A 138286-nucleotide genomic window follows, 5' to 3' on the forward strand; every position below is an offset into this window, starting at 1 on the left:
CCGACCACCATGGTTTTCTTCTCTGTTAAGCTTGCTTATTCCTTCACTTTATGCTAATCTGGGGGCGCACTGCCTGTTCTCGGCTTCCTTTCTTAGGACAGCAATTCCCGGCATGCGTTGCAATTTTTTATGCTGGCGGAATCATGCAATTCCTATTCTGCAGCACGAGAGAAAGGACTTCAAATGGTGAAATGGAGCCAGCCCTTCCTGTTATGGCCTTCCTGTTATGGTAAATAATTTTTTTAGGCGTGGCCTCGGGGGCCGACGCGGTTTGGTTCGGGTCCGAATGCGCGGGGATTCGGCGCAGCGTTCCTCGGGGCCGTCGGGGTGACCGGTTGCGGTGATCTGGATGTCCCGTCAGGGGAAGAGCTCCGCTGCAACGTCGGGGAAGAGGCAACCTCGCCTTCGTTCCTGCACACAAGTCGGGTCGAAGGCTCGGCCCGACCCCTCCGACGATCAAGTCAGATCATGTGGAAGGGAGCTTTTCTCGTGAAGAAGTCTCTCTGTTCGTTTAGAACTCCGGGGTATTTATAGATTAGTTTGATGTTACCTGATGTGCCCGCTTGCAGGGGCAGGACAATACCTCGCGTGGCGTCTGACATTGCCACTGGGGTTGCGTGGAGAATCGGGCTGCCGCAAGGTATGGGCGAGCCTCGGTCGACGTGCTCCCGTGCCTCGGCCAAGCACACGGGATCAAATGCTGAGGTTGTTGGCTGAGAGCTTGTGATGTTGGTGCACATCAAGTCGGCATTAATGCTTGCTTCCTCGGGCAGTGCGTCCACCTGGCGTGGCTGACGTCGTGGCGCATCACGTCGCCATTTTTGCCCTTATCATATTCCCCGCCCCGAAAGGAGCTATGCGTCGGTTGTCACGCAAGGGGAGTCTGATGCATGGCTTCTGTCTCCAGGTAGGCTGGCTGTGCGGACGCAGTTTCGGGGAGAACGGAGCCGAGGGGCCGAGGAGCACGACGCAGGCGGGCTAGCCGCGCAGGTGTGTCCTGGGTGGCATAAAGCCGAAGAGCCGAGGAGCACGACGCAGGCGGGCTGGCCGCGCAGGTGTGGTCTCGGGTGGCGTAAAGCCAGAGAGCCGAGGAGCACGACGCAGGCGGGCTGGCCACGTAGGTGTGCCTCGGGTGGCGTAAAGCCGAAGAGCCGAGGAGTCGGACGCTGGCGGGCTGGCCGCGCAGGTGTGTCTCGGATGGCGTAAAGCCGAAGAGCCGAGGAGCACGACGTAGGCGAGCCGGCCGCGCAGGTGTGGTCTCGAGTGGCGTAAAGCCGGAGAGCCGAGGAGCATGACGCAGGTGGGCTTGCCGCGCAGGTGTGTCTCGGGTGGCGTAAAGCCGAAGAGCCGAGGAGCACAACGCAGGCGGGCTGGCCGCGCAGGTGTGGTCTCGGGTGGCGTAGAGCCGAAGAGCCGAGGAGCACGACGCAGGCGGGCTGGCCACTCAGGTGTGTCTCAGGTGGCGTAAAGCCGAAGAGCCGAGGAGCACGACGCAGGCGGGCTGGCCGCGCAGGTGTGGTCTCAGGTGGCGTAAAGCCGAAGAGCCGAGGAGCGCAACGCAGGCGGGCAGACCGTGCAGGCGTGTTTGCGAGGGCCATGCGGCCGAGTAGCACGACGCAGGTGGCCTGACCGTGCAGGCGTGGTCGCGAGGGCCATACGGCCGAGTAGCACGACGCAGGCGGACAGGCTGCGCTGAGGTGAACTCGACAGTGTATGGCCGAGAAGCTCGACGCAGGCAGGCTGCGGCCGAGTGACACCGCTCAGGCGAGCAGGACGCTCTAAGGGGAGCTCGACAGCGTGTGGCCGAGGGGCTCGGCGTAGAAGGGCCGACCGTGCCGGTGTGTCTCGGGAACATGGGGCCAAGGAGCACGACGCAGGCGGGCAGGCCGCGCAGGTCAGTCTCGAGAACATGGGGCCAAGGAACACGGCGCAGGCGGGCTGGGGCCGCGCAGATGTGGTCTCGGGTGGCGTAAAGCCGAAGAGCCGAGGAGCGTGACGCAGGCGAGCAGACCGCGTAGGCATGTTCGCGAGGGCCATGCGGCCGAGTAGCACGACGCAGGCGTGCTAACCGCGCAGGCATGGTCGCGAGGGCCATGCGACCGAGTAGCACGACGCAGGCGGACAGGATGCGCTGAGGTGAACTCGACAGTGAATGACCAAGAAGCTCGGCGTAGGTAGGCTGCGGCCGAGTGACACCGCTTAGGCGAGCAGGACGCTCTGAGGGGAGCTCGGCAGCATGTGACCGAGGGGCTCGGCGCAGAAGGGTCGACCGCGCCGGTGTGTCTCGGGAACATGGGGCTAAGGAGCACGACGCAGGCAGGCAGGCCGCACAGGTCTGTCTCGGGAACATGGGGCCAAGGAACACGGCGCAGGCGGGCTGGGGCCACGCAGGTGTGGTCTCGGGTGGCGTAAAGCTGAAGAGTCGAGGAGCGCGACGCAGGCGGGCAGACCGCGCAGGCGTGTTCGCGAGGGCCATGCTACCGAGTAGCACGACGCAGGCGGGGTGACCGCGCAGGCGTGGTCGCGAGGGCCATGCGGCCGAGTAGCACGACGCAAGCGGACAGGCTGCGCTGAGGTGAACTCGATAGTGTATGACCGAGAAGCTCGGCGCAGGCAGGCTGCGGCTGAGTGACACCGCTCAGGCGAGCAGGATGCTTTGAGGGGAGCTCGGCAGCGTATGGCCGAGGGGCTCGGCGCAGAAGGGCCGACCGTGCCGGTGTGTCTCGGGAACATGGGGCCAAGGAGCACGACGCAGGCGGGTAGGCCGCGCAGGTCTGTCTCGGGAACATGGGGCCAAGGAACACGGCGCAGGCGGGCTGGGGCCGCGCAGGTGTGGTCTCGGGTGGCGTAAAGCCGAAGAGCCGAGGAGCACGACGCAGGCGGGCAGACCGTGCAAGCGTGTTCACGAGGGCCATGCAGCTGAGTAGCACGACGCAGGCGGGCTGACCGCGCAGGCGTGGTCGCGAGGGCCATGCAGCTGAGTAGCACGACGCAGGCGGACAGACCGCGCAAGTGAGCCTCGGGCATTATGCGGCCGAGGAGGTAGGCTCGGGCCGAGAGACAACTCAGGCGGGCAAGCCGCGCTGAGGTGAACTCGATAGTGAATGACCGAGAAGCTCGGCGCAGGCAGGCTGCGGCCGAGTGACACCGCTTAGGCGGGCAGGCCGTTCTGAGGGGAGCTCGGTAGCGTGTGGCCGAGCAGAGCAAATGCAAAAAGGAGTGGGGTTAGACCGAAGATAACCGTGAGCCGAGAGGCGACCAGGCAAGCATGGAGCCTTCGCTTGGAAGAGACTGAGGAAGGGGCTAGATTCCTGACACGAGGATTGCACCATAGCAAACGCGGGTGCTTGACCGCTGCTACGGGGTCCGTCGCCCAGAGTCACTCCTCTTCCTTGCGGTTGTTGGGTTGATAGCCCATATTCAGCCCATGTGGGCTAGGGCAGCCCACACCCTCTCTTAACCTAACCCTAATTAAGATTAGGGGGGTGTGGTGGCTGCGTTTTAGAAGCACAAAAAGGCTATAAAAAGGCAGCAACGAGGTAGATCTTGAGGGCCACGAGTTTCCAAAGAGAAGAAGGAGAACAAGGCAGAAAAGGAAGAGAAAGAAAGGGAAGAAGACAAGGACAACGCAGAGAGACTGTTCTCAATCATCTAGCAGTGTTCTCATCTAAGGTTAGATCAAATCTACAGTAGACTCTTGCTGTGATTACTTGGGGGAGGTTTTAGATATTGTGGGCAGTGACGTGATCCTTGTATCCCAGTTATTCTCTTATGGTTGTTGCTAGGGTTTTGGGCAAGAGATTGAGATTTGTATATTCATTATTCTCATAGTGGATTATATCTAGTTTGCCCCGTGGTTTTTACCCTTCACATTGAAGGGGTTTTCCACGTATATCTTGGTGTTTTGTTTGATTGTGTTTCCATTTTATTCTGCTGCGTATTATGGTCTTCTAGTATTTGTTCATATACAAAAGTTATTCCTCTTTATATTCTCATCAACTGGTATCAGAGCGGGATTTTGGTGATTTAATTTTTGTATTTGAACATGGAGGCCAGTAATGTTTCTTGCATGATTAGTTTGAATGGAAACAATTGGATGATATGGAAACCAAGAATGAAAGATCTCTTGTATTGCAAAGATTTGTATTAACCTTTGTAGGGGGATAGTGCAAAACCTACAACTATGACAGATGATGAGTGGAAGAGGTTAGATCGAAAAACAATTGGGTTTATTAGACAGTGGCTTGATGATAGTGTCTTTCACCATGTTTCTACTGAAATTTCTGCATATTCTCTTTGGAAAAAATTGGAAAGTCTCTATGAAAGAAAAACAGCTGGCAACAAAGCTTTTTTGATCAGAAAACTTGTGAATCTAAAATATAGAGAGGGTGTTTCTATTGCTGAGCATTTGAATGAAATGCAGAGTATTACTAACCAGTTATCCTCTATGAAAATGTCACTTGATGATGAGTTGCAGGCATTGTTACTTCTCAGTTCATTACCAGAAAGTTGGGAGACATTGGTGGTTTCCCTTAGTAATTCTGCGCCATATAGTATTGTCACTATGAGTCAAGTAACAAGCAGTTTGTTGAATGAGGAGTTGAGAAGAAAGAGTTCGGCAACATCTCAGAATGATTCACAGGCACTTATCTCAGAGAACAGAGGAAGGTCAAAGTCTAGAAGTAGTTCACGTATGAGTAGGAGCAAGTCAAGATCAAGAAAAGATATTGTTTGCTATAACTGTGGTGAGAAATGACATTACAAGAACCAATGTAAGCAACCTAAGAAGAACAAGAAAAAGGGAAAAGAAGTGGAGTCTACAGAGTCAAAGGATAATACTACAACTACAGTGCAGGGTGGTGATTATTTGATTTTGTCTCCTTCTGATGATATTTTTTCTTGTGTGTGTCAGGATCTTGAGTGGGTGATTGACACAGGTGCTTCTTATCATGCTACACCACGGAGGGAGTTTTTTGCTACATACAGGTCTGGAAACTTTGGTGTTGTCAAGATGGGCAACTATGGCACAGCAGACAACGTTGGCATAGGTGATATCCATTTAAAGACCAACCTTGGCTACAAGTTGGTACTTAAGGATGTCAGGCATGTAGTTGACTTGAGGCTGAATTTAATTTCAGTTGGAAGACTAGATGATGTAGAGTATGAAAGCAGATTTCACAAAGGGCAATGGAAGCTCAGTAAGGGTTCTCTTGTTATAGCTAGTGGAAAGAAATGTCATACTTTGTACAGGTTGCAGGCTAAAGCTTATGGTGAGCAGTTAAATGCTACAGAGAAAGACTTCAGTATGGAGTTGTGGCATAGGCGATTGGGACACATGAGCGAGAAGGGGCTGCAAGCTCTTTCCAAGTGAGAGGTATTGCCAGATCTCAGAGGTATACATCTGAACCCTTGTATTGATTGTTTGGCTGGTAAACAACATAGAGTTTCATTTGCTAGTGCTGCTTTGTCTAGAAAAATGCATGTCTTAGACCTTGTTTATACAGATGTATGTGGTCCTTTGAGGACAAAAACTCATGATGGATCTGTTGATGTTCTTGGTATAAGTGGTGCACTTTATTTTGTCACTTTTATAGATGATTTTTCCAGAAAAGTTTGGGCTTATGCTTTGAAGACCAAAGATCAGGTTATTAATATCTTCAAAGAGTTTCATGCCAGGGTTGAAAGGGAGACAGAAAGGAAATTGAAATGCATAAGATCAGATAATGGTGGTGAGTATACGGGATTGTTTAATGACTATTGCAGGTCACATGGGATCCAACATGAGATGACAGTTCCTGGTACACCTCAGCATAATGCAATTGCAGAGAGGATGAACCACACCATCATGGAAAAGATCAGATGTATGCTTTCACAGGCCAAGCTACCCAAAAGGTTTTGGGATGAGGCTTTGAGGATTGCAGTTGATGTGATCAACTTATCACCATGTACAGCTCTAGATGGTGCTGTTGCAGAGCATGTATGGTCAGGGAAAGATGTTTCCTACAGGCATTTGAGAGTGTTTGGTTGTCGTGCATTTGCACATGTTCCAGATAATGAGAGGTCCAAGCTGGATGGTAAGTCTAAAGAATGTATTTTTCTTGGTTACTCACATGATCAGTTTGGTTACAGGTTTTGGGATCCAGAAAAGCAAAAGGTGTTCAGGAGCAGAGATGTGGTCTTCTTTGAGGATCAAACATTTGAGGATTTAAAGAAGAAGGCACCAGCCAAGACTTCTGCAGAAGGATTAGCAGATTGTGACCCAGTTATTCCTCCAGTATATCAGGGTGATAGGGAGATGTGCAGGAAAATAGTGTAGAGCCTGATGTTGATTTACCTGCAGACATGTTGACGAAGACCTTACCAAAAGAAAGACAGGAGATATGCTGACAATTGGTCGGCATGGCTTCACATTGAGGAGTCATGGGACAGCCTCCCTTATGGGCTGAAGGGGGAGGTTGTTGGGCTGATAGCCCATATTCAGCCCATGTGGGCTAGGGCAGCCCACATCCCCTCTTAACCTAACCCTAATTAAGATTAGGGGGGTGTGGTGGCTGCGTTTTAGAAGCAGAAAAAGGCTATAAAAAGGCAGCAACGAGGCAGATCTTGAGGGCCACGAGTTTCCAAAGAGAAGAAGGAGAACAAGGCAGAAAATGAAGAAAAAGAAAGGGAAGAAGACAAGGACAACGCAGAGAGACTGTTCTCAATCATCTAGTAGTGTTCTCATCTTAGGTTAGATCAAATCTACAGTAGACTCTTGCTGTGATTACTTGGGGGAGGTTTTAGATATTGTGGGCAGTGACGTGATCCTTGTATCCCAATTATTCTCTTGTGGTTGTTGCTAGGGTTTTGGGCAAGAGATTGAGATTTGTATATTCATTATTCTTAGAGTAGATTATATTTAGTTTGCCCCGTGGTTTTTACCCGTCATATTAAAGGGGTTTTCCACGTATATCTTGGTGTTTTGTTTGATTGTGTTTCCATTTTATTCTGCTGCGTATTATGGTCTTCTAGTATTTGTTCATATACAAAGGTTATTCCTTTTTATATCCCCATCAACCACCCAAGCTTCCGCCGCGATGTACCGGTTGGCTCGCTGGAGCATATTTGGTACTGTGGTGGGGGGTCGCTCTACGAGGGACTAGTAGAATCTGGAAGGTCGCAAGCCTACTATGAACGCCTGCACCAACAAAGAGGGGTGAGTGTCCGGTAAGCTTCGGATTTGCGTGGTAAAGCGATCCACGAAACGTGAGAGAGGCTCGTCCTCTCTTTGTTTGAGTCCGAGTAGTGCCGCGGAGGGCCTCGGCCGGGCATGGGCTGCGAAGTAGAGCTCGAAGTCCTTGGCGAGTTGGTCGAAGGAACCGATCGTTCCGGTCTTCAGGCCGTCGTACCATGTGCGAGCTAGACCCCTCAGGGTCGTGGGAAACGCCCTGCACATTAAAGCGTCAGACGTTCCATGCAGCGCTAGTTGGGCACGGAAAGCGGCGACATGGTCCGCTGGTTCAGTGGCGCCGTCGTATGCATCCAGAGAAGGGAGCTGGAAGTTCGGGGGAACGGCGTGATCTCGTATCTCTAGTGCGAACAGAGATCCTCGGTGTGTGTCCACCCCGAGCTCTCCCTCTGAGTTGCGAAAACTCCTTCTCTAGATCGTCGAGCCGCTGACTAAGAAGGCATAGCTGGGCTCGCAGGGAGTTCGTTGATTCCGGAGATAATACCTCGGGCTCCGGGCGACCGCTCGGGTTTGTCCTTACTAGATCCCCGAGTGGGGTCGGTCTGACCCGAGGAGAAGTGGATGGCTCCAGAAGCGTCATGTGGGCTCGAGCGGGCGGCTCTTGTTGCTGTAGCGGTTGAGTCATAAGTGGGGGTGTCGGTTGGGAGACGAACGGGATGATGGTTTGCACCATATCCGTCAGAGCTCGGACTTGACGAGCGAGGTCGTGAAAGGCCTCGGATGACACCGGCGAGGGGACGCTCGGAGCGCCCTCGGGCGGAAACAGATCCGGATTGTCGAATGAACGCCAGGCGCGTTCAGAGGTCGCGGGGAGGTCGTCAGCCCACGGCCCGTCACGCAAGGGACGCACGGACTGCGCCCTTGCTAAGAACGATCCCTCGGCAGGGAGTTCGCCGGGATCAGCCTGAGGATCTCTCGACATTCGGCCCTCCTTCTAGCGCCAAAATGATGCGGGGGGCATTTGTTCAAGCCGTGGCCTCGGGGCCGATGCGGCTCAGTTCGGGGGTCCGGATGTCGGGGATCTCGGGAGACGTCCCTCGGGGTCTCCTGGCGGCCGAGCACTGTGGTTCGGGATCGGTCGTTCGGGTCGGCAGGTCGACGGTTCGGGTCGGGAGGAAGCTCCGTCGCAGCGCCGGGAAGAGGTGACACCGTCTTCGTTCCGTCATTCCGGGCCCTCCTTCTAGCGCCAATCTGTTATGGTAAATAACTTTTTTAGCCATGGCCTCGGGGGCCGACGCGACTTGGTTCGGGTCCGAATGCGCGGGGATCCGGCGCAGCGTTCCTCGGGGCCGCCGGGGTGGCCGATTGCGGTGATCTGGATGTCCCGTCAGGGGGAGAGCTCCGCTGCAACGTCGGGGAAGAGGCAACCTCGCCTTCGTTCCTGCACACAGGTCGGGTCGGAGGCTCGGCCCGACCCCTCCGACGATCAAGTCAAATCATGTGGAAGGGAGCTTTTCTCGTAAAGAAGTCTCTCTGTTCGTTTAGAACTCCGGGGTATTTATAGATGAGTTTGATGTTACCTGATGTGCCCGCTTGCAGGGGCAGGACAATACCTCGCGTGGCGTCTGACATTGCCATTGGGGTTACGTGGAGAACCGGGTTGCCGCAAGGTATGGGCGAGCCTCGGTCAACGTGCTCCCGTGCCTCGACCGAGCGCACGGGGTCAAATGCTGAGGTTATTGACTGAGAGCTGGTGATGTTAGCGCACATCAAGTCGACATTAATGCTTGCTTTCTTGGACAGTACATCCACCTTACGTGGCTGACATCGTGGTACGTCACACCGTCATTTTTGCCCTTATCACTTCCTATGAATAATGAATGCCTTGATGATCATTCACATGGACAAACCCTCTCTTGTAGTAGCGAAGGGAGGGTCGAAGGTGATGCAACTAGTATTTAATGACACAGCCTTCCATCAGCTTGCCTTTTTCTATTGCAACATTCAGCGAAGTAGGTGGCGACCGACCCCTGCCCGGATACTGATCCATCTCGAGGACCACAGCTAGCTAGCCGTGCAAGTGGAATTAATGAGCCACGACGACTGGCAGTCGTAAAAGATAGAGATCCAGGGATTCTGAGGCGGTCAACTCGTTCTCTCCCACATCCACCCCGTACGAGTTGAGTAAATAGAACAACCCCTCACCAGGAGATCCGTAGGGAAAACTTGTTGGATACAGCAAAGTGCACGTACGGCACTGCCTTTTGTCTCTACTTCCCACGTCACTATTATATTCTGCCATATCTTGTGTCTGATCTCCCGGGAGTTGATAAATGCCAAGTTGCCGAGAAAGAGATCTGCATGCCCCCATCGAGATGAGATGGGGTTGTAGATCAACATTCCCGTGAGTCAACAAAGTGCTGTTGGCTCGTGATAGAATATTAGGGCGTGACGATGGACGCGCTAATCCTTGCGGCCACTTGTGTTGTTCCCTCCTCCCTTGACATCTTCTCGCCGAGGCATTGGCCGATGACACTCGTTGATAGCTCCCGGTGGATGTCCTCCTATTCATCTTCTTTAATCTCTCTGGTTAATTAGGTAGAGACAAAGCCCAGAGATTTATTGGATCAGAAAGAAAGATTGGAGATGATTCTTTGTCGTGGGATCTGAAAATTCCAGTGCTGTAGCTCAGATAAGCACACTTCCTACTGGTTCTTAGTTTACGTGAGAACAGCAGATCACAAGGCTATTATAAACTCAAAAAATAATATGTAAGAGAGAGAAGAGGATGTTAATGACGACAAAAAAATGTCATAGAATCAATCCATTGGTGAACTTTTTGTGCTTTTTAGTTGGGACCTCTCCTCAAGGAAAGAAGAGTTTAGCGTACAGGAGCTCATTCCATGTATCTTGCAGGCCGGGCAAGCACCAATGGATGCAGTCTGCGTAGCTTCTGGGGTTAGCCAGCTGCTCCGGCGTCAACGGGCTCCACTGCTTCTTGTATATCTGGGTGTGTGCATCTTTCCGGTACTCCGACAGTTGGGTAATGTTGAGCAGAGTTATTGGCACTTTGGTAGCGTCGAACACCTCTCCGATCACCTGCATCATGCTCTTGCTCGTGCTCGTTCCCCAGTACGTAGCGTCCTCGATGGGAGTCGTCTCGTTGTAGCAGTTCCCTTGGGGTTCACCTCCCCACTCTTCGCTACTGCAAACCATCCATCCCATCTCAGTTGTTGTGCATCCAAATGGCAGAGCATATATATATATATATATATATATATATATATATGAAGCATTTTTTGTCATTGTACGACCTGTGGTGAGAAGGCGACATGCTTGTGAAGAACACTCTGGTGCTGCGAGGATCCATGTTCTTCTCCACCCATTTCAGCATCCTCCTCAATGCCAGCCTATAAGCATCCTCCGTCACCATATCGGTGATGTTCTTCGTGTCACCTCCAAAGGGCCCTCGCCTGCAAGCGGATCAAAGTCAGTCGAGACGCCAACAACAACAGATAGGATCAAGGAAACAGAGTCGAGGCTCCTCGGTTACAGAATCTTCATTTTGCGGCCAGCCATCCACCAAAGGTATGTGTTGAAGACGACGATGTCGGCTCCCTTCCAATGGCGAGCGTGCTTCATGATGGAACCCGGTCGGACGATCCGCTCTTTGATCCTGTGGACGAGGGCGTTGTCGGAGTTGGATTCCACCAGAAACGGCGCCCAGTAGAACTCGATCGTCGCATTGTAGTCCTATCATAAGAACGATGGTCGATTTCAGCGGCAGTGCAGATGGGGAGGGAGGTGGGAAGAGACGATGGAAGACGACCTGCGGAGATGCTAACCTTGGCCGTGAAGACCATGAACGAGTCAAAGGATTCCATGGATTTGGCGTGCTCTGGAATGACCCGATGCAGGAGGCACACCATGGATACGAATTGCCCCCGGTTCAAGGAATCACCCACGAACATCATCCGCTTGCCTCGAAGCATTTCCAGCATTAAGGTGGCGTCGAAGCTGCCAACCATGACGAAATGGACTCAAATCGCTGAAATTGATCTTTCGAAGAACAATCAACCATTGACGAGGTTAACCTGCAAACTCTTATGACACCTTCCCATGTCTCACGTCCTAATCCCCGAGTAGTACATTCCCATGTGCCCAAGCGTGGGCCAAAATCCTTACATTACTATCAACAATGGCACAGAATCTTTTGTCGTCATAAAGGACGGCGTTCGGCCCAAGCCCAACTTATGGTCCATACGACACCTTTGTCACCAAGCTTACAAGGACACCAAGGAAGAGGGGTTGATTACATCCCTCACACCATTCCGACGCATATGCGTTCGAGAATTCTTAAGCATCTCACGGGCAAATATATCTTCGTGTGACGACGGAACCATTTGTCTTTCACTACCGATCAACCAAACAAAACCAGAGAAAGAAAGATGGAATCGAGTCGCCGTCGGCGGAAAAGAAGCTAAGCAGTTTGTATCGGCAGATGCAGAAAGATAGACAGATACCTGGGTAAAGAGCAGCGATGCGGCTGCCATCTCCAGTGCTGGTAGCCGTCGTCGGGCCTGCCGTGCGTCTGGCATGTCAGCTGGGGCTGGATGTAGGGGCAGTCCTCCTCGCCGTAGTGCGGCCTCGATAACTCGTCGTACACCCATTCCCCCGCGAAGACATCGCATCCCTCCTCCGTCTTCCCCACCGCGAACGGCACCACCGCCTCGTCCTTCTCTGTTCCGAATCAACATCGACTCGGTCAGCCAGGTTATTCATCCATACGCAGTAATTCACAACGAAGTCTCGTTTCCTTTCTCTCTTTCGAACCTCTCGGGACTCTTCCTTGCTGCTGCTGCTGCGGCGGTGGATCATCTGGTCGCCGGAATGGAGTGCCGAGGATGCACGTGAAGTCCTCGCCGTAGAGGACGATCACGAAGGCGACGAACGAGAAGACGAAAAGACGGGTGCGGAGGTTGCGCCTTCTATGGGGGAACGGCGACTTCATCGACGCACACCCAGCGACGCAGCTTTTGGTCGGCCTCTCCAGATTGCGAAGGCATTCATTGAAGGCTTCCGGTGGCCTCTTAATTAAATGGTCACAAGGCTATACATGATTTGACATATTTATCCTTGTGAATATATATATATATATATATATATATTCGAACTTGACATATATCATTGCACGACAATAAAAATTATTCTTTAATACAATTTTTATTTTTCATGAGATTAAAAGGGATTCAGAGTTGAGATTCCTTATCTGGGAATATATTATTATTAGTTGACAAGGAAACAACCAAAGAGTGCAGGGGGAGTGTAGGGGGACAGGTCACGCATGGATCCCTCGCTGTGGTGACAACCGTCATCTAATAAGATAATAAGAAGGAAAATTCAATGAAGTTTACGACTTCACAATGCTCTCTCTCTCTCTCTCTCTCTCTCTCTCATGTAAGTAAACTTCTCCATGACGAAAACATAGGATATTGGGCATGAATCGGTCCATGTGAAGGCCATATTTTTTGGCAGTAGCATCGTTGGTAGGCAGAGTCATTTGCCATCGCACCGCATGATTCTAATGTTTTGATCCAAGTCTGACCCAAAGAAACAAGACCAAAAAAAATGGATCATTTTGGCGGAATAAATGAGAAATATGTGCGCCGAACGAATGAGAAATATGGGCTCGTTCATTTTTGTTCTCTCATGTCCGGAGAAAGTGGGCCCGCGTGTTCCGTCGATTTCAGCGAGGCATTATGAAGCTATATAGGTTGGTGAATCAGCGTATGTACGGGACGAGAACACGTTGAAGGTGGTGGGGTGGGGTGGTTGGCTTTTTGGTGGGGAAAAGTAATATTGAATTTGATGCACACATCAACGTTTTAGTCCAATTAGTTGGGTGACATGCATGTTAGGACGGTCGCAATTGATTTAAACTCGTGACGTCTATGCAATGGGCTTTCCTTCTAATATGAAATTTTGATTACCTTAAAGACTTGTATTCCATGCTTCTCGAGGGTTTAAATGAGCTAATTTTACATCCATATGATGAAACTTTTTGAACTCCTTATAAAATTAGCTACGAAACACATGAAACTATTTATATTCAACAAATCATTTTGCTAGATTGAGTATTTTAAAATAATTAATAAAAATCAAGGGAGAGATTGTTGCTTGTTCAAAATCTTGATGAGGAGCTTGCTATTTTTTTCACTTCTAATATTGATGTTTTAATTGAATAGCATGTTTTATTTTAATCTTAATTATCATCGATTTTAATATATTTTTTAATGATGTATATTTAGCCAATAAGATGCTCAAATTAGCTACAAATGGAAGGTGAGAGTTTTGAGTAAATATTAATTATCCTCGATTATAATGGCAAGACTTTATGGCATATTAAATTCAGAAGAATATTCTATAGTATTATTAAAATATATTAAAAATATATATATATGTTAAATTAATATCCACGTGGTTTGATTGTTGGCTAGGGCTTGTTCCTACTAGCTAATTGTTGTTACCATATGTTCAAGACGAATTCATTTTCTTTTATCATTTATCCTCTCGAAAGGTGGAAGTACAACCAAGTGTGGCTCGGCACACTATTGATCAATGCATTAGACACCATCCAAGCCTATCTCGAGATAGATGACTTGAGCATTTTCTAATGCTTAATCCAAAAGGGTGTATCTGAAATATTTTTTATGCTTAACTCGAGAAGGATCCATTAGACATATTGTTTTTCCTTAGCTTGATAAGGATGCATTGGGCATGTTTTTATGTTTAGTCCGAGAAAAACATATTAGATATATATTTTATGCTTAGTTCGAAAAAGACACATCGAGTATATTCTTGATGCGTAACAAAGAAGAGCATTTCGAACATATATTTGATGCTTAGTTCGAAAAAGACACATCGAGTGTATTTTCAATGCTTGGCCCGAGGATAACCTATTGAAAATATTTTCAATGTTTAGATCAAGAAAAATACATCGAATGTATTATGAAAATTATATCGAGTGTATTTACGATATTTGATGCTTAGACCAAGAATGACACATCGGATGCATTCTCAATGCTTAGCTCAAAAAGAACATATCAAACATATTTTCAATATTTAGCCTAAGAAAATCATATCAGATATGTTTATGATGCTCGGTCCCAAGAAAAAAATGTCAAGCATATTTTTTATACTTAATCCGAGGAAGACACATCATATATATTTTTTATGCTTCGATCCTTGACCTAAGATAGTACAATATAGTATAATATATATATATATTATATATATATAATATATATAAGCTGAACTATCATTGTCATTGTCAGTGCAATTGATGACACTTGCCAACAAGTCAAATCATAAGGTTTGGTACACCCAATTCCAACCTTGGCGACACTCGAAACATTAATTCAAAACCACACCGTGTACAAAGAAGATGTGAAACACAACTGAATAGTACGATCGGCATAGATAGATGATGAGTTAATTTGTGATCCATGAAATATATTCTTAAAATTGTTGGAGTGATCGAGTCCGAACGATAAGAATCTTTGGTGAACGAAATGTAAGGGTGGGTGGGTAGTGAGCTTTCTATTCGTTTCTCTCGTTATAATTACGTCCTTTTCTAAAAGAAACAAACAGTAATTGGAATCACTTAGATTTAGGTGAGGAGAGGAAGCAATTTCCATTAGGTAAGAGGACCGTAGCATTAACTTGCATTAGTGCAACTTCGAGTTAGCATAGCTTGAACGTGTAAGAACAGCACGTCTGCGACAGTCCTTTAATTAAAAGTATAGTGCGAGGACTGTCCTCACATCATTTATCGTAACGGTTGGGTTCATGTGCCGCACGTAATAAAGACGCCGACCGGCGAGGCACGCAGAACAGGGAGTGGTTGGAGGCATTCATGCCATCAGAGCTGGTGGGGGAAAGACGCGAAAAGAGGTCGTGCAGGCGTTAATTACTCCTCCACGATCCACAGTATATATATATATATATATATGGGATTAAATATTAATTTAATTTAACAACTAAAGCTTTTAGGTTATGGATTAAACGTAGTGGTATGGAACTTTCTTCTGATAACGAACGATTGCAACATTATTTCCAACAACTGTGAGAACGTTGCCTATTTATTTATTAACTTTGTAATGTATCGGACGGATCAAGATTAATGGACATTTCGGATTGGTTGCTATGGACATGATCGATAGAAGGATATGATGGTCTTCAACTCATTGACCAGATCTAGATATGTTTGCTTTCTTTCAGTCGCTTGTGTTTGAGTTCAATTTAATTAAATTTATTTATTAGTGTTGATAAATAATGTTGATATCAATTTGGATGTGTTATTTGTTTACGTAAAATTTTAATTTTTTTATAAATCATAAGAGTTTAAATATTTTCACTCGTAAGGATTTGAGTATGAGACAGAAAAGATAATCAACTTTGTAAAAGATTGTGATTTTAATATCAGCTATTATTCTAAAAATATTAAAGTCTTATAGTTTATATAAATATTCAAAGAAATTTTGATGATGATAAATTTGATAAATATAAAGCTTGAATTTTTAACTAAGATAAATAAATATTTCTTTTGATATTCTTGATGGCATAATTATTTTTGGTAGAAGATATTAAAGAAAGTCATTCATTAAAAATATAAATATCAAAAGAAACCCAAATATCAAAATTTAATATCTATTCTATATCTACCAAGATGTTTGCATCAAAACTATCGATGATGTAGGATAAAGAGATATAACAGAGTTTATATCTAAACATGTGATTTCCCAATAATGAAGATAGAATATCTAATACCTAATAGAAGATCGTAAAAGATTCTAGTTCTGGAGTGAAATAGATATATGTTACTATAGATTTTTTAAAAGAACTATCATGGACTACGAAATAATACAATAAAATTTAAGTATGGATAGACTCAATAAATTTATTTATTTTTTGCCTGTTAATAAGAAATATCCCTTTGATAAGCTAGCAAGTTTATATATTAATGAGATCATTTGATATTAGCGCTATCTCTAATAGATATCAAAGAGTTTTGAAAAAGTTTATAGAAATTCTTGGGCACTTTATACCTAATTGAGTTTAGTTATCACTCTAGTAAACAAATAGCTCCATTTGAAATTTTTTATAAAAAAAATATATATATCACTTGTGTACTAGGATGAAGTGGGATAATAAAAGCTTTTCAAATCTTAATTGATTTAAAGAGATGTTAATAATATTTGAATTATAGTGAAGAGATTTGGAATTCAAAGTTAGTGATCAAAATTTTTTAAAGGTATCACCAACCATATCTAAGCATATATTTATTAGAGTTATGAGATTTAACTAAAGAGAGAAGCTGACCTATATTTATTAGCTCATTTGAAATCTCATATCTAAGCATATAGATTGACATTATCTTGAATTTAGCTCGTATGTATGATGTATTCCTCGTCTCTATATTTTAGAGGTATATTAAAGATTCATCTTATATTATATCCTACCAACTTTATGACTAATAAATAATGTCACCTTCGAAGAGTAATCAATCTAGATCTTGAAATATATATATATATATATATATATATAGAGAGAGAGAGAGAGAGAGAGAAATAAAATTATATCCTAGGCAAAGATCTATTTGCAAAACCATTCAAATGAAGAGGTAACTTAGACCAAATTTCTTTTAACATGAGAGAAATGATCAAGTCTTCAATTTATATTTTTTTTTTAAAAAATATACTAATAAAATTTTAAAAAGTAATTATTCAACATTTTAAGTAGATTGATATTATTTTTTATAAATAAATTAAATAAAAATAAAAAGGTTAAATAAATATAAAAATAAAAAACCTTACCTTATGTGGAGAGCTCACCTACTCTTATTTAAAGAGAGAGATTGATCTTTTTTTCTTTCTTACTGAACCATGCCTAATAGTACAAAGAACTAGGAGTTGCATCTTTTTAAGAAAAGGTAGGTTCTTATGTCAAAAAAATAATTTTTGACTGTTTAAATGTTTAAAGATTTATTTTTAGATTAAATATATTATAATTATTCATGTTATATGTAATTTCTAATTTTTTTTCTATTCCTTTAATTGTTTGAAATTTTATTATTAGATTAAAATATTTTATAATTATTCATGTTAAATGAAATTTTAAAATTTTTATACCTTTAAAGGTTTAAAATTTTATTTTAGTATTAAAACTTATTAGAATTATTCATATTATATGATGTTTCTAAAATTTTATCTTAAATGCATGATATTTGATTTTTATTAGATTTATATAGTACTTGATTAAAAATATTATTTTCTTTTTTATGTAATTTTTTTAAAATATACTATTTTTTTTTTATATTTTAATGACTCGATGCTAATGAATAATTTTTTATTATAATTCTATGATGTCATAATTTAGAATAAGGAGAGTTTGTTATAATTTGAATTCAAATCAATTAGCGGATGAAGCGGTAACAATAGAAATAATATAACACTAATTTCCATAACAAACATATGGATAACAATAGTTGGGACGGAGAAGTCAATTAAGGGTCCATGTTCTAACCCATTAAGATAGTGAACCTTTAGAATCTATAAAATGTTCACTATAATTACACTCTATAAAATGTTTGCTATTATACTTATGGATTCCGGTTTTATATATTCTTTTAGATCATCTCATTTTGCTATAAGATTGTATAAAAATTCTACAATAATGAGTAATACACTAATGGTAGGATGAAAATTCTATAATAACTAACTATATATTTAAAAACTATATTATTACTATTAAAAGTCATGATTTGGTTGTGAACTTTATTCTACCAGAGTTTTAGGACTTCGTTGTTATTTTTGATATGAACGGGCTTTCAGCATACTATTCAAGTGATTATTTTTTAAATATTATTACTTTCTCATACCTAGATTAATCATCCTTTAAGTTCATTGGGAATAAAAAATTCTCCTCTTATTATTTAAGCATGGAGTGATATCCAACTATTATTAAAATGATGTTAATAGTACTTACTTGTAGTTTCTCAAGAAGAATTGAAGTTGTAAGTATCAAAGGACATCCATATTATATAAGATTTATAAAAGACTTTTTAAAAATAACTATGCCTTTGTCACATAGAACAACGTGAAGTTTTTTTTAATGTAGAATGATAAGTGTCAACAACATTGATGGACTACTTAGACTATCAAACTTGAGTCATGACATTTTGTATCAGAATTAATCTATATTTATTTATATTTGACCATAGTGAGAGAGCTCAAGTAGAAAAAGACTATCTGTCAATGAAGTCAGATAACTCATCACGATGTAAGTTATCATTATATTATACCTAATATGTATCATGTTAGGATTTGAACTAGGTTATGATGGGCCTCGATAAGGATATCAAGTGCCAGAGGGAGAAAAATCGTAATATTAAAATTAATTTATAAGAATATGATGGATATATTATTATCAACTATAATTTAATTATTTTAATTAGTAATTTAAATCAAATAAAATTATGATATAGTTAGCATCGGAAAAGATTTGTTACTAAATCAATTACATTCATAATGAAATCTTTAATAGAATTTGATTATATGTCAAATTTACTCTTTCTTTTCCATTTTATTGCTCGAGTACTATTTGTGAGAAATGGGGGGTCTCGTGAAATCCAAACGGAGGACGAATGGGGCCACAACGCTCGACTACTCTTTGGCATAAATGGGGAGTCTCACGTAATCCGAATGGAGGACCAATGGGGCCACTAATGGACCTGCAACAATGTCTCGAGTTTACTTACACACATCAACTGCGGTCCTCAAGTGGAGATTGAATCGGTCACGTGAATTAATGAACCGGACATTGTTGCAGATGGACACTTGTGATTTAAATCCTAGCAGCTGTCCCGATCCAATCTTGCCATTGATGTCATCGTGGCCCTCATCACTTTCTCCAATTTGTTCTCGGTAGCACTCCTAAAAGTAATTTCTACTAGCATCACAAATTTCACAGACAACTATAATAATAACGATGCAAAAATTATCTATCGTACAGAGTACCAATGGTTCTAAGACCACTTGGCAAGAATAGACATGAGTGCTGCTCCCAGAAGGAGAGAGATGTTCATGGCAAGTTGTAATTTGGGTTTGCTCTGCACCCTCGGATTCGTAAAATCTTGGGCAAGCAGATCAACGAGGGCCATATAAATCAAGATTCCGGCAGAGGCAGAATCCAGAAGACCTTCGACGACGAGAGCTGTGGGACTGTTTTCGTCGTACACCGATGATGTTCCCATACCTACAGCAATCCCAACCGGTGTCGTGAGGGAGAAGAAGAGCCCCATCGTTACCATCGACTTCATTTGGTAGTTCGCCTGCGACACAAAACCACAATGCTTTCGCTAGCAAAAATCAATCGAATAGTAAATCGAATTTTGATGTGGCATTTTTATGTAAATCGATCATGGCTAGTCTAACCCAACACTCCTCATTTGGGTTACCTGCACGATGCATCCTCCGAGCCCTATACCCTCAAAGAACTGATGAAAGCTGAGAGCAGCCAGCAGAGACCTTATCGTAGATGGAGTCTCCGATGCGCCCAAGGAAATCCCAATTATTACGGAATGAACCACGATGCCGAGCTCCAAAACCTGTGTTGTGCACCCATCGAAATCAAAATCTCTCTGACAGCTTCACGAACAAAGCACCGAAGAAATTATCAACTTGTTCCTCGTTAGAGCAAGCAGTTCAGTGATTTTACCTGAGAGATAACGCGATGGCGGATCAGCTGCTGAGCCGAAGGATCCTCCTGAATGTGACCGTGATTTGCATGGCTATGTACGTGAACGTCGTTGTGCCCGTGCATGCCGTGGGGAGCCTCCATGTCAGCCATGGTCTCATCGGTCACGGCCGCCGTCCGAGCCCTAGCGCTGTGCGAGCGGCTAAAGTATCCGGTGGCCACAGTGTCCAGCATCAGCGTCGCGATCGCAGCGACCATCGCGCCGAACCCAGCAAACGGAAACTTCTGCCAAGGACTCGGATCGAGACACGAGGAGGTGAGGCCGACGAAAGCGTCGGGGAGGATGTGGACGAAGCCGGTGGCGAGAATGACACCGGCAGCGAACGACTTGATGACGAAGAAGACATCCTTTTCGGGGTGAAGAGCGGGCCACCATTTGCCTAAGATGGGGATGCAGACGCCGATACTGCCGCACACAAGGATGGAAAATATCGCTGCAATCTTCAGCGGGAGGGCCTTCTTCTTGTCACGGCCCGCCTCATCGGTGGAGCACTCGCAGTCGCCGTGAACAAGCAGAGGAAGAAGAACCACCGCGAGGAAGAAGAGCGAGGCACCTCTCATCATCATCTTCCCGGCGCTTGGTGAGAGTCTTGCAATGGATTACCCGGAGGCTGGAGCCGCGTTTGTGTAGATGGTGGGGTGGGAAGGAAGGGGTTTCGAGGGAAAGATGCAGCAATCGATGAGCACATGATTGTCTCCAAACGTTGACACCGATTAGGATAGGATTTGTGGGCTCGTCTTGTTAACGAGAGAATGAGGCTCTTCTTTTGTGCATCATTCTTTTTCTTCTTCTTCTTCTTTCCGTCGTCCAACATATAATAATACCTTCATCTCTGCTTCTGCGATTGATGTATTGAATTCAAGGCATCAACATGTTTGTAAAGTGGAGATCGTCGTGGGTGCTTCCGTCGGTGGATAAATTACTTGTGTGGGTGTCGACACTGTGTTGTCATTCGGACAGCAGTTTGTTTATAGTAACGCTCGGCGCCATGTACGGTGATATTATATTTATATATATAAATAAAAGAGCAAATAAATAACCAACAAGCTAATTTGTTGACGAGAACAGTGGAAATGATGCAGCACACGAATCTTGAAGTCGGAGGAGACAGGTTTTGTCTCTAGTTGCGGGCTTGAAGGTTGTGGAGCACGTGAACATGTACCTAAAATGCATTGCACTGTAGGCTCAGCAGTGCCTCTCTCTATGTTGGGCCATGAATGAATACCCACTGGTCTCGATGACCTTTTTGACCAAGATTAAGCACACGCCGTGCTCAGGCCGATCAGACGCCCATGGCCGTGTAAGTTAGTGTTCCCAAATAGTCATTAGCAACCATCGACGGTCAAATAAATTGCTTCGCAAGTATCATCAGCATTCTAGAAGCGGCCTACAGGCTTTCGTTTCCGTGTCTCTCTTGTCTCGTCTCCTTCAACCTCCGCACATGGATTCTTCAAACCTTTGAATGCGACAGGGCTGGGAGATGGAGGAATCGCGGAGCAGGCGAATGGGAAGAGACGTGCCGTGGCGGCTCACGAAGCTCATCCACAAGGCGCGCGAGGTCACCACACGCCTTCTCCACTGATGATTACGATCGCCGTGACAGTCAAGTTTGGCCGCCATCGATTCCTCAAACTACTATTCAGCGTAGGAATCCAACTGTTTTATTCTTTTACGACATCGACTTTCTTTCCAATTGAATTCATATATTATATTCTTTGTTAAATCTATTATAAATCGAAGATGCTCATATAAAATAGGACAAGTGCAATCCACGAATGTGATTGTCTTCTTGTTCTTGGATTTGATTTGTGAATATATATATATATATATATATATATATATATATATATATACACACACACACCAAAAGATATATGAAAATATAGGCCAGTGAAAGGTAAAAAGATATTTTCCCAAGATTCTCCCCCTTCACACCACACGACGAACTCAGAGGCGGACACAGTCGTGGGGAGGCCACGAGCCCTCCACACGCGCCTCTGCTTCCCCATCGATCTGCACCGTCCACGCGTCCTGGATTCGCTTCGCCTTCTATATGTTCCCTTCGCCCCCTCATCCTTGCTCCGCCATCTTCCTCTGTTCTTCCAAATCCTTTGCTGTTCACACCATGGCGATGCTTCTCAAGGCCTCCGCCGCTCTCGCTCTTTTTTCCGCCTCCTCCGAGGCCTCGCAGCCGCCTTCTCCCGCCGTACGCCCTTCCTTGTCTTCTTCTTTCGCTCCTTTTAGATCTCCGACGCGAATGAACCGGCGCGTCTCAACGGCTGTCGCCGCCGGTTCTAACCATGTCATCACGGGAGTCGTGTTCCAGCCTTTCGAGGAGATCAAGAGCGATGTCTCTCTCGTGCCGGTGGCCCCCGACTTGTCCATCGCTCGTCAGAAGTACGCCGATGAGTGCGAGGCTGCCATTAATGTACAGATCAAGTCGGTTTTCCTTCCTTACTCGAACAGATCAAATTCGAATTACAGGGGATTTAATCCCTTTCTCTTACCCTCTGTCTGTGTTTTCTCCTCCAGTGTCGAATACACTAATTCGTACATTTATCATGCCCTCTTCGCTTACTTCGATCGCGACAATGTGGCGCTGAAGGGCTTCGCCAAGTATGTCATCGCAAAAAATCCAGAACATGCCCTTGTCTTCCTTCCTGCACAGACACATATATGTCTTAGATCTGCGCTGCTCTTGCTTGTTTCAGGTTCTTTAAGGAGTCGAGCCAAGAGGAACGGGACCATGCAGAGAAATTGATGGAGTACCAAGTGAGTGGTTACTTTCTTCCCTCTTTTGTTCGATGTTTAGGGGTTCCGTTCTTCCTTTTCGGATCTGTGATGACTAAACCAAACCAAATTTGATGCGGTCAGAACAAGCGCGGAGGAAGAGTGAATCTTCAATCCATTGCTACGCCATTGTCCGAGTTTAATCACGCCGAGAAGGGTGATGCACTGTACGGTAAGTTGTGGTTTCTGCACAGAGCGCGGGTCTACTTATAATTATTGACCAAGAAACATGAATTGCCGATTTATGCATGCTTATCGATGTCATCATGAAGCTTTTGTCCCTACTTCTTCCTGGGTTGTATTATCTTATTGAGGTGCCATGAAAAAGGGAGTTCTTTTGACAGAAGTTTGCTAGAAAGAATTGAAGTCTCGAGCCTTCATGGACGAGATGAATCCAACTCTGACACCTTATGGACGAGGGCTATTATTTTATAGATCTATATGGTCGTATAATCTACATGCTCCTGATTGAAAATTATCTTTGTTTATGTGGGTATGCCTACTCCATCTCTTGTTCTGTAGGTGAACCTTCTTATCCAGATCTAAATTGTCTATGTTGACCTAGATGAGGGTCCTGACTTCATGCATGTTTCTTTGAGATAAGATTACTCGGAAGCCTGCAATTTCTGCTTATTCATGCTTCTGTTCCTTTTGTTTTGTTTCATGGTTTCATCAAACTTTAAATTATGGTGACATAGTTTTAGCAAGTTGTTTATGTTGTTGCAGCAATGGAATTAGCCTTGTGTCTTGAGAAGCTGACAAACGAGAAATTACTTGGATTACATGATGTAAGTAATCCTGACCTATGAAATTAATGTGTTGTTTTTGGCTGGTTAGTGCCAGCTTATGTTATCGGACTCTTCACTGTGTTCAAATTTCATGAAAAAGGTGGCCGAAAAATGCAATGATGCTCAGATGGCAGATTTTATCGAGAGTGAATTCCTTGAAGAACAGGTGAAAGACTCCCTTATTGTCCACAATTAATGAGTTGTTTTTTACATATTTTCCTTTACTTTTGGAACTATAATGTAAAAAAGCTGCAATTTTCTTTCTAATCGATACTTTCTAGTTGCTGTCGTGGCCATTAGAGGATAGTCGTTAAGATGTTCATCATTCGGCTATTTCGTGATCCTAACCGAAAAGAAAAAAAAAAAGAATAGAATATTGCCATTTGTTTGGTAATTTTTCATCATCTTCAAGTGGTAGAATTAGATGCATCATGACCTAATCGATTAATCTAATCTAAGTACTTTTATTATGTTGAGAGTCTCTCTTAATTAGTTCTTCTCTTCTTTTATCCAGGTGGAAGCCATCAAAAAGATATCTGAATATGTTGCTCAACTGAGAAGAGTGGGGAAGGGACATGGTGAGGTTTTATACACACACACACTCTCTTTAAAATTTAGTCAGCATTCGAAGTTGTTGAGTTGGTCTTACAATCATATAACTTTACTCATCGTAGGGGTTTGGCACTTTGATCGGATGCTGCTCGATGAAGGAAAGTTGCATCAGGCATAGGAATCATGTGGCTTTGTTTTGGTGTGCAGGAGGATGTCTTAGATGAGGTCTCTTTACATGAAGCTTTGGTTTGGCATTTCTATTGGTGTTTCTTCAGTAATAGACTTTTGAGAATTAGAGACGTGTGTGACATGGTCCCCTGCTAAATTTGTTTTATGTAAGTCTAGACCGTATAATAAAATAAATGTTGTGAGCTTAAGACGAATGGGATGCTGGATGATTGATGACGATGATATCGGAGAGATAAGAGATCATAATAATGAAGTAAATTCTGTGTTACGATTGCTCCAGTCGCAGGGAAATGGGCCAATTTGGGCCTTCGAGTACCGACAATCATGAGGACCTCCTGTTTCGCTTTGTCATTGTCGATTGGCCTCCTAATGAATGGTCCTTCAAGATGTATCCGAGGGTCGAGCACAGCCCACGCTGTCAGCACTCGGAGTGCTTCCTTCCGTCCTATCGGCCCGTGCTTCAAGGTGAAGGGCTTCAGAGACATGGCTACACCCCGTCCTAATTACAGCATTACACATCCCTATGGTGGCCAATGACCTGTTCCTGTACGATCAAATGATCAGCAGGCAGCAACAGGAGATTCACATGCATCATCGACTCGGCCTTGGATGCCTCGACCTTTCTTCTTCTGCATCGCAGTATGATCATACGCTGCCGTAAGCTTTTTATTATCACCACCCGGTCGACATCGCTCCCAGTGGTGTGCCTGCCATTTCAGCAGCTCCCTTTTGTGAGAATCCATAACTCGAGTTAGCAGGTAAGGCTTCAGCTTTTGTGGCCATTGGTCTCGAGAGAGAAGAAACATCCTATCATTCCGTACGTGTGTTCCAGACAGACATCCTTTGTAATATGACTCCAGGAAATTAATTTAGATATATGCAACTCATTTATCAAACAAGATTTAGTTGGAGAGAGAAAAAAAAAAGAGGATGAGTCAATCTCGCATTCTGCCCAATTATTCCTTGTCATCATGGCCTTCTTACGTCACAGCAAACTTCGACATATTATTTATCATATAACTTTGTGTGCACACACATACATACGTATATAATACTTTTGATTCTTTAGATCTTGTTCCTTGTGGTCTCAGAACCGTCGGATTTGCAGGCTTCTCTCTCAGCCATCATTAAATAAGCACAATAATTTTAAAATAATAAAAAAAGAAGAATGGCTAATATATATATATATATATATATATATATATATATATATATATATATAATGGAAATTTGACTTTTTAATGCATAACCGATAAGGTTATGCATACTTTTTAATGCATAATGGAAATTTGACTTTAAAAAGGGACTTATTTAAACTGCGTGGCATCTGAATTAAGCATAACCGAGAAGCTGAGAGACGCATCTAACGTAGCATAATTAATTGCAGTCGTATTGGAAGTGGCTTTCCCACTATACATTCCTTCTCATTTCTTAATCTAACGTCTCTTTCACAATATATATTCATAGTACGAGCCATATCTATTGATGAACAATTTTAATGATTAATTATTTTGAAACACTATAATAAGAAAATTGTTGTCCTTCATGTTATGCAATTAATTAGTAAGAGGTTGAAACCGTTGGCGCGCCATTCCCTCTGAATGGTCTCCTAGTTTTAGAGCTTATAACACATACGAGAATCCATCATGCTAACCAAAGAAATCACTCGTGGTCAAATTTCCATGTTAATTTTTATTTTTCTAATTTCATTATTTATCTTCATCAGAATATATATATATATATATATATATTTTCTTGAACATATTAGCCTGTTGGAACTGTTACTATCCAACCCCGTTTGGGTGGAGCCACATTATTTGAATGCGAACGCCGTACAATAATTGGCGAGGAGGATCCTAACTTAGTAACAAACCAGCCGAGTTGATTCTTAATTAACAAGTAATTCCCATGGTGATGGGAGTAGCGTTATGTACGTGGAAGCTAATCCCTCACCGCCACGTGTTCCTTTCATTAGGATGGGTCTACATACATACATGCATGTTGATGCCGGCCGGGTGAAGCGTAGACAAGACCGGTATTCCCGTCGTTGGACTGTGCTACATGCAAGAGAATTAAGGAGCTCGTCAGTATCTTACCTGATAGTGTGAAGTACTCGCTGTGGTTGAGACATTGTTGATTCTCTTCTTTCGACTACATAATTGAAGAACGACTTGAGATAGGTGACGTATGTGCTGACAGACTTAATTTATGAGGCATATTTACGGTTCCAATACTTGTTCGACAATAAAAATCTCCACTGCCAATGTCTTACTACACCTGCAGCTTATGGGAGGGGAAGAAACTTGCCGATAACAACAATTAATTCGTATTCCAAGTTGCAGCAAGCCGCTAAAAGATATCAGTGGTTGCAGGAAACGATTCATCTCAGCTTCGAATTGTGCATCAAGAGTTTGGTCCATCCAAAGGGAGAATAAATAATATACTCCTTTATTTTGCTGTTGTTCTTGTGATGACATCTGCCCATGAGAACCATAAAATGGTTCTGTGTTGGCAGCAACGCATACGGCGTTGAGTATAGATCACTAGGACTGCTAAGCTTAGAGTGGTTGTTTGTCAAAGAGGTTGTAGTTTCTCGTAGATGTCACTAGGAAAAGGATGTAAGTAACAAGAAACAAAACCGGTGCTTAGAGAGAGAGAGAGAGATGGCAGATGGAACTGATGGTGGCTAGAAGAAGGGGAGATTTGGTGTTACTGCAAATCACAGTTGGAGATGAAGACTTGTTGTGGAAGAGAGGAAGCACGTAAGTGTGGGGGCTCCTGATCGAACAATTCTCACGTCGGTCGCTACCGCATATGAGAGAAAAAGACGGAAGGGAAGCTTTTCCTAGGATCAAAGATACAACTAGATTGAGGAATGTAGAGGAGCTTGTAATGGATTGAGGAATGACTTACTTTGGAGTTCTATTCCTGCAGGTGGAATTAAGTCTCGCTCAGCTGAAATATTAATGGAGGGCCTGCATCAGTGCTTCCGAACTAAGGGTTACAAGGAAAAAAAGAAGAGAGAAGATGAGATCAAACCCTACAGTGCAGTGCAGAAAGCAAAAACAATCGAAAGAGCAAAATTACAGAAAGTACAACAACGTAGAGCGAGAAGAAATAACGAGATGGGATAGCAACCCAATTATCACAAAGGAATCGAGATCGATCTCGACATCATTATATCTTAAGGTTTTTGAAGCTTCCTGAAGATGGCATAGCAATGATGAAAGCAACCTCAAGGCAGCATAGCATAGCAAAGCAAAGACGAAGTGCTCAGAGTTCAGTTCAAAGTATATACTACAGAATTATAATCAGCCCACTAAAGCATCCAAACGAAATGAGCGCAGAAGAAACATCCAATCATAACACCATTTAAAAGAGAGAATTAATTCAAACAAGTACTGCATCAGGAAAAATAAAAAAGTGCATTCTGTCTTGTGTTCATGAAAAACAGGTTGAATCAAAGAAGATCGCCAAATCTAACGCACACTAACAACAGTAACTCTTGTGATCCATCCCAACTCCCTCACCGTCATCATCGGCAACACCGACAGAAGCGAGATTATATCTCGATCAAGGGATAGATGAGCCACCCGGCGGAGCAGTAGTAGATCCCTCCGGGAGGCTCGAACCTGAACCACCACCACCACCCAGGACGGCGGCGGTCGAAGAATGCTCACCTGCATCCCCACCGGTAGAAGGCGGAGTTCGCTTCCGCTTCTTCTTCTCGTAGCGGATCCCCCGGGCCTTGGCCTGGCTGTCCCGGACCTCGCGGAGATAGAAGCGGACGGCGCGGGCGGCGAACGGGTTGGTCTCAGGCTTCCCCCCGCTCTCCTCGTACGCCGCTCGGAGGCGCCCGATGAGGGCGTCCAGGGAGCCCCAGGCCTGCCTGAGCGGGCACGGGCACGGCGCCGGCGGGTTAGGGCAACCGAAGAAAGCGCACCCTGGCGCGTGCACCTTCGTCTTCCCGAACTGGTCGAGGTACCGCAGGAACTCGATCACGTGGGCGCCGCCGCACCCCGCCAGCGCCAGCGGCGGCCTCTGGTTCCGGATGTACTGCAGGAAAGTGTTCCAGTCCCGGCGCTTCTGCGACTCGTACCGGCTGAGCGGCGCCACCGACGCCCGGGGCTGCTTGTCTGCGGTTCCCCCGGGCGCCGCCCCGGCGGTGGAAGCTGCAGAGGAGGAGGAGGACGGGCCTTCCCCCCCCGGCGGGCAGTGGTCGTTGTCCGATGTAGTCGAGTCCATGCACCGACGTCAGAAGAGGAAAGCGAGATGTAGATGTATCTTGATGGGACCGAGAAAGACAATAGAGAGAGAAGGAGAGAGAGAGAGAGAGAGAGAGAGGGAGCGGGTGAGTAAAACTAACAAGTATGAAGGGATTCACATGGTGTCCCGTCGGTCAGCACCACCGAACAGGGCTTCTCCTAATAGCAATAGTGATGAAGAGCGTTGGGCATCGGTTTGAGCACAGAAAGCAGTGCATGTTACTCCTCCCACCAACAAAAGAAGAATGACGTTTCAAGGCTTCTTGTGTTGGGAGATGATGAGTGGCTGCTCCTTTACTTTCCTATTTTTCGCTATTTTTGTCACTTTGCTGTACGAGTACTTCGATTCCATTGTTAGTGATTTCAATATCTTGTGATAGGGCACGTTAGGAAGATGATACATAGGATGAGCTTAAGCTGACGCTTAAGAATTTGGACAACTCGTTAGATTCTATACTTTCCAGATGTCAAATCAACATATATAAATTCTGAAAACTGCAATTCGATATATATTATGCTCAGCTCATGATCGAGAGTAAGCCATCTAAAATCGATACGTTTATTCGATTAAAATCCTAGAAAAAAAAAGGTAATTCTGAAACATTGATTGGTTTGATTAGAATGCTCCAAAGCCTCAAACAGTCGATGCTATGCTTCTTATATTTACGAAAAATGAAAAAGGAATCTTTTACGCAATACATTCATCATCATGTCATCACTAAATTAGGCGGCTCGAAATTGACCGTATGTGCGTATGAGTTGACGTCTGGAAATTAATTCTTCCTCCCTCTTGTCTTGTGTTTTTCTCGATAGGATATAGCCACTCCAATCATTCTTCGAAAAATTCAAACAGAATGATGTGTTCTTGGACTATCGGTCACAACTATTACAGTAACGCCTAATGTTAGGTACAATTAGTCCATTTATACAAGGCTCAAAACTCTGGTTAAGGCGTTTCTAGATGTACCTCTTGTAACAGGGTTTTCCGACGAGAAACATCATCCATGGATAACATATATTTAACGTGAAGATTAAGGTTGTACATGCTAAACAAACATCATCCATGGATTACTCTCAGCCTGCTGATCTAATTAAATCCAGCGGAAAGTTAACCCTTGTGATCGAAAATGGAGAGGATCGACATGTGCGTCCTCCCCCCCCTTCTTTGAGCTTAACAAGGGGAGGAGCAGCCAGCAGCAGGCGAGGGACATTCCTGCTTCCCTGCGCGTCGGTAAACGAGACCGGTAACAGTGAGACACAAAACGATAGGAAAGGAAACCCTATACCTTTCATTGAATAACTACAAGATAAAAACATTTTCGTATGATTTCTTCCTCCGGTCAACAACATGGGACCCCCTTGTTAGCATAAGCCGAGCAGGTAAACCAGCATACCAGCGGAACCGGACGACCGATGTGGCCGACCTTTTTCTGCAATCCAACCACGGCAACTCACAGCTCGGTCCTTTCTCCCAGGAGCATTTCTCTCGCTCGACCACGGCGTGCCGCTGCAACACCGACTGCTACTGCTTCCATCGCCCACACCAAGCTGAGCCAAAGTTGATCTCTGTACTCGGGATGCTACGAGATTGGATCTTTGACCCTTCGTTTGTTGGGCTCGCGCTTCACCATCAAGCATTGGACAAAGCCGTGCCCATCGATCTTGTCAGCGTCGCATCAACCCTCGTCTTTTATTTTCATGTCATATTCCCGTCCCCGCCTTTCTTCCCAGCACTTGGTTCCACCCACACCGTCGTGTCGGAGTCTCACGTTTTACGGACTCCGGTAAAGTAGTCCATGTCCCAAAAACAACAGCAAGGCACGCATGCATTGCACCAGATGCGATGATGGTCTTAATCCTATGATTAGACCACCTCTTCTCTCACGACACGGTCCTCGTCTTCTTTACTTTTACCGAACCAAATAGGATACAAGTCAAGAATTGGCAAGTCATGTCATCCGTTGCTTCTGGATTCCTGTGTTCATCTGAACGGTCGCGATCTCGACATCACCGTAACCAACCTGGCAAAAGCGTTGTTACCTGCGACCGGGACACCTGTGTTTCTAATCTTCGCAACATGCATGCTTTAAGTCTCGTAGTTATCCACCATGCCCTTCTCGAACAACATATTTGATGGCCGTCGTCATACTGGGAGGAAGAACATAATAATACATTAGAAGGTTGAGTTGGGTTTCAAGATTGTTTTTGTCAGTAAATTAATTATTTAATGAAGTATTTTTTTATTTTCTAACGATTCGAAAATGCAACATACTACTTTGTCGAATTCTTTTTTGTTTGGAAAAACAGAAACATTATATCTATAAATGTGTGTGCAGAGCGACAGCGCTCGTCGTAACCGCCTCACCATAACAGCATATAAATAAGCCTGGAGGTTGAGAGTGGTGTGATGCCGTTGTTCGTCTCTCCACCGCCTCATCCTTTTCGCCTTGAAACCCTCTGGATGAATCAAGGAGAAGAAGGGATCACGATCAAGAAGCGGCGATTCCGCTTGATCTCTGCATCCCGCCCCGACTCCGGTGTTCGGGTACGTTTTCTGTGTCTTTTGTCCTATCTGTCGTTAGGGTTAGGGGATCGTTGCGGTGGCTCTTGCGGCCATTCGCCATGTTGTTGTTGTGTTCTTGTCTCGATTTTTCTCGTTTCTGATTGTTCTTGGGCTGGTGGGGGGTTTTGAGCAATGTGCTGCTTTATCGTCGTAGAAAGAACTCTGCGGGAGTTGAGGTTGAAGACGACCACGAACAGATGGCAGAAGAGCCGGTGTCGAAGAAAGCGAAAAGGAACTGATCGAATTTCTTGGAGGCGGCGGTGTCATCGGCGGATGAAATAGGTAACCGACCGGGCCAATGGCTTGAAAGCCGACGAAAATGGGAACACCAGGCAGTCGGAGATCGACGAGAACTTGCATGGCCCAGATCCAGCAGTATATGGTAGGGAGAGGAACCATCGCCCCCTTGCATCCAACGATTTCATCTCTTGGGCTTCAGGGTCCAGGCGCGAATATAGGTAAACATTTCTTTCTCTCGACATGTTCTCTGTTCTCTTGAAATGGTGGATGGCTATCTTTCTTTGAATTGCTTATTATATTTGAATAGAACGTAATTTTGAAACCACACAAATTTGCCTGTTCATTATTTGGATTGTAAAATTGTTACCGCTGTTTCATTCCTGGAGATTATATTGTTAGATGGAGTCTTTACTCAAGAAAGAGAAAAAATAAAAGAGTTGATCGAGTAGGTGACAATTTCTTGCTATAAACTCTGTTTCACTTTTATGTCACTTGTTGATTGATGATATACGTGATATACAGGTTCTTTGACGAGTTTTACATGAGTTCTTGATGTTTTCTTTATCTTGTGATGAATGTGCTTTATTGTTCATGATTATTTTAATGAGTTTCGCTTGAACTTTTTGTCTTGTTTATACTCTTACGTAGGTAATATATGCAAACCAACAACAACAACAAAAACAAATATCTTCTGATCATAACTTGTGCTTTTCGAGTTACCATGTTTCAACCACATTTCGTGAATTCCAGAGTACCATATTTGACTTGAATCATAACTGATCTTATAATTGTTCTATTAAACAAAATAATTTAATCTGTATTCCCTCAGTGGTCACAAGGTACTTGAGGTGCCTATCTATATTTTCACTACAATTCTTTGAATAATTTGTTTTCTATAATTCTTCTCTTGAAAGTTACATAGCTCAGGCAATATCAAGGTAAAAGAAACTTTTAACATATTTTTTAAAACTCATCTAAATTATTTCCTTGGATGATTCCAGTCCCACAGATTAGATCCAGTCCATTCTGTCGAGTTCATATAGTCACTGGTCAATCCAATCCTAGGAGTCTTGGTTTCTCTCACACAATACTGTATGTTTATTTATGTTTATTTACTTGCAGAAAGGAAAGATGTTGTGTTTCCTATGGGCACCATTTCGATGCCGTTCCACTCGTATCAATTTGGCAGGCTTGAGACCATGAGAACAAAATGTTTAGTGCAGCTTAACTGCAAAAAACAAAAAAAGAAGATATTCCTTAGTTTTCAAGTTTACTGGAAATAAATCATGAGGACTCGGTAATGTCTTCTCCTTTCTGCCATCCTTAGAACTGGTGAGGCCTGTAGGTGAAGTTCGCTGTCTGTTCTTTAGCAACTACATTATAGAGTGGATTCATATTTCATGCTGCATACTTAATGCGTTGAATAAAAGATATTCATCAAACACGTCTTTCCGTTCACATGATCTTCGTTTACATAAGCTGTATTGTATGTTTGATGTATATGTTGAATCAATCTGTCAAGAAGACGTTTTCAAGATTTGTAGTAGTTGATTTTGGGACCGGTTTTACCAATCATATCATTGAGATAGATATTATGATTTAGGAGTTGCCATTCTTGATCGGGCAAATAAATTGAACAAGTTAGTTGATGGTGTTGATTTGACAGTGGCACCTGATTTAAACATGAGTAAAATTATAACAGATGGGTAAGCGACATGATTCTCTGCTGCCATTGTCGGTGATGCTGGTGTTGCTCTTCATCGTGCCACAATGCTGCAACTGTGTGCCTAGAAGCTGCCTCCAGGATCTTATTTGAATCCAGTTCAGTTGGAAAAGGTTAGTTTCTATTTCCTTCTGTAAATGCTCAAATATTAGCATCCTGTTTGTTGCATTTCATTTGACTACTATTGTATGGGAAGTAAGGATATTTTCTATGGAGTGTATAATTGTCCTTTGGGTCTTTTTGATGCTATGGTCATTGTTTTTTTTGGCTTGGTCAACTAAACCCAATTTGTATTTCCCAAAGCCAAACTGTAACAGACCAAGTTTCTTGGCCGTGGGTTAATTTTGCCCATGATCTCCGTTGTGAGTTTGCCAAATTTGCTAAAGTCACTCGATGTCTATTGATTTTATGCTGTATTTGTTAGTTCAGAACTATTTTGATTGATCTTGATCTATTTATTTCTCTATTGGAAGCTTTGTCGGCTGAAGTAGTTAGTAGATGTGGGCTAATTTTTGTTTCAGATCATTGGATCAGACCAGAATCGTGCCTTCTTGAACCATTCGGTCTTTCATAGAATCGTGCAACGATCATTGTCTTTCTTCAATAACAAGTCAAGGTTGAGATTCCGTGAGTGTTCGTTCTCATTTATAATCAGCTAGCTTTTGAAGGCCTTTAGCCTCGGTGTTCTTGTGCATCTGAATTTTCCGGTTTCTACATTATTTTGCTAAATCAAAATTGCCGGTTATTTTCCCAGCTGGAAATTAATTATGAGATTTTAAATTGAAGATCAGTTCTTTTGCTCATGATGTTAAGTGTTCTTTTGCTCTAGAAATCCAACTTGTCATGCTTTTGGTTGTCGATTAACTTAATCTGCATTTACTTAATCCAACTTGCAAGCATAATGTTCTGATTTTATAGATTTCGTTACCATGTTTTTACAGGTGAGTGCTGTACGCAATTTTCATACGGATTTAATTTGGCCAAGTCAAACCACGGCCATAGGTCGCCCAGAACTTTGATGAAGTTCTTGCTGGTGATTGCTTTTCTTTACTTCACACCACATTGTGACGACGTTGTTTAGGTTTTAATAAGGAACGATCCGTCTCCGTCGGGTGGGCAAGAGGAGGGCGACCAATGCGCGCGAAACTAAGAGACACCCGAAAGATTTTAAAATTTCAAATACACCCGATTAAAGTAAATATTTTTCTTTAAATAGTATTTTCTCACTCTTCTTAATAGCTACTTAATATATTTTCTATTGCTGACTCCAGTTAACAAAAAAAAATTAGCGAAAATTTAAGCTTCCAATTTTCTTTATTTTTTTTCTTCTTGTTAGTCTTTTATATTTTCCGTACAATCAAAACTTCACTTAAAACTTGCTTCGTCGACCGAAAATGACACTTCAAAATGAGCACGACAAGGGAAAAAAAAAAAAAAGGAGCATGATAAGTAAACAACATATACACAAAAGGTAAAATAACAAATTCAAAAATTGGAGCATCAGCAAGTGGATGCTGCTCCTTCGAGGATAAGTCAATGGGGTAAAATATTAAATTAAAAAAATTGGAGAAATATACATGAGCTCCTCGAACTTTTCGAATCTGCCATACATGAGCTCTATGCGTTTAGAGAAATATACAAGAAAATCGATCAGTTGAAGGCGTCAGTTCTCTCTCTCTCTCTCTCTCGACCTTATGTGGTCGCCGTGGATGAAGATTAGTCGATACCCCGCCACCGCTGGCTCCACCTCCCACCTCGGGGACCTCCAAGCCATCGTCCATGACAACGCCGACGAACACCCCTCCTACGTCTTCCGGCGCGTCATCCACCGAGCCCGCCCTCCACGTCGTCCGCCGCACCTTCGAGGATTGCCGCGCCGTCCGCTCCATCCTTCGCGGCCTCCGCGTCGTCATCGACGAACGCGACCTCTCCGTGGATTCGCGCTCCCTCGCCGAGCTCCAGGCCGCCCTTGGCCGCCACCGGCCCACCCTCCCGCAGGTCTTCCTCGCTGCGTTGGCGGCGCCGACGAGATCTGCCGCCTCCACGAGTCCGCCGCATGCCCCTGCGGTGTCTTTATGATGATTGACGCAATTGAGGAGAAAATATGACATCATGACTTGTAGCCCTGCCCCGTGGTATCTTTCTTTCTTCTACATCTTACATGAAACCATTGTTTCTTGTATGCGTCTGTCATATATATTTTTTAAAGTCATTTTACAAGTGCGATGTGCCATCGTCAACAAACAGTCCCAGCGTCATTCTGCCAGCTACTTTATGTATTTAATTGTGCTGCAAACGTTGTGGGGTTCTTGTCGAAGACAGTTGTGCTGCAAACTTTGGCAATGCGTATTTAATTGGAAATATAGTTGCCGGAGAAGCCACAAATTTGGTGCCTTTGACTTCTAGGTCATCTTCATTGACTACTTCTACTATTTTCGATGCATAGACGCCACTTTCCAACTACTAGTGTATATTTGGGGCGCTAATTGAATGCTTGGCGATTAGGCCTCTGAGAAAATTTCATCCATCTCTCTCTCTCTCTCACACACACACACACACACACACACACAAACACAATGTGCAGAGACTGTGTGTCCGTTGTTGATAGTAACACCTAAGACATTTGCCTCTAGCGCCGGCCACAGGGCTTTGGTGACAGTGGCACATCTTATACGAACCTGTTTCTTTCTTTCCCCTGTTTTCACTTTAATTTCTTTGGTGATGATGGCGGATGCCACAATACATCTCCAAGTCCACTGCCTTGTCCCAGAAGAGAGGACACCGGCATTCTGTGTTGGCCGATACACCATCATCACATTATGCTGCGTTTTACTTAGTCCCCTGTGTTTAGAGGCGAGATCTGTTTGGTGCTATACACTAATTGTTTCCTAAGTTAATCCCTGATGAACTATGTTAGAGCGCTGCTTATCTATATGGGTGACCCTCTCTAAACTTTTACCATATTAATGTTAGGGCAACAGCCTATAGATTCATCTATCGAACAAATGATCAAACAATTCTTGGACTTCAAAAAAAAAAAAAAAATCAAACTAATGATAGATAGATTATTTGGCCAAATTTATCTTAATTTTGTAAACCAAATTGGTAATAAAATGATGACAAATCATCAGTGTGTTTCTTTTTAATTCATCTCGTTGCATCTTTAAAAGGTTCAGAACAAGTTTATTCTTCTTTCTAGTCGGAACATCTTGTGAAGACTGACTATAAATTGATTTGCAATAATCCACAGTACCATAACTAATAAAGAATAATGAGGTTTATTACTTCTAAGCCCTTACCACTAGATCATGTCTATGAAGCACAATTCCCTCGTATCCTCTCGCCCACTTCTGCCCTGACTCCAAATTGATCCATGCCTTTCTCATGATGCGGACTTACCCTCCTCTCCTAATACTCGACCCAACACAAATATCACACACTACACATTGTATGATCATGTGGACAATATATGAAAATAAGGGAATTGCAAAAGTAGCTACTATGTCGGCTACATTCATGAATTTTGTGGCTCTATATTATGTAGCAAGAATTCAAGAATTGCAGATATAATGAGAGAAGCTAAAATTTGACTATTATCTTGAAAGGGCAAAAGGAAGAAAGCATCGGAGATAGATGGTGCAGACGGATCAAGGAAAAGGCACGACGAGATGCATAAAATTGAATTCCTAACTATGGCAAAACACCGATCAGCATCAGGCAGAAGAAAAACTACGTTATAGAAGAGAATAGACTTACCTGAAATCCCCATCAAGCTTCAGCTGCTGAAATAGAATACGCCAAATGAGACATCGCTCGCCTCAACCCGATCCCGTTCTTCTCCAACTTCCTTGAGATAATCACGGAACTGATTACGCCATAAATCTGAATTCGACCTCAGATTTCATCAGCAATAACTAACCATACGAAGCAACAAGTATAAAGGAAAAGAGAAAGATGGGCACAGAAACCCTAAACAGATAACATCAAAGCTTGGAACTCGCTCGTTTGTCCAAGGATTAACCGGACACGGATGCATCGTGAGACGCTGCAGGGCGCGGAAGCATTACTGAGTAGGGATCATGGGTGCTTCTCTTCCAAGATTCGAGGGGGGAGCCGATTCCCTCATCGGCTGAATGCCACTGCAGCAGCGATCGGACGGGATCAATCAGGAGCAAGGCAGATGGAGCGTAAGATATTGTTTAGGATCTCATCTTTCTTTTCCGTCGGGAAGAGGGGATTTCTTACCGAATCAAATGGCGGAGAGGATTGCCGCCATGGCGGTTCTTGACCGCCTCCTTTTCTTTTAGAGAGAGAGAGCGCGCGCGCGGATCAAATAGCGGAGAGGATCCCCGCCATGGCGCTTCTGGATCGCCTCTTTTCCCGGCAGGAGAGAGAGAGCGAGCGCGCGCGCAGATCAAATAGCGGAGAGGATCCCCGCCATGGCGCTTCTGGATCGCCTCTTTTTCCAGCAGGAGAGAGAGAGAGAGAGAGAGAGAGAGAGATACCGAATCAAATGGCGGAGAGGATCGCCACCATGACGCTTCTTGATCGCATCTTTTCCGGGCAGGAGAGAGAGAGCGAATAAAATGGCGGAGAGGATCGCCGCCATGGCGCTTCTTGATCGCCTCTTTTTCCAGCAGCAGAGAGAGAGAGAGAGAGAGAGAGAGAGAGAGAGAGAGATACCGAACCAAATGGCGGAGAGGATCGCCACCATGACGCTTCTTGATCGCATCTTTTCGGGGCAGGAGGGAGAGAGAGAGAGAGAGCGAATCAAATGGCGGAGAGGATCGCCGCCATGGCGCTTCTTGATCGCCTCTTTTTCTTGCAGTAGAGGGTGAGAGGCCTCACATGTTGAGAGGTCTTTCAGTGTGAGTGTGTGTATATATATATATATGCTTTAGTTTGGGTTTGATGTTGGGCTTAGCGTTTTAAAGGGGTAGACCCAATCGCACCACTACGCTGGCAAATTGAGGCATACTACCCATACACATTGAGTTGGACGTATAAGGCCCATTGATATTGATCTAAGCTCATCATAGAAGGGCAACCTTTCACACGATTCGCTTATCTTGCCCGCCAAGTGTTAAAGGCTCCTGTGCCCTGCACCGGTGTCCTACAGGAAATAAGATGTACGGAGTCGAATTGGCGAGTCGACACGTGCCACCCACACAGTCACCGTACATAGCCCCCGAACTATTTATCTTGGCAATAAATTGTCAAACAAAAGCGAAACATAATCAGGAAAGGACCCCTTCTTTTCCAAATTTCCCAAGCACATGTATTAAAACTTGCTGTGCTTCTTCTTGCGAACCCTTTACACCAGCAAATGCTTAAATCTCCCACACCTACACCCACCATCATTGCAATTGGGCTTGTGGCCCACTGGGCTTCAACTATACAATCACCTGTAGAATACTAAATTTATATGCCATTTCCAAGACATTCATAACTTTACTATGGTCATTCATGTACCATGTAATTTCGCTTTCTATGTGTGTATATTTCAAGAATTTATTTATGCGCGTGATCATCACGTCGCGCAACCCAACACCATTAGCGACATCTTGTCTACTTCTCATTGTGCTGGCAAACAGAGGGGTTAAAGCAAGATAGCGTGCGTGAAGCAAATCGATACACAACAAGCAAGCTTCCAAATCCCTCCTGTCGCACCCTCAGCAATTAGCTGGAAGGACCGAGAAGTATCCTGACTTCTTACCTCTCAATTAATTGCTGACCGCCACAGCCCTTTAATTGGAAGTTTTATTTCGTATCAGCCTATACCAAAACTGGGGATTAGAAACCTTCATGCAGAACGGCTCTGCCATCCCTGGCCAGCTCTTCGTTCTTTGCGTAGAAACACCGCCATCTCCACCAACAACAGTGAATGAGATGAGCCAAAACTACCCTTTTCTTTAATGTGAGACGAAGGGCAAGCTGGAAAGCGAGGTGAATGGGATGGCATGGCATGGGCCGAAACCCTCTTGCACCACTCGACGCTTTCATCCTTTGGAAGCCACTCGCCGAGCCATCCCCACCCTCATAAAAGCCCAAACTCGAATCCATATCCACCACCACCACCAACACCGGTGAGGATGGCAGCACAGGACGCTCAGCCCTTCCGTTGGCACTACGACGCGCTCGACGACAAGAACATCCACGTCCGTGGCCGGGGTCTCCTCTTCCTCCTCATCTCCTTTACCATTCTCCTCTTCTTCACCCTCATCTGCCTCTACGTGAGGTGGGCGTGCCGCCACCATCCGCAATGGGGGGCCGAAACCGCCCCGGTGAGCATGTCGTCGGCCGCGACATCGCATCGCACGGCAGGCCTCGATCCGCGGATCATCGACAGCTTCCCGGTGCACCTGCACCGAGACTTGGAGGCTGGCGAGGAGGCGCAGTGCTCGATATGCCTGAGTAGCCTGACGGAGGGGGATAAGGTCAAAGTGCTGCCCAGCTGCGGCCACACGTTCCATGTGGAGTGCGTGGACGAGTGGTTAAAGGCTCACACGAGCTGCCCGCTGTGCCGGGCTTCGCTCGCCGACTCGTCCGTGGCCGCGGAGCCGGCGGGGGCTGCGGTTTGAGGGTGAGAGAAGATGGAGCAGGATGCATGAAGGACAGAAGCTGCAGAGATGTGGCGAAGTGAAGAGACATGGCCTTGTTCTGGAACGCGGAAGATGGTGGGCATGCAAGAGAGAGCCGTGGGGGAGGGTGGGGAGGGGGAAGCTTGCTGTTCGCTAGCTGCCGTCGAGAGTAGCTCTTTCTGTGGGTCCAGAACACTCTGGTGTTGTACGCATTCACATGAGATGGATACTTTTTATCTTTTCATGTCTCCTCACGTAAATAGAACTGAAATGATATGGGTTTTGTTGTCAGTGTGGGTTGTATCCGAAAGGAATTTATGAGTTGCGTGCGGTGAGACCGATGCAACGCACAGATATTTGGGACGAATATTCTTCACTGGATGCCTGATGCGCGGCCATGCTTTGGTTCATAGATATGGTTGTGTGACAGCCTTTATTCCTACGATTCACAGGTTTATGCTGTATCAGCATATCTGACAGTGAGAAGGTTGAGGTGACAACAACGTCAAAACTTAAGTCATTCCTATAGTTCACCCCTGTAAGCTATAAAGCAGATCAAAACGCTAATTGAAGCAAAAAAAATTCACGAATTAAGTTAGAAATCGTATCAAAGGGCATAATTGAAAGAAAACGACAAGCAAATGTGGCTGCTGGGATGCTAATTGAAGCAAAACAAGTTGACGATTTAAGCTATAAAGCATATCAAAAATCATAATTAAAAGATAACGATAAATATCTGTGGCTGCTGGGATTCGAGCCCAGGTCTCCACGGCCACAACGTGGAATTCTAACCACTAAACTACAGCCACTTGTGATTACTAATTTGCGCATAAGATTTCAATTATATTATAAATGTAGGTTACTCCCAGAGAAGAACAATAGTTATCCACAGCAATAGTGCTACGATAGACAAGTATTTTACCTTACTTGGCAACCTTCATCATATGCTATTCCCTCAGGAATTGCATGGGAAATTTTACATTAAAAAATATTGTTATTTAGGGTAATAGTTTTCCAAACAGAAGTAAGCAAGAACCAAAGAGAAGGCTTCTCCTTGTTCAAAATGTTGATCAATAGTTAAGAATCAGATTTCACTTCCAGCCTTGATGGCTCAAAGTGCTAACTTTCAATTCATTTTTAACCATATAAATTATGTTTATTTTTTCTAGCTAACCAACATGTGACTTATCCCCTACCAGCCTTCAGTCCTATTAAACACTTCATAGCAAGAGACAATAGGCAATTGCTCTATATATGATGGAGGAAGAAGAGACCTTCACCCCCCTTGAAAACTGTCTCGTTCAGGCCCTTCCAGACCAACTACATGCAGTAGACAGTAAGGACTTTTTAAGGATCAAGGAACAACTCTTAGATAAATCCTCCACTTGCCTAATCGAAGCTCCAATTTTCCAATCATGAAAAAAATATAATTTGAGATACAACTTGGAAAGCTTTCCCTAAAAGTTCACATGAACTCTGCAAACACGATTGAGGTTCAGTTTATATGACTGCTTACATATTTTATGGTAGTAGTATTTTCACAATTATGATCTGCAACAGCAACGAAGTTGGTAGAAGATTTTGGTAGTTTGAACACCAAGTTAGGGATTTTCCTACGGCTGAAGAACTTCGGCAACCACACATATAAGCAAGAAAAGAAAATTTCCCAATGAAAACCAAAATCATAAACCAAATATTAACCTACGGCCAATAGATGAAAATTCGTAGCGAAATGCTTACTTTCCACACGGCCGAAGCGGATGCAGATCATCTCCTACTTCGCGATCGGCAAAATGCAACAGGCATGACTTATCGTCTCCCAAATCCTCCTGGATCAAAATCGTCGGTACAACTGCACGCGGAACGAAGAAAAATTAGAAGCGGGAAGAACAACCAATTTCGTCCTGGAAAGAACGTAGCCTGAATCAAGAAAGGAAAAAGGACCAACCAAGATGGTTAGCGCCGATCTTGAGGGTCTTGGATTGCCGCATCACGAACCCGACTTTGCCACAAATCGTGATCGATCGGGGTTTGAGAGGGGCACGTCCTCATCCTCGTCGCCGGCGGTGACTGCGACTTCCAAAAGGGGGTGACGATGGGGGCGATCTGAGTTCGACCAGACGGACGGTGGGCAACTGGGGTGGAGTGAGAAGTCGTTGGGGTCGGAAGAAGAACGCCACCTTCTCTATACGTACGAATGGAATTCTGTAACCACCGGATTGTATCGTCCCGAGGTCCGGTCTGTCAACCCAATCCTCGATCGCATCAATATATATATACATACATATATATATACATATATACATATGTATATATGTACATATATATATATATATATAGAGAGAGAGAGAGAGAGATGTATGTATATATATATATATATATATATAGAGAGAGAGAGAGAGAGAGAGAGAGAGAGAGAGAGAGAGAGAGATGTGAGGAAAATATACGTACCCTTTTACTCAAACATGACGTAATAATATTCTTAATAATTGAAATAGCTTCTTATCTTGAGAAGCCCCGCTGAAGCAACTGCAACAGAGCCCCAGCAACATATACAACTCGTCTTCACAAGGTAATATGCTTGTGCATAAATGAGTCCACGACCGAAGCAACACAATTTATTTGTTTTGACATCCTCCTCACCGAAGCTTTGCGAAATTTTAGTACAAAAATCCTTTAACTCTCCTCGAATTAGAATAATGTGGATTTCCATTTCCCAAACACACAATTCATTCAAAGGTTGGAAGGCTTGGGGAAGTACTAACAAATTCAATAGGAGTACACCATAACTCAAGACACTGGTCAGACTAAGCAACTGCAGTATTCGATGTGGTGTCCATTGGTTCGGCGTCTGCGGAGTCATCACGGCCATCTCCTTTCTTGCCTACAAGCAGCAAAAAAATGGCATAGATATAAGACTATCAAAGTAAATAGTAAATTTGCTGGCATAAAAAATCATCAGCGAAGGAATTAAAACCACAAATGCCTATGTTCTGTAAATAAGCACGAGACACTTGACAACTAATACACTTTCAAACTAACACCTAGCAGGGTGAACTAGGACAACGGATGCTCACCCTTTTTCTTCTTTCCTCCACCTTTCTTCTTTGTCTTTGTTCCCAACGCCAACCATGCCTTTATTTCAGGATTGTCATCGATAGTCTTGGTAGGCTGCAACTGTTGAAGTGGGTGAGAAGTAACCCTGTCTGACCCATTGGGCATCAACAGTAACGTAAACTTAATGTGCGCAACAAGATCTCCTGTAAACATAAGCCAATAGGTTAACTCACTAGTGAACAATCTACATACCCGATGACATGTATTTGAAGACCGTTAACATTCGGCCATTCTAAACGACTTCAATGTTTAGTTTCACAGCAGAATTCAACCAAAAATAAATAAATTGAAAGAAGTTAGCCAGCGATTTGACATACAACTGCCAGAGCTAATAAATCATACCAGGCTTCTCATGCAACACAGGGTATGGCTGTAAAAGATCATGGTTCACACATTCAACAAGTCCAAGTCGAGCTCGCTTCTCTTCTAAAGCCCTGTGAAAAATAATAAAAGGCACATGGTTCCAAAATAAAAAGCCCAAAAAGAAAAATAGAACTTGAGTTCTAGAAAAGAACACATGAAGGCAAACCTTGCAGAAAATGGCATAATTGGGAATTTTTGGCTTATTTCACTGAAAATAAACCTCGATGACTTCATTTTTAAGTGATAGCTTTTATCGACAGCTCTTTTGTATATGGTAGTTTGCTTCTCATCCAACAGTTTCGGCTGCAAGTTAATTTGTCATGAATCAGTAGAGAAGAGTGAGGATGGATTACAAGAGAAAATGAAGTAAAAACATATCAAGAGGCATGAATTTCAGTGATGATAATCACATGATAAGTCTTAAGAATACCATTCTCACCTTTCCTTCACCTGTACTAGTCACGATATCAATTGCGTACACTTCATTTTCTTCGAATTCCACTTCATCAACACGAGTTTCAGGGTTCGTTACACTTATTATGACTTTGTTCCCATCAATTACAAACTGTTTTAACTGATGACTAAGCACTCCCTCAACAATTTTGCAATCATAGGCAGCAGCTACCTTCTGAATAGCTTCTGTGACGTCCTTATTCTGCCAAAACAAAGCATGGTACAAGATCTAAAACTCACAAGGAATTCACAACTAGACACATAAGAACACCTGATTGTACTGCTTGTGCTACATTAACATAAAATATAACTGACAATTAGATATCTAGAACCCATTCCTCAACTAGCTGATAGACATACGAGGTTAAGAAGCTAAGCAGTCCAAAGGAGCGAGTGAATGAGAAACTGCATAATTACAAAATCCAAATGAAAATATGAGTCGACGAATTCTGGAAAGCATTATTGACTATATGACTAAGAACAAACCACTGAAGCTCCTATAAGTACTTCACAACTAAGAAAGACACCAAAAAAAAAGCTTGTGTGGTGAAACTCATAAACCTACTTATGAAGATCAACAAAGAATGATATTTAATAAACTGGAAATAACTTGCTCAATTGTAAGCAAGTTCTTAAGATCCATCATGTTGATTTGAACATTAATTAAAAATTTTCCAAGCATCTCAACGCTAACTGCACAATACCAGCATAATATTCATCTCAAACTCACACCAACTAACTCGGGTTAATAGGTGCAGACCCATAGCATAACTTACTGTTGGTAGGCAGATTTCTAATCAATATAAGAGACTGCAAATTAATTGTGAAGGCATCACAATCATGATTTTTTTTAAAAAAAAATAATCTTTCTATTAATCTGCACCTATCTGAAGTATTGTAGTGGAACCTTATTCCCAGAAACAAATAAGGGCTTCCACAATTGGGCAACCGGCTTTCTAAACAGCCTTTGCAGTTGTAGGTCTTCTAATTTGTCAGAATCTTCCACAGTGATCCAGATTAGGACAATAGAATAATTAAACAGTTGATTAAAATGTCAGCAAACATCCAACACCATCAAAAATCAGACTGACCAACAGTTAATTTATCGTAGTGGAAAACATTTGCACAATTTATTTATAAAAGTGAACTGAAAGTAGATCCTTTTTCAAACACAAAGGTAGAAAATGACAATCTTGTTAACCATGTAAGAAAAAACCAGTCAAAGAACCGTCCACCTCATCATATTAAGTTTGGTGAAGACAATGACAAAGTAGATTCTTCTTGGTGAAGCAGTTGGTTTAACAGAACAAGCATCAATATCCAGTATGTTCACAGCATACTAAAATTCAAACATGATGGCCCCACATAGTGAATTCACACAACCATTTAAGAAAGGACCTAAATGGAAAATGAAGAACAGTATACTGAGTTCAGTAAGATAGGAATTTTATTGAAAATATTCCAAATAGGGAAAACTTGAATCGCCATTTACACAGCAAAAAGAATCTGGGAGAACAACTAGTCACAATCTAAAAATCACATGCGCAAAACACCAAATCCTCATAAACTTAAGAAACCAATATATAAGTTTGTTTGTTAGAATTAGTTCCCTTTGAAGATAAATGATGCTGAGGCTCAAAAAGTTATTATTTTGATGACAAAAGTTGCGTTGACAACGAAAAAGACAAATAATTGCATGCACAAAAGTATCTTTGAGTAGAAACCATGAAAGAGAAGGTAAAAGGGAAAATATGCTGAAAAACTTAGCTGTGTAACTATCTGGATAATGATACACGCATGAGAACGACATAGGATTAGTTGGTTTGCCTTTTTTGGGTTAAGCACAAATAGAAATACTGGTCATTTACAACATCATATATGGTATTACAATCTTGCTAGTCGCCAGTCTCATGATCGATTTGGTCAAAAAAACAATTACACCTGAAAGCTTAAAACTCAATGAAGCATAAAATTCTGAACATCCCACAGAAGCAACCTGCATCCAAACACCAACTCAATTTCCAAAACAACCATATTAACAGATATAAATTGTACATCTAATTATTAATTAGACAGTCCACACAACTGACGATAAATGATCTTTTGGGAATTTATTGTTCATGCATCTGACAGATCTGAGCACTTCAAAGCATTCAAATAAATCTAAAACAAAAATATTGGTCCAATGCCTCTCGAACTCATGACTTGCATTTGTTCTTGATATGCCCATATGATGCTCTTTGCTCTATTGCTATCGGTGAATCGAATGATATGTTAAATATGACCTTATTCTTGAGCTCATGTCTTACATTATGATCATGATTTGCTCCTATGTTCTCATATATTCCTTTGATAACAATGAATCGAATGACAAGCCAAATATGACTCCATTATTGAACTCATGCCTTACATTATGATCTTGATTCACTCTTATGTTGTTATATGTTCATTTGATATCAATGAATCAAATGAAATGACATATATGCCTCTTGAGCTCTACCTTTTGATCATGATTTGCTTATACATTGCTCTTTGGTCCCGGTTAAGTATGAATCATATTAAATGCTAAGTATGACTCTTGAATCCATGTTTTGCACCTTGATGCTTATGCCACATGATTAACTTCCTCTATGTCATGGATATGATAGTCACTTGCTGAACTTTGTAACTCACATTGTTGTTATATAAATTTTTCAAGCTAGCTTGTCACTCACACATGTTAGTTTTAGACTGGGCAGTGGAATGCTAGAATATTGTGACATTTTTGGTGGTCTAACAAGATGTTATCGTAAAGAACATTTTGCTTGTAATGTAATCTAAAACTATAAGTTGGTGTGTGTTGTTGTAAAGGTTAAAAGATCTCCCATGTTTTGAAAGTTTAGAATGTTAAATGTGAAGGCTTCATATTGGTCTGAACTTGTGGTAAATGATTGATTTTTATGATTACGGTGTTTGCATTGGATCTTGTGAGTCTATAAGTGGTTATTAATGATTTTGATTTGACATTGGGTTTTATAGAGTCATCAAGTGATGTGTTATATGTTTATAGACCGCATAGGTTTTATAGTATGTGTGTGAATGAGAATTGAATGCATCCGATGTCCTCAAATTCCATGTTATGGATTTGGGTTTGGATACGCGGGCAATTGAAAAATATTCTTGATTTAAGATAGGTTCACGCCTCTAGGATGTCATCTTAGGGGTGTGACAGGGGTGGTATCAACATTTAACCATTTTATTATTATCCACTAAACACCAAAAAGAAAGCACCAATCCATTGGCACATGTGGGCACAAAATTAAAATTAACATAACTATGATACAACCGAGTGATAAGATGAACATTTCAGAAGCAAGTAATCAGGAAAAACATTTTTGGTTTTATTATGCTTATAGAATAATACAAATTCCATATACAAAAAAAGGTTAACTTAATACTAATCTCATGCTTAAAAATAGTTACCTTCTTTCCAGGCCTCACGAGCCGCAAGGCAACTTCTGCTGCGGTATTGGCAGCAGCGATCACATCTGCAGCCCTGCCGGTCACAGGTCCTTCCTGGATAACATGAGTGTGTGCGACCACCGCAATAAACCCATCGATATGGCATCCCATGTCACTGCAAACCAGAGAACCATCGGAAGAGACATTACACATCACCGGTCCCTCAGAACGGATATCACCTAACAATTGATATTCGTCAATACGTACATTTTCACAATGTCATTCGCTTCCAGAACTGCCTCGTCGCTCCCTAGCGGTGAGAAATGGCACACTGTATTATTGACAGAAACGCATGTTGGGAAGCCTACACCCCTTTCAATCTTTCTCTTTACATTTTTGTACATGTTCCCCGTTTGCCTAATTGCACCCATGACAAGCTTCCACTTCCTCAATATTCAATATACCGAAGTAGAAAAGACGATCAGTAACAAGAAATACATACTCTCTGATAAAAGCGTCGCCTTTCTCGCAGAGATCAACGATCTTGGCTTTGGGTTTGCACTCCGATACCACCAGCTGAAGGGCCTCTGCACGGGGCAAACAATTAGCTCTTAGAAGCAACATTTCCCAGAATCATACACACCGAAAGAAAGAATCTAAAGAACGGGTCGGGAACACTACTATTGACGATCTCAGCGGCGCTCTTGTACTTGGTGACGACATCGGGGGAGGTGAGATCCAACTCCTTCTCCTCCCTTGCTTCGTCGTCCGACATCTCTCGAAACCCTAGACCTTATACTCCAAAGAAGAAGATAAATAAATTATAGAAACAGACGATCGCTATAAAACAGAAGAACCATTTGAGCGCTCGAAATATATGTCTACCTTTGGAAAACAGATGGAAAGCACAACGATGCGTGCGCGGGTACAGGGGCTCTTCGATATCAGGGAGAGAAAACGCTACCGTCGGTGCGACGGTCACATCAAATCAACGAGAAGAAGAAAAGATTTAGGGTTTCGGGCGGCCGGCACACACAGTCGGTGGCGGCTTAGGGCATTAGTTGTAGTCGATCACGAGAATAGCACGTGCTGAGGTGATTCCGTCCGATGATATTGCCATATTGGTCCTTTTGCATGCAAGTCCTCTTCCAATTTAAATTTTCACATGGGGGTTCCTATAATAATTAAATATGGATAACAAAACAATAAATTGACTTAAATTGGTTTTTTTTGTTGTGATTTATCTTTTTTTATTTCATGGAGAACAATATGTGATTTATCTATAAGAGAATTTTTTTTGGCTAGAAAATATCCATGTTTTATGTATTTTCTAAAGGGTATCCCTCTTTTGATTTTTAAAATAATATATCTAATTTAAAACTATCTTTTTGTCAAAATTTTCACTGATTTTTATTAATTTTTAACTGTTATGATATTTTTATATAACTCATTTATAGTGTTTTATTGACCCATAAATAACACTATAAATGTTATTAAAAAATATTACTCTGGTTATTATAATATTATATTTTTTAAAAATTTACAGTATTTTATTTAAAATAAAAATCATCGCGTTAAATGGCATCAATTTAAACAACAGTGATGAGTATTTAGTATCAACATTAATTGGCCATTCATACTCTTGTCGACGTGGCCAAGAGTACGATCACACTGTTATGGTTTCTATTTATTGGGACCCAACAACTTATGAAAGGTTATGTTTGTAAATCCAAATGCAATGCTGAGTAATCCCATCACAACTTCTATTGTCAAGTTTAAGGGAATTCTTCTTTTCGCGATTCGGATGATTAAGACTAAATAATAATTTATTTGATGATTATAAAGTATAATAATAATAATAATAATAATAATAATAATTTTATTGGAGTTCTGTTTTAGATTTGGGAAGACAAAATGGTTTTATGGCTAAGGCATTAAACCGGTCGAAAAAAATTAAGAACAGCTTAGAACCACATTAAACCTGATCGATTGATTAACAGTTACGATTTAAATTTGAATGGAAACCGAATTGGGAAACGATGGAAAGAGTGAAAGTAATTTTTTTAACTCTTAAATTCTTACTGTCATATATGACTTACACAAAAGGAGATTAAATAATATAACATTATCGTTAATAAAAATAATTAAGATCACAAGTAATAAAAAGCAACTAATTTTTACTAGATAAAAAAAAATCTCTCAAGAATGAGTTGAATTAACGCACACAATATATATATACTAAAGGTATTGTATTACCCCTCAAACCTCGTAATGCATTCGACAGGTGTACTGCCCCAACGCAACATCGTCATGGTAATCCTTGGTCGTAGTTTGACTTTAAGAGACTCGAGTTTAACTTCGGTAACCTAATCCGCAGGTGTCTCCTGAAGAGACGATGCGGTGATCTCAGCGGTGGTCCGTGGGTTTCGCCCGAGAGAGAAATCACCTGGAAATAGAGGGCTGGCAGAGAGCACAGGCCGAGGATACGGCTCCGGCGATCACTTCGCCGCAAATGAGCAACGTGGAAAGCATGCTGATGCTGATACGCTCGAGAATCGAAGTGGCTCTCGCCGTATCAGTCAAACAGCGGAAAAAAACTGGTCTTCGCTGTTGAATGATCCGCTGGAGGATGTCATCTACCATATGTGACAACATGACGCACGTCCACCAGCTGCTGATGTCATATTTGCGCCGCAGCTGTTTGAGGAAACGACCGAAAGAGCTCTCGCGCCAAAAGCTTTTGCGGTGCACGTCTGTCGGCCACCGCTGCCGGTGTCGCTGCATGCGGCCGCAATGTCACGCATCAAGAACACGTTGCGGTGCAGAAAGATGCAACCATGGAACGGCAAGTCGATGCTTGCCGCAGATTAAAATGAATATAAAGGAGCGAAGCTTTGACCGTACTCTCTTCGGGTGTTCCAAATGCAGTGAATCTGCCATGGAAGAGCCAATCCCATCCATAAGGTTGGTCTTTCAACGTCACTACCATGGAGCGGCGGTGCTCGTGGCCCGTACTCCACGTAGAGAAGCAGAAGTAGAGGCTAAGAAAATGGCAAATTGCCATCGAATGATGTTACTTTTCGATAAAGAACAATAATTTTTGTTGATCCGTCTTCAACCTCTGCCTCTTCGACGGTGAGAAATGCATCGTATGGACGACCGTATCTAAATGAAACACTATAATTCGACCAAGTAGGAAAATAAGAGACATGAGCAATGGAATCGGACCTATGAATGTTATATGAGTAGTGGAAATGCTGCACACGTCCAAATGAACTCCTGATAAATATGACGAGCCATCGTCGTCTACCTGAAAAATGGATTTAAAGTCAAAGCAAAGATGTACTGACCATAATTGATTTGACATGGAGAAGATAACTAGAACGTGCAAATGCTTTCATTCAACTTTAGAGGCTACGAGATAACTGTTCTTTGTTTTGTGCTGATGCGTGTGTGAAAACTTGAACGAGAAATAAAGGAATAATCTCACATAGCGATCCGATGATTGATTAAGTTTGATCAATAATTTAACAAGATTAAATTTCTGTGTCGAATTGATAACTAATCTCATAGTTGATTGATTTCGGCTCAAAACTTATCATAGGATTGAAAATAACTCAAATTATGTTAACCCAAGTAAATAAAAAAATATTTTATAAAAAAATCAAACGATAAGTAAAATTCAAGTTTGGATCCTTCAAAATAAAAATATATTAAATGTGATTTTATGAAAAATTACTACGTTTTCAAACCCTTGATCGAGACTAATGTTATTATTCTAACTTTTATAATATCGACTCCGTATGTATGTATATATTAACTTCGACTATTTTTTTCTCAAACTCATTTTATGGTTTATAAAAATCTCATAAGCTGATTTATGATGGGAAGATCGTCATTGATGTCTCTATCAACCTGCAGAAATTCAAAGATAACTAAGAAGATGACTCGAATGCTCCCTTACCTACCTACCTTGTGATCGACATGTAAAAAGATTAGAATAAAATGGAATACTTGACTTAATATCTTTGATATTTAAGTGTTAGGATTGAAATGAAAAGTGAAGTTATGGGTGAACAATAACTATCTCGATAACATTAAGTTGATGGGACCTTTATAATAGGCTGAGCCTTAGGAAAATATTTGCGGCAAAGCCGCATATTGCATTGATGTTTTTCTTTTATTAAAACTAAAAAATAATTATTGTTTGAGAAATGAAACCTTATAGAGTATAATTAATCAATTTAATATCTCATTACAAATCCTCGACGAAAAATTAGTCTAAAGGGCTTTGCGGCGACACTGTCATCGTCGATGGCTTCGTTGTGGGCTCATATAAAGACCAAATTAAAATAAGAAGCAACAAAATTGACCAAATCCCATTTCTTTAATGTTCGACAGATACAGACCCGCTCAGCGGTTCACATTCTTTCTTCCCATCTGAAACACATGCTATTTTAATCCTCTCGAGCTAACTTGACACCTTTTGATTGCTTCGATCCGATAAACTATACGGTGGACTGCGCTCACCGTAGAATTTGGCATATAAATACGTATGTCACAAGTCAACCAATCAGAGGACGGCAGAAGACGACTTTTTTTTTTTTATGCTTTTAGATCATCAACCGTTGTAGTCTGCATCGTGATTTGCGAATTTGTTGATCTCGAATCACAATGACGGTATGTCTGTGCGTATTATTTTCTCGTTCATCCTTTCATGGAGGGGAATCGTTCCTCCTTTGCATTCAAGTCGGCCAAACACGACTTGCATCATTTTTCTTCTTTAATTTATCCAATCAAAAAAGTCCACTCGCCACCATTTTTATCACGTTAGCATCACAATCCAAACCCCACCACCACCACCATCACCTCCCCCCCCCCCCATCCACCACACCTCTCTTTCTTTTTCTCACTTGTCCATCTTGCTCTATAAATACGCTCGTCCTATGGACGCTTACAGCCGTAGCTCAACAAACGAGCCTTGTTGCTGCGGTTGTCGTCCCCTAGATTGCTTCGACGCCTTGGAGTTGTAGTCTCATGGATTGCCCGCAAGGATGGCCCGAACAGGTAGTTCGCGTCCAGGCCTTGTCCGACAGCGGTCTGATGACGATTCCAGACCTGTACGTCAAGCCGCCGGCCGAGCGCCCGTCGGTTGGTAACGGTGGTGACGTTACGTCCGACATCCCGGTCATCGAACTGGGGAGGCTGGCGGAGGGAGCGGCGGAGTGCCGCGCCACCATCCGCGCCGTGGGGGACGCGTGCAGCGACTGGGGATTCTTCCAGGTGGTGAACCATGGGGTAAACCCGGACCTCGTCGCCAGGGTCCGGGAGGTGTGGCGGGCCTTCTTCCATCTCCCTATGGAGGAGAAGCAAGCTTACGCTAATGACCCCAAGACTTACGAGGGCTACGGCAGCCGTGTCGGCGTCGAAAAGGGTGCCATATTGGACTGGGGTGACTACTTCTTCCTCCACCTCCTCCCCGAATCCATCAAGAACCAGAACAAGTGGCCTGCCCTGCCATCGTCTTGCAGGTACAGAACACTCCATTGTCATATAACAGTACTAGTAACGATGGAAAACCATAGTATTCATGGACATGCATGCGCGTGATCGAGCAGGGAGACGGTGCAAGAGTATGCAGATGAGTTAGCGAAGCTGTGTGGGACGCTGATGAAGGCGCTGTCCATAAGCTTAGGCCTGGACGTGGAGCAGCTGCAGACCGCCTTCGGAGGGGACGCCGTCGGCGCGTGCCTCCGCGTGAACTACTACCCAAGGTGCCCGCAGCCGGAGCTCACCCTCGGCCTCTCCGCCCACTCCGATCCCGGTGGCCTCACCATCCTCCTCGCCGACGACTGCGTCAACGGTCTCCAAGTCCGCAGAGGCGACGACTGGGTCACCGTCCAACCCATCCCCGGCGCTTTCATCGTAAACGTCGGCGACCAGATTCAGGTATAGCCCCGATCCACCTGGTGGCGGTACGTGTGTCGTGCATCTCTTAGCGACTACTTTGTTCGTTGATGGTTATGTTGGTTTCTTAACCATCTGTCAGTATCTTATTTACGTATGGCCATTCGGATGCACGAGTCCGACATCCCCCATCCCTCTGTGGATGACGCGAGGTTTTGTCTTCATATACCGTGTGCGTCGTCCTACCTAGTTTTGGACGCTTGCCGCCATCGCTGTTCGCCCTCTGGCGGTGGTGATCGATAGCTATCTTAATCTTTGGTCAACGTCCGAAACACATGGGCCGGGTTGACCGCAGCACAGTGACTTACAAAACAAGTCTACCTAAGCCGCTCACGTCGGATGCGATGCACGCGATGGATGTGGAAACGGCAGCAGCAAGTTTAACCTGCGTTTCATTTGGTTGCAGGTTCTGAGTAACGCAGTGTACAGGAGCGTGGAACACCGAGTGGTGGTGAACGCAGCACAGGAGCGGCTCTCGCTGGCCTTCTTCTACAATCCGAGGAGCGACGTAGCGATCGCGCCGGTGAGCAAGCTGGTGACGCCGGAGCGGCCGCAGCTGTACCAGCCGATGACCTTCGACGAGTATCGTCTGTACATCAGGAAGAAGGGGCCGAAGGGGAAGTCGCAGGTGGAGTCATTGAAGGCTCAGAGTGTTAATTGATCAGGTGTACGTCATCTGCTTGCTGTGATATGTCCACATGTAGCGAGCCATGATTGCAGATCTTGCTTGGGTTATACTATATATACGTACATGTCGAAGTTGTTGGGAGGTAAAGAAATAATTCAGAAATTAATAAATAATATGTCAGAAAAATCCATATAAGAGTTAAATATCATTTCACAAATCTCACGTACCGTTGAAAAGAATAAAAGATAAATAAAATTATTAAAGAAACTTAAATACATTAACATGTAACTCTCCAAAATAGGATATCCCTTAACAGAATAGATGATTTTCTTCGACAGAATAGAAAGATTTTCTCATATAATTGGAGAAATCTTATCTGTTATCACATACAACCATAGAGAATATTGTATGTCATGAGATATTGCTCTTCTTGAATTTTTGTTTTTTTTATCAGTAAATATGTGATATCTTATAAAGAAAAATCCAAAAATTTATTAGGTTCCAACAGATTAAATCGACACATAATTGTGACCAAGAAAAGATGCATGCCGAATACTCCTAATGACATGTAGCATGAGAAACCAATCGCTCAAGAACAAGATGTCGATCAAATCAGTGTTCTTTCTTTTCTGTAACACTTTGACAAGCGATGAACTCTTTGCTAACATCTTCAAGACAAGTGGGCCGAGTTAATTACCACGTCACATTCTCTTTGATCATTCACTGAGTTTTACAATGCCGAACTCTAATCCATCCAACAAATGGAAATGCTCTTTTGTTTGTTCTTGTGATAACCACGGTTTAAGGACAGAGCAAAGAAGAGCTCAGCCATAAAGGAGGGGAAGAACTAAAGAATGATTAAGCAGTACGACTTTTAACTCGTAGCGAATCAATCTCTGTTCGAGCATTAATGCATGCCGACATCTTCTTCTTTGAACCCACGAATAATCTTCTATGTTCAATCATGCCAGTACGAAGTGTATGTGAATCTTTAATGGTTCATCATGGTCGGCATGATGAAGCATATTAACAAGTCTTTTGATGAGGTCAACGACCCTTCGAGCAATCTCCATACGACTCGAGCAGTAAACAACGGGTGGAGCCAACATTCTTATAACTCCATCCACTGAATCGAGACGTCACTCACAAGCTTCAACAACGCTGCTTTGATTATTCCTGAGAGAGAGAGAGAGAGAGAGAGAGAGAGATTCCAGGATCTGCTGACACAGTTAATGAAGAGGTTTCTGTGGACTCCAATGGATTTCGCCACTGGCCATGTGGAGGGAACCCCTCATCGTTTGCAAGCTGATCATGAGGCCCAACTTCTCTCCGCATGCAATGAATCAGAGTTCTATAAGCTTCACCGGTCCTTTCTACAAATAAAATAGGAAGGTCATGAGTTGCCGACCTCCGATTGCTTTCAGTAAAGCATGGAGTGCTCCTCCTCCGTCGCAATAGATGCCGCCGACATGTCAACCTAAGATTCTACTCAAAGCTGGCAGTTGTCGACACACTTCCGGCTTCTTTGTCAAGGCTTCCCGCGTTGTGTGGTGTTCAATGGTATATGTGCAGGTTTACAAGTCTTCCCAATATTTTCACATTGCACTTTCTAGTCTATGAGCCTCAAGTCTTCGTGTAGCATGTGAAGTCCGAGGTGTGGGGGATGAAATGTCGTTCTGTGCTCGTTGCTCAGTTGATGGCTTTGGCTTTTCTTATCAGGATGGCTTTGACCGGTTACCGAAGAGACTTGTTTGTTTGGTTCTGTACTTTTAATGATGAGCGAACCATAATGCAATCAGATCAAGGGTCGGTCGGTTGGGGGGGAGAAAGGACAACAATAGCAGCGGAAGCGAAGAGAGAGAGAGAGAGAGAGAGAGAGAGAGAGAGAGAGAGAGAGAAAGAGGGGGAAAGGGAATTAGCGGAAAAGTCTATAGTATTAGGTTTTTATTAGCTGGTATCTGCATAGTTAAGTTTTACTCACGGACGTCCCTTTGATAATATTTTTGAATCGATCTGTTTTACACCCATAGATACATGGGCCGATTTGATCCAATCTAACCATTTGGATCGAATTGAATTGAATTGAATTTTGTTGAATATATGAAACATATGAGTATAATCAAGATATCCTCATCAAATCAATCTAATTTTTTTTTTCTAAAATAATAGACATGATTTTAAGGCATTTAACATTATTTTTGTTTATTTATTTTTTTAATATAATTTTAGGGTTAATAAATTTTTGATTGAATTGATGATAAACTATAATTAGTTAAATTTTCACTAAATCTTTCTAAACTTCTTTAGTATTACTAAGTTGAGATATAATATATTTAGTATTATTTTTCTATTTTTATATAAATTTAGAGTGTTATTTTTGAAATAAGATAGTTTTAAGTTAAATTTTTGATTGATTGTAACTCAAGTATAACTCCTTATATTTTTTTGTTAAATCTATCTAAACATCTCTAGAATTACAATGACGAGATATAATATATCTAGTATAATTTTTTTTCATATGAATTAATAATAATTAATTTTTAAAAATAATATTATTTTTGTGTTGAATGATCAACTTGAGTGTAACTTCTTTTTAAAATAAACCGTTAGAACGAAGAGCAGGTAACATTCAAGTTGAAGTGGGATAACAAGGAGGAAAAATGTGAAGAGGAGAATGAGAAAGAGGAGAGAGGAGGCAATGATGGCGTTGGGAGTGGATTATGAGGAGGAGAAAGTCTAAGGGGTCGGGAAGGAGAAGGTCATAATAGAGGATAAGGAGGAGGAGACGAAGATGATGGAGTAGAAGAAGGAGGAAGACGCTAATAAGAAGGGTGCGGAGGGGAAAGTCAATGAGGATGAGAAGGATAAGGAGGAGGAGACAAAGATGATGGAGTGGAAGGAAGAAGAAGCTAATAAATAGGAAGGAAGTGGAGGAGAAAGTCAATGAGAAGATAGGTAAAGTAAGGAGAGAAGGTGGCAAAGGAGACAATCGGAGTGAAAGTGGAGATGATAATAGTTTGAAAAAAAACAAGAAACAGTCTAGTTAAAATTTAGTTGAATTAATAATCTAGTCGGATTTAACTAAAAAAATCGATTCAATCTTAAAAATTCTAAGCCAACCATAGTTGAGTTGAGGATAGTCACAGTCTTTTTATCAACGAAGATATTTTTAATAAAAAAAACCCTTTGATAAAAATCAAAATATGATAACAGCATCTTATAAAAATCTCTCAGTAAAAGACTGTTTTTCGGTAAATTATCCCCCCAAAGGAAAATTCTTTTTATCGAGAGGAGTCAACACTGCCCGATTACTCATTTCTGATGTCTAAGTTGACTTTCTTTTATGAGTGCTCTCAACACTAATTTAAAGAACGAGTCAACTCTTCAATGGCATAGAAAGAACACGCTTGTATTCCACAAAAGAAAAGCTTGCATCAAAGGGCATATACTACAAGTGCAAGTCATGCCCCCTGGGGCTGGCAGTGCCTGACGTCCCGTTCCCATGAGACTCTTTAAACTTCCGGTACCTATGTATGCCCCTCTGAAGCTAAAGGGGCTGTGTCATATGCCACACTAGTAGTAGTAACAAGAGCCGAGACATTTTACATGTACAAATAAAAAAACAAAAAACAAAAAACCCCTCATTTCATGGAGAACTTCTGAAAGCATATTAACACTTCATTTTGGGAAAAAGAAAGTTTGGAAAAAAAAATAGTTTTATACAAAGCTGTATGAAGTATGTCGTCCCACAAATAAAGTCTATTTACAAATTAACAGGATAACCGAGTGACCTAATAATCATCCAAGACAGACTTATTGCTCCAGCAAACAACCGTTCTGAGCGGAGGCCTTGCAGATTGGGCACGCATTCTTGATCAGTAACCATTTCTTAATACAACAAGCATGGAAATCATGTCCACAACTCAATCTTCCAAGACAATCTTTTCCCTTGTATGTTTCCTGTTCATGATATAGAATAGAATATAACAATCAGGTTAAGTAGCAAAAGACAGGTTCCGTGGTCAACGTAGAAATATGTTTTCTACTTGTGCTTGCACAAGATGGAAAATGTCTGATGAAATGATTTATTAAACCTCACCAGGCATATCGTGCAGCGTCCTTTCTCATGGTCACCCAGCGTTTGATCTGAACAGTAAATTGCCTCCATCAAGCATCTGGAGATGGCAACTTCTGATAGACCCGTGTTCACGTTACCAATCCGTTCTTCCAAAGCAAGAAGATCCTACAAAATAAAAGAGTAGATATTGGATCGATTTAGGCAAAAATCACTACATCAAGTACTGGATTATGCAAAACTCTCTTTACCTCATAGCTCATGTTATCTATGTCTAGTCTCATGTCATGATGCTCATCAAACAAATTTCTGGAATCATACAAGGTTGACCGATCCATCACAGCTAGAGTCTGCAATGTCAATGCATGACGAATTATTCTCCTCAGATACGAGGGAGTAAAGAGGAAGAAATTATTTCTGCAATAATAGCATCATAGTTTATTCTCTGGTAATCAGAACTTCACCTCTGATGCCCATCTACTGTGGCCGATGCCCTCATCCCCATCATCACGGATCCTTATGCTCCCATTCCTCTCATTCATATGCCCTTGCAAAGAGGGATGCCCCGGATACCGTGGAGGGACAACTCTTCCCACTGCTGGTAGCCTAAAATCCACCAAATTGGCTTCCGAACCCACAGATCGGTAGCTTGAGTTGGCCCTATATGATGTTCTTTGGCTATAGGAACTGCGATCCACCATTAAGTCAGGCGAAGGCCAACCTGGAATGAGAAAGAAGTTGCGACGACCATCTATATCCACAGCAATGTTGGTGGCATGGCGTCCAGGCAACTGGTTCATCTCATGATTGAAGGAGCCAATCCCTGCAATATGTAGGTCACATTAGAAAACAATTTATTATCACCATATACTACAAAGTGACAAAAGTGTATATACAAAGTACAAAGGTGGTAATTGGACAAACCTGAAGACATAAGCCTTATATGGGGATCCAGAGGCACAGGAGCAAGGTTCCGATGCCCAGGCAAATTCACACCAGAAGTATTTGCTAGTGGATGAAAATGGTCAGAGAAGTTGCTGGATGAATGGTTTGTCAACGAGATGTTACCAGGATGAAGCACACTGGCAGGTCTACTTCTAACATTCCAGTGATCTTCCTCAGAAGATAGCAGATTGTTGCTTCTGTAACTAGAGGCCATGTTGACAGGATCCCGTAGGAAACAATGAGGACCTAATGTATGTGTTGATTCTAAAAGCCCAGTCGAAACAGGACAATTGGAAGAACTTGCATCACTACGATGTCCATTTGTGCTTCCACTGTCAGGAAAAGTTTGGATTGTTGGCATTTTCCTTTTATATGTTGCTCCATCATAGTCTGTGGGAGGGTTAATCGTGCCATTAATATCCCCAACAGTGACTTGGTTGAAGCAAGGTTCATGCAGGACATAATATGGTGGAAATTGACTAGAGCTGCGAACAGATGGATAAGGCGTGTAAGATTCCTGAGCCATTCGTGAATTAGCTCTTACATAGCAGGGAGCCTCTATGTTAAAATTTGGCATGACAGGATAATTTGCTGCAGACGCAGGATTAGCAAATGCCACAGAATTTGGGCCACAAACTGCAATATTTTCAGGAGATATGAAAGTACCAGGTCCTGCAAACAGATTTAAAGGAATAAACTGAATTACTTGTTAAAAATTGACTATCATGATGAAATATTGATTCATAAAACTGATCAATCACCCAAGTTTGACCGAGGATCAGGGTGTGGATGATTCCATATTTGCTCTTGATCCCTCACAGACATCTGAGGTTGACCAACCAAGTGTCTATGTTCCATAGCCTCTTTGTCAAACTAAAATCAGCATCAACTCTGTAAAAATTAAAAGAAATTAGTCTAATAATTTGATTTTACATGTAAAAGGAAATTTTGATAACAGGCCTTTTGCTTGACTAGTTTGTAATCAAAATTCGAAATCCCTGTTGAACCAAGATTTTATTCCCACTCCTTAAGTTTTGGGTTCATTGATTTTCGCCCCTTTGTTTTGGTGGCCATCCTAAGTGGGTATATGTAAAGTTTATTCACCCATAATATATCATATACACATATGTGTATGTATCTGTCTGTGTACACCATATTTATATATTGATCTTTTGGTTTAAAAAACACAGTCTACTCAGGGGCAAAAATCAAAGTCAAATAGAGAGCAGAAGTTCTCCAATAGAACATTAATCTTGGGTATTCAACTAGCACCATACTTTAAGACTGTTGCCAATCCGTAGAACTATAAAGCATGAATGTATACATCCAGAATTGCTTGAATACCCTGGGAATCACCACAGCCAGCATCAGTTCCCATATTCCTGGTCCTTGAACCGGCCAAGGGTAGATTTGTGACTGTGAACTCTAAAGGCATAGAAAATACAAAAGATATTCGACTAGAAATTTTCACTATGATAACAAGTAATACAATTCACAAATAAATAAAAAAAACTAAAATTCCATATTGCATCTCAAATCAAACTTAGCTTGCATGCTGTTATTAAAGCAAAAGAACACTGTTATCAACAATCATAACCAAGGGATTATGTTGCATATCCTCCAAAATATACAGGTATAACAATAGATTACCAGTCAATCTCATCTCATGACACCCATACCAAAGGGTTGGTAGACAGAAATCCAATCTTAATAAAAGCTGCATCATAGTCACTGGTTGTCCCAGTCTCACTTTGAGGAGCTAACAAAGACCATAAATGTGCTACTTTGCTACTTCCCAATATCAAATGCTATCTGCAGTCTGGAATAATCCTTCTAGTCATTCACTAAATACCAATAAGAGATCCATATCGTCAGACAATGTCTGACTGCAACTCGAACACCCCAAGTAATTGCTGCTATCATCAATCAACAAAGCAATTCAAATAATGTTTACTTCTAGAGGGGCATTCTGGCTCAACCTTATAACCACCAGCAACCAAGAACCTCTAAGTTTTAGACCTAGTACAATGCAAAAGAATCTGGCTGCTCAGACCTTACTTAGCCAACAGTTGCACTGCTACTCTTCAGTCTAGGCACTCAAAGATCATATTTCTCTACTTACAGACTGGGACTTTAAAAATTCCAGTTGCACAAAGTCCACCAGACATGAAACGGCACCAAACACTTTTCTAGTTGTGCTTCTTCAATTTTCTTTTTAACGACATTTTGTATTTCGGGTCTGTGCTGTATAAGATAGATAACCAGATCATGAACTTTTTAACTTCAGGAAGCTAAAGTGGAGACCCAACAAGAAAAATGGATAGATAATCACCATAAAATGTTATGGACTTCCAAATAGACCATGGTACACTGAAGAGATCAAAATGGTAGAGCTACACAGGCTTCCAATAATAAAAATGACAACATCTCGACTCTAAACAGTATCCACAGAAGTTTGAGAGGAGCATTTTGCATGAAAGATACTTCCAGCATCCATAACCAAAGAAGCTGACACGTGTTTAAGCAATATTATCAGATGAACAATAACTTTGTTCTGTACAATTGATCACACTACTCCAAAATCCAATGAGTGTAAATTCTAAATCTATCTCTAAAATTAGTAGCAAATTATTACATGGTCCAGAACCTCGTGAACATTGAATAATGCCTTATCTGAAGTGATGATAAAAACATGGGTTCAGAGGAGACATGACCATAGTAAAAAGTAAAAAAAAAATGGAGATTGCAAATCAATAGGTATCATTAAAATGCTGAAAGATAACATACAAATTCTGGCAAGTTAAATGGAGCTCTGACCAATGTCATCACAGCATATGCAATGAAGCGATGTCACCCAAAATTAACTTTCACTGCCATCATCAGTTCTTTTAGTGATACACAGGCACCAATAGGGATGGTTGCATGCACACGTTTTATTTCCACATTTCCGATCATCACACCATCCAGAGGGTAATCATTGAGGGAAAAAAAAATCAAAAGTGATTGATGGCCTATTCCATTTGCAGGATGTATGTAAACTGACTAAAACTCAAATACAGATCCCCAAAGATTGCGACCAGTTCATACACCATAACAACCAAAGCCTGTTAGGTGTGGGCGCTACCACCAACCAAAAATATTTCTTTTGTTAAATATAATGTATCATCACTGATCTTAAATACTATGCTACTCAGAGACGAATAAATGTGCAAAGGCATTGATCATCCAACCATCATGGGAAAAATCTTTAAGGTTGAAAAAGTAACTGTCATCCTATCTTCAGATTTATCAGCAGGCGCTACAACAGTAATTATAGCGTATGGTTGTACCAACATCATCTTCATTAAGGGCATCACAAGATTACCAACGTATCATGGGGCCATCACATCATTGATGCTCCTTTGCATATTTTGCATAACCACTTCAATTTTCCAACTCAGAGAAGCTAATCGACAAATATTATCATCCCAGAATGATGTTGAATTGAACCTTGCTTCTGACATAATAATTGAAGAACCCAAGGAGACAAAAAAATTCAAGGAGCCTCATGCTGCTGTTGATGTATTAAAACTCCAGATAGGCAACATTGGTATGTCATCAAGATATGAGGCCAGCATTAAAGGGCCTCAAAGCTGAAGGTGTTAACACTTGATAGTTTGTTTAAAAACTAAAAACTCAAGATTCCAAACTCTTTTCTTCATGGGCCAAATGGTAAAAAATGTTCCTGCAACACCAGTTATGATTCAGTTGAAAACTGACAAAAAATGCTGTCAACGTAACCTACCTTATAAAAAGCCACCTATGAATGACTGTCAAATTTGTGACCCTCGTGAAACTAATTGCCTGAACAAAGACTGGAAATAGTTCAGAGATCGAAGAAAGAAAAAAAGATACAAAAATGATTTCCCCCCCTTTTTTACCCTTTCCCCAGGGAAACCCAACCTCAACATGCTAAGAACAGTCAGTCCACGACATAATAAATATTAAGTGACTTTATGGTGATGCTCTAACTGCTGAATAGAAGGATCAACTTAACCTGCAACTCACCTGTGCAGAATTGAGTTCCAAGACAAATGACAAAATTAATGGTCCCTGGTATTCCAAATTATGGTTACCGGACAACTTCTACCGTGGCAGTTTCCAAGAAAAGTTATTAGCACTGAAGCAACATACATTTACAACTATGGAACTGTGAATTAGACAAGACCAGCTAATCTTCAGAGGTGGCATATAAAAATCTACAAGAATAAGAGCACCTGAGGTAAGCACTATGATTCGCCATTGATATCTAAAATAATCTGGAATGTAAGGATGTGGCTAATATTAGGATTCTTGTCCATTCCCAACCCAAGTAAATTTTTATACCACTAATAAGCTTTGAAACCAATGACAGAGAATAATATTAGTGTGATAACAACAATGTGGGTCCATCCATCCATCTTCAGTTATATTTCACTCAAATTATTATGCAAACTTGCTTATTGTCTAGATCTGTTAATCACAACATGGAGCAACAGCATAAAGAGAAATTAAGAAGACTTAAAATCATAAAAATCTGAATGTGATGATAGTTTTCTATACTCACCCAATCATCATATGTTTATGCTTTGTGTGTAATGAAAAGCTCAATGTCTAAATTGGAAAGTCTTTGTCATAACAGCTGATCAGAAGAATAATCCAAACAAATTTCACTTACTAAACTGCTTCCTTAAAAGTAATATCAATGCCTTCGCTTCTCTGATCTTTCTGTACAATTTAGCCTAAGGTTGATGGCTGACCCAGAATTGCGCAAATTTGATATATGAGTTTGCTTAGTTACTTGACTATGCAGAAAAAGGAAGTGAGTTACCATTGGCAATATAGTAATGAAGTCAAGATTTTTCCAAATGATTGTGGAATAATTCAAATTGGGAATTGAGAGAATTTCATGATTATGAATTTTGTAAACTTAAGTTGCAGAAAACAAAATAATATATTGCAAGGTGATGATGGTGATTTTTGTAGATGTCACTAAAGGTTTTCTAACCATGGATTCCTAAAGCAAGAATACGCCGATCAGGGAAAACAACTGATAACAAAATTTATATCATAAAATATTGTACAGTACTTATTTGCGACCTTAGAAGAAAAACAAGGCTTCCCATGTGACAGATACCATGGCTTTCTTGATAAAACATACCAAAAGATCTAACAAAAAAGAAGAATAAGAAGTGTTGAATTCGACATACGACAATCTAAACTGCAGAAAATTGTAGCATGCCCATGAAACAGATGGGAAGCTTTAGAGAAACATTAGTATATCAAATAGCTCACTAAAAGTAATCTAAAGGTATAAAAAACAATGCTCAAGAAAAAGAGTCAGAACATTTGCATGGAGAGGAAGATGAATTAAATCAATAATCTAAGAGAATAATCTTCACAGGCTTTGATTGTATTCTATGTCATAATCAAGCCAAAATTCAGTTCATGGCATTACCTTCAGAAATGCCAAAGTCAGTTTTATATCATTCCTGGGAAGAAAATCAAGTTTTAAATAAGGCTAATTAGATATGTAGATGAGCATAGCGACAGAGATATATCTATTACATAAAAGGTCGAATACCCCCAAAAGATAGATGATGGATCTTTATCAAGCTCTCAAGAAGAAGATCGTTCTTAGTTTTTCGCCCTTGCCACGATTAAATTGAAACAAACGCTGTACTAAAAAACAGATGGAAAATTAACCTATTACTGCAGGAGAAAACAGAATCTCAGGTACACTAAATGGGACGAATGAACTGTTCTCCTACACTTATCTGAAGGACAAATGGCTAGAACTGCCATCACGGTCATTACCTTGACTCACAAAGTCAAATGTAAAACTCCTCCTCCCTGAAGAAGGAAGAGTCATGATTGGCTCAGGCACCAAAAGAGGGTTGTCAAAGATTACATGATAAGCTTTGATCAGCAGAAAAGACACCTGCAAATGCCAAAAAAGTTGAGCTCCACCAAACATCAAAAGATGGCCACAAAATGTCTTGACGCTTCAGTGATCCCTTAAGAGCAACTAATAAGGAAAGTGACTCAGGATAACTTCCATCATCAAAACTCAACCTTTTGTCTTTGTTGAGACATTCTGGTTGGTTAGGAAATTGTTGCACAAGAAATAGGTCTGAATCTCGAGTGTATTTGATGTGATGAAAATTCCTTCCATTTTTTTTAAACTCAACTTTAAATTCAACTAGGAACTATATCTTCTTATAAAATTAATGAGAGAAACCTTATCCACGTAGCTTGACGCGCACCAGAGAGCATAAGACTTAATTGTGAGGAAAACTGCCCAATCCAGAAGGCTTCATGAAACCAAGCTCAAAACTCAACAATAGAAGACTGAATCAAGGGGGGGAAATCTTAAAGATCCGAAACTTCATCCTTGTATATGCAACCCAAATTGTATAAAGTAAAAGACTGACAAAATGATCGGTGTGATTACAAAGGTTTCCTGCAAGAACTGTGAGGTATTAAATCAATATCAAGATCTTCCTCTTTCCACGTCCAGAGAGACAGGACATCGTCACAGAAGGCAAATTCCCTTCTGGCAATTTCGGATATATCAATTCCAAAATACTCGTCAGTCAAATTTTCCAGCGAAAAGCGCGCCCGAGCCGATGGATTTACCATAGACAAGTGCAACTCCCAACGCATATACCAAATTTAAACCAAGACAAACATGAACCACACATGAGAAAATTTTTTGGCAGGTAAAATAAACGTCGATCGGACGCCATGTCGGCAATCGAGAGGCAACAACGGGGTCGATCTACAAGATAACGGCATACCTTCCAGTCCGTAGAAGATTTCTTGTATCGCGCCTCGATCTCGATAGATTAGCGCCGAGATCTAAAGATCTGCCTTCGATCGGAAATTTAGGTTAGGGTTCGAAAGGGCACAAAAGGGGAGAAATCAACTCGACGACACGACGACATGAGCCCATCGTCGTCGTCGAGGAAGAAAGAATCAACGACGACCACCAAACGAAGAGGGGAGGATTACTCACCGACGGAAGCAACCACCGCTTCCCTCCGGCTTCCAATCTGTGTCTCAATTCAACCCCGTGCGCTGTCTTTTGGGGCATATATATAACGCACTGTCAGTTCTTATCATTTAATAAACAATAATAAAAAAATAGTTTTCTGTTAGTGTCTATCGCAAGCGTGGTGGATGTTTGATTCGGCTGATCCGACTCAATTGGCTCGCATCAAATGGGCCGATTGGGCCGAGTCTAGCCTTTCAATTAAGTAGCCGAACGGGTTGCTCGTGTTCGGATTTGAACCGTTCGATTCAGATATTACTGTTCGAGTTCGTCTGATCTTTTCTTGATTTGATTCACCCTTTCGATTTCTCGTTCGATGCACGATGAAATGATTCGATCGCTGCTTTTGTTTGATGGGCCCAGAGGCAGCCACGGCCCCACCTAAAGGTGCACGAGGACTACTGACACGTCCTACGATTTAGCCTGACCAATGGCACCGACGAAGTCTCATCTGCCGTGACCACCCATGTGGGCCACCACCGCCTGATCATTCACCACCATTGGATTACAATTCTAGTCGATAGAGCTCGGCAATTAGTCACTTCGATCCCAACTCACGCTCGTCTTTGGTCGCCAAAATAATAATAACAATAAATATATATATAAAGGTCAATAACTTTTATTTATATTCATAAAAAGTTATTTTTTATATATTTTTTTTTCAAAATATGAAGATATATAAATATTGTGGAGTTGGAGGAAAAATGAGAATGTGTGGCTGGTGAGGAAGATAAAACGATGAAGACCTTTTTCTTTGGGATGAGCATATAGTGGCTGATAAGGGGGACATGTAGGATGAGAGCAGAACAGTAGTAGATAAGGAGTAGGACCGATAGGAAGACATGGTCGACGATGGTGATGCATGCAATGAACAGCGAGGCCAGTTGTTGTGCTTCTCTGTGCTGATACAAGTGACGGTGACGTGAAGTCGCAATGCAAACCGTACGAGAGCGTCGTTGACATGCAAAGCTCGAGAACACACTGATCAGATTCTGCTGATCAAGAGAGAGATGAAATTTCCATGGAGTCGAGAAGAAGCACAATCAAAGGGAATGAGAAGTTATAGAAAACAACATCTGATGCATGAAAGATATGAGGAATGACATGCCACAGATGGTCTACTTCTCAAGAGCCCATTGTAAAAAGCCTTCGATCGCCATCCAATAAGCTCGACTGGATTTTATGACGAAGGAGATCGAGCATCGTCACTTCGCTGTTTAACAGCCTGCAATCTAATCTCCAGGAGAATTAGAAGGGTAATGAATGGTAATCAGATAGCACGATAAGGTGTGTCGTATAAATGTAGAAGAAAAAGGAATATGAATAGGAGAAGATATTTCCTTACGTTACTAAGCAAAGAATCGAATTACATAGTAAAATTTGATCCACAATTTTCTATCATCTTAAATATTTCTTGAATAGAAAGAAAAAAAAGAGAGATGAACTAAAGTCAAAGAAAAAACTAATAGATTAGTATTTCAAAGATTGTAGGTTATGACATTCCAGTGAGCAAGAAAACGGTATCTCAGATTGCACTACTGCTAACATCGATCTCATGTTCCACTAGATTTCTATGCTTGTCCACGAAGCCACCTCCAGGATTCCAGAGTCCCAGACTTAGATGAGGTGTGTTCTTATGTTTCTTTGTGCAGATTTGCCACCTTTCTTCTCCGTAGGCAAACCAAAGACGATTTCGATGAGTAGCAATCATGAAGAGAATTTTTCGGGAACACCACCACCCACTCCTTTCCAGAATCGTTCATGATGTATCCACGACCATTTCCTTGCCCTGGAAAGAACCACTGCTCCTTTTGCATACAAAAGATGATGCTCCTGCGGCCAACGATGCAATGCAAAGAGAGTGACTGCATACCGATCTCCATATAATTTTGAGGTCACCACTCCCATAAAATAATATCAAGGGAAACGAGAGAGGAGATGGGAAGATACATGAGAGAGTCGAACAGCTTGCAGAACAAAAATACAACAGCTATCCATAAATATTGCACCTTACAGCAAGGAGCTATTGATTAGTCCCTGCCAAGAAGGACCGACGCCGTTCCAGCAGTAATCTCTTTCTGAATCCATGGATCCATCCTGCCATAGAAGACTCATCTCTACGTGGCCATCCCCTCCGTCCATAGGTTTGCATGACCCTTGGCAAGTCGTCGTGCCTGCCGTTGCACCACTCAGCCCTGCACCGGTTGGCATCCCCCAGCTGCCACTGGTTCCAAGGCCGTAGTCATAGTCGATGTTGCTAAAGCTGCTCGGGCTTGAGATGTCGACCAAGCCATTTCTTAGGTAGTCGAGGAAGCCTTTCGTTGGGGTTGGAGCAGATGCCATTGGGTCAGAATCGTTTACGAGGAAAGAAAACGGGTCGGTGTTTGTGTTCCCTACGAGAAAGTTATGGCCATTCTCATGATCCGAACCAAACTGCTTCATCGGCAGTGGCTTTTGAAGACTCGTGAGGTCGTCACTCGGATCATGTGAAAGGGGTGGAGGGACGAGGAATGGGGCTGCCTTCTTGGATGAAGAGGAGGAGGATCTCTTGGTCTTCCTGCATCCACCTCCCACTGGAACATTCCTGAGGGAGCCTCCCTGAGTCCAATACCTCCTGCATCCCTTGCAGAAGTATCTGGGCTGGGAGAGGCTGTAGTTGTTGTAGTAGCAGAACTTGGTGTTGGTGGAGGCGCACCTGGGGCACTGCAGGGCGTGCTCCGGATGAGGCCTTGCCTTCCTATCCTGCTGCTGCTGCTGGGTCTTGGGACATGCCACGACTACTTCCTCCAGCCCACGGCTGCCCATTGCCTGTGGGTACACCGAAAAAGACATTACCAAACTCCAATCACCTACAAAATCTAAGAGATGCTTTGACGCTACGTTCAGAAAGCGGAAATCTCTCAACTACTGCTCTTAGAGGGCACACACACTTCGCTACCAAGTTGTAATACCATGTGAATATATTATTTCCTTTATTCCCTTCTCTGTACTTGTAGTTTTCTGCATCATGCGTTTAGAAAACCGAGTCATGAATGATTCTGTCCTTGGAAACAAGCCCACATGCTGCGCTGCAACTTTATCTACAAGAGCTATAGTGGGATGTCAGAAATCAAAGATGCAAGTCTGAAACGCCTTCAAGTAGATGAATACAAGAAGGAAGAACACTTATTGGTCAGACCAAAGGACTTGGGAAGGATAATGGAAGAAGAAGAAGAAGAAGAAGAACATGGATCTCCCTGGTTGTATCTGTTCTCGCAAAAGAGAAGGAACAGCGCGTAGTCGCTTCCAGAAAAGAAAAAGAAATCCTCTTAAAATCTCTAGTTCATGTTGGAAGTATATGGAGGATGCATGAGCAAACCCTAGGAAACAGACAAAAGTGCTTTCTCACGCAAACAGTCATCCGAATGGAAGAAGAGGGAAACACCAAGAATAGGTTTCTTTGGTATCTCGGCCTTCACACAGTGCAGAAACACAAGGAGCATAAAAATGAGAAATGGAGAATCTTTTTTCTTCAGGTGTCGGAATCTCCACCGGAATGTGTTCGCTTTGAAACATGCCAAGGCCGCAGCCCTATCAGGAAACTACATAGCCGAATGAATTTACGATACACAAAAGAACCCAATCAAACAATCAAAGTCCTTGATCTCTTTCTTAATACGTTAGAGAAGGGAGCACGACGCGATGAGCAACACCGACTTTAGATTTAAGCCGAGAAAGATGAGAAGAATGGCTCATCATGGATCAACCGGAAATGAAAGAGGCTATATGATGAAGAGGACAAGATGAGGAAAGAAGCAAGAGAAACTAGTTCTTGGCTAGTGAATTCCCACTGTCGATCATACCTGATGGCGAGCATTAGAGATCTCCATGCACGCCGAAGGAAGAGAGAAGTCTCTCTCCAGGGGAAGCCAAGGTGACAGAGAGGAAAGCAGAATTGAGTTCTCCCCTCAGCCCATAAAAAATAAGGTAGAGAGAGAGAGAGAGGAGAGGGAGGAATGATTAGACTATGTACGAAAGAAATGCGTTCGTCTTTGATCCCGGAAAAATACTACTACTACTACTACTATGATTATTATTATTAAAGGAGGAAGGAAAAGAATGGTGGAGTCGCGTCTTCAACCACAAACTCCTCGAGAGAAGGGTCCCACCCACCCTTGGCGTGAAGCACAAAACATCACTCCTCGGTGGACCGAGCCCCACCGCCCTTCCCAAGCTTTCATGGCGTGCGAATGTGATGTATGTATGAATTGCTTCACGCGCTTCCCATTGAGATTCCAAGTGAGGCTCGGTTTCATGCCTTGGCTGTCTTTAGTCTAAAACTAGCGGACGTCACGCGATCGGCCAAATGGCGACTGGCCAACGTGGAGCTCACGGCGATGAGCCACATCAGCCGGCCGCCGGGTATTGTTTCAGGTCGGACTGAGGACGAGACGGATTGATGCAGACGTTGATCGTTGAACGGTTGACCAAATCAATCAGTCTTCGATCGGACTGAGGACGACGCAATATGGAACGAATCGAACCGTTGGATTGGAAGACGCGCATCGTATGGGTGCGGGCAAGCTTGGTGGACTCCTTCACTGAGACGAACGTGATGCTGCCGAACCATTTTATGTCCCCCCTCGCCCCCCCCTCTCTCTCTCTCTCTCTCTACCTTAGCTACGGAGGAGGACGGACGGACGGAAGGAACGGAGGAATAAGGCGGACGGAGGGGAAGGTGGGTGGGACCCACGTTGTGACAGCCACACGTTATGGTCGGTGGAGCGGGACCCAACGGCAGGGAGAACCGATGCCCGACAGAAGGCCGGGATGCATGACAGCCGTCAAAAGTTGGTTCCGAGTCACGGCCAAAAAAAGACGGGAGCGACGGTCGACATGACCCCTTATATTTCTTTATTTATGTCAACCATCATCTGATTTGATTTGATCAAATCAATTCTTAAAATTAAAAAGGACATCAGCAATTGACATTAAAAAAAGAAAACTGGATGATCCATCCGCTTCCGATCGTGGAATTGATTGAAGGAATATAAGCATCTGATTTGTCAAATATTTGAAATGAACTATAAAAATACTAATATATAATTAATATATCAAACCCGTTATATTTTTACCTCAAGTGATTTTACTAGACTCATTTAAGATTTAGGACTTAAATAAATCATACTCACATGATTTTTATGTTTTTTTCTTTCCCTTTTTAGGTAAAGCATGAGAAAATTCATTCCTTTCACATGATAAATTAATTTCTCTTTAAACATAAGAAAACCATAAAATTAAAGATAAAACTTTCCTAACCCGCATGCAAATAGAGATATAACGTTGGCAAGTTATATCGCCACCCGTTTCACTTATCAATGTGAGAATTTGAAACCAACTTCTACAAGTGTAAAGTATGCTTCATTACTTACCCTTTAAACAAATCTACATAAGTTCATAAACCTTTGAATCGATCAAACTTGGAGCTTTTTGCACCTTCGCCGATATCCACGTTATAGCATAGCATTTAAAGGTGGTCGAGCAATGTAGTCACGTACTGATGTGTTTCAATTAGATCACCTCATATAACACAAGCTGGACGGTGCTGCAGCTTATTGATTCGAAGCGTTGGCCCTAATCAGGAGAAACATACGATAGCTTTTCATCACATCAGTTCGGCATGGAGCAAATAGTAATGTAGAATGAGGTCTAATGCTGGTAAGATTGTAATCACGTTTTGTAAAAATTATCAATAAAAATCTATGCTGAAATTAAGATTTAAGTTTTGGCATGATGTTGCATACCTGGTTCTGCAGCTAGAGTAAAATGAGATAAATTACGCCTTATTGTAATGATCAATCCATTAGGTTAGATGTAGCTGACCAAAACAGCAATGTCTCTTGATGTGTCCATGACAACTCCGTTTGTAAGAATTTTGCAATCTTCTTAGTGATGCCACCGTCTTACGTATATTATCCTCGTACCACTGATACTAATTGGACTAAGCAGTGTGCTTATCGGTCTTAGGAATGTTGACCTATCTTGTATCCATCTGCTCCCATCCTTTTGCTTAATTCACTCTGTGAGCCAGCAGCTTAATGAAAGGTCATACTATTTTTGGTAAGAACATGAAAGACACAGCAACATAAAGCGGAGGCACATAATATGCTTTATTTAGAGTCAGAAATCTCAGGAAAGAACACAAGGATAAAGACAACCAATCAATCACTAATGGGTTTTTGAGCCTAAGTTTGGCATGTCAATAGCCAAGGGCAAATTGTAAGTCACTTGCAATATTCTTACCATTATATCATACCAGCAGAACAATGGCAATGACGACAAGGTATAATTCCCAACGAGTAAGGTCAACGACATGAACACTTCTCCATCATTGAGCTCCATAAGAAACTATTGTTCGTTAACTAATTAATTAAAAGATTAACAAGTCCTTTTTTATTGTTTCCAACAAAATCTTCTTTGCTTTTCCTTTCTTTTCAGACAAATGTCGATCAACTGGCCCAATCTTTTTGGTGCATTTGGCAATTTGAGGAGTCAACCTTGAACAGCTATCATTCAATTTATTTTCATTCAATACATCCCCTAATTATTCATGACAACTAACATTTCTTGTTCTACCTTCTATGGCTGTATCGTTCATCTATCTCAAAATCAATTTAATAGTACAAATTTTATAAGTTATTATGCTTTTTAATAACCCAGCCCACAAAGCAAAGAAATTCTTACAACTATTTAATGGTGTTTTTAACCTAAGAGGCAGTCAGTGGTCGCACAATAGTTTCAAAATCTTTCTCCATTATAATTATCCTGTTTCAATTTCTTGTCATGTAGTTTGCTAGGGTAGAATATGATTTTGAATAAAATAAGTTCTAAAAAATGATATTGGAATTAGAAAAGCTTAATATAACCATCAAGCATCTAACAAATGCCAACTCAAATTCTCTAAAGATTCTTATATATACAAGTAGAAAATACACTTGCTGCTCAAACCAATGCACAAGTAGCATCAGCAAGGACATGAAAGGTAAACATTTTGTTCATATGATGCAAATCAAGAGACTAAGTATACACAAAACAAGATAAGTGATTATCAGGAAAAGGTGCATACCTGAATTTGTCTAGTGATATGCCCTATACCCTGTTTTCCATTGAACAATAGCAGTCAGAAGAAGAATAATCATAATTGCTTCTCAAAATTCTGAAAATAGAAAGTACACACACCTGAAACCGCTTCACTACCCATGACAACTCCTTCCAAGTTTTCAGGTGAAACTCTTTAAATGAAGTTGGAGCTTGAATTGTCTCAACATGCTGCACAAGCCTCAGGCTACCTTTAAACGATATCAGACCAAGCCAGGAAGCAAACATATATGTTTTGCTCAACAAACATATGAACAACATCTCAACAAATGTATGGCCGGCTACATGGATACTCTCCCACTATTAGGGGTGTGCTTACCATCATTCATACATTTGTAATTTTAGATAGATAAAAAACATAAACATTCATGCTATTTCATTTTCGGGAAGTCTGTTTATTGTCACCATATTATAATTGTTCTTAGGATATAGAAGAGATGTTTGGTAAACAGAAAATAAGAAAAGGAAGCTGATGGAGAAGAAGAAGGTGAAGTGGAGGAGAGTGAAGGAAGAGCAGAGACATGAGAAGGGGAGGCAGAGACAAAGAAGAAGAGAGGAGGAGGAGGTGGAGAAGCAGCAGCAGATTAACACGAGGAGGGAATTAAAGGAAAAAAAATCAAATAAAAATGAGGAGCCAAGTGAAAGAAGAGAAAAGAAGAGGGAAAAAAGAAGGGAAAAAAAAAGGTCAGGTAGCAGAAAAGGGAAAGATAACAAGAAAAGAAAAACACAAAATTGAAGACAATTTTATTTATATACACGATCATATTTTTATATATTTCTAATTGAACCAACCGCTGCAACTGATTGATCCACCAGCCAACCAATCACCCATTTACCGAGGGTTGGCTGGGTCGCTGACCAGTTGAGTCCTGATAACTATGACTAAAGTGACTCAAATCCTTAAGTGAATTTGCAGAACAAGAAACTATCTTCTGAAGAAAATAACAACATAAAGCACCACTTAAAGATGGAATTAGGAGATGACAAAATATTCTATAGATTCAATCCCAATTAGGTAGAAATGTGCTTCTAACCAATGTTGTCATTTTGCAATTTTTTGGACCTAACATCAATGTGAAGAACACCAAGAAGAACAAGATCATTAAAAACATAGATTAAAGAAACTACAGAATGGGGAAAAAAGTCCTAGTGCCGAGATATGTTGCTGCACAGGATCAACTTAAAAGATGCAAATAAAGTTCTTCTAGTGCCTAGATTCTCGCCTTCTCAAAATGATATGTTCTGTATAACTCTTAACAATAAACTACCTAGATACTCATTCGAAATTCAATAACAATGATAATCAAAGCTACACAATTACTAATGAAGAAAGAGGTGGTACAGAAATTAAACTGCTGAAAATATTGAAAACTGTCTTAACCTGTAATGAAGGCCTCCTGCCAAAGCTCATGGTTGGACCATGATGGTGCAGATTCCTCCACGAGGATGCCCAGACTAGAGCAAATCCTGCATATAAACACACACACACACACACACACACACGCGCGTGCACATAAATCATCAGAAAATAGCATTACAGTAAACTTAATTAGTTTATCATCTTGATAGCCATTGTAAGGTTCAAATGTCTAAGGGAACTCAGTAAACCAATAGATCATGGTGTAATGAAACAGCTTCCAATTTCTGAAAAGGAAAAATATCAGGATGCACCCGAATACAACTTCAATAAAGTAGGAATAAACCAACACTTTCTTCATAATTCAAGGTAAAATCATGAGAAAAAATTACAGAAAAGACCAAAAAGTACAAATCAGTTTAAATTCACGTTCTAGGACTGATGACAGACAACTGTTCATAATATATGCTACTTAAAATTCCAATGTTAGATAATTTTTTAAGTAGCCTGATTAATTATTCTAATAATCATCATGCTCCTCAGAACATAAAATCAGATTTATATACTTAAATACTAAAACTAATATGAGAGTATATGTTACCACTTAAAATGTCTGAGACACTTCCATGTAAAAGTAATTATTACTCATAACCAGTTCACAGACTGAAGTGCATCAGTAACATAAGGTGCCAAATATAGCAGGCATATAAATGAGCTACTTGATGCAAGAGTGAGAGAACCATGCATATTGCATCAAGAGCACCATGCCACAATATCCTTTATGAGAGAACCACGAGTGATAGAAATTCTAGCTCCAGCTCAGATATTTGTGGATGTTAAAGCATGCCTTTTCATGCAAGCCATGGGTTCAACTACCCAACATTTCCTTGAATTAAAGTACACAACATGGTGAGAAGACGCACATAAGTAGGATAAGAGTAATAGCTATCAGGTGAGAAATCTGCAATTGTGATTGACAGCAATGTCGAATAACACAGACTGATGGTTTTCAATGTTCATCTTGATACACCACGAGTGCAAAGTATCAATCAGCTAACTTCCAAGACCACACTGCCTTTTCACATCCTAGCTGCCGAATAGCTACTAACCTCATTAGATATAACGACGACCATTAAACTCCTCTGAAATCAACTAGATTTCATGATGGTGTATCTGACCTTTTTGTTTTGACATCTCTTACTTCAGAAAATCATTTGTTCCATCGGTTACCTTTCTGGGTTTTTGATGTAATGACAATCATTGTTTCAAAGCATTAAAGATTGTCTCTTAATTTTCAAATTTATAATTATAGATCCAGAAACCATAAATATATCTGTCGTATTTGTGTATTTTCACTATACAAATATAACGATTATATGACAAAATAGCTGTTCAAGGGACTAGAATTTACTCGATCACTAGTTGGCGTATAACTCCTGGAAGAACGCCATCGCTTATAGGTGCTGTTTGCACTACGAATGTACACGATGATTCTGAATCTGACGGAGGCAGATCGGTGAGACCATTTACCACCTGGCAAGGAGGCAAAATGCTCTCAGAAAGCTAAAGAGCCTTGCAAGTCACCAGAAAAGTTCTCACGATCAATAGAACAATTCCAATCGAAGTGATCAAGCATGACCAGCAGATAAGCAGTTAAGAGCAAGAGAGCTCAGCAGCATTCACCTTTCTACAGACAACAAAAAAGTTGGTCACGCTGCCTTCCAGAATCCTATCACCGTCGTTCGTCAATAACAGCTCCGTGGCCGAAGGAGGCCTCACCTTCTCCATACCCTGCCTAACCCTAGCATCGAAGAGAATAACAAACCACTATTAATAAAGGGAGGTAAGTAAAGGGAAATCTTAAACCCTAGTGGATGGATAGCACATGAACGGATGGAGAAAACATCCACGGGCTCACCGCACCCAATCGGAGTACTTGGCCTCCGCCGGCTCCCTCCCGCGGCCAGCGACCGCTAAATGGGCTCCGACGGCGCCGAACGGCGGCGGAACGAAAAACCCAAGATGGAGGAGCACATCGAGGCAGTCAGTCTCGCGGCGGCCGCGGACCAAGGCCGTGATGGCCAGCTCGTCATCGGACCCGGCGCGGTCGCGCTCCCGAAGAGCTAAGCGGAGCCCGACCAGGAGCGATTCGTGGACCAGATTCTCGATAGAGTCGATGAGCGCGGTAGAGTCGCCGGCGGCGGCTGCGGCCGATCCGAGGGGGAGGAGGAAGAGACTTGGGTGGGACCGGGCAAGGATGCGGGTCGAGTGGGCGAGGCGGTGGAGGTGACGATCCCAGAAGAGGACGAGCGAGGCGCCGCCGTGGGTGCGCGTCGTGGTGTAAGCGCCTGAGAGAGGGCGAGCGTAAGGGAAAACGTCGGCGTCAGCTGTTATCATAGGGAATAAAGGGAAGCAACGGGTGAGGGTACCGGGGCTGGACTGGAGGAACGTCGCGACAGGGGGAACGTCGCCGGTGAAGAGGACGCCGTTCACCACCAAGAAGGTGGTACCGCCACCACTCGACGCCATTTCTCTATTTTGTGAAGCGACAAATAGAATTAAAAGAAAAGCAAAAGTGAGAGTCTTATAGAATTCGGGAAAAAAAAATCAGATTACTATTTATAATCTTATTTTTATTTTATTTTTTTAATATTTTTAAAATATTATCCATAAATAAATATAAATATCATCTATTTCACCTTTTTTTTTTCTTTTATTCCTCGTCATCACTATCATTATAAGAGGAGAACAATATCAATGATATAATGAGTGATATAAAATAATATTGAATAGCATCAAAGTATCGACTAATAACAAAAAATTTAGATTAAAAGAGCTTGGGTGACAACGATCGATAATTGAAAGCATAGGTTGAGAGAGTATCGACGATGACGATAAAATGCACGACGATCACATGAGTTATTGATAAAGAAAAAAAAGATAAAATAAACAATAATAGGACTATAAATAGTAAGATATTTTTATTAAACTTTTTAAAAAAATTGAAATAATAATAAATTATCAATAGTAAAAAGAGACTCTAAATATTAAGCTTAAAAAAATCTCATATTTTTTTATTTTTATTTTTTAGATTAAACCTTCCTATCCCAATCTTTACCCTCATCAATAATTGACCAAAATCCATTTTTCAACCAAACTAGTTGTATCAAACTGATTATAATTTTTTTGATCAAATTATTATCATTCTATCCATAACTAATGTAGCTGAACTTTAATTAGTTCAAGTCTTCACCAACCTTAATTATCAAGTTTTGAAATTTGATAAATGATTTGTAGAAAAAGTCTAATTGGTATTGGATGGAAAATTTCAAAATAAATATGATAAATATTTTTTCATTTACTTTTAAGTTTTATAATTGATCAAAAATTAAACTGAATTGATTTGATTGGAAAAGCATGCAATTCGATCGGGTTCTTAATGTCATTTTGAGAAGTAGGAGTTCTAACATTAAAAAAAAATAGGACTTGGTTTGAACAAAATAAAAATTAATTTTTTTCCTGAAAATTCACCCAAATAAGGAAGCACAAACATATATGTTGGATTAATGAAAGTAATAATAAATATGTTAGTTTCTAAGATTTATCGATTTTATGTAATGTCTTTCGCTTTCACATAAAAAGCATTTCATCTCATACTCCGATATCATATATTTTTGTTGGATATACAAGTATGCTATATACTATACGATACAAGAAACGTAGTGATAATGATATTATCCAATACGATTATTGGCATGTCAATTTGGTTGAATCTAAATCATCGATCAAAATATTTAAATTAAAAATTTTAATAATATATTTATTATATTTTTATAAGTTATTTTTTTATTTTCGATATGAGATTAACCAAAATGTTACTCGAAGGACAATGGCCATAAAAAATAGGTAGGTGATGGTGTCGGTGAGGAAGACAAGACTATGATCATATATAGAGAGAGAGAGAGAGGAAAAGATGAGAAGGTAGGATGATTACTTGGTGGTTGGCTACACCTTTCATCATAACTCATTTCTGCGCTGTCGAGGGGTATACATGAATATAAAATATTATCTGATAGAATAAAAGAAGCTTATAAAAACTGTGCATAGTACAATTATCGACCTAATAAATGATGTTTGAAGATTAAAAAGTGCAGTGTGATGTGCTCACTGCACTTTTTTCTGAGGCTTTGCACGATCTGTTGCCAAGCAGCTTTTGGGCTCTATCTATCTTCCATTGGTTAGTCACTGTATCCGATGTGACTCACTTGGATAAATCTTTCTTATACATCTGAGTATTACCTCTAAAATTACTACGATAATGTAATCATTCTCAGGATAGTAAATATTAGTTATATACTCTTTAAAATTATGAAATTAGATCGGAGGATGAATAATCGATGTTTTGAGCCGACTCATTTTTCAAATGTTATTATATTTAAAAACTAAAATTTTGAGTTTTCGACGATGAATAAATACTCGTAAGAATTAACATAAATGATGTGTTTGAGTGAGTGAGTTAAGATATAAAATAAAAGAGATTTTGGATCTCACTTTATGCATATACTTGAACAATAATGGAGAAGGAAGAAATTATAGTGGTCCTCTTTGGGTGAATAAACAAAGGTAGCAAATTACCACCAAGGTGGTGACATTTGATGCTCACTTGCAAGATCTAAACATATTTAATGTGATCGACAAGGACTTTAACCAGCAGCAATCGATTCAGATTCTTCTAATCAATGCTTATAAACTCCTGTTCACTGGAAAGCCTCTCATAACCTACTGAATAGTAGGCTTCTCTGGATTTAGAAGTTCACTATTGTTTAGTGAGTTTAGAATGGATACAAATTTTTTTTAGATATTTAATTTATATAGAAGCTGACATGATATGTGAAAATATTAGACCAGTTGACAAAAAATAATAATATCAATTATTGAAATCAACTGTATAAGGCAACTGCTGATAGTGAAGCAAGTCAACTACCAGTGTCTAAGAAAGAATAGGATACTGTATATGATTAAATTGTTGGAGGTTGACATCTGGTGGTTGTCCAATGACTGTGTTCTTGGAGGATATACTAGTATTTGTTGTGGACTGAAAGAAAAATACACTTCTACATACTGCCATTCCATCATTCTGATTGATTGATTTGATTATGTGTATGCATATGGGCATGTCTTGTCTCATCCCCCAAACTCCACAATCTGCTCAGAAGGGACCCCTCTGAGCTTTCACTGTTGCAACCTTTCAGCTCAGATACATCTCTTGAACATGGAATTGTATTCTTGGAGGATATACTAGTATTTGTTGTGGACTGAAAGAAAAATACATTTCTACATACTGCCACTCCATCATTCTGATTGATTGATTGATTGATTGATTATGTGTATGCATATGGGCATGTCTTGTCTCATCCCAAACTCCACAATCTGCTTCAGAAGGGACCCCTCTGAGCTTTCACTTTTGCAACATTTCAGCTCAGATACATCTCTTGAACAAGGAATGGTGTACATACTAAAGCTTTTATTCTTTTTATTTCTTTCTCTCCTCTTAACTTTCATTCCATCACAAATATTTCATAAAATTTGAAGATAGCTTTTTGTTCTGTATACAAATTTATTTATATTTTAGATTTAGGCTAATGGTCATAATTATGTTGCTTATCTTTATTTAAAATTTTAAATAACTAAAAATACAAGGGAATTTTTTTCTAAAAATCTCATCTCTTTAGATTTTTTTTTTTCTGAAAACATCTCACATTTTCAAAAATTCTCATTATAGCACCTTTTTTTTCCCTAATATCTATAATATCTTTTTTTCCTTCTTTTTCTTATGAATCGGTAACACCATGTCATAGTTTTTTTAGTAATACTAGAAAAAAAAATACTATAATTCAGTTTCAAAATATTATAACATAATATTTTTTATATAAATTTTATAAAAAATATTTTGTTTAAAATATTTTTAAATTATATTGTGGTATGATAAAGTTGATTTTGGGCTGTTGAGGTAAAGGTTATCGGGATTTAATTTGGATTTATCAAGTTGGACATCTGATCCCTGTAAAACTAAGTCGAGGGCAATCCCGATAATGTCGTATCGATATTCAAATCAGTACTTAAGTTAAGTCTAACTTTATTTGTTAGTTTTTTATATTGGATATAACTATGTGGTTCTTTTTATAGTGGATGTCTAAGAAAAGACATTACATAGTTAATTTACGTTATAATAGTTCGATTGAAATTACTATAATCGCTTATTAGATCGATTGGAATTACCATTAATTGAAGCTACCACCGATAAACTTGAACATATAACGACGAAATCTTTGTTAGGCTGATAGTAGGAACTATATTGAGTATCGATGCGCTTGTCACATAAGGTGCGACAATCATATTATTATTGTTTCGACATAATATTTTCAATAATAATAGAAAAATTCCCTAACATAATAAAAGAACACTATAACATAATATTTTTATTTTGAATAATATAAAAAGCTAAAATATAATAAAAATATTTTTTAAAATATTATAACTAAGTGTAAAAATATTATAAATTGGTTCATTCTACGGACCCATCGATAGAAAAAAAAAAGAGTGAAAGAAAGGGAAAAAGAATAATTGACTGAGGATCTTTTAAGTATTGAATAAAAAAATATTAATTAAAATTTTTGAAGAAGAAGAAGAACATTTTTCGAAAAAATATAAAGAGAAATATTTTTTTCGAAAATTCGCTCCAAAAGACGGTCGCTCGCAGCTCGCCGTCGGCACGTGACTCGGGGCGGACAAAAGGGAAAAAGGACGAACGGAGAAACCGGGAGACCGGCCGTCACCCGTCGGCCGTACGTTCGACGCAACCTCCCACCTCCCTAATAATACTATTTTTGAGCACTCCTCCCCTCAGTGTGATAATTGTTTATATAGGAATCATAAAGACACTGAGAATGGTAATAACATATGTGCCACTTTGGTTATATCTAACGGCCTCGTCCACTTTCTCCCTCTTCCTCTTCCGTTGTCTTCTCCCGAATGGATCGGATCGCCTCCGTCGGCGATCTCTTCCGCCTTCCCGCCGCCTTCTGATTTTGCTTGATTTTCTGCACTTTGTCGGCGAGAGTCGGGTTCCGTGGACTACTCGATCGATCGCGCAGAAAGAGATCATGGAGTTTGATCTCAATGCGGTCTCTCCCGGCGAGTCCTCTGCCGAGGCGTCGAACTCCTCTGAAGCATCGCGCGACGCTGCTGCCGCCGCCTTCCGGTTCAACATCGTCCGGCGCCGCCCCGCTGATGACGATGAGGAAGACGTGAAGGAGGGTAGTGTCTCGCCGCAGCCGGGCATCTCCACACTGCAGCTGTTCCCTCGGCCCGCGGATGCAACGGCGGTGCAGCATCGTGTAGCCACTGCCTCTTCCTCCTCCTTGCGCTGGACCAATATCGGCTTCGGGAAGGGGACGGTGGACGGCGCGGCTGAGGCTGAGGCGGAGGCCAAGTTGTTGTTGCATCGGCAGCAGCAGCAGCCGGTGAGGAAGAGCAGGAGAGGACCGAGGTCTCGGAGTTCACAGTATCGCGGAGTCACTTTCTACAGGAGAACCGGGAGATGGGAGTCCCACATTTGGTTAGCAGATTCTTCTCCTCCTCGTTCTTTTTAATGTGTTCCGTTTTGAGAGGATGAGCTTTTTCTCCCTCTAATTTTGAGCAGGGATTGCGGAAAGCAAATCTACTTGGGTAAGATCTCTACTTCATTTGCTTACTATGACCTAAGATCACTAATTATATTTGTTTTGGGGTTTAACTGTTGTGTTTCTGTTTGGCTGGAATCTTTAGGAGGCTTTGATACTGCTCATACTGCTGCAAGGTTTTATTCCTTTTCCCCTCCTCTTAATCTGATTGGATGGTCAAGTATAATGTTACAGTTGTTCATTGCTTGGGAAAAATAAAGTTGTATCTGATAGATAAATTGCATTCCAGAGCATATGATCGTGCTGCAATCAAGTTCAGGGGACTTGATGCCGACATCAATTTCAATCTTAGTGATTATGAGGAGGATTTAAAACAGGTAATCATGGAAATAGATATATGTAGGTGCTGAAGCTATGTGATTGATATGCAGGACTAAAGGTATGTATGGTTATGTGATTGAATCACAGATGAAGAATCTAACCAAGGAAGAGTTTGTGCATATACTTCGTCGACATAGCACCGGATTTGCAAGGGGAAGCTCCAAGTTCAGAGGGGTGACCCTGCACAAGTGTGGTCGTTGGGAGGCTCGCATGGGGCAGTTCCTTGGCAAAAAGTATGATGTATAATATTTCCTCATGTTTTTAATCATTCTTGAGTTAGTGTGATGTTTCTTATTAATTAGTACCACCGAGGTGCCTCAGCAAATCCTTAAATTTAACATCATTGTTTCCTCTGGTTTGATGAATGTCCCGAGTTATATGGCCGTGCAATTACAATTAAAATTCACATGGATGGTTCTTAGTGTGGAAAAGTAATGAGAAAATGTGAGACATACTAGATTTTTTCCAAAGGAAATTCTTTGAGATGATTAAAATATTTGAATAAAAGACCAAGGTTAGCAGTTGCAAAAAGACAAACCAGACCTTCATGTTTCTTGAAGAACTCCATATTTTTATTTTTAACTTAATTTTCCGTGCAGGTACATATATCTTGGTTTATTTGATAGCGAAGTAGAGGCTGCAAGGTCTGATTTTATTCAGTTCACATAATGGGTGTTTGATATGAATCTTTAACATAAAAATTTATAAACTAAAGTAATGTTCTTTATTCTTCTTCCCCCTTTGCTTTTGGACTTCAGGGCATATGACAAGGCTGCTATCAAGTGTAATGGAAGGGAAGCTGTAACCAATTTTGAGCCAAGCCTTTATGAAGGCGAGACACTTACTGAGCCTGAAGGTATCATTAGGAAATGTTCATTGTGCATGCTGGTCTACCTTAAATAATGTTCTCCCCAGATTGTGTTGTTTCTTGGTAAACTTTACTTGGAAACTAATCTTCCGTCTGTGATAGTTGCCTCTGAGGATGTTGATTTAAACTTGAGGATTTCTCAACCTGACCTCCATAATCTAAAGAGGGACGGTAATTCAAGTGGTACCAATTTCTGTCGTGGCTCGTTTGAGGCCATGCAAATGGGAAACACTCAGGTAGATGATGATCCTCTGTCTATGTTTCTTTATAATGTTTGGTTTTGTTGGAATATTTAAGCATATGGAGCTGTTCTTTGTGGAGCCAATTCCTAAAATATTTTCTCCCAATTCCAATCCTCTTCTAACTGATTTTAATTCCTCTTCACTTCTATTGAACTACCAATGTAGCTGCTGTAATTATTTCATTATGATCATGCCTTTAAGAAGTCACACCTTAAATAAAAAATCATAATGTAAACTGTTAAATCAAAGTATTCATGACCACTGACAAATGAATAATATGTTAGAAGATAATTGTGATGGAGATAAATGGTGAAGTACTTATTCGTGAAAGCCTTTTAAGATTGCCAACCACATGTTTTTTTGGGAAATTTCCAAGTGCATTACCAAGAAAGCAATATTACATTTACATAAACCCTTCTTTTGTATAACATATGCTAAGTAATGAAGTTACTGTTTTGCATTTCATTTTATGTTTTCAGGAATCACATTATGATGTACTAGATATATTATTGTCCATTTTTTATTTTGTGCTTGGGTTTGGTGACAATGGTAGGCCCAATGTAAGATGCTCCTGCCAATGCAGTATACGTACTAAATAATTTTTCGTGCTGGAATGATGATATGATGGATCCCGCAATGCATAATTCTTTATATGTTTAAATGTATACAAACCATTATTAATTGGCTTTCTCTTTCGGTTGTTGTTACAGGCTGACAGCCATTATCATCTGGGCTATGATACTCACTTGGCGACGACACCTTGCCATCCTCATTGGTGGGCTTCTTCCTATCCAGGCTTCTTTCTCAGCATTGCGGTAAAATCCTACTATTTATTATACTTTTAATTTTTGAAATTCTTCCTAGTAGCAACTGGTGTCCATATGGTTACTGTTTGTTTCTTTTTTCCTTGTGATAATTTAGTTTTAGTATACAATCTATCATCTTCCTGTCCAACAGTGATTCTGTTCCATAATTGGTGCACAACACTATCATTGATCCTTGATGCTAAACAACTTTTTATAGTTCAGTCTTTTGGTCAGCTGCTTCTCTTTGTATAATGGCAGTCTTGATGATCATTGCTTAAACAATAAAAATAATGAGAACAAATAGGGCCTTGACATTTAAGGTACATATTATTTTTGCATGAGAGACCTACCTGTTGTTAAGGTGTCTGGCTTTATGGTATGATTTAGCATTGTAGAGTCTTTGTGTTATTAGTTTGTTGGTGTCTGTCCTACTGTCAAGGCACACCATGCAGTCTTTGTAGTATTAGTTGGTCGGTCTATCTAACCGTCATCTTTTCTATATAAACCCTTCACACAATTAAACTCTTTGCGGTAGAGGAATTGTAGTTGATTATTCTAATTGGTACTTTCTGATAGTCGGCGTGTTGAGGTTAACAAACACAGGTGGAAGTGCTAATCCTCTGCTTTTTGCTCACTCATCAAATTATTTACAGAATTCCTTTTTACCTGTTTCCTGATTACTTAACCATGGGTTAATAAGGTGATTGGAGTGTTTAGGCAGCTGGGACCCGACAGATGGTCCGCAGCCACCTATCCAATCATCGGTCTCTACCCATGGGTAATTGAGGTCAGCACTAGGTGAAGTAACAAGTAGGATTCTATATCTTTACTGAATCTTCTATGTCGACATTCGCTAAATGGATGTCATCAAATTAATGTAGGAGAAAGGGAACCAGCAGAGGCCTGAGATGGGTTCCCAAGTCCTCCCCAACTGGGCATGGCAAATGCATGATCCTACACCACTGCCATCAGCCTCTTCTGCAGCATCATCAGGATTCTCTACTGCGACCATGATGGCCACAGTTCCACCACCACGGGCAGCTCCGCCGCCTTCAAACACCCATCACTACCATTTCCCTCCATCAGCAAGCACTAACTATGACTTTGCAAATTGATTATACGTTCGTCTCCAGCGATTGCTGCTGCTGCATATTGTTCTAAAAGATTGCCGATACTCAAATTGGTGCAAGCCAGCACCAACCAAATGCATGGCACTTGCGTTTTTGGTATTGTAATGTTAAGAAGCGAACAATCTTTGCCGTAGTTCCGGACTATGGCTTTTGTGAGAACTTTTGCCGTGAAAAGCTTCCATGTTAAATGTTGAGCAGGCCGAAGGCGCAGGCTCTCCTTTCGTCTTCTGATGGCAGTAGTATCTACGAGGAAAGCCTATTCCCTCCATCAACTGTACCAGCTCTTGCTGTGGCTTCTAAAAAGTTGTACTCTCTGTTGGGTCCGCTTCTTTTGGTGTAATAGGCTGATCTCCTGCCCACTGTCAAACCTACTTTTCCTTGCTTTGGGTAAATGTGGTGGATTCCTTTACCTACCTAACATAGCAGATTGGATTAGCATTTGTACTCGCTTTTGGGGGTTAATTACATATTACCACCCCTCACCTGTTAAGCGTCTCAGTTTATAAAATTTTAAAAAATATATTAATATTTTAATAATTATAAAAGTAAAATATTTAATTTTATTTATCTTAAATTATCAGTTTTTCTAATGTTAAAATAATTATTTCAGATATTAATTAAAATGTAAAAGAAATGGATCATTCGTTTAGGTAGAGATCAAGATGTTAAAAGAGATCTATCTATCTAGAAAGTAAGTGTAATATGTAATTAACTTTGTAACAAAGGAAACAGGACAATGCAACATACTAGAGAAGATAGAGTGTGTTCAACTAAATCTTCGAATGTGAACAGAATTAAATTTAGTAGAGAAAAGATGGAGTTCTAAAGGTAAATTGAAAAGTCGAAGATAGGCTTTAGGCAAGAAAGCCGAGTGTTCCATTAAACAACTTCAATTTCAACCTCAGTGTTTCATCCTACCAGTGAGTATCATGACACAATAATTGAATCCTTTTTCTGCCTTTACTATCATTGTATACAATACACTATAAAAGAATCGATCAGACAATTTTCTTACATCCTAAGAAGCCAGCCCTTACTCTTGGTAACTAAGTTCAATTTAATACCTTCGAAAAATGGAAACCGAACCTTGCAGATTGGAAGCGCAAAATAACTGTCTAGAAAAGCAGCCCACTGAGCTCCTCCTATTCTGGAATCAAACATATAAAACTCCTTTTAAGTTGAGTCAAATATAGCAAATCAGAAAGTAAAATTAAACAGAGCGGCTTACTTATTTGACCTGATCTAATTAACACAACCACAGCCCAAATATAATTTGAATGAAATGAACTCAAATTGTCTAACTGGGTACTCTTCTGTAGCGGTCAAAGATGAAACTTGATCCCATCATGGATTGTGTCACTATGAGAAAACAAGTGTTAGAACTTCTACGAAGAACCCTATAAGCAGAAAAGCAGTTGATGCTGTAATCATTGGAGATAATACAAGGTGCAGATCGTATGCGCTTGGCAACCAAATAAATGGAAATTCCCAGCTCATATCGTTCTAGTCATAGTATATTGTAAGCTTACCCGTACAGGATAAGGGAAGCACATTATGCTGGATGTCAAATGGCAGAAAGTCCCCACCCCATGTAGTGCAAGTCATAATTTTAGGTCCGCTTGATCTGAACACAATGAAGGGTGCTCATCATGCTGGGATGTCAATTGACCGACTCCCCAGCTCATATTTCAGTCATAATTTAAGATCAGCTGTGCTCACACAGCATGAAGGAAGCACATTATGCTGTATGTCAATTGCCAAAAGTCACCAACTGCATATCAATCATAATTTAATGTCAGCTGTACCTACACAGGATGAGAAGAGCACATTAGAGGGATCTCAAATGTCAGAATCTTGCTAAACCAGAATCAACTGTTTTTTGGCATTTAAAAAGTTGGATTTAAAAGATAAAACAAATTTTTTTATATTCAACAAGCTTGAAAAATAAATAAATAAATAAACTTTTTTCAATCCCACGAGCAAAATTCTTATAATATCCAATTTCTGAACAATTAACTTATTTAATGTAACTCTATTACTAGTAAGCAAATCAAAAGATCTAGTAGATTCTTATCAGTTAATCATCTTTAGGCCAATTATATAAACACTGAGAAATTACTCAAAGGCCTGATATTAGCATCACTGAGAGTTAACAAATTGATGGGTAATCTACATAAAACTTGTGACTGTTACTGTATCATGCCCACATAAAAGCATTGCCATGCAAAATTATAACCAAATTCATATCTTCAATCAAATAAATAGTAGCTACATCCAGACCTGCAGTTTTCCATAAAGTAAAGTTGTCCGTTATACAGTGTTTTGAATACACAAGGCTGCAAATAAGGTGTTGGGAGGTTGGATCACTGGATCACCCTAAGATTGTCAATTGGATGCACACAAGCATACATACAGTATACACACATATATGTCAAGAAAAAGAAAGAGAGAGCAGCAGCTATTCCAATATTATCATGTACACCATTCATCATTCAGGTTCTCTCTTGTATCACACTCTTAAATACCATTGCTTCGGGAACAACCAAAGTTATACTGGAAATTAGTATTATAAGGAAAACCAAACAGTACTTTACTAGAAAATGAAATCACATAACGCTCGCTCAGCTTTTTCCTCGGACAACATGTTAGTAAATTTTCTTACATATTTTCCGTCAGAACTTTTGCCACAAATCTAGCAGTGAAGTAAAAAACATAGGAATTGAGACAGTATATTTTCTCACATGTTCACTGTCAGATGAAACTTTTACTAGAAATCCAATAGTGCAGAAGTAAAAACCTAGAAATTGAGACAGATCATCTTTTGAATGAAGACAAAAAAAAGCATTAAATTTCTGCAAAGAATTTTGAAGAAAATTTATGTTCCATATATGGGTTGAATCCTCAAAGTGATGGAAAACCATAACATAAGTTTGAAAATACCAGTACACATACTCATACTGGAATCTCATTTGATTGGTATGTATCAACTGGTATGATATGGAACACCTTGGTAAACTAATTAGAAGCATACTGAAAATTGTTTGACATGTTAATACAACTAGTTCGATGCACTAGTACAGTAGAATCAGTATAAAATGGTACTTGAAAGTTGAAACCATGTTGTAACAGTCAAAGGCACCCAAGTCCTGATACACATGGCTGCCAGTAGTACTTGTAATTTGTTCGCCAGAGCATCTCCAAGTTCATGCCGGCTACAGCCCCTTCCATAATTAAAATTCCAGGATTGACAGCACAAGAAGTTGGCAAACATCACAGTATAAAAACCACTAATATAATCAAAAGATTACTTATAGAACCCTAGCCTGCTAGAAAAATTACAGCTAAAGGGGCAAATTAATCCAGCAATTCTTGATCTTTTTTATGTCCGCAACTTAACCAACAGTGCTCAATCTTAACTGCCTGTTGACTTGGTGACAACCATATATGTAAATTGGTATTAAGTTCTAAACCTGGAACTTTTCCTGACAAAAGGGACATGGAAGCCCAGAGCATAGATAACATGTAGGTGGTGAACCATATGGTCTCCTATCAAATCCTATCTATGCAGTGCATTAGTTAAATCATCAAGTTCATTGGTAGTATTTGACTCGTTTAAGTGCTACTACCTGCAGAATATGACCATTTTATCTATCTGCGATGCATCACCCTCTAACCCACAAACAAATACTTTTAATCTTAATACAATCAGAGGAAACAAAAAGATGATTCATATCTCATGAAACATACCTTTGAAAATTACTACAATAATAAGCACCTTTTTCCAAGCACATGAATGAAGAAAATATTGTTCTGGATGTTGCCAATATGGTTCTTATTATATCACACAGCTGGGAACATCAAACATGCCTCCTACATCAAACTTGTAGTGAAGCCTAAAGGAAGTTCTGTTGGTCTGAAAACAAGAGCCTTAAACAACACATACGTTGTAAGAGCCATAAATGTCCTATCCACAGAAATAGTGCAGCCAAGGATACCATTTTGGCAACACAAGCTTGCAAATTGTATTCCGCTTAAGTGCTGTCATGGAGGGATCTCTTCGTATTGAAGATCAATGTTTGCAGCAGCTGTATACTTGGAGAGTTCCATATGACATGCTAAAGAATCCAAAATTGTGAGTATCTCATTCATTTTATCATTTGATCTATCTTCTGCTTTAAAATTATACACCTTGTTACCAATTTCAATCCAGCTGTACCCAGGACTTGTGCGCAGCCCTCTCTCCTTCATCAGCTTCCGAACTTTTGCTACATGATTCCAGTAACCTACACTTGCATAAAGATTTGCTAACTGAACATAAGTTGCAGCACAGCCTGGCTCTAACAACAACCTGTTCTCAGCAGCGTGAATGCCTATCCATACATTTCCATGAACCCTGCATGACGAAAGTAATGAGCCCCATATAACAGCATTTGGGTGGATTGGCATTTTCTTAATGACATCTAATGCCTCTTCCAACAACCCTGCACGGCCAAGAAGATCAATGATGCATGAGTAATGATCTAATTCTGGGTTTAGCCCACGTTTAAGCATTGAATCAAAACAACGCTGGCCTTGCTCCACAAGTCCCACATGCCGGCACGAGGAGAGAACACAAAGGTAAGATATAGCATCAGGTGTTACATTCTGAGTATCCATTTGATTCAGCAAGTTCATGGCATTCTTAGCAAGTCCATGTTGGGAGAACCCAGAAATCATCGAATTCCATGAGATTAGATCCCTACATGGTATGTTCTTGAAGACACAATGGGCTTCCTCGATGCTTCCAGATTTAGCGTACATCGAGATCAATGCATTAGAAACATGTGTATACAGATCAAAACCCATTTTAAATTCTAAAGAGTGGATGCTCCTACCAAACCCAAGATAAGCACTGCTGGTGCAAGCACTCAAAACACTTGCAAATGTGATGTCATTCGGTTCTATCAGAGCCTGTCTCATCAAATAGAACAGTCGTGAACATGTGTCGACCTCCCAGGACTGTGCAAAACCTGCAATTATAGCAGTCCATGCTACAACATTCCTTGTGGGCATCATATCAAAAACATGATAAGCATTCCCCAACTGCCCAAGTTTGGAGTACAAGCTGATCAATGAGCTTCCACCAGGAATAGATACATCACAACCATTTTTAACCGAGAGAGCATGAAGCTGCAGCCCTGTTCCAAAAGTGCCTGTGGACACACAAGAACTAATTACAACAGAAAAAGTAGATGCATCCAAGCTGATCCCTCTCTTATGCAATTCAAGAAATAACAAAGGAGCATCTTCCTTCACTGATTTACTGATTTGAGAGCATAAAAGAGATTTACAGTGATGACTCTTTTCAGACATAACCTTAGCATGATTACACAATTTACTACTTGTACTCTTCTTAACGAACTTTAAGCAATTCCGTTGATCAACTTCAAGAAGATCATGCTTGCACCCCTGTATTAGGTGATAATGGCATGACTTGCTTTCAACCTTACTGGTCCTAGGGGTGACCAAGTCCAAAACTTTCAATGCCTTGTCAATCCCCTTACCATGTAACTTGCTATATCTACTAGAAGCTGTAAATGTGCTGAACTGCGATCGAACATGATGTGCTATGGAAAAGGGTCTGAAGATAGCAAAAGAATGCTCGAAAGAACCATGAAGAAAGTGATTGCACATCACAGTACTTATCCATGTGTAAGTTCCATTTTCCAAAAATTACCATTTTGTAACTGTAAACATGAAGCAAATCTACTAGCTGTAGCTTTCCAATTAATTTGCGTAAACATAAGGACGTACTTTAGCTTGCAAGATAGTGCACAACTAGTGTAAATGCACCTGCAAGACAAAAAGATTAGTTACCCTAACCAAAAAAGGATAATTCCATTCCTGCTAAGAAGTTATTTAAAGAAAATCCTCTTTAAATTTATGCAAAAGATTCTAAAAAACACTTGGTAGTGGCTTAAGCAGTTAAAACAGTGTTCATACCGAATACTGAATTTGGACATAAACAAAACAAGATAATTGATATCAGCTGATGGAGCAGATACATTCTTAAGATATTTGTAAATCAAATGTGGTATTTCTCCATCATTTTCTATGATATTTTTACTCTCTTGTACAATGTTGTTCAAGGTTATACATGATTATGACGATTACTATAGTTGACACTTGACAATAGTACAGAGACACGACGGGCATCCAGATGAAACAAAAAAAATTGAAACTTCACTCTGAAAATTTTGCAAAATCTAATTTTTAACTAAAAGAGTCGCTTACAAAGGCGCAGAGAGAATAGATTTAACTTTATTTTTCCTTTGCAAATCCCAAAACCAAGAAGTTGACAATTTTTGTGGAATCCTCATCCACTACTTGAGAAAGAGCCGGTTGATAATTACACGGCTTATCAAAGAATTGCCTACGACGAAGTGACGGCCAATTCCAAAGCCTGACATGAACAACCAAACCGGAAATGAACAAAGCCATTGCACATAGCTTTTCCCATCTTCCCTTTTCTCACGAATCAAATTATAGACCAAATACAAAAATAAAATAACAAAAAAATAAACTAAAGGTGCATAGAAACGAGGTGGAGCGAGGCGGGGAATCATCGAAACTTAAAACTAGAGCTCGGATGGCACATTCTTATCGAAGAACGAAAGGAAGAGTCGAGACGATGTCGCGCACCATTACGAGTGGCCACAATTCTGCTTCTGTTGCTGCTGCTGCGATGAGGAGGCGCGACAGGGGTGACGATTGCTTGCCGACAGTGCATAGTCGGCGATCGACGGACTTGCGCTGGCGGCGACCGACATGGGATGGGATTCGTTCTCGTCTCGGCGTCAGTAAAGGGTTTGGGGACTCACTTGATGCCCAAACCCAAAACCTAGGGATGGGTAATCCGGTAATATCCGATCCGTTTACATCGGGTTCGGTTATCTTCTTTCGTTGGATTTAAAATGGATTCGGGTTTCAGTGCGAACAGCACGCTTAACCGACGGCCACACCGCGCGGATGCTGTTCCTCCTCCGCCCTCCTCCTTCCCTCCCTCCTCTCCTCCATGATTCGCCTCGTCTCGATTCACATGAGATAGCTAAGATTTCACCGTCAAATCGATCCAAAGTAATGGGATAAGGGAAGCATCGTTGCGAATCCGAGCTCGCCTTCTGGATTTCTTCCTCGACCGCGAACCCTTCTTGTAGGGTTCGTGGTCTCATGGGGTCTACTTGCGTACGTTTCCCCTTTTCCCTCTTCTCTTTCTCTTTAATCCTGTTTGGTCATGCTAAATATCTTCAATCTTAGACAGTGAATGCAGCAGATGATGTGTCCGGCTTGTTATGAAAATTGGTCAGTTTCTTTCACTGATCAGTTATATTCTGTGCATTGAGCACAATTTAATGGCTAAAACATCAATACTGTTGTTGATTACATTAGAAGTTATGCAACTTTACATGACTCTTTCATTTTAGTATATGATTTCATTAATGTGATTTCACTACTTATAACACATTATTTGCAGTAACACACAATTTTGTATGCTTCAATGGAACTTCATATATGAAACTGTCAAGGTTCAAGCTGCAGTCAGAATCATCCTTGGGTGTGCCATTGATGGTGTCTCACTTATATTGCCAAACATAAATGGATGTCTTGTATGGAACAAATAAACCATTAAGAATGAGGATGATGATGCCAATGGGAGCGGAAAATCTAGCATGGTAGAAGAAGGTTTTCAAGAAAGGTAGAAAGGGATCACAAATTCGTGTCTCAGATTTCAGCATTAATTTTATGTTGTCTATTATTAAATCCTAGTCATAACTAAGATGTCATTATGAAAATGAAACATTGGCGCGATCAATTTTGGCCATCAACTCGAAATGGTGAGATTGACTTGACTTGACCCATTTTTCAAATGCTATTGCACTTGGAAGAGGACAAGAAGATCTTCTTGAGAGAATGTGATATGGGAGTCATGACTAGTCAGAGAGAAATTCCCCTAGGGACAGAAAATTTGTGTCTCTCATATCTCATTTTGGTTTGTTCTCATAAAATATTATGTCGAGGTGTGTCTGGTAAGAACACTCAGTCGAGTCAGTTTTGTTCGTTATGGGTAAAAGAAGATCCATAAGAAATATGAGTGTTCAGATTTATTTGAGTGAGTTTAGAAACTAAAACGTCTCATAAGAAATACGAGTTTATATAGAGTTGGTTTTGTTATCACCATCAATTATGAAATATTTAGTTGTTTAATGAGAAAATATTTCTTTTAGGTATCATTGCTGATATAGGTAATGGTGTTTTATCAAATGTTGTTGATTCAAAAAAAAGTAAGAGTACAACAAAAATAACAAAGTTTTAAAGTCATAACTATTTAATGTCAGTTATATGGATCTCTTACCAGATGGCTACAACCAAGTGAAAGAGAACAATAAATCGAAACACACTTTGGCCTACCCTACAAATAAGGGAAGAGACGATTGGGACACAGTTAAATAGGGGATGTTTGGTAGAATATTCATGTGTGTGAAAGAACTAAGAGAGGACCAAGGAATACTCCTAAATTGCTAACTCTTAAAAAGAGTGGGGTGACATATATTGAGTTCGGCCACATCATTAGATTGAATTGGTGTCCCGTCTTGTATATGTCAACCTTGACTAGTTTGACTTAAACTTGTCATCAATTTTAAGTGTCTATAAAATCATGAATTTTGAAACCCAAGAGGAAGATAATGAGTATTAAGCACACTATGGAGCTGACAACTCCAGATTAGTGTATATGAAAGCCACTCTGGGAAAAGAATTACCTCGTATGTTGGAATAAATAATTGGTGACACAAAGCACCTTTCTTGGTCACATAAAGCTCAATCACAGGCCCCAAGGCCCTTGTGCTGCAAGAAATTAAGGAATTCATACTGTGGAACCAGATCTGGGAACATAATCGTGTTCCTAATTATTCACTGTCCAAATCTGTTCTTTCTCCACAAGGGAAAAAAGACACAATCTATGACATACTGGTAGAAATATAGACTTTTTTTTTACTCTGGAACTTCATATTGTTTTTCTATAATTGAAAACCTAATATCATAATCATTTTGGAGAGAAGCAAACACTGTCTTTGCAAATGAGATATTACTTAATAATATCACCTCGTTTTGTCTGAGAGCAGTTTGGTAGCATGAGAAGGATATTCTGGTCCTGCTCTGGTAATGCTGCTTTCTGGACTAAATAGTATTCATCAAGGCAATTCTTTCTTGAATATTTTAACCCATAACGTAAGAAAAGTTGGTGGTGCATAAATATTTCATTTGTTTCAACACACATTCTTCAGTTTTGAGCTTATCATCCAAGATAGTGAAATTGAACATATTCTATTATTGAGATATAATAATCCAGTTATTTTAGAAGTTTATGGCATATCGACCATATTTCTCTGCGTATTGAGCCATTATTGATGCTCAGACTTGAGTAAATTATACTAAAAACATGGATCCTTGATGCATACAAATCAAGCACACAAAAAGGGTGCCAAACAATTAAGCCTAAGATGAATACTAGACTTGGTTTACACTGAAACGTTACACAAGGCATTTCGTACAGAAACTCTCACCTTTTAGGCCTTGATTTTACAGGTAAGAGATGAACCAAACGTGTCAGAATCCTTCATGTTTATTTTTTCTTTCAAATCTGTATGCTGTATAGTATGGGCGTTTGTATAACATTTGAGAAATGGGCATAAATTTAGGAGTCATTGAAGGGAAGGTTTGGCCATTTCTGACATTTGAGAAATGAATAACCCAACATAAGCTATCAGGCCTTGTTTGTTGATATAATATCTGGAAATTGGCCTGGCTATTTATACATGGTTACTCTGTATATAGTTAAAATTTGATTACAATGCCTGTTGGTCTATTTAGAATACTTCCACTCTACTGCAATTACTGGATAATAATGCATATCAGCGAGATTAAATTTTTTCAAAACACTACCTGCCAAAGGTGGTCATGATTTTTAAAAGTATGTTGTTGGTGCAAGAGTAATCCCATGGTCTCATGTATTAGGTGTAATTGGTCGGATTACAGCTAATTTAACAAGTTTATAAATCTAAGTAAGCATAATCAATTGGAGCATCTCACTGATGTAGAGCCTATCCTTGGTGTCCAATCTATACAAAAGTATGATCTTGCTATTGCCAAGTTTTAACAACAGCAATACTGCCTATGATATTCCGCACAATCTAATGCTGGATGTCCTACATTTATGAAGCCCTTAAATAAATGGATTGACTTTGAGAGAGATCACAGGGGATTTTGTATATATACAGGATACATGACCTAGAAGGGCAGTGCAGAATTGGTCCTTTGAGGGCAAAATTAAAAGGACAAGAAACCAAATAAAAAATGATTTGTTTCTACTTAGGCATGGCTATTTAAACAAATATCATTCACATTTTTCTATTCATCTTGTCTCTCAGGAAATGATGGCATGCTTGTGCATGTCTCTCAGAATTCTATTTCCAGTGATCATGGTATTCGTTATTGCTTTCTCTTTTTATCTTTGTTAGAATCTAACTGATTTTTGTATATTATTACTGTTAGGTGGCAGACAATATCCTATGGGACTGAATCATGTACAGTAAGGTGCAGTTTGGCAAGGTTTGGTCTTTGTCCACTTGCTCTTAGCTGCTACTCCCAACCTCTAATAGAATATGTTGGAGGAGAGCATTTCTTAATCCTCAAAGTCTTCCTACTTCATTAAAGAAGAGAAAGAGGACATTAACGAATCATGACATGCTTCACGAGGAATGTTATGCTGGTGCAGACCATGTGCTACGAGAAAAGGATTCCATACGTTTGGTGATGATGCAGTCTGCTCCAGGATTGGCTTTAATTCCAGAACAAATAAGAGGAGTTGAAGTAGGCGTTGATGCTGGACCAGCAACGTGCTTCCCAACACTAAATCTTATGCCCGGAAGACCTGCTTGCATATCTGCTGCATCGAGTAAAGACTCTCTCTTTCTTTCCTTTTTTCTTTTCTTTTGTCTTGTCTCAGCTGAGCTGTTGGTGATGAGCAGCAGCGCATGTTCTGTTTCCTTTCTGTATTGCTGGAAGCTAAATCTTGTTGCTGAAGCAATAGTTTTTACTCGCCTTGGCGTCTGACCTCTGATATGCTTTCCCTGCAGCAACAACCGTGTTCAATAAAGCACTGGCATGTGGACCAGAAAGAGTAGCACGCATGTTGCCATCTTACGCTATAATGTAATTGTGTCATTCATTGATTGAACATTTCCTCACACTTGTTAGCTAATTTTCTCCATTTTTTGTTAGATTTGGAGTGCCATATCAATCATCTCAAGACAGCTGAAGTGGTTCGCAGAAGGATCCTCCATTAACCTTCTAAGAATCGCCATGTTCCGGATATCATATCATAGCATCGAGGTGGGTGAAGTGTCTTGACATCAATTTTTATATATTAAAGAATAATTATAATGCATGTACTCTCTACAGTTGAAATATCGATGTCAAGCAGCCCTACATAATTCTTTTTCTTTGTTTTCTCTTCACAAAAAAAAAAAAGAAACACTGCATTCATTAATTAGATCGTTTCAACCTACTGAAATACCATAAAATTTTAATCTATTATTAAATATATTTTAATATTTTCTAAACACATCTAAGTTTTGCGTTTTCATTATTTGAATGAAAAGGAAAAAATAAATAAAATACTTTACCATTTTTATAATATTTTTAATTATATAATTTATAACCATGCTTATTTTATTAAAAATTTAAATTTAGACAATCGATCCATCGATATGTAAGACTTGACCGAATCGATATACCGTGCGATTCGAACTGATCGCGTCCAGCGGCGGCGATTGGGACACGCCGGCTTGCAATTACTTCTTAGCCCGAGGAAAGTACGACTACATCATGGACCGTCCTGGCTGGACCCAATCTACTCGACGCAAGGCCATGTGAGAATGGGTGGGCCGTCGCCCTCGCGGGGTCCACCTCCAAATTTGGTAAGTGTCAAACCGCGTGCACTGTTTGGGTGTCCGACAGCCAACCATGACGTTGACTCCATGGACGATCACCACAAGCACAACTGGTTTCCAAGCGCTTGGTAATGCTCACCCACGCCTTGGCCGTACGCCGGGAAGTCCACCCTTGGACGATACGGTATCAACCCATCCGGTCAACTCTAAACATTCACCAACTCATGGCTACGGTAGTAAGTAAGTACGAACACAAATACCACTCAGACTACTGTTTGTGATGCGGACTTAACTGATTTACCTAATTAATGTAATATCCCCTTATTTTCTTGTAATCTGATGAGATTAAGAAAACAAATTGAACTATTTTTCAATTCTTACATATTATTTCTTTGAAAGATAAAAAAATTAAAATTAGTTAAAAACATAAATGAATTCCATAATGGAGTGGTTAGCACTTCATATTTGAAGTATAATGACTTGGATTTAAATATTAATAAAAATATTTTTATTTTTTTTATGAATCAGAATTGACAATATGAACTTGAACCTAAATCGCTTGAAATCGATTTTATTCTAATTCTAATTTTCATGGAACTAGATTCATCAGTACGAGAAAACACATGAATGGTCATAGAATTTACCTCTACTAAATCTAAAAATTTATATAATAGTTTGCGACAATATAAAGAGATTTATGTCTCAATTTATATATTCATATAAAAATTTGATTTACTTCGTAAATATATAACCGAATATCGTCTATTATTATTATATTATTATTATTATTATTATTATATTATTATTATTAATCTTTTGATCTTATTACTATATATATATCCAAATATAAATTTGAAATACCATAAATATAACAATAAGAACAATAATTTACTTGTGAGGGGAGGAATGGAATGGACCGCAACATCGCCGATGTCGGTGGACCGACCTCAAATTTCCCATATTCGATGTTACGTGGCCGATAAGCCGGTCACAGTTGTTGTGTCATTTCAAATTTCGACTGGTAGAATTCTCCTCCTCCCTATTAATTTCCCAAACACCCCCTCACCCTCTCCCCCCACTCCTCTCTCTCTCTCGACCGCCATGGAACCTGCAACTCCGCCGTAGAGGGAGATAGACACAGGAAGCGGGTGACGGGAGGAGATATACCGCCAGTTACCAGACACCAAAGAGAGAATGGGACCAGCGCGCGGCTGCATGGATGTCCCCCTCGGTGACCACACGGCGCATGAGCTGGAGAGCATCGTGGTTCATGGCGACCAAATCCAGCCGGCTGCGGACCCGCCGCCGCCGACCAATGCGACGCCGAGGAGCTCCGCCCGGAGCCTCCTGCCCCAGCCGTCCAAGATCAAGTTGGGATTCCGGGATTCGACCAGGAGCACCGGCGGTGGGGAGAGGAAGAACCCCGGGAAGATGACCCGGATGGTGTCCAGCGCGCAGATGGGGATCAAGGGCCTCCGCTTCCTCGACAAGACGTCCGGTGGCAAGGAGGGGTGGAACGCCGTCGAGAAGCGGTTCGGCCAATTCGCCGTCGGTGGACGGCTTCCCAAGGAGCACTTCGGCCGTTGCATTGGTGAGTGCCTCCATCTTTTGCTTTGAGGATGTAGAATAACCCAGAGCTTAGTCTTGTAAGTGAAGTCTCCATTCAATCTAGCACTCCTGAGGCGGCAAATTAGGGAAGAATCGAGTTCTGATGCAAGCAGTTCGTAGTGAAGTTACAGAATAGGTTGTGCACATGGTGAAGAGCATCACTGAATGGTCTTATTTCCTAATTGGTTTGATATCGATCTGCCGTGGCCATCAGACATTGTTATCACATCAATAGAGCGATTTAACCCACAAAAAGCATATATCAGAATCTACAGGATCACACTGACGATTTGGAAGTGCTGATGAGGAAAAAAACACTTCAAACAAAAGAAATGAAAAAGACAGGATGTGATATTTCGTAGTAAAAGACAGATCTTTGTTCCTTTCTTTTCCTGAGAAATTGATTATATCTAGGAATGAATTTGTTGGTTCTTATATATAATTTTGTTCTGGGTTCCCATTTGTAAGGCATGGCTGAGTCGGAGTTTGCTGGGGAGCTATTTGTTGCTTTAGCAAGGAGGAGAAACTTGGAGCCAGAAAACGGTGTGACCAAAGCCGAACTGAAGGAGTTTTGGGAGGAAATGACAGACCGAAACTTTGATTCTCGGCTACAGATATTCTTCGACATGTAACCATTTTTTCTCAACTTTATCTGCTTTCTGCGCTGAGACCCACTAATTTTTACATGACATGATCTGCTATGTTGCCGAAATAGGTGTGACAAGAACGGTGATGGAAAGCTCTCAGAAGAGGAGGTGAAAGAGGTAGACAATCTTGATATCTCTATTAAATCTCACTTCCCATTGGTTGGAAATGCTCTATTCCTTTACGGCGTGGACAAATTAATGACACACAGATTGTCTTCCTCACAGATTATCATACTCAGTGCCTCGGCAAACAAGCTTGCCAAGCTGAAAGCAAATGCAGCCACCTATGCTGCTCTCATAATGGAGGAGCTTGACCCAGATGGTCTAGGCTATATTGAGGTACCGAGGCATCTGTTGAATTTTCAAAGAAATATCAGAATTTGGACAAATATCTTGTATCAGGAAGATCTAGTAGACTAATCGCACTAACACTTTTGTGTCTTATGATATCTATTCCAGCTTTGGCAGCTTGAGACATTACTTCGAGGGATGGTTAGCTCACAAGGATCTGAGAAAACACTCAAGCGTTCACACAGCCTTGCAAGGACAATGATACCGATGAGATACAGAAACCCAGTTAACAAGTTTGTCAGCAAGACTGCAGATTCTGTTCATGAGAACTGGAAGAGGATATGGGTTATTTCCTTTTGGTTGACACTCAATATAGTCCTAGCAGCATGGAAATTTGCCCAGTACAAAAGGAAGGCAGCATTTGAGGTGATGGGTTACTGTGTCTGCATAGCCAAGGCTGCAGCTGAGACCCTGAAATTCAACATGGCTCTAATTCTCATCCCTGTTTGTCGGAACACCCTCACGAGGCTCAGATCAACCCGTCTTAGTTCAGTATTCCCATTTGATGACAACATCAACTTCCACAAGGTAAGCAAGCCTTTCGAACATTAAGCTTACTGAAAAAGAAATACTTTGTGAATGTCCATATGCGTTCCTCTTACATACAAATATTTGCAGGTCATTGCACTGGGAATAACAATCGGAACTTTAGTGCATACCCTCGCTCATGTAACCTGTGATTTTCCAAGGCTAATAAGATGCCCAAAGTCAAAGTTCATGAGAACACTTGGGCCCAATTTCCACTACAAGCAACCAACTTATCCATCTCTGTTAGCAAGTGCTCCTGGGGTCACTGGTATCCTCATGATCATCATCATGGCATTTTCTTTCACACTGGCAACACATTCTTTTAGGAGGAGTGTCGTGAAGTTGCCATCACCCCTTCACCATTTAGCTGGTTTCAATGCATTTTGGTATGCACACCATCTTCTGGCTGTCGTATATGCCCTTCTGATAGTGCATTCATACTTCATTTTTCTCACCAAGGAATGGTACAAGAAGACAGTAAGTCATGCTTTATATTCATCATATAGCAATATTAAAGTAGTTATTGTTATTCTGGCAGATAATAACTTATCTTTCTTTGGACAGACATGGATGTATCTAATGATTCCAGTCCTATTTTATGTCTGTGAGAGATCAATTCGGAAAGTTCGTGAGAAAAGCTTTCGTGTCAGCATTGTTAAGGTAAGCTACTCATATCTATATGTATATATGTATATGTATATGTATATGTATGTGCATGTATATATATATATATATATATATATATGTATATATATATGTGTATATATATGTATGTGTATATATATCCATGAACTGGCCAATCAACAAAAGAAGTGCAAAAATGAAATGCATCACCTTTTGTATATGTCATACAGGCAGCAATATATCCGGGTAATGTCCTTTCAATACATATGAAAAAGCCACCAGGTTTCAAATACAAAAGCGGAATGTACCTATTCGTCAAATGTCCAGATGTCTCACCTTATGAATGGTATGTGCTTAGCTTCACATCACATTTGACTTAGTGACAATTCCTGTATTCACCTTTGTATTTATCTCCACAGGCATCCATTCTCAATCACTTCGGCACCAGGAGATGAGCACCTGAGTGTTCATATCCGTACCCTGGGGGACTGGACATCTGAGCTAAGGAATCTATTTGGAAAGGTTAGTTCAAGCAGAAAGTTATTGCCAAAGAGGACTATCTAAAATTTTTTCAGAATTTTCTAACAGAAGTCTCTTCATACAGGTTTGCCAGGCTCAGGTGACTTCAAAGAAGGCTAACCTAGTTAGACTTGAAACCACAGTTTTTGCAGATGTTCAATTTGACGATACAAGGTGATCGGAACTCTGTAGAAGCAAGTAATATTAACCTATAAACACTATGCAAATTGTAAACGCATTAATTGCTTTTCAGATTTCCTAAGCTCTACATTGATGGGCCATATGGTGCACCAGCTCAAAATTACAAGAAATATGACATTCTTTTGCTCGTTGGACTAGGAATTGGTGCAACTCCATTTATAAGTATACTGAAGGATCTCCTGAACAATATAAAGACCAACGAAGTATTCTATACTCTCATTTATTTTCACTAGTAGCAAGGTAGTATTTTAAAGGCATCATTTACAGGCTCAAAACTCATGCAGGAAATGCAAAGAATACATAATGCAGATGCAACTGCCATCAAAGAAAATGGTCCAGGAAGGGCTTACTTCTATTGGGTGACAAGGGAACAAGGATCATTTGAATGGTTCAAAGGTGTCATGAATGATGTTGCCGAAAGTGACTATAATGTACTTCCCTAAAGTTGTTTCCTGGTAACTGACTGGTAATTTCCATTTTTCATAGAACCATAACTGACAAAGAGCGAATGTATATGCAGAATGTCATAGAGATGCATAACTACTTGACAAGTGTGTATGAAGAAGGTGATGCAAGGTCAGCGCTTATTGCAATGGTTCAATCACTTCAGCATGCCAAAAGTGGTGTTGACATCGTCTCTGGAAGTCGGGTAATTGACTTTCTTAATTCAGATAAATGAACATTTGCTCCTTTCTAGTTTCTAACTCATACTTGACAGATACGCACACACTTTGCAAGGCCAAATTGGAGGAAAGTGTTCACTGACTTGGCGAGTGCCCACAAAGCTGCTCGAATTGGTGAACTCTTGTCGAACTTTTAGTATGTCAAACTTCTCACTTCCTAGATCCCTAATATGTGGTATTGCAGGTGTTTTTTACTGTGGATCCCCCACACTCACAAAACAACTGAGGGATCTCTCACAAGAATTCAGCTATAATACCACTACTCGATTCCATTTCCACAAGGAGAACTTCTAGAGACGATAGAAGTTGACACTGATAGTTGAAACATCACTGTATATGAAAAGAGAGCCAATTTAGTAAAAGAGTCTTGTATAGAAATCCAGTGTTGATTGGTGAAATGTCACATTACACACACAAAGAAAAGATTTAGAACAGGTGTGAAATAGTGAGGAATAATTCCAATCTCAATAATCACTGCCTGAAGGTGATTTAAGGATTATATTCAATCATGAGTATTTTGAAGAAAATTTCTTTCATTTCTCTCTAGCTTGTCTGATGTACCAGTTGTTATGTTTCACTTCCCTACTTTCATCTTATAATCTTTCTGTGCAGCTGCTTCCTAAATTAGATCATTTGGTAATGATATTTCAACTTTAATTTCTCTGCAATGGATATAACACATTCAACTGCTTTCAGCGTTTGAGAGACTTAACTAAGATCCATCATTTTGTAGCTCAGATGCAGAGTTATAATTATTGTTGCAGATAGAAAAACAAGCTTCTCCATTTTCTCTAGTCTTCCTTTTGCATATCCAAAATCTCCTCTGTTCCTATTGAGCTGCTTCAAACAGCTACTATTTTATAGTGGAACTGAAATGTGGAGTGGCAATCTTACTTCCAGACTTGTTGCAGCCACTTGCTAAAACATGGATGCTATATAGTTTCTAGGTTAATGGATGCTGCAGAACAAGCAGATGAAGGTGGCAGATTTCCTGATGATTGCTATTCTTCTACATCATGACTTGCTTTTAAGAGTCATCATGTTGGCTTAACTCATAACTTGGCTCGTTTGCTCATTTGCATCCTCCAAATCTGATACCATATTAAGGATTCGAAAGGACTTCGAGTCTGAGTCAAACTCTGTGTTTCATTTTTTCTCATGTAAAAAGCCAGTTTGCCGTTCTTGTCGATCTTCAATATCGACTCAAGTACGATGATCTTGGAATGTCATCAAATAGCTACCTACTAATCAATCTGGATGATTATAATGTACTAAAAACTCAATTTGCACTAGAAGATCAATTTGCCTAACCTATCAACATTCTACCTAAATATTGAATTCAAAGGAACAAGACTAGAGAACCAGAGAAGTCAACGCGTTGAATCACTTGAACTTGCCGTGGCGACCTTAGCCATGGTGCTGCGTCCCACGGCCAAGATGAAGGTGCCCATGCGACAACAACCGGTGAGCCCCCGCGGCCGCCGCAGCTGCTGCTCCCCCTAGCAACGCCCCCACGCCGGAACCGTGCCCTGGATACACGATAAGCACGCATTATGATGGAACTAGTTTCCAGTGCTGGTGAATTACTACCATGATGCGGCGGCACTGACGGCCCGGGGGCCGGTGGATATCCTGATGGCGGCTGCGGGTATCCGTAAGGTGGCTATCCCTAAGGAGGATATCCATACAGTAGTGGTGGTGGTGGTGTTGTTGGGGTGCATGTCCGGCAAGTCCATGTGCTATGTTTGGAAGCAGTCCTTTGATACTAGAATGCGATGCTTCGTGCTTCATCTTTTCCACCTCCCATGTTATCTTCACTGCAATGGGTGAAAGCAAAAGCCTCTTTAGAGGGAGACACACAGCTCTCGCTCGAGGAGAAAGAGGTGCAGCCGATCCCATCTTCCGCGAACGCGGCCTCGAATCCATCCGATGACGCGGCGTGACTCAACCGGGGCCTACTCATCAGCCTCCGGATCTTCCTGGGCTGTCATTCGAGTAAGATTTTGCCTTTTTCTTTAATTACCCTGCAATTAGATATTTTTAGCATTGTAATTTTTAAATTTAAAAAAATTACATTAAAATTTTTATAATTATAAAAATATAACATTTAACTATATTTACCCTATTGACACGGACTTAGCTGGTTTTGCCTAAGTCGTGCGGCACCCTTGCGTGTCCGTCCGCAAAGGTCAGCCTCCCCGAAGTCTCCCATTGTCCCTTAGGACCACCAAAAGAAAGAACGGGTTAGAGAGAACGCCTCAATCGGGATCCACAAGCAAACATATCCGAAAAACACTTCATAGACAATGCAAATTACAAACAGACTTTACAAGCTCTGAACAGTGGCACAACAAAGGGTAAAATGGTCCATTACAGACCGAAAAGCTCTCGAACATGTCCACATGACACAACCTTTATTTACAAGCCTAAAGAGGCCACCAACCCAACTAAAATGGGACTATTAAGCCTTCGGCCGCCCCTCTACCTGTTGTACAAGGCACGAACATGCCAAACGACACGGACATACATAAGCATTACATCAAACACCTTGTTTAGAAGTTTGTCCGTGACATTCTCCCCCACTTATCCCTTCGACGTCCTCGTCGAAGCCTTTGTGAACACTGCAACTCTTCGCCTTTGCTGAGTCTTCAATCTTCTGCTCCAGCTGCAATGCGCCTCCTGGCTCCCAGCTGCTCTCCGCTGTTGTTTTTTTTTTTTTTTGAGTAGTCGAACCTTTGATCCGCCATGCTGCTTCAACTCGCCAATGACTCTGACTCTGGTGTGGGGTTGGCTGAGTTGTGTTGATCCTCGTTGATTCCTGCGGATCCACCAAAATGAAGGAAAAGACCATCCTTACTGCGCTAGTCTCTCAAAAATTCCACATGCTGCTTGAACTGGGTGGATGCTTGTTGGAGCTTTAACGAGCATCGCATCGCAAACTTCTGAAGTTTTGGGTCCTTCCTCCACAACATCTGCTCATTGACTCTTCTTTCAGTTAGTTGTCACATCCAAGTAGGTTCGCATCACTTCCGCTTTCGATTGGCATTTCATTGGGAAATGAAGCGGACAATCTACTCTCAGTAGCACTGATCACCGTTGGTGAGGATTTGACAACTATTGTCTTCCATTATCTTCGAAGGGTCTTTGAACATATGCAGAGCTCCTCTACTGGATAGATAAGAGAATTAGGGTACTCGGTTTCGCCCATTCTCTTAAGAGTTGAGAAGGCAAAGGTTACTTGACTTCGCCCGCCTCCTCGAGGTTGTACTTCATGCATCGAGCTGGTTACTGGCCTTCGCCTGCTCTTTGCTCACACTTCTGAAGCACTTGAAGTGTTTGCACTCCTTGCGTTGAGTTAGCTACTGTGATTCACCTTCTCAATGCTATTGAACTTCTGGAATGCAGGAAGTTTTCACCCCAACTTGGAGTAATTCTCTGATAGATGAGGTCGCCTCTGGGATTGTACCGTCTTCTCCATCAACCCTGCCGCCTACTCCACTGAGTAGCAAAGGTACAGTACCACGTACTGCTTGTTTCGTTCCTTGGTCGTGCACTCTTGCATGACCCGAAGTCCTTCACTTACGGCTATCTTGATGAGAAACTTGTTGACACCGGTCTTACGAAGTTCTTCGGCCTCTGCCCTTCATCCTTGTCTCGGTACTTGAAGATTGCCTCTGCATGCTCCACCTCCTCGGCCCCTTTCACGACCAAACACTCTCCCTCCATGAGAGTAAGGGATCAATGACCTTCACGGAAGTCCCGCCTCTGCGGTACCATGGCGCTGCCATGCCCATGGCACTACTATCCGTCGCCTCGCATCTCCATCCCTTTTCTTCACAATCAGTAGATATGTCTCTGTGGCGCTCCTCTGAGTCCACCTCCATTCTAACTGATGCTTGATTTTGGGTAGCTAAGTCCCTCTGGACTCGTCGTCGCTTCCTCGCCCCTTTCGACCCCCCCCTGCTTCAACACCTCTGTGTTCTCCAAGCAGTCTGTTTGGTCGATGGAGAGACAGACTGCAACTCCCATGCATGGCCTCTGCCATCACGTTGTAGGGTTTGCACCAATTCTGTTCTCCTTAGCTTCCTTGGTAGCAACGTTCGCTTACTCGGCCTTGTCCTCTGACTTGCCGAGCTCCCTTAAGCGAATATGAGCTCTGGAGCAGTCCAACTCTCCAGCTGCTTCGATCATACCTTTGCATGATCAAGTTCCTCCCATGGAACTCACTGGTACTTGCATTCGAACTCTTCCCTTAGTGGAACACAACCCCCATATGCTGATGACCAAGGTTTTCATCCGATGCAAAATTCGATGCACGCCCGGAAGACCCGTCTCTACGGTACCATGGCCTTCACTCCTTGAATCCATAGCCCTTCTTGCCGTCGTGTTGTTCACCGAAGTGGAGCTTCCAGTAGCTCCCGATCATACCTCCATATGATCAAGTCCCTCCCGGGACTCACTCGTGTGTATCGCATTGCCACGAACTGTTCCACCACGATCCGCTGCACCATGTCGCCTCCTGGTGACATCTCCATTGCATTCTGATCCTTGTGGAATAAACTCGAATTGTGAACCCTCCATGTGTGGCCTCTGCCAATACATCGCAGGGTCTCTTCCACCTTCGATTTTGTTCGCTCCTTTGGCAATCGACCTTCATCCACCCACTCTTGGGTCACACCTAGATGAAGCACCGCTCTAGGACAGTCCGTCGCCTAGTAGCTCCCAAAGTCCACTGACTTCACTGTAATTTGTGCACCATTGCCTGGATCCTGGGCCTCTGCCCCTACCAGCACAATCTTCGCTGCGCACTGCTTCCTTCATGGCAACTTGAATGGCAACACTGTGACATATTCTTCAAGAGTACCCGCCTCTGCTTCCTCTTGCCCCGTGCTAAGGCCTTCTGAACCCAACTTTGCCTCCGCAAATTGAGTCGCCTTAGTTCCTCCATCAAATGCTCCTCCGAGATAAGGTGCATGTGCCCAGAAGCTCCCTTCGTCTTTGGCACCATGCAAGATGAGTCCACTCCGTCAGAATGAAGGACCCATGGAACAACATGATCCTGCTCTTGTCTCTACAAGAGTTCATGTCCTTGACCTCTGTCTAAGGAAAGCACTGTGCCTCTGCTCCATGTTCCAACTTCTCTGCTGGCTCCCTTCATGCGACTTGGGTACTTCGCCAAGTTACACCCAAGTTGCTCCGCTCCTCGTTTTTGCATTGAGTCGATGGTAGCCCTCGCACCCACCATTCCACGGGTCAGCCCTCCCCTGAGTCTGATCTCCATATCGACTCCAAGTGTGCCTCCATTTGAGTTGCTTTGGGTCACTCCCCCACTTGATCTCGCAATGCATCCACCAATGCATTCTCTCAAGCGAGATCATGCGACGACTCCTCGCCGCTTGCTCAGTCCATCGAGCTTCGTGGAGTTGTTGTTTTGTTGAGGTACTCCTCCTCAACATGTGCAGTCCGTCGCACATGATTCTCCCTCTGGAGAGCCGGGACTTATCCCTCCTGGATAACTATCCCATTTGAGCAACATCTCTCTTCGTTTCGGAGACCACCATCCCCTTGGACTACTCCGATCTGCTGAACAAACTGTGCATTGTTCTGCCTCTTGCAACCGCACTTGCTAGATTGCGCCTCCACGTCAATACAGCCACCGTTGCACCCCTCAAGGCCTAGCAACATGCTGAACTCGTTGCACACTTCAGCCTCCTCCGGACGTATCCTTCGCATGCCGAAGAGAAAGTTTCAATGCTCCATGGCGCCGAGTCTCGACCGCCTTGGGATGGCCACGAACAATCCATCGTCCGCATACAAGCCCATGCATGAGTACCGAATTCTTCGAGTTAGCAATTCCCCTCACCTCTGTGAGCTTTGCACAACTCTTTTGGTCGCTGAGCAACTCATTCCACTTTGCATGGTCTCGTCCTTTGCCAAGCGCCTCGCTTGCCTTGAGCACCATCAAGTAAAGTTGTCAACGTTTAGCCGTAGCTCAAACTCAGCCATCCCAACCTTTGTGCGCTCCGCATTCTTCCAAGCTTGCCTGTTCTCGTGGTGCCTCTTGCGCGAAGGGTTGGCCATTCCTCTGAATGCCAATGTCAGATGCCCGCTCCTCTGAGCGACTCTTTTCCCTACATCTCCATGCCCGTTTTCTCTCAAACGGTCGCGCGTGTGCTGACTGCCCTCAACGCAGCCCCGCTAGGTCCCCCACGTTTGCATGTCAAGTGTTTCTATGAGTGCTTGTCCGGCTCTGATACCATATGACACGGACTTAGCTGGTTTTGCCTAAGTCGTGCGACACCCTTGCGTGTCCGTCCGCAAAGGTCAGCCTCCCTGAAGTCTCCCATTGTCCCTTAGGACCACCAAAAGAGAGAACGGGTTAGAGAGAACGCCTCAATCGGGATCCACAAGCAAACATGTCCGAAAAACACTTCATAGACAATGCAAATTACAAACAGACTTTACAAGCTCTGAACAGTGGCACAACAAAGGGTAAAATGGTCCATTACAGACCGAAAAGCTCTCGAACGTGTTCACATGACACAACCTTTATTTACAAGCCTAAAGAGGCCATCAACCCAACTAAAATGAGACTATTAAGCCTTCGGCCGCCCCTCTACCTGTTGTACAAGGCACGAACATGCCAAACGACACGGACATACATAAGCATTACATCAAACACATTGTTTAGAAGTTTGTCCGTGACACTATGGACATCAGTTTTATCGACAAAAAATACAACACATGTAGAAATAATATGAAAATAATGGATAAAAAGATAATTTCAATATCTCAATTACGTTTTTCGTGGTGATGGACGACTAAACTACTAGGGGCCACGAATGACTGTGATTGACGAGAATGACGCAGTAATTGGTGAGAACACTAGGAAGAGGACGACGTAGATGCCGACGCTCTACATCTGCGTCGGTACCGATGTAGAGTGCCAGTCGACATCTGCATCGACACTGATATAGATACAGAGCGACGTCGCTTATTCTTCTTCCCTCTTTCTCGATCCCTCATCCTTTTTCCCCCTTTCACTACTTGGCATGCATAAGAGGGTAAAAAGGATGAGCGATGCTCGACATCCTTACATTACTCATCCTTTTTTCTCCTTGCGCATGCTGAGCAATGAAAGAGGGACGAAGGATGAGGGATGCAGGAAGTAGGGAAGAAGGATAAGCATCGCCCTTCCCAGTATTGTTGTTGGCATCGACGCAGATGGAGAGCAGTGCCACCTTTTCGCGCATTATTGTCGGCACTAATATAAATGCAGATATAGAGCATCGCTCGACATCTGCGTCGGCACTGACACAGTTGCCGAGCAATATCGACGCAAATGCAAAATGTCGAAATCTACATCGTCCTCTTCCTCAAGAAGTTACAAAAGTCCTTGGCGTTTTCGTTGTATCGTTTTTATCGACCATAATCACTCGTGGCCCCTAGTGACATCGTCGTTTGCTACAATAAAAAATATAATTAAAATATTAAATTTATCTTTTTATGTTCATTATTTTCATGTCATTTTTACACATGTTGTATTTTTTTCAATAAAACTGATGACCGTAAATGAAGTTAAATATTTTATTTTTATAACGATTTCAATATAATTTTTTAATAAAAAAAAATCTAACTTCAAATGGTAATATGTAATTAACTTTAGTGATAACCTGTCCCATCTACTAGGCTGGACGTGGAGCCCACTTGTAGGGCCAGTAGATTTGGTCAATCAGAAGGCAGATAAGTAGGCTGGGTAGCTATTATTCGGATCCCAAGTCCCACGACACGTAAGTTCGTTGGACTTAAGTGATGGTTATAGCTAAATAAATTAGTAGACATATCATAATTTGCTGGAGATTTATAATTACCGGAGATCTAATATATAGTGAGCAAAATATTATAAATATTATCAGCATTTTGCACATAACAAGCGAGCTTTTAGTTAGTAAGAACTACATTTATAGAAGATGTTTTTTTTAATTGATTAGTAGACATTTTACATTAAACCATGAATTTATGAATAATAACAGGGTCTGCCATATCGATTTGTACCGCCCGGTACGGGTGGTACGTACCGGTCCGAGAGGCGATCGATACGCGGACCGCTCGCTATCGGGCGGTACACAAAAAAAAAACTCGTATCGGACGTTACGGGTAATATCGGGTGGTAACGGTCGAAATTTCGACTGTTACCGCCCGGTACCATTCGGTAACCGCTCGGTACCACTCGGTAACGGTCGGTTACCGGTCGAAACCGACCGTTACCATATTGTAGAAGTGTGGTAAACATTTTTTTCTCTCTCTCAAACATTTTTTTTCTCTCGTAAATTCTCTAAAACAATGATTTGTGAATTCAATCGAGGCTAATTTGGGAAGATTAAGAGGAAGAACTTTCTAATCAAGAGGTATGTATTCGTTTTCTTTAATTAGAGAGTAATTAAGATATTTAAGATTATGATTAGTGTTTTTCATGCATAGTAAGTATTGAATAATATTTATCATAGTAAAATAAGTTTAATTAAATTTTATTAAAGTTATTTAATGCTACGATTAGTTATTTTAATGATGATTTAATCAAAATTTATTTGATTTTATATCAATTTAATGTCTTTAATAGGTGTATTTATCATGTTTATAGTGGTGAAAGAGAAGTAATTAGTGAAAAATTAATTATATTAATCATATAATTAGCATAGATAAATGATAATTTTATCATAATTTGAATTTTGAATCATATTAGATTAAAATTACATATTTAATGTTTCTTTTATGTGTTTAACATATATATGATGGTAAAATAAGTTTAATTATGTTTTATTAAAGTTATTTAATACTGTAATTAGTTATTTTAACGATGATTTAATCAAAATTTATTCGATTTTATGTGAATCAAATATCTTTAATATCTATTAGGGTGTTTTTCATGTTTATAGTGTTGAAAGAGAAATAATTAGTGAAAAATTAACTATATTAATCGCTTAATTAGTGTATCTAATGATTTTAATACTTTTTTTATGCATGTAACATATTTATGATAATAAAATATGATTAGTTATGTTTTAATAAAATTACTTAATATTGTGATTAGTGATTTATGATCGATATTTGGTCAATTTAATATGTTTATGCTTTATAGTTTATTTGATTTAAATTTGATAGGATCATGGCACAACAGCCACATGATGATGCATGGGTTCATGCCTGAAAGCTAGATGGAAACCGTCATCATTGGCAATGTATTTATTGTGACTACATTGGTAAAGGTGGAGGAATAACTCGAGTGAAAATACATTTGGCTGGTGGGTATCCTGATATTGCAAAATACAAGAATGTTCCAATGGAGATCCGTAAATTATTTCAAAGCAAGCTTCAACAAGCAAAGGAAGATACATTAAAAAAGAAGGCAAGAGTTGAGGAAGAATATCATAGGGCTACACAAGAACCAGTTTATGATCAGTATGAGGGTTGCGGCGATGAAGTCGACCCGGATCTCACAGTTGGGATTCGTGCATCATTGGAGCATCAGTATACTATCGATGAAGCAATGAGGCATCGACGACCTGACTCACAATTAGAGCATGGTAGTGGTAGTGGAATCCAGAGGCCAACCAGCATGAGGCAACCAACTGCTCATTCTCAGTTAGGCCGAACTAGTAGCATGAGGTATGGTGGACTCCGTGGTTTTATGAGAGGTCTTGACAGGAGATCCGCACTAGATATTATTGATATTGATTCGCAAGCCTATCCCCCACAAACAGCGAAACAGACACGGATTGACGATGCATACACAAAAGAAAAAAAATGGGATATTGGGAAGGCAATCTCAAAATGGTTCAACTTTCATAGGATTCCAGCCAACACAGCCCAAGGTCCATATTATCATAGCATGATCTCCTCTATTCAAAAGTCTGGCACGGGGATCCAACCTCCAACACCGAAGGAGATTTACGGCGTGTATTTAGATGAGGAGGTGGCAGAACTAAAGGATTGAATCAAATCCTTCAAGAGGCAATGAGACGAATATGGGGTGATATTGATGTGTGATAGTTGGACAGGACCAACAAGAATGAGTATCATCAACTTTCTTGTTTATTGCAATAGAAGAGTGGTGTTTCATAAGTCTGTTAATGCTTCTGAAAAGATCCAAGATGCAAACTACATTGAGAGCTTGATGGACACTATGGTAGAGGAGATTGGACCATAGTATGTTGTCCAAATAATAACTGACAATTGAGCGAATTTCAAAAAGGCCGGTTTGCAATTGATGGAAAAAAGAAAAACTTTGTTTTGGACTCCATGTGCAGCTTATTGCATAGATCTAATGCTGAAGGATAATAGTGAGTTGGATGCGGTCAAGAAATGTGTAGCTCGAGCACAATAAATTACAAAGTTTATATATAATCATCATTGGGTCCACACATTAATGCAAAAGTATGTAAACGGTGAGATACTTCGACCTGAAATTACTCGGTTTGCTACAAATTTTATTACATTAAAGTCATTACAGCAAAAAAGGTATGGCTTGAAGGCAATGGCTAGCTCACAAGAGTGGTCTGAATCTAGATATTCGAAATTGAGTGATGGAAAGAAGATAGAAAAGGCCATTCTTTCCTCTAGATTTTGGGAGACTATAGCAGAAATCATAAAAGGTGTGGAACCACTTTATATTGTCCTCCGTAAGGTCGATATGGACAAGCGTCCACAAATGCCGTATCTTAAATATATGCTGATTTCAGCAAGAGAGGAGGTAAGGAAAGCATTCAAAGATGATTTTAAGGCCGATCAATATGTACGAATCATTGATCGTCGGACCGAAGTTTATATGGATCAAGATATCCATAATGCAGGTAAATTCATATTCAGAATAATTTAATTTATTATTATTTAGATAATAAAAAATCATACTAACAAAATTATGTTTTGCAGCGTATTATCTAAACCCGGCAATTCAATATCGATATGCTCTCGGAACGCAAAATAATTTCCTAACGACACTACGAAATGTTATATATCGGCTCTTGCCAAACACTACCGAGGTAGCCGATGCTCTTATGGAGGGTCGATTATTTCTAGAAACAGTTGGTTCATTCTCCGACGTTGTAGCTGTATCATGCCATTACACTATGGATCCTGGTGAGAAAAAGTTATGCATATTGATTATCAATTATATTTAATATTAATTATTTGTTATGTTAATAAAATCTTATTTATATCTTTTTGCAGTCGAGTGGTGGCTACAATTTGGAGGTGATGCACCACATTTAAGGAAGGTTACCGTTCGTGTACTTTCACAGACAACAACATCTAGTGGTTGCGAACGTAATTGGTCAACGTTTGCATTGATTCATACGAAGGTCCGCAACAGACTCTCCTACAGACGGTTAGAAAAACTAGTATATGTCCATTATAACATGCGGCTAAAATTACGATGTGCTGAGTTGGATAAGGAGCCAGAGGAACCAGATATTGATCCCATTGACCTCCAATTCTACAACGAAGATTTAGAGCCAATGTTAGATTGGGTTGAAGCAGCAGAGAACCAAGAGGATCCTCTACTTGATGAGGTGGGAGATCCTCAGCGTCCTTCATATTTTATCACCGAGGCAATAGAAGAAGAAGAAGCACAACCCCAACAGGTAGAAAATCCCCCTCGATTACAACATGGCAGGAGTCAAACTACTCGAGGAACTACCGATACCCAATGGTCACACTCGTCCGCCCAATGTGCAAAGGCAAAGAGGAAGGCAGTAGCATCAGTTGCATCGTTGGAAAGAATCGAGTCGGGCGACGAGACACCTTCACAATCACATTCTCTTTCTCGCTCGGTCCAGAGACATGACAGCAACATGGACAGCAGTGCCTCGACAGATGATGGCGGTGATGCCGGGCAGTCGTTGGTCTCGTCTACACAACTTGAGGGTGGTGAATGGACTGAGGAGCAATATTTTACACATGCCACTCAAGATTCAGATCATGGAACTCGACAAGGTACTGGTCAAGTTTATGCGCGGAAGGGGAAGGGGAAGGATGAATATGAACAAATGCGATAGAGCATACATGATATAGACACAGAAAGAGACTCATCGTATTCACAACTATCGTATTATGGAGAATCATATGGGCAACAACAGTATGGTGATAGTTGGTCATCCTTCTCTGAGCAACAGCATGATACAGAACAACACCAATATATGCCTCAAGAGTTACCTCGGATAAATATGATTCATGACGATCAATCTACGATCAGCACCACATTGATGCATCAATGGCATACGGTGTATCAATACACTATGTCATGGGATCAATTTCATGATTGGGTCCAACAAACATATCATATTGATATGTATCGGATCGAGGACCCTGATCCACCACCCGTGGAGACCCGTCGTTCGTTTTGGTGGTAGAATTAACAATCAGGTATATCTAGATATATGATTATTTAATTCATTTAGAGTTTATATTGTAACAAAATAGTCTAACAATTCAACTGATTTTTCTGTAGATATTTCAATCTATAACGAGCTAAAATACGAACCTCGAACAAGACTACCTCAAAGCCCGAAAAAGATATATGATGCTATTCTTACCTAATTTACATTGATTTTGCTAAACTTATACTATTACTATATTTATTTGTAACTTGAAAACCCTATCCTAACTTTTTTTTTAATTTTCAGGTATTTTCGGAGGGTTAAATCGATGAAATCAGGTGTACCGCTCGGTACACCTCGGTATACCGCTCGATACGTCGTACCGTACCGAGCCCGAGTCGAAACGCCGGTACGGTACGGTACGACGAACCCTGAATAATAAGTTCACATTTTACAAAATATTATGCGTGAAAAAGGTTTAGTGAAGAATGAGAGAGAGGAGCCATTTTGATAAGCACTAATAAGTAATAATTTAATTTTTTATTTTTAATTTACTTTCACTCATAAAGATAGAATTATAATATTTATTTCTTATGATTAACACACAAAAATAAAATTTGAATTATTTACTTTCTAAAAATTATATTACTTATTATAAAAATAAATTAATTAATAAATTTGAATATACATATATATAATTAAAAAAATTAATTTTCTTTATTTTTAATCATACTATATAAATAATAATAATAATAAGTTTTATTTATGATAAAAAATTTATATCAAGAGAGAAAAATAATCGATGGTTATATTTATACCAAGAATTTGGTGAATATTTATTATACGCAATTAGCAGGGATATGTGATTATTAGCATAGATTTTACTAGCAGAATCAACTTTTGGTGAGAATCTTATTCATAATTAACAGATGTTTTGACTCATTTTTACAATCACAAACAACGATCCGATTAAATCCAACACGAGAACAGTGTTGTGCTGCTGCTGCACCGACAGCATTCAGTGTTGCGTGCGCGCACCTCGCTGTAACGTTTCCTTCCTGTGACAGACTCACACAGCATCTCTCGGTTAGGACGCCACAGTTGATCCAAGGCTAGACCATCTCAACCGTCCATTCATCAAGGCATTTATTTCTATTTATAAACGCCGATCGCCGACACGATCGAGCGAGCTCGCGTGCAAGTCTCAGGCGGCTGGCTGGCTAGGGTTTCCTCTTGTCTCTCCCCTAGGTCTGTCAGGTGACCGATTCTTTCTTATCTTCCTAATTCAAGGTTTTAGCTTACCTTCATGTAATCTTTTCTGACAACTGAGTTTCACCGTGGTTTGATCATTACATGCGATCTGTCGTCTTCTCATGGTGATGGGTGTAGGATTTGGAATCTGGTAAAAATTGGTTCTTGATTCTTTTGATCCAGAAGCATAGGGTCGAGGGACGCTTAGATACATGAAAAACGATTTTTTTTTTTCTGTTATTTGCTTATTAAGAATTTGGTGGATTATTCGAAGTTCATAAATTTGCTGCTACGGGGCTAAAAACCCTTACTTTCCATCTCCTGAGTCTTTCTTTTTTTCCCTTTCCTTGATTAGTGCGGGCTATTTTGATCTGCACATCATCGAATCTGTGTCTGCATCTGCAGACAAAAGGATGGACCTAAGGCAAATAATTAAACAAATGTGGGTTTTGTGTGAGAGAATGTACCAGGCCGGATATGAACGAGGTTAAAGTTAGGTTGTCTATTATTTTAGAAATTCAATGATTTAGTAGTAATGATAAACACAATGCAGTTTTTTGAAAGTCATATCTTGTTTGGTTTCTCTCACAGGTGGAGCAATATGGCATGTGAAGTTTGACTCTTTCACTTAAGATGCTTTGTGATTTATTAAATTCATTCATATTATGTAGAAGTAGCAAAACTAAAATTTCATATTCATTTTGGTTCATTTCAAATTATGACCCGCTTAATAGTTGCTTGTTCTTTCTCTGCATGCAAGTTAATGCCCTTGCTTTTAATCATATGACATCTATATATGTTCAAGTGAGAAGAGGATTAAGAAGGTTTTCTGTTGATATTTTTTTCCTTCTTGAATTAAATCAAACCGTGTAAAAAGCTTCTGATGCTTCGAAACTAAATAAAATATTTTATGTAGGTTCTGAGGTATGGTTACTGGTCGATGTTGGAAATAAAATCTAGCTAAGTATTCTCGTTGAGAGTAATTGAGCTTGTTGTACTAGAGGCTTCCATAAAGATAGTTGAGTGTGATTTAGCACTCTTCAAGTTTTGTTATTCAGCCAAACCCATCACTTTTACTTCTTGTTATTGCTCACTGTCCATGGTAATTTTTGTATTTGCAATGCATTTTTATGAGAGAAGATAGAACAATGCCTTCTAGTTTTTAGTTTGAGCTTTAAAATGAGACAGCTTATAAGTTGAATCCACTCCCTCAAACTTTTTTCGTGCATCTTTAGTCTCTCATTCATCTATCTACAGTTTTAAATAACTATCTACAGTTTTAAATAAGACAATTAAAACAAGTAATGTGTTGACATTAACAGTTAGCTTAACTTTTCATTTTTTTAGCTAGTGCCTTTAAAATACCAGCTTGTGGAAATGCTTGCATAACTTTTATGGTATTTGTTGAAGACTTGCAGCACCCAAAATGCCTCGCTATGATGATCGTTATGGTGGCACACGTCTATATGTTGGCCACCTGTCATCACGTACTCGTTCACATGATCTTGAAGACCTCTTCAGCAGATATGGCAGGTATTAAAGCTCCTGGTGCATACTAATGCTGCATTGTTTTCATCAGGATCTGATTCTAGTAATAATTGTTGTCACTTTGTAGGATGAATCTTTTTTTCTCCATTTATACATTATAAATAATAATATTTAGTCACAAATTGATTAGTTTCACGTATAAGGAGGGCAGTTTTGCTGGCTTTATGCTCACATAATTCTTTGGGTTCTTTGTGGTCATCCTTTAATGTACCACACATTTATGCGTCTGTCATCATCTCCAAAATTTAATTTATTTTCACTATTTTACTGTATATAGAAAGCTGACCATCTGGATTTTTGTGATGGTAGCTATTTTGTTTTCTTTTTCTTTTTCATTTGGTTTCCACAAGATGTCTCCTAGCTGAGATAACTTGCTGAGGTGATTGGAGATGTCATTGTTTCCCAAGCCAGTATGTTGTGCTTGGATGTTTGCCATTTATCTTTATATGTTATATTGCGAGAAGGTTAAAGCAAAGTGAGTGTGTTTTAACTTGAATGATGTTGTTGAAGGTTGTTGGGTTTTTGCCCAGCCGGGAGGTCTCTGGTGAGAGGGTGCCCTCGGTGGAATTGGTGGCTAGTCTTGCAAACTTAAATGAGAGTTTGGCGATTCTTTTGTAGTCTTATTGCGTGTCACAAAGTGGTGTTTTGTTCTTCTGAGGTGCGAATTATCATATGGTGTGCTACTTAACTTCTGATGGCCTTATTCTTTCTGGCAACCATTTCCGCAGAGTACGAGATGTGGATATGAAGCATGACTATGCTTTCATTGTATGTCAACTTATACTCTTTATGCAATCTCTACAGTTTCCTTTCTTTCTTATTATTGGCTTTTGTGATGCCAATAAACATTACCATTCACATGTTTCATTAATACCATCTGATTTAGTTTTTCTGTTTTCTATATGTTGGGTTTGTCTAAACATTTTCAGGAATTTAGCGATCCTCGGGATGCAGATGATGCTAGATACAGCTTAAATGGGAGGGAATTTGATGGGAGTCATATTATTGTGGAATTTGCGAAGGGGGTATGTAGTTTAACTATGAAGTCAATATATTAATTTACCACTTTTTGTTTCCTCCTACTGAAAGTTGGTATTCCCTCAGATTCCACGTGGTTCTGGAGGATCACGTGAGTATCTTGGAAGAGGCCCTCCACCTGGTTCTGGCAGGTGCTTCAACTGTGGCATAGATGGGCATTGGGCTCGAGACTGCAAAGCAGGTGATTGGAAGAACAAGTGTTATCGCTGTGGAGAAAGAGGCCATATTGAAAGAAACTGCCATAACAGTCCAAAAACTCTCAAGTATGATTTGTTTTGGCTTTTCGTATTGGTAATTAGTTCTTTGGCAATGGCTTTTCTGGCACTGGGTAGCTCGTGGAGATTGTCATGGTTCCCTATGCAGACGTGGGAGAAGCTATTCACGATCTCCATCCCCTCGCCGTGGTAGGAGCCGAAGCTATAGTAGAAGCCGCAGTTATAGGTGAAGCAAAAAATATTCAGATCCTTTATGGTTCCTTTCGCAAACTTGGCTTTTAGTTTAAATTTTGGTTTGTTGCTTCTAAATGCTGCATGTCTGTAGAAGACTCATTGTTAGAGGGCTGCATTGTTATTTAAAAGGGTGATGTGACTTTGTGATTGTTCGATAATTATGATGGACATGCAGTTATAGTTTTTGTGTTCATCTAAAAGTACTGGTCTTTCTAACTTTTATGTTTTCCACGACCAGCCGATCTAGGTCTCCTGCTCCTAGAAGAGATGGGCGGAACACAGAACGGGAGGACACAAGGTCAAGAAGTCCTGGTTATGACAGGAGTCCAAGGTCAAGAAGTCCAAGGTCAAGGAGCCCAAGGTCAAGGAAGAGCACATCTTCACCTAAGGGGAGGAAGCAGAGCCTTTCACCCGACGGTAGCAAGAGCCCACGAGCGAGCCGGAGCCCCTCACCTACGGAACGAAGGGAGGTTGAGCGCAACGGATCAAACTACAATGAGAGTCCTGTGAGGGAGAACAGCAGGAGCCCAATGAGTCAGGATCGTGATAACTCTCCAGTGGGTGGAGGGTATCAGAGCCCTGAGACGAACCGGCGGAGCCCTAGTCCCAAGGACGATAGGGACGAAGATGGACATGCTTCTCCCAGAGCTAGCGAGTCACAGGACTGATCTGGATTCAGTAGTTAAACAGAACTCTGTTAGTAGTAAATTCCATAAACGAGAGATGTCTTCAAGGACAATTGTCGGTGTCGGAACTTATAATTGTGTGATTTGTCTTAACTAATTTGCTATACTTTTATATTTTTTGTATTCATGTGATGTGTGGATGCTCAGTTTGACCGATGCAGAAGTTGCATGTTAAATTAGATGGTGGTGTTGAAAGAGTAGGTGAATCTGGGTGATAAATTCGAGTTACAAGGAAAAGTGTTCCAGGAATGTGTTTCAATAGCCCAACTTTCTGCGTCCTTTCCAAGCTTGATCCAATTTTAGAGCATTTCTTGGGTACATTAGTTTGAACCGATGGATCCATTGCGTTCTTTAGATGTTTTGACCTGTCAACTATGACAAGGTGTAATCTCTCTATGCAGTATTCTGTGAAATGTGCTCGAATCCATATTTACTCACAGTATGGTATTGTGAAAAGAAAAAGAAACAAACAAGAACACACCTACCACGGAAGGATAAATTGTGAGGCAGTGTTTCACACCCCCTTCACATCACACACACTCTCTCTGAACACCCCAGCTCAAGCCAATGCTGAAAACTATACTGTTACTCACTTGCACCTTCAAATGTTACTGAACTCTTGGCACTCTTACCTGGTCTTTCTTTGTTCTGACATGGGATGCACAAACCTAAAGCTTGGATCCTATGAATGACACTACCTGGCCATCAGCACAGCCTTGTCACAGAGTTGAATGCACCTCATTGTAGATTATTTGCGACTACTTGTGACTGAAGTTTCCATGACCTCCCGGTGCCGACAGATGAAAGCCCTCGAATTATTATGTTCGTGATTGCTGATCTCCGACCTGCCTGTGGTTCAAACTTGAATTCTTATGATATGTCCATAACCAGCAAAATCTTGTGGCAGCTGACACCCTGCCTTCAACAGATGATCTATGTGGCTATATATATCCACCATCAAAACTAGATCTTTTAACCAGAGGAGCCTATCCTGCCATGAACTCTACAACAAGTTCTTCCAATAGTTCCTCCTTCAGCGTCCTCTCGATCTCCACTCCTACCTCATCGATGTCATCTCCTAAGTCTAGCCATTTAATGTCCAGAACCTTGTCCTCTGCGTTACCCCCACTAAGTTCCATACGTTTCTCCACCAACATTTGCCATGTCTTCTCCACAAGTCCTTCAGAACCCCACATGGGTGCAATCCTTCTTGTGGAATTAACCCATGGATGCCGGTCCATACAAGGAGCGAGGATCTCTGCGAGTGTCGAGTTTGTCAGATCAAACATCAGCCTTCTCTCTGAGTGTGACCATGCAACCAGTTTACTGTACTTCCTCTCCAGCTTTTCAAATAACGTTGGTTTCACTGGATGTTCCGGTGAGTAACATGCATTACAAAGCTTCCCTTGCTTGGCACTGTGAACACCAGACACAATTAGTATATCAAGAAGGTAGGTGTAGTCCCTCTCCTCTTCATCCATGAACTCCTCTTCTAAGTAGCTATTCTGCTGAATGGATTGACAATCCTCACTATCATCCTCGTTACTCAAAGTGATAACTTCTGATGCCTCGGCGCATGGATCTACTGACTCTGAGGGTAAAGTTTTTGTATTGAGCTCTGCAAGTAAGAAAAACATTATGCACATTTGTAAGAGAATGGACTAGGCTAAGAGAGCTGAAGATCCCATTACCATTTATACTTACCAAGAAGGCCTCCATTCAGAATTTTAGGACATCCCAAATCATCTTCTCTCACTGGAAGATCAAGTACAGAAACAGGGCATGGTTGCGAAGCCTCTTTTGTTCTTACAGGAGTGAGCAATTCAATATATAATTGAGAGCCATCAGTTGGTGCTTCCTGAGGGAAAGATTAACCTTTTAGGAAGATGCATGATACAAATTCATCTTGAGATTCAAGATGCAACTGAATATTACTGGAATTTTTAAATTAAAAAAAAGAAAGAAGTATTCACCTACATACCAAGAAAAAGTGATCGAGGGATATGTACCGACAAGGTGTCACATTAAATCTTGGAGAACATATTTCAGAAGGCTAGTTGTCGATCATGAAACAAAAGCAGAACAAAAGCAACAGTGATGAAAATAATCTGAAAAGCTTCAGAATTAACAATAACAAGGACAAGCCTCCAGGTAAATAAGAAATTTTGAAAGAAAATTCCCCCATTTGTTCTAAATCCTGTATCTCCTGCGCTAAAAAAAAGGGTCTATATTTTGGAAAGATAGTGAGTTTGGGAAGGTTTTTGGTGTGTCTCGACCATGCCATGTCATGTGGACAGTATGAGCATAGGGGGTCCACTCCATGTCAATGATTTGCAGACAGGTCTCTACATGAATGTCAGGTTGTGCTTCTCCACTCGGACCTGTGCCGCAGCTTTCTGTTGGTAATGTCTTCAAATTAGAGTTACTAGAAAGGGGCATACTTGCAGATATTAGAACCAAAATTTAAATATTTACAATTAATTCAACTGAGCTTTTGCCCAGTGGTTCCCCTCCTCATCTTGATCAGGTTCTAGTTCTGGTGTCAGCGTAGGTGGCTGCCCAAGTGGGGTATCACTCTTTTGTTATTCTCTAGAAAAACCATATGCAATTATTTTCTACCATGTTAAAAGGTAAAAAACTTGTAATTTATAGTCCACAAAACCCCTTTAAGATTATGCTCGGAGACAACAATTTATTATTCAAGTATACCGCTCCCTTGAAAAAGGAAATTGAAAGGATTTGATAGCTCTCAAATCTATAAAAGTCAAGTGCTAGTAGCAAAGCAGGATTCTATCTTGGTTAATGTCTAACCTGATACCTCAATTCTCAGACAATGTCACAGCAAATGCTTTACGGTACTGTGTCAAAAATGGAGGTTCAGCCATATGATACAAGAAAACTTTAGTAATTTAAATGATCAATTAAAATACTACAAAATGCATTCTAAGAATCGCAAAGACTACAACACCCATAAAGAATGTAAGCATGAACTTAAAAAAATGATAAGATGTAATACAAACTAAGGAAAGAAAAAGGGTTACTTCGTCAGTCATATACTGCTAAACATACTTGTATATCTTAAAAGTAACCTCAATACACACCTTCAAGTTAGGACTGGAAAATTTAGGATTCATTAAGATCATATGAGTCATTGTTGGCTGAGCTAGCTCCTGATCTGTTATCGACATATGCGCATCTGCAGAACGGGGAACAGAAGGAAGTTCAAAATTCAGTTCAGCAGTTGATTCACAAAGTGCACCTTTCCGCATCCTTTCTTGATTCGTGTGAATTTCTTTTGAAGGTAGGTTATTTTCCTCTCCACCAAAATTAGAGTAAAGCTTGAGATTGCCACTTTTAATGCTTTTGAGTGAAGAACTTTCTCTTGGAATGCATTTTTTTTGTCTCAGCCTCAACATATCATGAAATGTACCAAAGTGTTCAACACCAAATCTGTGCATGCTGCTCAAATTTCGACTCCCATAATTAGTTGATGAAGCTGGAAGAGCAGTTGATTTTGGTAGATTTATAAAGAACCCATCTACCCAGCTATCCCTATTGTTAATACTTGAAGGAGAACCCCATGGTGCTCGCATGTCAAGTTTGGATAATTTCTCATCTGAAACAGTATGAACCAATGGTGAACCCGGTGCTGGATTTTGAGTTTCCAAATCGGATAAAGCAAACATTTCAGCCAAAGTACTTGAGCCTTTACCACAATCTCCTGCCTCCTTAATGTGGTCGGTCACCTTCCACTTTCTAGACAAGTTTTTACTGGACTCTCTTCTAAATTCAGTTGAAGTTGCTGAGGAACCATATGTGCTATTCCAGTAATTACATCTGTTGGAAGGTCTACAGGATGCCTCAGAATTGCACAGATTGTTCGCACCAGGCATAATACAAGAGCTCTCATCCCTGGAGAATCTGTTAAGCCCCAAAACTGGCACATGCTTATTACTGCTGCTTTTGGATTCTTTCGGTTGTTCTGTGATCTCTCTAGAAATTTCTCTTAAACCTTTAGTCTTGCAGCCAAAAGCTTCCATATTATGGGAAAAGTTAGACCATTCCCTTCCTACATTGTCAGGCTCTTGAAACACAGTTTGAGTAGTCAGTCTTCTATCAGCAAACTGAATAACCTTAGGAGTTTCAAGAACACTTCTTCCCTTGCTATGGGCTTTATTAGTACTCGGCTTCAAAAGAACAATATGATTGGGATGGACACATGGGTTACTGTTGCCTGCAGATTTTTGCAAAAGAGAATCATTGTGTTCCTTAAGAGAGTGTCCGACCATACCAGTAACTGGTTTTGTAAAAGTGATCATAACATCATTCAGCAGATTAGTGAACCCATCTGTCTTCCTCTCTGATGGACAACATACTTTATCACTTTCAATCTTAGCACCACTTGAAGACTTGAAAAGTGCAATCTTGCTTGTTAAATGAGAGGGTGCAAGCCACTTCAAATCATGAAAATATTTCTTAAATAAGAAATTGGGTTCCTGGAAGGCTTTAAAAAAATGATGCTTCTTGCAATCGTGGTCTGCCAACCTATTATTAGATTTTATAAAAGTTCTTTGTGATTTGTCACTATGAAATTGCTTCACACCCATGAAACTTTGGTCGACAGAGCTTACACCTGGCTTGAATTGTTTGTTCACATCAAACTTGTATTGTTTTAGACTTGGCAATGCCTTATTATCTGGTTTTTTCTTTTCTCTCTCAACTTTTCGCGTTTCTGTGACATCATAAACATCTTTGAATCCTTGGTGCTCAGTGGTGCTCATCCAGGGTGAATGCTCCTCTCTCCTCAGGTACTTGTCTTGCAAGCCAACAGCTGATATTTCCTGAAAGCAATCATTTATTACCTTCTTTTGTTTATTGACTTCTTGTACAGGAGGCTGTTCATCGAGACCCATTAATTTTGCAATTATACTAGGTGAGGACCATCTAATTTCTGCCTCTCTTGTAGTTTCTTGATCCATATGTTTCTCCGATGGTTTCACACTGGTCTTGTCATATGGGCTTTGGCAAGACTGGAGCAAATCACAAATATCAGAATGTTTGAACAAAACAATGTAGGCTTCAGAAGTCAAGCAGACATCCAAATGCATGATAGAAAACATTTTTTTCTTCCTAAAATGTCTTTTTCTTTTCTTAAATAATTTTCTGTTGTTATTGCAATTTTATCAGACGCATCCAGTACAAGTAACTAACACGCTATCTAGGAAATTCAAGACAATACAACATCAGTATTGCTGAACAAGCAATTATTTTACTTCTAGGAAATCTACTATGACATCCATTGTGGATATCTCACAGATAATACTAAAAGTAACAAATTACTCGATGCATGTTAAATGCATGAATAAGAGTGCACATCGGCCTTCAAAACACATCAAAAGATACTGGTGTTCTTTGTATTTTACTGTTTCACTGCATACAGCTTATTCAAAGCAATAGTATACCAGTTGGGAAGAATGGCACTTACATAATCTTCTTCTTTCTGAAAGCTACTACTGCAAGTGGATTCAGATTCCATTTCAAGTCCATTCCTTTGTTCCATCAGATAATCACATCCTGAAAGAAACCTGAAATTTGTTAGACAACTACCAGCCCGATGCGACTCTCAACAGATGAAATTTTGTGTAACTTTGGAAGGTCATTCAAGATCTAAAGCATATACTGGATTATGAACAATCTCCTAATCTGGCACATGATGTAAAATTTAGATAAAGGCAGAGAAAGGATCATTTTTTCTTGAAGCATTTAAGCAACGGAACTATAAACCTCAGCATCTTAAATGCAAGCTGAAGTATATGGTCACACTAAGCTTTTGGCGAGTAGTTAAACATAGTAATCAGTAACATGACAATAATGTTTTTTGCTGGGAGGAATATGGCTTCTCACCATTGTCATCCAAGACCAATTCAGCTATCGATTACAAAACTCTCAATAACTAAGACCAATTCAGCTAATTAATAACAGAAATGAGTTGAACTGTGCTGTTATGCATAGACAATGCGGCAATCATGGTGAAGACTGTGCCTGGAAAACCTGTATGAATAGAATGGGAAAGGGAAATTAAGAACCAGTGGATGATGGTGAAGATGATACAGGAAAAACAAATTCCAGATGGATGATACAACAAAAAACGTCAGGCAACTGCAAAGAGAAGCATACGAAGTTGTTATCTATCACTACTATTTTCTGATGTAAGGAAAAGAAATCCTCGAAGATTTTTGCGAGTCGATGGCAGACGAACTCTCATATGAAGTCCTGATCGAGAAAAAGGAGAACTTTTTGACAGAAGGAGACCTTCCATTTTATTTATTAGCTAACAGAGCAAAGCACGGCCACAATTCTAAGAAGTCTGTGATTAGATCACATAAAATACTTCCCTTTCTGCTGGTCACTACTTGAATCCACATATACTCATGCATCCAAGAAGAAGAAGAAAAGGCGGTACTTCAAACAGACCACAAAAGAACCAAAAGCCACCGGAATGTGGAGAGCGAGATAGAGAGAGAGAGAGCGAGACGAGATGATCCAAGACGCACCGGAGACCCGCAACACGCCACCACCGACCCGATAGGCTCGTTCTCTCCGCTGCCCCCGCCGGCGACTCCGGAAACCCTGCTGCGTCCGAAACCAATCCGCCTCCATCTCTCCTCCTCTTCTCTTATCCGGGAAAAAAGGAAGGATCTTTCACATCAAATCTTCCATAATTCTCTTCTTCGATACAATTGGGACACATTCATCGACGCCACTAAGCATTGTACACCAAGACACCAAATTGTGTGTGTGTGTGTGTGTGTGAGAGAGAGAGAGAGAGAGAGAGAGAGGGAGGTGTTTCGTAGGTGGGGACTCGAGGGCAGACCAGAGAGCGAAGCAGAGGAGATGAGAGAGAGCAAACAAATGGCAGCGGTAAGCATATAGGAGTCGCACTGTATAGAAAGAGTAACGATGACGGCTATTGGCTAACGCTGCATCAAATGTCTGCCCGTTTCATAGCAATAACTGAGTAATGCCATTAATTTAATCTGGTCAATATACAGAACAATATAAATCCTAATCCCAATAGTTACTTCCCCTGTCATCAAGTCACATACTTGTCGTTGTTTGATGTCTTGTCTGTCTGTGTCAATCCAAGTAACAATTGCCATGGCCCATGGTTGATGCGATCACGCGTGCTCGTTGTACCGTTCACCCTTTCCCTTCTTCACAGAGAGAGAGAGAGAGAGAGAGAGAGAGAGAGAATGATAGAGAGAGCTCTTCCTGCTGGTCTGGTATTGCATCATGGAGAAAGTAGAGAGTACATCAACTGATGGAAGATGAAAATGGATGTCTTCGTAGAACTTTGGAGTCATCTCTTTGGTTCTGCTTATAACCCATGACAGCTTCAATGGGTCAAAAACAGGTGCTTCCGTGAGAGGCTATGAAAACTTCTGCCGTATCATTCATCTTCCCCGTAATAATTGGTGAGATGACTGAATCTTAATCGTGCCAATAACGGGCAGGTTTCTGCAGGTGAATCAGTGGTGTTCAGCATCTGCTCAAGTTGTGGTGTGTTTGAGAGGACCACCACAACTTGTTCATAGTTGGCAGAAGGCTACAAGCAGAGGCAAACAAAAAGTCTTCTCGCACATGTAACAGTGGCCCATTTGGGATGCTACCCATCTTGTACTACTCTCTGCATCTCTCATTTGGTTGGAAGTAAGTTCTCATGCCCAAACTCCTTTGAGCAAAAATCCTTTAGCATTCTTCCAAACAAGGAATAAACTTACATCTCATTGTCTATAATATCATTCAGAGTGTCTGCATGGCTTTCTTTCTTCTTCTTCTTCTTCTTCTTCTTAGTAGTGATTGCAGCAGTTTAGGTAACAAAACATAAAACATTCATTGCCTTATCACACAAGGCATAGAATTCCCCCCAAACTCCTTCAATTGTGCAGTAGCACCACTTGTCAGTGATGGTGTTAATTAATGTTGGACAGCTCACTGCTTCAGAAGCATTAAGTAAACATGTGTTCCCACATGCAACCACAAATGATGGACCCAACATACATACATACACAGACAGAGAATATTCTGATGCTTAGTTTAGTGGTGGCTATGAGAAGAAAATGTGGTGCCTATTTAATTATCTTCAACACAAACGGAGGCCATAAGAATGCACAATCATAGCATTATCATGGATAATTATCCATGCTAAAATTCTATGTTCATCTAACAACAGTTGGATTGCTCAATCACATCTGCAACATGTTTGGGACACAACTTATTTGATAGAAGGTCAGAACTCTCCACAAGATATCTTATTGACCTCACCTCCATATATTTTTCTCTTTGTAGTCTCTTGCTTTCCTGACTCACATGGTTTGTTTGTCTTCCCACATTCATGAACTACATTATTATTATTATATCTTTGTATACTACTCCTAAATATTCATCATGTTCTCAGGAACAGATACTGAGAAGGCCAAGATCAACTTTTTTGGGGTGCAAACATGTCACTTGGGAAGTGTTCGAATAGAGCCAAACAGTAAGAGCAGAGACATGTCTGATGTTTACTGTGTATGCTGATTAGTTCTGAGTTAATGATTCAACAGTTTCAAATCGAACTAGAACCAGGAACATCTGATTCAATTCTAGTTCTTGCAAATTGAAATGAGAGTCAAAATATTCATCATTAAAAACACACACAAATAATGGTTAGGATTTTAAATTTTAAATTTAATGACTTAATTTCAATATTGATGGAATGATTTTTCTTTTAATATATCGAAATCGATGATTAGGACAGTAATCGAAACCGATAATTCTGGAATTAAAACCGATAATTTTAGGACTGAAACCGAAACTATGTGAAACTAGTTGGATTTTGATTCTAAACTTGATAGAATAAGAAGCGATTTAATTGGCATGGATGGTCAAACCATAAAGGATAAGTACTGCTAATAAGATAAAACGATGATGACGAAGTGATGAATTGGCCACATCAATCATGACCACTTCTAGCAGGGACTCAACGCATAGATTTGGCACTTTGCCTCAGGCATCTCTAGTTTGTCCTGCCCATCGAATCACCATCTCTAATGCTTCTCACAGAATGGCTCTTATGGTAGGTAATACCAGTCCATCACAGCCTGTTCAAGGCATCATGCGGTGTCACCTTCCCATTAGGAATGCAGCTTGTTAACGCAGAAGATGTTCGACAGAGAAATCTTTTGCACTGCTCATTCCTTCACAGAGGAGGATAGGTAGAATCTGCAGCTCTCAAAACATGAACAAGAAGAAGGTAAAACCACACTGACTTGAATTCACAGATAAATGACCTCAACAGCAGAAGAGACATGAGTAGAAATTTTATCATTCCACAATTGCATGAGCATCAGCAAACCAAATAAAATAAGCAAGTCGATCGTAATTGCTGTGTGTATGTGACTGCAAAGCTCTCCAAACCACCAACTCCAAAGATAGATTCGTAGAAGAGTTCATCTTAGAGACCAAACATATATATAAAACCATGATTATTTAGTGACTCTTATTATAAAGACAAATCGGATTCATTTCGGTGTTTCTTCGTGACCAGAGGGAACAAAGACTAGAGCATATTCTTACACCATTCTCTGAAATAGAGCTTGAAGGACGAACTTGCACAAGAGAAGATATTGTGAAGGCTCAAACTATAGATATAGTTTGTATATGAACATTTTTATATATAGTTTTTTTTTTTTCTTTCGTGAAAACTATATCTGTTAATTGGGAAGGAAGGATAAAGGTCTGTATAATGGGCCAATCCAAGCTCAAATTGAGCCCATTGTTTCTAAATCATTGGGCCTGATTGGGCTCAACGGGCTGAGCGATCACTAATTTAATTTTTTTGCTTTTAATGGCATATATGTATATATATTTATGTATGTTTTTGTTATAGCGAATATGATGTGGCTAACACATTATTTGTTGATGTGTCATCATTTTGATAGTTAATGTCATGTGCTATCTTAATAATAAATCGTATCTTGACCGCATCATCAATTGACATGTGTTAAAGTTGGATTTCGATAAATAACATGACTAACTGATAAATAGTCTAGTTATAAGCAATTACAACTAATAGGTGCAACTATCCTCAACAGATGATGCAATGACACCTCAAGCTTCATTATTATATCTCTAACGTTGAATTAATATTGACTTCAGCATAGGTGCTATTGGAATCACCCCTAAATTAATTTTGCAGGATCGAGAGTCTTACTTAGTGAGTTTTTCTAGAGATCAACTTGAAAAAAAATTGGGTTGGATTCGAATTGGCTTTCAACACAGATAACAAAAATTGACTATAACGTTTTGACACTAGAAGGAGAGTCATCGACCGTTATATCTCTAGAAAATTTCATAAGACCACTATGAGCAAACCCTAAAGATTTGAAACCCCCTCGAAGTTTCATGGATCGACCTTGATACCCCAAATGCTCTTAATCTGAATCGCCCAGTTTTGGCAATACTGAATTATGATTTGATGGGGATGTTGGCTAGATAATTTTCCCTATCTATTTTGGACAAATTCCTTAAGGCTTTAACTTCCTATGTTAGACAACTATGAAGGGAAGGCCGATCCTTCAAAGTATATAGCGATATTTATTTTACAGAGGATTCTTTATGGGACTACGTACACCCTTATGTGTTAGATATTTCCAACATCCCTAAGAGGCCCAACATGCAAGTGGTTCACTAGGCTACCCTCCAAGTCAAACTCTTCCTTTAGATAATTCGTCAAAAAATTTGAGTTTAGTTTTATTAGCTATAAGCTCTCTTAGCTATACGATAGGAAGAGAAGGAATCCTTGGAAAGTTACACCATAAGGTTTAATTATGAAATTTCAACAAGTTTCATGGGAGTTCATGGTGTACAATACTTCTCACATTGAAGTATTCATGCAAATCCAAGAGAATGAACTCTTGAAGACACCCTACCCTCTAAGAGCTCTATTGATAAGAAAAGATATAACCAAAATATTATCGCTTTTACTAGGACTATAAACATAATATCCAAATTGCTATATTTTCAAGGAGCAAATCTAAAATTTAATTCGAAATAAGCACCTTAATAAATTCCTCCATAAAATTCAAAAATCTTTATTAAGACCCCAAGGCCCAATTGAGAGAAAAGTGGATGTGATTGTCGATAAACTAACGACTAAGGGTAGTAGCTCATTTGCTTGAAAGATCTATGCAAGGGAGCCAAAGTTAAAAGGTTTTGCTCGAATGAAGTTCAACCCATTGTATTTAGCTAAAAAAAGGTAAGCACTTAGACCCATGCATGATGATGCATTGGTAGTATCCTTAAAATCATAAACGCATGGGTCAAAAGAATTTGAATCAATGCAAGGAGCTTGACAAATATTTTATACTAATTCTTTTGAATAAAATTAGGTTGTTAACACAAGGTCTTCAACCCATCTCCTCCACCCTTATCGGCTTCAGGAGAGTTGGTTACCTTAATAGGAGCTATCGATATTTTGTAACCTTCTGGTGATTGTACAAAAATAGCAAAAACTAAAATCCTAATGGTCGACACTTCCCCAACTTATAACGTTATCATTGAGTGACCTATTTTCAATCTTACACAAGTAATAATGTCAACCTATTATATGACCCTCAAGTTCCTAACTAGTTCAGAAGTAGAGGAGATTAAGAGCGACTGTAAGGAATCTAGACAGTATTATATGATATTGGTCATCCTTCTGAAAAAGAAAAAAATATTGGTTTAACAAATAGATATGCATAATCTCTCATCATTGGCCTTATACCTTGTGATAAAAGAGTCTTTAAAAGAAATTTTCTTAAATCTAAAATGGTCAGATCACACAATAAAAGTGAGGTCGACCTTAACCCAGGAAAGAAAAAGGGAATTCAATAACTCGAAAGTGTTGGCATGGTTAACTATTGATATGTGTGGGATAGACCATAACGTAGCCTAACATCAACTTAACATAAACCTATAATATAAAGGGATCCATCAAAAGCCTTGAAGATTCACTCTCAATTGCCAAAAGGCAATAAAGGAGGAAATTAAAAAACTCTTGCATGCAGGCTTTATCCACAAAGTCCATTACTCAAAGTGGCTTACTAATATAGTCCTCATAAAAAAGAGTAATTGAAAATAGAGAATGTGTATTACCTGTATCGATCTCAATAAAACTTTCCTAATAGACAATTTTTCTCTTCCACGCATTGACCAGCTTGTTGACTCTACTTTCAGACATAAGTTGTTAACTTTCATAGATATTTTCTCTAGATACAATCTAGAAAAATATGTAAGCAACAAGCATGGTATTACGTACCAAATGGATTGCTTTATAAATAATTCATATCAAATCTCTTGGTGCATTATCTCCACCCTACTAAAGTTGCCCATGTATTTTTTGAAATATATGATAGGGCCTGTGGGGAGTATGTTGGCATATAAACTCTAACATTCAAGATCATACATGAAGGTTATTATTGATCGATTCTTAAGCATGATGTCGAGGAGTACGTCCAATGCTACAACAAGTGTCAACGTAATGCTCGAGTCTAGAGACTACCTATAGTAGAGTTAATCCTCATCGATACGACCTAATCTTTCACACAATGGAGATTGGATATTCTTGGGCATTTTCCACTAGTTATTGGGCAAAGAAAATATGTGATGGTCGGGGTGGATTACTTCACTAAGTGGGTCGATGCCAAACTGTTAACTTCAATTACTGAAAAGTAGGTTGAAAGGTTTGTTTAGAAGAAAATCATCTCTTGGTTTAAAGTATCATGAGTACTAATCATAGACAATGGAATGTAATTCATTAATGCTAGGTTCAAATAAGTCTATTATTCTTTCGAAATTCATCTAAGGTTCAACTTAGTGGCCTATCTATCGATTAACGGTCAAGCTTAAATAACTAATTGAGCTATATTAGATGGTTTAAAAAAGAGTCCCAAGAGCTAAGAGAGCATCATGGGTGGACGAACTCCCAAGCATATTAAGAAGGTATCGAATTATGCTGAAGGTGTTCATTAGGGAATCCCCTTTCTACCTAGCATATGGAACCGAAGTGGTACTCTCAACTGAGATAGCATTGCCGATTGTCTGAACCCAATACTTTACCGAGGAAGAATCAAAGGTCAGGCTTAGAGTAAATTTAGGCCTTATTGATGAAGTCAGAACTCGAGCATACCTTAAAAACTTGGCATACAAAAGAATGGTTCTAAAACTTTCAACACCAAAGTTTGTCCTTATTGGCTAAAAGAAGAGAACTTAGTTTTAAGAAGAACCGAAGTCAGTAACCCAACTCAAGTCAGAAGCAAGCTAGCATCGACTTAGGAAGGAGCATATTGGATTATAAAGGAAGTTTGATCAGGAACTTATCAACTCCAAACTCTCGATGGGTTAGATATTCTTAGAACTTTGCACATTTCAAACTCCTAGGAAATAGTGTCCTTGATGTTATACTCTATAATATAATTGTAATAGAATTTATAACTTTGCCGATGATAGTGAAATATAAAGATGTAACTCTTGCATACTACAATAAAACTTATTTTAAATAAGTTTTTATTTATAAAAAAATATTACACCTTTGTTAGGATATGTCAAAATAGGTCTCCCAACTAAGAAAATAAAAAACAACAAAAATAAATAGAGAGATAATTAGTTTTGTCATTCTTATAGAATCTTTATAATCTCATCAAGGATCAGACTGGATTAGGTCGTTGTGTCACCATACAATGATGTCACTAGTGACACACACCATCGCACTCAATCCCGTAATCCGTTCGTGCGCCTTTATGCTTGTTTGTCTAACCTCATCGTGCTACTATACCTAGCCTCATAGCCCTTCTTGTGCCATCGCGCCTATTCGTTGACCCTATGGCACCATCGTACTTAGCCTTTTGGCTCTTTATGCACCATCATGTCTGGTCACTTAACCCTCTATACGCCACTGCACTTGCCTCTATGGCCTTTCGTGCACCTTTTCCCCAGTCATTCGATCCATAGTGCACCGCTTAGCATAGCTTTTCAATTCTCTACATGTTATTACCTTTGATTTTCTTAAACTAGTACACCATTGTTTATCGAAGCCCTAGATATTCGATCGTCGTATAGGAGTCCTGGAGAAATTATGTTATCGTCACTTGCTTGATGAACTTTATTGTGGCATCACAACTGATCATGCTCTTTCATCTCACCATTATTGCTAGCATACTAGATCAGTAGATAGCCCGATGAAAGGACCTAGTCAAATCAACTGAGTTACGTAGACTAGGTCGAGCAAATTGATCCCTTATTCTCTTATACTAGTATATCTTAAGTGAGCAATACTTACTAACTCAAATTCACAATGCTCCTTGGTTCGAGAAGTGGGGGACATATATTTTAGTGGATATGATGTGGTTGATACCTTAGCATCACATATAACTGATGTATCACCATTTTGAATGCTAATGTATTGCACTACCCAGTAATAATCATATCTCTATATGAATGCACTATCCATTAACATGTGTTAGGGTCAAATAATATGAATAATATGACTAACTAACAAACAATCTAATGTTTGCTATGAGTAGTTATAACCAACAAGGACAATCACTCTGGATAAATGGTGCAATTGCCTTGAAGCTCCACTATAGAGGGGGCTTTATTACATTAATAAATACTAAAGAAAAATAGGCCCGTTAGACTAGTCTAAATAGAATACTTATTCTACTAGGTTGACTAGTTCGAAACCAATATTAACTTAAGCTTTGAAGGGACATTATCGAAATTATCCCCAACTTAATTTTTCAAGAGATCGACTCAAAAAGAAATTAAATTGGACTTGAGTTGACTTCTAACTTATAAACAATTCAATTCGACCCTAATTGTTTCTATAAAACTATATCATTCTTTATTTTTATTATCATAAATTTAATTACTAATTAAATTACTCGATGCCAACATAACTTAAAATATTTTAGTTACTTTATATTATATATTTAATTTAATTAAAAATGATTAAAAATTTTAATTTGGACTTCTCAATATATATATATATATATATATATATATATATATATATGGTGATTGCTAAAATTTTCTTTTTTGAGTATTTTAAGAATGGTATCCTTTTCATAATTTTTAAACAGTCACTTTCTATTTTAAAAAATCTCAAAAATATCTCCCAAAAGCTGCCATATATTTTCTTGCCCAATCCTGAATCTATTTTCTGTAAACTATTTAATATGTTTTGTGGGTTAATTTTTATCCATATTCTTTTAAAAACACTATATAATAAATATTTTTATTATAAAACACTATGATAAAAAATATTCTATAGTGTTTTAAAAATACTGTATTTTTATGATTGAAAAGCAACCCACAAAGCACAAAGCACTGTCAATAATTGGCAAAAAAACTTTTTCGATAGAGTGGGGCAAAATGATAGTTTTTTGAAGAAACATTAACGGAAAAATGGTCACCCCCTATATATATATATATATATATATATATATATATAGGAGGTGTTTAGAATATATTGTGGGTTGATTTTTATCCATAAAAATACTATATAGTGTTTTTGAAAATTATATGGTATTTTTGAACAGATTTACAGTATTTTTATGATTAAAAATCAACAAACAAAGCTCTGTAAATAATTGATGAATTTTTTTTTTTTGGATTCGACGAAAGAAAATGGTAGCTTTTTGAAATATTAGAAATAGAGGTGATTATTTAGGAATGATAAAAATAGGTACTATCCGAGAAATGCCCAAAAAGAATATTTTTTTGGGCAATCGTCATATATATATATATATATATATATATATATATATATATATATATATATAATTAAAATTTATAATAGTAAATATGCTATTTTGAAACTTCGTGAGGATATATATGTAAAAACACCAACACCATTAAGAAAATTCCGGCTATAAAAGTGACGCCTTTGTCCTCTTTTATCGTGATTTATTCTGTTTGTTGTCGTCTCCTCTTCCTCTTCTCCGATCCCCTCAGTGTTTTCTTCGACAAAGTGTAGATCCCGTTGCCCTCTACCTCGTAGATCTGTTTCTCCTCGATGGATTGTTTGATGACTCATTTCTTTTTGACGAAATATGAGGATTTACGGGTTGGTTGTCTGGATCTAGTGATTTCGACCCCCGATCGCTGTCTTCGAAGCGATCGAGCTTGTCTTTCCATAAAAGATACTGTCTTCCTTTGTAAAATACGGATCTTTGGTTAGATTTGAGCTGGATCGCGAGACTCAATCAGTATTTCTTTGAGTTGATCTTTGGCTTTCTCTTATCTGTTTGTGGGTTTTCTCTGATATGTTTATGCAAAGATCTGCTTTTCCTATGACCTTCTATTAACTTATTGTTGGATCTCACCTCTTTATTGCATCTTTTGATGCGGGAGGTTGAACTTTATTGTTGGTTTAGTCGGAAAAGAGAACAGGCCGTCTCTTTTCATTTTGTATATTTTGTTGCTTATTTTTCCTTTTCATACATGTTTTAATGTTCTTCGTAACTTGTATAAAGCAGAGCAAAGCAAGTGTTGATAGACTTATGTTTCTTGCCATTATTGAATCAAGATACAATTTTGGAGGCCAAGAAAAAATTTGGCCATTAAAGAGAACATAGTACTAATTTCCGATTGTTGCTGGGAGTTCTTTATCTTTCTCACCATTTACGAATCGACAATTTCTAGATTTATCACCTAGCTTTTGGGCATTTCTTTTCTCTATTGTTATGCGGTTAAGTGCTAATTTATCCAGTTTTCATTCAGTAATTGTTGATTCTTTATTGAGAGAACCAAGCACAAACTAGGTACTCATTCACAAGATACTTGATCTTTTGTCGGGGAGCTAAATGAGTCTTCGTTTCTAGAAGATCTTTTAAGGCTAAGTACAAATTATCTGCTCTTCCTGTGGAATGATATTTTTTTCAGGAGAGAACTAACAGATTCTAAGCCTTTACAGGTTATTTAAACCTATATTTGGGCTTATTGTAGGATATATGGTCCTTGCAATTTTTTTTTCTCAATTGATAATGACATAAGTAGAATTATGTATTGTTCTGTATGTTCGAGGTAATAAATCAACAATGCGTTTTGATTGTTCATAATTCTTTGAGAGAGCTTTGTCACTATTCAACTTGTGTTAATCATGTGCATTTCTTCAGATTTATAGACAATGGCCGAAGCTGACGATATCCAGCCTCTTGTTTGTGACAATGGTACTGGAATGGTCAAGGTCAGTTGGCATTATCAATTCATCTTCTTTGAAGCATACTATATTCAATTTTGGGCATGCCAAATCATCGGTGCTTCTCTTCCCTTTGTCAAACAGGCTGGATTTGCTGGTGATGATGCACCTAGAGCAGTGTTTCCCAGTATTGTTGGCAGACCTCGTCACACTGGTGTTATGGTTGGGATGGGCCAAAAAGATGCTTACGTTGGTGATGAAGCTCAGTCCAAGAGAGGTATCCTCACCTTGAAGTATCCAATCGAGCACGGAATTGTGAGCAATTGGGATGACATGGAAAAGATTTGGAATCACACCTTTTGCAATGAGCTCCGTGTAGCTCCTGAGGAGCACCCGATCCTTTTGACTGAGGCTCCTCTTAACCCCAAGGCTAACAGAGAGAAGATGACTCAGATCATGTTTGAAAGTTTTAATGTGCCTGCAATGTATGTCGCAATTCAGGCAGTCCTTTCCCTCTATGCTAGTGGCCGAACAACTGGTGTGTATCGATCTGGCCACTTGAGTAGGGTAGTTTAAAATTTTTCATCTCTGATTGGGCTATTTTTTGACAGGTATCGTGCTGGACTCTGGTGATGGTGTCAGCCATACTGTTCCCATTTATGAAGGATATGCACTACCTCATGCCATTCTCCGTTTGGATCTTGCTGGCCGTGATCTCACGGATGCACTCATGAAGATCCTTACAGAGAGAGGTTATTCGTTCACTACAACTGCAGAACGGGAAATTGTAAGGGACATAAAAGAGAAGCTTGCATATGTAGCCCTTGATTATGAACAGGAGCTGGAGACTGCCAAGACTAGCTCTGATGTGGAGAAGAGCTTTGAACTCCCAGATGGGCAGGTCATTACTATTGGTGCTGAGAGATTTAGGTGCCCGGAGGTCCTCTTCCAGCCATCATTGATTGGCATGGAAGCTGCTGGAATCCATGAGACCACATATAATTCCATTATGAAATGTGATGTTGATATCAGGAAAGATTTGTATGGGAACATCGTGCTCAGTGGTGGATCAACCATGTTCGCTGGTATCGCTGATCGTATGAGCAAGGAGATCACTGCTCTTGCCCCAAGCAGCATGAAGATTAAGGTGGTTGCCCCACCTGAACGTAAGTACAGTGTCTGGATTGGAGGGTCCATCCTTGCTTCTCTTAGCACTTTCCAACAG

The 138286-nt window shown here is 40.5% G+C and overlaps 15 protein-coding genes, 3 long non-coding RNA genes and 1 other non-coding gene across 49 annotated transcripts in view; 8 read left to right on the forward strand and 11 right to left on the reverse strand.

Annotated features, from left to right (window-relative positions):
- Positions 1 to 9923: 9923 nt before the first annotated feature.
- Positions 9924 to 12244, reverse strand: LOC135597703 (probable xylan O-acetyltransferase 10). Its single transcript, XM_065091037.1, has 6 exons — positions 12002 to 12244; positions 11692 to 11908; positions 11014 to 11185; positions 10722 to 10921; positions 10483 to 10641; positions 9924 to 10373 (listed from the first exon to the last, which is right to left on the reverse strand). Exons 1-6 carry the CDS (start codon positions 12177 to 12179, stop codon positions 10034 to 10036), a joined length of 1266 nt encoding a protein of 421 aa, XP_064947109.1. The 5' UTR covers positions 12180 to 12244; the 3' UTR covers positions 9924 to 10033.
- Positions 12245 to 19073: 6829 nt separating this feature from the next.
- On the reverse strand, positions 19074 to 20833 carry LOC135597704 (zinc transporter 5-like). Its single transcript, XM_065091038.1, has 3 exons — positions 19946 to 20833; positions 19686 to 19835; positions 19074 to 19559 (listed from the first exon to the last, which is right to left on the reverse strand). The coding sequence occupies exons 1-3, from the start codon at positions 20549 to 20551 to the stop codon at positions 19254 to 19256; spliced, it is 1062 nt and encodes a 353-aa protein (XP_064947110.1). The 5' UTR covers positions 20552 to 20833; the 3' UTR covers positions 19074 to 19253.
- Positions 20834 to 22064: 1231 nt separating this feature from the next.
- Positions 22065 to 24492, forward strand: LOC135597705 (ferritin-3, chloroplastic-like). 2 transcript variants are annotated; one of them, XM_065091041.1, is made up of 9 exons: positions 22067 to 22191; positions 22312 to 22424; positions 22518 to 22601; positions 22697 to 22757; positions 22860 to 22947; positions 23502 to 23563; positions 23664 to 23729; positions 24078 to 24141; positions 24238 to 24492. In XM_065091041.1, the coding sequence occupies exons 1-9, from the start codon at positions 22111 to 22113 to the stop codon at positions 24291 to 24293; spliced, it is 675 nt and encodes a 224-aa protein (XP_064947113.1). In that variant the 5' UTR covers positions 22067 to 22110; the 3' UTR covers positions 24294 to 24492. The 2 variants fall into 2 exon arrangements, with proteins under 2 accessions (XP_064947111.1, XP_064947113.1); XM_065091039.1 differs by having other exon boundaries at positions 22065 to 22424.
- A 3176-nt stretch (positions 24493 to 27668) lies between these two features.
- Positions 27669 to 28779, reverse strand: LOC135597706 (protein G1-like7). Its single transcript, XM_065091042.1, has one exon. The coding sequence runs from the start codon at positions 28547 to 28549 to the stop codon at positions 27878 to 27880; it is 672 nt and encodes a 223-aa protein (XP_064947114.1). The 5' UTR covers positions 28550 to 28779; the 3' UTR covers positions 27669 to 27877.
- A 2164-nt stretch (positions 28780 to 30943) lies between these two features.
- LOC135596670 (uncharacterized) lies at positions 30944 to 33832 on the forward strand. The gene is made up of 3 exons (XR_010480994.1): positions 30944 to 31114; positions 31287 to 31590; positions 33075 to 33832. It is a non-coding gene; the product is annotated as an uncharacterized LOC135596670 (long non-coding RNA).
- Positions 33833 to 34624: 792 nt separating this feature from the next.
- On the reverse strand, positions 34625 to 41926 carry LOC135597707 (uncharacterized). Its single transcript, XR_010481378.1, has 5 exons — positions 41625 to 41926; positions 41417 to 41528; positions 37341 to 40115; positions 36852 to 37234; positions 34625 to 35157 (listed from the first exon to the last, which is right to left on the reverse strand). It is a non-coding gene; the product is annotated as an uncharacterized LOC135597707 (long non-coding RNA).
- TRNAH-GUG (transfer RNA histidin (anticodon GUG)) lies at positions 40414 to 40485 on the reverse strand. The gene has a single exon. It is a non-coding gene; the product is annotated as a tRNA-His (tRNA).
- Positions 41927 to 42240: 314 nt separating the features above from the next.
- LOC135597708 (ERBB-3 BINDING PROTEIN 1) lies at positions 42241 to 48082 on the reverse strand. The gene is made up of 10 exons (XM_065091043.1): positions 47936 to 48082; positions 47732 to 47842; positions 47553 to 47637; positions 47318 to 47467; positions 47072 to 47225; positions 43596 to 43811; positions 43323 to 43459; positions 43136 to 43227; positions 42754 to 42936; positions 42241 to 42560 (listed from the first exon to the last, which is right to left on the reverse strand). Exons 2-10 carry the CDS (start codon positions 47823 to 47825, stop codon positions 42484 to 42486), a joined length of 1188 nt encoding a protein of 395 aa, XP_064947115.1. The 5' UTR covers positions 47826 to 47842; positions 47936 to 48082; the 3' UTR covers positions 42241 to 42483.
- A 3936-nt stretch (positions 48083 to 52018) lies between these two features.
- LOC103972251 (jasmonate-induced oxygenase 1) lies at positions 52019 to 53828 on the forward strand. The gene is made up of 3 exons (XM_009386520.3): positions 52019 to 52581; positions 52669 to 52999; positions 53424 to 53828. Exons 1-3 carry the CDS (start codon positions 52088 to 52090, stop codon positions 53676 to 53678), a joined length of 1080 nt encoding a protein of 359 aa, XP_009384795.2. The 5' UTR covers positions 52019 to 52087; the 3' UTR covers positions 53679 to 53828.
- A 3474-nt stretch (positions 53829 to 57302) lies between these two features.
- Positions 57303 to 65788, reverse strand: LOC135585057 (probable E3 ubiquitin-protein ligase ZFP1). 7 transcript variants are annotated; one of them, XM_065091047.1, is made up of 9 exons: positions 65702 to 65775; positions 65484 to 65552; positions 62030 to 62389; positions 59427 to 59556; positions 58645 to 59337; positions 58185 to 58543; positions 57972 to 58070; positions 57745 to 57888; positions 57303 to 57605 (listed from the first exon to the last, which is right to left on the reverse strand). In XM_065091047.1, the coding sequence occupies exons 4-9, from the start codon at positions 59521 to 59523 to the stop codon at positions 57459 to 57461; spliced, it is 1539 nt and encodes a 512-aa protein (XP_064947119.1). In that variant the 5' UTR covers positions 59524 to 59556; positions 62030 to 62389; positions 65484 to 65552; positions 65702 to 65775; the 3' UTR covers positions 57303 to 57458. The 7 variants fall into 7 exon arrangements, with proteins under 7 accessions (XP_064947119.1, XP_064947123.1, XP_064947117.1 ...); XM_065091051.1 differs by lacking the exon at positions 62030 to 62389 and adding an exon at positions 60010 to 60090 and having other exon boundaries at positions 65702 to 65767; XM_065091045.1 differs by lacking the exon at positions 62030 to 62389 and having other exon boundaries at positions 65702 to 65788.
- A 1827-nt stretch (positions 65789 to 67615) lies between these two features.
- LOC135597709 (dof zinc finger protein DOF5.3-like) lies at positions 67616 to 69766 on the reverse strand. Of its 8 annotated transcripts, XM_065091059.1 has the most exons (4): positions 69580 to 69762; positions 68689 to 68826; positions 68433 to 68545; positions 67616 to 68351 (listed from the first exon to the last, which is right to left on the reverse strand). In XM_065091059.1, the coding sequence occupies exons 2-4, from the start codon at positions 68689 to 68691 to the stop codon at positions 67748 to 67750; spliced, it is 720 nt and encodes a 239-aa protein (XP_064947131.1). In that variant the 5' UTR covers positions 68692 to 68826; positions 69580 to 69762; the 3' UTR covers positions 67616 to 67747. The 8 variants fall into 8 exon arrangements, with proteins under 8 accessions (XP_064947131.1, XP_064947129.1, XP_064947130.1 ...); XM_065091057.1 differs by lacking the exon at positions 68689 to 68826 and having other exon boundaries at positions 69580 to 69766; XM_065091058.1 differs by having other exon boundaries at positions 68433 to 68826; positions 69580 to 69763.
- Positions 69767 to 71046: 1280 nt separating this feature from the next.
- On the reverse strand, positions 71047 to 76793 carry LOC135597710 (uncharacterized). Of its 3 annotated transcripts, none has more exons than XM_065091060.1 (9): positions 76661 to 76793; positions 76150 to 76579; positions 75915 to 76032; positions 75643 to 75764; positions 74256 to 74341; positions 72956 to 73065; positions 72843 to 72872; positions 71521 to 71796; positions 71047 to 71350 (listed from the first exon to the last, which is right to left on the reverse strand). In XM_065091060.1, exons 1-8 carry the CDS (start codon positions 76758 to 76760, stop codon positions 71740 to 71742), a joined length of 1053 nt encoding a protein of 350 aa, XP_064947132.1. In that variant the 5' UTR covers positions 76761 to 76793; the 3' UTR covers positions 71047 to 71350; positions 71521 to 71739. The 3 variants fall into 3 exon arrangements, with proteins under 3 accessions (XP_064947132.1, XP_064947134.1, XP_064947133.1); XM_065091062.1 differs by having other exon boundaries at positions 71521 to 71810; XM_065091061.1 differs by lacking the exon at positions 71047 to 71350 and having other exon boundaries at positions 71605 to 71796; positions 75915 to 76026.
- A 4398-nt stretch (positions 76794 to 81191) lies between these two features.
- Positions 81192 to 85749, forward strand: LOC135597711 (APETALA2-like protein 3). Its single transcript, XM_065091063.1, has 10 exons — positions 81192 to 81849; positions 81934 to 81959; positions 82059 to 82089; positions 82203 to 82290; positions 82382 to 82527; positions 82894 to 82938; positions 83053 to 83150; positions 83265 to 83398; positions 84115 to 84219; positions 85092 to 85749. Exons 1-10 carry the CDS (start codon positions 81395 to 81397, stop codon positions 85323 to 85325), a joined length of 1362 nt encoding a protein of 453 aa, XP_064947135.1. The 5' UTR covers positions 81192 to 81394; the 3' UTR covers positions 85326 to 85749.
- A 430-nt stretch (positions 85750 to 86179) lies between these two features.
- LOC135597712 (pentatricopeptide repeat-containing protein At2g37320-like) lies at positions 86180 to 92215 on the reverse strand. Of its 5 annotated transcripts, none has more exons than XM_065091068.1 (5): positions 92022 to 92158; positions 91134 to 91172; positions 86870 to 90532; positions 86569 to 86699; positions 86180 to 86487 (listed from the first exon to the last, which is right to left on the reverse strand). In XM_065091068.1, exon 3 carries the CDS (start codon positions 90393 to 90395, stop codon positions 89382 to 89384), a length of 1014 nt encoding a protein of 337 aa, XP_064947140.1. In that variant the 5' UTR covers positions 90396 to 90532; positions 91134 to 91172; positions 92022 to 92158; the 3' UTR covers positions 86180 to 86487; positions 86569 to 86699; positions 86870 to 89381. The 5 variants fall into 5 exon arrangements, with proteins under 5 accessions (XP_064947140.1, XP_064947138.1, XP_064947136.1 ...); XM_065091066.1 differs by having other exon boundaries at positions 86870 to 87139; positions 89088 to 91172; XM_065091064.1 differs by having other exon boundaries at positions 86870 to 87145; positions 89088 to 91172.
- Positions 92216 to 92322: 107 nt separating this feature from the next.
- LOC135597713 (uncharacterized) lies at positions 92323 to 96874 on the forward strand. Of its 5 annotated transcripts, none has more exons than XR_010481381.1 (6): positions 92323 to 92564; positions 92637 to 93075; positions 95931 to 95987; positions 96154 to 96333; positions 96515 to 96590; positions 96660 to 96874. It is a non-coding gene; the product is annotated as an uncharacterized LOC135597713 (long non-coding RNA). The 5 variants fall into 5 exon arrangements; XR_010481380.1 differs by having other exon boundaries at positions 92641 to 93075; XR_010481383.1 differs by having other exon boundaries at positions 92328 to 92564; positions 92637 to 92681.
- Positions 96875 to 98233: 1359 nt separating this feature from the next.
- On the forward strand, positions 98234 to 103031 carry LOC103972261 (putative respiratory burst oxidase homolog protein H). The gene is made up of 15 exons (XM_009386539.3): positions 98234 to 98921; positions 99407 to 99566; positions 99654 to 99702; positions 99811 to 99924; positions 100045 to 100464; positions 100555 to 100941; positions 101029 to 101124; positions 101319 to 101434; positions 101508 to 101610; positions 101693 to 101781; positions 101861 to 102011; positions 102093 to 102239; positions 102329 to 102457; positions 102527 to 102605; positions 102676 to 103031. Exons 1-15 carry the CDS (start codon positions 98525 to 98527, stop codon positions 102783 to 102785), a joined length of 2547 nt encoding a protein of 848 aa, XP_009384814.2. The 5' UTR covers positions 98234 to 98524; the 3' UTR covers positions 102786 to 103031.
- A 12970-nt stretch (positions 103032 to 116001) lies between these two features.
- LOC135597716 (serine/arginine-rich splicing factor RS2Z32-like) lies at positions 116002 to 119951 on the forward strand. 5 transcript variants are annotated; one of them, XM_065091071.1, is made up of 7 exons: positions 116002 to 116122; positions 117527 to 117649; positions 118393 to 118432; positions 118594 to 118689; positions 118769 to 118965; positions 119066 to 119143; positions 119390 to 119951. In XM_065091071.1, the coding sequence occupies exons 2-7, from the start codon at positions 117543 to 117545 to the stop codon at positions 119817 to 119819; spliced, it is 948 nt and encodes a 315-aa protein (XP_064947143.1). In that variant the 5' UTR covers positions 116002 to 116122; positions 117527 to 117542; the 3' UTR covers positions 119820 to 119951. The 5 variants fall into 5 exon arrangements, with proteins under 5 accessions (XP_064947143.1, XP_064947145.1, XP_064947146.1 ...); XM_065091073.1 differs by having other exon boundaries at positions 116010 to 116113; XM_065091074.1 differs by having other exon boundaries at positions 116035 to 116122; positions 117535 to 117649.
- A 289-nt stretch (positions 119952 to 120240) lies between these two features.
- On the reverse strand, positions 120241 to 126805 carry LOC135597715 (uncharacterized). Of its 2 annotated transcripts, XM_065091069.1 has the most exons (6): positions 126392 to 126805; positions 125323 to 125411; positions 122939 to 124867; positions 121819 to 121890; positions 121542 to 121695; positions 120241 to 121455 (listed from the first exon to the last, which is right to left on the reverse strand). In XM_065091069.1, exons 1-6 carry the CDS (start codon positions 126495 to 126497, stop codon positions 120824 to 120826), a joined length of 2982 nt encoding a protein of 993 aa, XP_064947141.1. In that variant the 5' UTR covers positions 126498 to 126805; the 3' UTR covers positions 120241 to 120823. The 2 variants fall into 2 exon arrangements, with proteins under 2 accessions (XP_064947141.1, XP_064947142.1); XM_065091070.1 differs by lacking the exon at positions 121819 to 121890 and having other exon boundaries at positions 126392 to 126803.
- Positions 126806 to 135806: 9001 nt separating this feature from the next.
- Positions 135807 to 138286, forward strand: part of LOC103972264 (actin-2) — a 3005-nt gene continuing 525 nt past the window's right edge. The window contains exons 1-4 of one of the 2 annotated variants that reach the window (XM_009386547.3): positions 135807 to 135893; positions 137039 to 137109; positions 137206 to 137599; positions 137673 to 138286. In XM_009386547.3, coding sequence (XP_009384822.1) covers positions 137050 to 137109; positions 137206 to 137599; positions 137673 to 138286 — 1068 coding nt within the window. In that variant the 5' untranslated portion in view covers positions 135807 to 135893; positions 137039 to 137049. Of the gene's footprint in view, positions 135894 to 135968; positions 135988 to 137038; positions 137110 to 137205; positions 137600 to 137672 lie in introns of those variants that run through there. The other variant, XM_065091077.1, reaches the window with a different exon arrangement.

This window comes from Musa acuminata, chromosome BXJ1-11 (genome assembly GCF_036884655.1).
Source record: "Musa acuminata AAA Group cultivar baxijiao chromosome BXJ1-11, Cavendish_Baxijiao_AAA, whole genome shotgun sequence".
In the NCBI taxonomy this organism is placed as follows: domain Eukaryota; kingdom Viridiplantae; phylum Streptophyta; class Magnoliopsida; order Zingiberales; family Musaceae; genus Musa; species Musa acuminata.

Coding starts and splice junctions, on each gene's coding strand:
- LOC135585057 (XM_065091045.1), bottom strand. CDS start 59,523: ATGGAACATAGACACTTGGTTGGTCAACCTCAGATGTCTGTGAGGGAT. Junction 59,338..59,426: donor TGATCCTCGGTCAAACTTGG/GTGATTGATCAG, acceptor ATCTGTTTGCAG/GACCTGGTACTTTCATATCT. Junction 57,889..57,971: donor TAGATAACATGAGCTATGAG/GTAAAGAGAGTT, acceptor TTTATTTTGTAG/GATCTTCTTGCTTTGGAAGA.
- LOC135597709 (XM_065091052.1), bottom strand. CDS start 69,606: ATGGAGATCTCTAATGCTCGCCATCAG. Junction 68,546..69,579: donor TCTCTAATGCTCGCCATCAG/GTATGATCGACA, acceptor GTGTACCCACAG/GCAATGGGCAGCCGTGGGCT.
- LOC103972261 (XM_009386539.3), top strand. CDS start 98,525: ATGGGACCAGCGCGCGGCTGCATGGATGTCCCCCTCGGTGACCACACG. Junction 99,567..99,653: donor CTACAGATATTCTTCGACAT/GTAACCATTTTT, acceptor TTGCCGAAATAG/GTGTGACAAGAACGGTGATG. Junction 101,611..101,692: donor TAAGGAATCTATTTGGAAAG/GTTAGTTCAAGC, acceptor CTCTTCATACAG/GTTTGCCAGGCTCAGGTGAC.
- LOC135597704 (XM_065091038.1), bottom strand. CDS start 20,551: ATGATGATGAGAGGTGCCTCGCTCTTCTTCCTCGCGGTGGTTCTTCTT. Junction 19,836..19,945: donor GCCATCGCGTTATCTCTCAG/GTAAAATCACTG, acceptor TGCACAACACAG/GTTTTGGAGCTCGGCATCGT. Junction 19,560..19,685: donor TCGGAGGATGCATCGTGCAG/GTAACCCAAATG, acceptor TTTGTGTCGCAG/GCGAACTACCAAATGAAGTC.
- LOC135597712 (XM_065091066.1), bottom strand. CDS start 91,013: ATGTGCAATCACTTTCTTCATGGTTCTTTCGAGCATTCTTTTGCTATC.
- LOC135597716 (XM_065091071.1), top strand. CDS start 117,543: ATGCCTCGCTATGATGATCGTTATGGTGGCACACGTCTATATGTTGGC. Junction 118,966..119,065: donor AACAGTCCAAAAACTCTCAA/GTATGATTTGTT, acceptor TTCCCTATGCAG/ACGTGGGAGAAGCTATTCAC. Junction 119,144..119,389: donor AGTAGAAGCCGCAGTTATAG/GTGAAGCAAAAA, acceptor TTCCACGACCAG/CCGATCTAGGTCTCCTGCTC.
- LOC135597706 (XM_065091042.1), bottom strand. CDS start 28,549: ATGGACTCGACTACATCGGACAACGACCACTGCCCGCCGGGGGGGGAA.
- LOC135597703 (XM_065091037.1), bottom strand. CDS start 12,179: ATGAAGTCGCCGTTCCCCCATAGAAGGCGCAACCTCCGCACCCGTCTT. Junction 11,909..12,001: donor GCAAGGAAGAGTCCCGAGAG/GTTCGAAAGAGA, acceptor GATTCGGAACAG/AGAAGGACGAGGCGGTGGTG. Junction 10,922..11,013: donor TCATGGTCTTCACGGCCAAG/GTTAGCATCTCC, acceptor TTCTTATGATAG/GACTACAATGCGACGATCGA.
- LOC135597705 (XM_065091039.1), top strand. CDS start 22,111: ATGGCGATGCTTCTCAAGGCCTCCGCCGCTCTCGCTCTTTTTTCCGCC. Junction 22,602..22,696: donor GCGCTGAAGGGCTTCGCCAA/GTATGTCATCGC, acceptor TGCTTGTTTCAG/GTTCTTTAAGGAGTCGAGCC. Junction 23,564..23,663: donor AATTACTTGGATTACATGAT/GTAAGTAATCCT, acceptor TTCATGAAAAAG/GTGGCCGAAAAATGCAATGA.
- LOC135597710 (XM_065091060.1), bottom strand. CDS start 76,760: ATGGCGTCGAGTGGTGGCGGTACCACCTTCTTGGTGGTGAACGGCGTC. Junction 75,765..75,914: donor TTTTTGTTGTCTGTAGAAAG/GTGAATGCTGCT, acceptor CCTCCTTGCCAG/GTGGTAAATGGTCTCACCGA. Junction 71,797..72,842: donor ATATCACTAGACAAATTCAG/GTATGCACCTTT, acceptor GCTGGCTCACAG/AGTGAATTAAGCAAAAGGAT.
- LOC135597715 (XM_065091069.1), bottom strand. CDS start 126,497: ATGGAGGCGGATTGGTTTCGGACGCAGCAGGGTTTCCGGAGTCGCCGG. Junction 124,868..125,322: donor TTCAGAAAGAAGAAGATTAT/GTAAGTGCCATT, acceptor GATTTGCTCCAG/TCTTGCCAAAGCCCATATGA. Junction 121,696..121,818: donor CCCTCGATCACTTTTTCTTG/GTATGTAGGTGA, acceptor TCTTTCCCTCAG/GAAGCACCAACTGATGGCTC.
- LOC103972251 (XM_009386520.3), top strand. CDS start 52,088: ATGGATTGCCCGCAAGGATGGCCCGAACAGGTAGTTCGCGTCCAGGCC. Junction 52,582..52,668: donor GCCCTGCCATCGTCTTGCAG/GTACAGAACACT, acceptor GTGATCGAGCAG/GGAGACGGTGCAAGAGTATG. Junction 53,000..53,423: donor ACGTCGGCGACCAGATTCAG/GTATAGCCCCGA, acceptor ATTTGGTTGCAG/GTTCTGAGTAACGCAGTGTA.
- LOC135597711 (XM_065091063.1), top strand. CDS start 81,395: ATGGAGTTTGATCTCAATGCGGTCTCTCCCGGCGAGTCCTCTGCCGAG. Junction 82,291..82,381: donor ATGAGGAGGATTTAAAACAG/GTAATCATGGAA, acceptor ATTGAATCACAG/ATGAAGAATCTAACCAAGGA. Junction 82,939..83,052: donor AGCGAAGTAGAGGCTGCAAG/GTCTGATTTTAT, acceptor TTTGGACTTCAG/GGCATATGACAAGGCTGCTA.
- LOC135597708 (XM_065091043.1), bottom strand. CDS start 47,825: ATGTCGGACGACGAAGCAAGGGAGGAGAAGGAGTTGGATCTCACCTCC. Junction 47,468..47,552: donor GGCGACGCTTTTATCAGAGA/GTATGTATTTCT, acceptor GGGTGCAATTAG/GCAAACGGGGAACATGTACA. Junction 47,226..47,317: donor GCGAATGACATTGTGAAAAT/GTACGTATTGAC, acceptor TCTGGTTTGCAG/TGACATGGGATGCCATATCG.